Source organism: Xenopus laevis, chromosome 9_10L, assembly GCF_017654675.1.
Source record: "Xenopus laevis strain J_2021 chromosome 9_10L, Xenopus_laevis_v10.1, whole genome shotgun sequence".
Taxonomy (NCBI): domain Eukaryota; kingdom Metazoa; phylum Chordata; class Amphibia; order Anura; family Pipidae; genus Xenopus; species Xenopus laevis.
In genome coordinates this window covers 93,409,363-93,536,540 of record NC_054387.1, presented here as the reverse complement: position 1 = coordinate 93,536,540, position 127,178 = coordinate 93,409,363, and the positions used below count along the sequence as shown (strand labels likewise).

The following is a 127,178-nucleotide window of genomic DNA, read 5'->3' as shown; positions in this document are numbered from 1 at the left end:
CCCCACATCCTAACTACCTGAATCCCCACAACTTGGTAGGTACAACCCTATAGTTCTATATAAGAAACATTTATCACTACCTTATACTCATTCACGTGGTCACTTATCCCTGGGCTTCACAGGCCTATGTTGTCTCAAGTCATACCCCTTTTAATACAGATCAAGACCTTGTTTGCTCTTGCAGCTGCTGACTGGCATACTACAGTTTAAAGTAGATAAAAGTTTTTTTATCTACAAGGACCTCAAGGTCATTCTCTATTATGGATTTGCCTTACATAGTCCCACAGTAAAATAGCTGGTGAAACTTAAGCTGGACAGGGGTCTAGTTTAGCTTCTTTGTCCCAGTAAAGTCCATGATGTTACTCAGATAAAGGGAACTCTTGTGCAGCAGGGCTGGCATGTTCACATGGGGGTTGTTTTGTGGGTTTTACTTGATGCATAGGAAAAAAAATGTCATGTCATGGTGCAGGCACTATACAGCATTTACTATACAAATTCAGTCAGTGGAATTCGATACATAAAGTCTATCAGTGATCGTACTAGCAGATAGAGTGTTAGTTGGGTGGGTGGATACAGACACACTAGTTGGGCTGATTTGGTCTATTGTCAAATACCATATTCCTTCTGCTCTAGGGTAAAATCTTTGTGATTTTATGTTAATGCTGACTGGTCTGTTGCTCCTCATATTAAATATAGAAGGCTTAATTATGCCTTATTGTGGTTCAGTTGAACCTGAGCCCACCCTAGCACCAAAAAGTTATATTATATATAGTTTTAAATCATGTACAATTTGCAGTATATAAGCTCACAGTCATATATTCACATATTTTATTAGTTCTCCTTAACTATACTTTGCCATCTGGTGATGCATTTAGTGTTGAACTGGCCCACAGGGACACCAGAAAAACTCCCGGTAGGCCCAGGTGTCAGTGGCCCTTGTGCTGCTAAACTTTTGGCCTATTTCATCACCATTCCCTATTAAGAGGCTAAATAGATGGAATAATAGATTATAGTATGTAAAGAATAGAAACTAGGAGGATAAAGGTTGAGTGAGCAGAGGAAGAATAATATAGTACTGAGAGTGGGCCCCTGGTCTATGGTTCTTTGGTGGGCCCTAGGGTTGCCACCTTTTTAAAAAAAATTACCGGACAGTGATGGGGGCGGGAACTAAAGGAGCAGGCCGTGAAGAAAATTTGTGCCTGCCGAATTAATTCACCCTTCATCGCTGGCCATGATTAGGAAGGAATCCTGTTTTTACCTGAAAAAAATGCTGATGCATAAGGTGGCAACCCTATTCACGAAGCAGATATTGGCTCGAAATTACATGCTTTTTGTGTTTTTTCATGTTTATCTGCTCAGTTTAGCTGCACTCACAGGTGAAAAGCAGTTTCAGTGTAACTATCAAGTAGTTCCAAACCCTGTATCTACTTGGTGTCTGAAAATGGAATATTTCTGCAATAATTAAGACACATATGTGTAATGCAGAGGTCCAGAAACATATATCATTTAATAATAATAATAATAATAATAATAATAATAAAAAATGGATACTTTACTTTATAAATAAAACACAATTTGCAGCACTATGGTCCAGTGAGTAGCATTTCTGCTCTGCAGTACTGGAACCATAGATCAGTTTCAGCCAGGGCTCTATCTGCAAGGATTTTTCACGTTCTCCCTGAGTCTGCATTGATTTTCTCTGACTGCTCTAGTATCCTCATAAAGGAATATTAATTGGCTCTTGATAATCGATCATAGATTGTGTATATTATTATCTTTTGGACGTTTCAGTTATTCTGGATGCCTGGCTGAATATGGTCTAGAATGCAGTATAGAGTTCTGTAGTAATCTTACTGACTATATGGTGTATACCTAAGCAGCCTTAGCTGAATGTTATCATATATCAGCTGGAACACCAGTGGTTTCTCCATTCTTAACGTCAGCTTTCCATTGCAGGGCAAAGTATAGCACCAGAGACTTGGAAAATAAAAAAATAAAGTCTGTAACATTTATTTTGATATATTAGAATACTTGATTTTATTACTGTAGGAGGGTTTATCCCGTTGTGACCATTGTGGCTGTTTGCTTAAGAAGCAGTTATTAAAAAATAACTCATAATTCTGTATTCTGATTACTTTCTTTGTGGCTGGGGCAGGGACCCCTCTGTCTCCGCTGCATACCTTTTCCTTCACATGCCCACAGTCAGGACCAGGGTGGGAGGTCAGGGGCAGCTGCTATGGATTCAGACAAGGAATGGATCTGGGCCAGTGGGGCCCACGAAGGCCAGGGCCCACCAGATTTTTTCCCGGTGTCCTGCCAGCCGAGTCCAACCCTGATTTGGTTAGTCATGTATATCTTTTTATCTGTGTTGCTTCTCTGTTTTGGGATTAGCCCTAGTCAAATGTTCTTGAAGTTATCTTATGTAGTTTGTTTAATGGTTTGATGCTTGCTATTTGGCAAGCAACCAGTACAGAGTATATATCTCTTCATTAGTACCAATGGTTTTTGCTGCCCATGCATCCAGGGATTCTAGTTCTTGTAAGTTGAATTGGGTGCTGCGTTTGGACTAGTTAGGTTATAGGCCTTCTGATCTTCATCTGATGCTGTTTTCTTGGAACTATTTTGTATGTGTCATGTTTTTTTTTACATGATAAAGGTCCTAAGAGCATCAAGTTATTAGAAGTTTTTGTTTACCATTTGCATTATTGTTTTTCATCAGGTATAGAAATTAGAAAATTACAAAATTCCATGAAAAAATGTAATTCTGGAGCAGTTGCTTTTCTATGCTGATATCTCTTATGGTGATATGTTGCTATTAAAGGGGTTCTGTTTCATTATAGTTCATTATAGTGTCTCTGTTAAACAAGGCTTATAACTTGTGTAAGTCAAGTACGTGGATTCCTACTCCTATTTTTGGAATGTATTCTTTTGTTCCAGTCCAATGCTTATGTGGGCAGAGTGATACCTAAATATGTTGGTACAGATGCTTATGTGTGTATTTTTAGTACTTGCTGAGAGATCAGGGTAATAACAAGGCATGGATTGTCTGGCTTGTGTGTAGGGTTGCCACCTTTTCTGGAAAAAAATACCAGCTTATATTTTTGTCTTTCCCTATTAATAACATTGGATCATTTTTTTCTTTTTCTTTTCCTTTGTTCATATTTTGAATTTCCTGTCCATGTTTCATGTTGAATGTTGGATGATGGTTCATGTTATCTATCAGGCATTGTACAATTCTCTCCATAGAGATGCAAGATGATCACGTTGGGGTCATTCTCTGAGTGCTCCTTGATTAAAGTCCTAACAGGATTCTATTTGTTTTTTGATACCTTGTTCCTCTCTAGGCGGATTTGAGATCTGACCACAGATAATCCTTCTGAGAGATCTCCAGGGCTGGATTTACATAGTGGGCGCCGCTATGCCCACTTCCGTTCGTCGCCTTTGTCCCCTCCCCTTTTTTTCGTGCAAAAAATCAGGAAAGGAGGAATGGGGATTGGCGCATCCCCAGTGTCTTTGAACCAATGTGGGTGTGCTTGGGCAGCATGCCGCCCCCTAAAATCCTGCCATCCTAGGCCTGGGCCTAGGTGGCCTTTCCACAAATCCAGGCCTGGAGATCTCTTGTACAATATTAGGTTCTGCCCCTAGAGTTAATTTCATGCTAGTGAACAGTTATTCTTCATGACAGTTCCAGTAAGGTTGTACTATTATCCAGGAACCTTTTTTTCTCCCACCTGGGGCATGTGATTTCTGTATCTCAGTTTATCATGATATGGCATAAAGTAGAAAAAAGGAAGATTAGATCATACTTTGATTATGATTTTGGTTTCTTTGACATATTCTGTATTAGTACATTCCCATCTCTTCTCTATCTAATATCTCATAGCTAAATGTTTCTTACAAAGACATGGGTGGCTTTTAAAGCTTTGGAGAGTATGAAGATGGGGATATGCTGGTTAGCCATAATATGAAGTATGTCCAGGAAAATCACAGTAAGTATAATATAATTTTACTTTTTTTCTGCCTGAAGTCAAAGTGAATCACCTGCACCCATATTTACACTATAGGCTGTGTACATACTGTATACCTCATTGCCAGCACAAAGAGCTTGTTCTCTTGCATGTCACCCAGTGTGGTCTGCCTTATCCTGCTGTGTAAAATGTCCAACTCCAGGGCTATATCCAGGCGAAACTGAACAAACGCTACCCCAATATCTGCCCACACCCACAGTATTGCTAGACCATTCCCTCTTAGCTACTGTGCCATGACCCCTCCTGATTTTTAAACAGGATTATGGCTCTATATAATTGTTATTAATAAGAAAAGGAAGGTTGCTGCTAGAAAACCTGACAGTTTCTGAAACTGTAAATCATAAACAGAAATACCTTACTGAAGTTATGGGAAACAAATATACAAAAACATTTACTTTTGCAACAAATGCAAAGTACAAAAGAAGAAAGGATTGTGTCCTATAAAGCCACCCCATTTAAGAAGATGGGCAGAGTTATTTTACATTGGAAAAGATTTACAACACATACATGATCAAATACTTGGGTGTAAATATTAGCTCTGCAGATGTTTATTCTTTAGAGAACATAACAGAATCCTCTGAGATAATAACATCTCTTTTTTGGTAAACCAGAGCAGCAAAGATGTGGATTTCTCTATAACTAGATCATATCGATAGGTTAGTTAGATAATAGTCAGTAGTTAGGTTAATTAGTTTTATTTATTTTAGCAAATATGTGAATACAACTTTTCTGCTGTACTGTGTGTAGCAGCTTTAAGGCAAATGTGGGGAAATATTTTCAAGTTTAGTCCAGATGAATCACTTCTAGATACTATATATCATAAACTGGATGAATGAAAACCTTCAGAAACGTTACTGCTATTTAAAAATACAGTGCATTGTTGATTTAGGTCTTTCCTGATACTGAAATCTAAAAGCATGCTTTTGGATTCTGAGGCATATTGAACACTGTTTCTCCGTGCACTGGGCCATCAAACAGTTAAACTAACTTTGCATGAGCAAAAGACTGCAAAGGAAGTTTTTTCAACCCCAATAATTGACAGGTATGGGATCCGTTATCGGTAAACCCGTTATCCAGAAAGTTCCAAATTATGGAAAGGCCGCCTCCATTTTATCGAAACAATCCATTTTTTAAAAAAAAATATTTCCCTTTTCTCTGTAATAATAAAACAGTACCTTGTACTTGACCAAAACTAAGATAAAATGAATCCTTATTGGAAGCAAATCCAGCTTATTGGGTTTATTTAAAGTTTATATGTTTTTTTAGTAGACTTAAGGTATGAAGATCCAAATTACAGAAAGATCTGTTATCAAGAAAAGCTGAGGTCCTGAGCATTCTGTATAACAAGTCCCATGCCTGTACTAAGAAAAAGATTTTTTTTAAATAAATAACCATATGCATAAAAAAAAACACCATTTTATCACGTGTCAATTAAACCTAAAGACAGAGCAACAACCATAAATTGTTCCTTTTTTAAAGTTTTTACAATATGGTTATGTTCAACTGTATGATTTTCATTTTCTAATATTTTATAGTGGTACTGTGAAGCCAATCCAGTATTTCAGAAAAAGAACCACCGACAATGATCTTGAACAGGAGGCAAGTATTGTGAAACATTTTATTTCGTCATGTTCATAAAAACCTCAATATTTCTTTGTCTTGCTGTTTTAGAATGGAGACAGATTAACAATTAGCACCATGAGGGATACTCTGAACCATTTACTTTTTTACTGGTCTTTGTCAGCAATGCCAGGAAAATATAAAAGCACCAAGCTGCTAGACCACCTTCAAATATGATATCCGTAATCATATAATAATTTGTGACTCACATATTCCCTACCAACTTTACTTTGATTTATTGCAGTGACTTAAAATGCAATTCATTTTCTACCTCATCAAACTCCCCCCAAATTCTGTCCATGATGAGGTAGTTCAAACAAGGAAGTTCTTTTTTCGTATTGTGAATGTCATCTTGGTTAGAAAGATGGGTTGAGTTTGATGCCTGGAATGTTCAGTGCTGTGTATCTTGCCCAAAAAAAATCACACAATGTTTTTCTTTTTTTTTTTTAACTAAAAACAAAATGGCAACTGAATGGACCAGAATTTTATAGCACCATTTAGATGTCTTCAGAATAGGAAATTTGTACAAAAATAGAGAAAAAAGCATTTAGTTTGTATTATTGCAAAAATATTAGCCCTTCTGTCTAATTATCTTTTTCTTTCCTTAATATTTTGGAAATAAATAACTGGTGTACAGTTTTCCTGTAGTGGGTGACCAAATTAGAAAAGAAGGGGCACACACTGAGTGCAGATCATTTGCTGTGGTTTACAAGGAAGAATATTTATAATTTACAGGAAGCATACAGGTCCAACATCAACACCAAATTCTTGATCAGCTCCACCTACATCCATGGGTGCAATATCTACAATGGGTAGTCTCATTGCCTTGCGTGATCTGTATTCAAAAACTGTCTTGCCCCATCTGCCTGTATGTTTCTGTAAACAATACAAATAAAAAAAAAGTAATAGTTAAAATTGCTATAAAAACATGGCTCTTTTGTGCTATCCTTTAGTTAAAAATTACCAATACATGAAATATGTAAAGTCTTTCTAAATTGTACAAAAACACATAATGCCCATATTTTTGTCTTTGAATTAAGCTCCAAGAGGCAGATACTTCCTTTTGTACAGGGCAGATCAAACTAGAAAGCATTCCAAGCCTTTCAATCTGTTTTTGATCTTTTTTTAAAATTAAACTGGATTATTGGTTCAATCAGTTTGATAGGGCCAAGTCATCGGTTTCACAAAGATTATATTTATTATTGTCTAGGTCTTCAGGGATTATTAGTATTATTATGAGATGTCCAAAATAATTATAGAGCAGGGTTACCCCATTAAAAAGTATAATACTGTTTCAATATTGTATTTTTTTTTTAAGTTATTTTCCTGCTTGTTCAATCGGTATTGGTATTTAAACCTTTCCCAACATTTTGCATGATAAAGATGAACATTATTATGAAACAACTGGGGTTGGTCAGTGTCTTTCTTGTCTGTTATTATTCATATGCAGGTATCAATATATAAAGAGATACAGTAGATGCATCTATACCGTTTCAAACAGAAAGGTTATCTATTGTTTTTTTTTGTTTGTTTTTCCCTTTGCTTATAAATGTTATGAATATAAGTAAAAGCAAAGTATATTAATATATACTCACAGTGCAACCATCCTCCAAAACAGTGTATGTAAATTTGCTATTTCCTTCAGCCTTCAACTCGCTGTCAGTAGAACTCATGAATTTCAGAGACTTCTTTACATTTCCATTTTCCCCATCCATATATGCAATGCTGTTCTTGCAATGATAAGTAATATTCTGGGAAGCTCTGCTAGAAAAGATTCGTAGGAATGCCATCTGAACTTCTGAAACATCCTCAGGAAGCTCTGCATCTCCATAGCTAAACTATAAATAGATATAACAAACATATTGAAGTCTGAAAAACACAATAAAACAGTATCTCTTTCAGCAAAGAAATATTTTTTAAAGTTATTTCTTTTAGATGAAACTGAAATGAGGAATACCAGGAGGATCCAATGCATATTGAAATGTTTGGGTAATGAACTGTTTAAGACAAATATGAAATACTGTCAGTAATTTCATGGTTCTCATAGTAATTTGTAAAACGAAAATAATAAATTGATTGTAAAGGGTGGTTTACAAAGAGAAAGCTGAATTATGGCTTTTGTTTTCTACCTGAAAGCCGCCATTCATAGACTCTCCAAACCAAACATGTTTCTTGATATTTCCAGAACTGGTGTACCAATTCTTGCGTGGGACACTGATTGGATTGGCATTCACACATGTTTCACCAGTTTCCATGTTGCAGAATACTTTAATGGCATCCATTTTACAACCTTGGTTTGGGTCAATCCAGTATTCACCTATTGGAAAACATTTAACAGCATCAATTTAAAAGTGAACGTCTAAAGAGTTTTCAAGTGTAACTAAAATGAAGGTATGTTTTAAAAACCCTTTGATCACAAAAGAGTCTGTATTCTGATCAAGTAGTAGCTAGGTCTCATATCCATCAAAATTCAAATTGCCATCCTTGGAAAACAAATCAATAACATTTTTACTTACAGTATTTAACATAATTTTACTGTTAATACTTACCACTTTTAAGCTCTGGCCGACAGAATTTGAGGTCACGACAGTTACGTGCTGGGTTCTTTCTTGATCCATCTGGGCTGATGATATTTTCAATTTGGCTGTTGATTGCTTTTAGTGAAGACATTATCTCAGAAACACTTATTGATCCATCAAGGCCTTGATCACCATAGTATGATCCAGAAGGACCCTTCTCACCACCATATTGTCCTAACTGTGCTCCGCCACCATCACAACAAGGACCAGGTGGGCCAGGGGGACCAGGTTGACCTGCTGGACCTGGTTGGCCAGATGTTCCCTAGAAAAGGAGTATAAAAAGTTGGCAGATATTTCTTGTCAATAGCATAAATGACTGTATATTTAAAAATGTTATATTCCATTTGGGGTAATGTCATATTCTCAACTACAATAATTTTACCTATCTCAAGTCTGTTGTGTGCGGCCAAGGATTTTTCTTGATGAAAATGAATTGTAGTATGTGAAATAATGTTTGATTGATTTTAAAGTTGTGATATTTACTTTATTTAAAGTTATACAGGCAAGTATACATATTTGGGCAAGACCCATGTGTTGTTGAAATCATATTCTCAAGGTGATATCATAGAAAAAGAAACCCACAATAAAGCTTTTACTTTTATAATGAAAACTTCATGAACACTCATAGATGAGAAAAACTGGTTGCGACTAAATAGATTTCATTTAAGGAGAAATACTACTATACATCACTGTTAATTGTCAGTGTAACTACAAAAATATTATTTTATAAAAATTAAAAATTCTCATATTTAAGGTTTATTTCAGAAAAAGATGTTACCTCTGAGCCAGTTTCTCCTCTACTACCTCGAGGTCCAGGGGGGCCGATGGGTCCTGCATATCCACTAACACCATCCTTTCCGGGAGCTCCATTAGAGCCTGGTGGTCCCTAAATAAAATGCCAGATTCATTACATTAGATAAATAACTTAACTGTACATTTAATTTAATGATTTTCAAGCATGCTTTAGGATTCATTTATAATAAAGCACTGCGTATCTTGACAGCGCTATATTAATAAATGATGATGATGATCTTAATGCTAAGTTGTCATGAGCAAGTAGCTCTAAACCTTTTGTCTGACTCTGTAGCTCTATGTTTTTCTTGCATATCTTGCATATTGCATTTTATACATTTTGCAGAATGAATCTCTTCATATGACAAATGTAGAATAGAACCTTGCACTTACTCTTGGACCCTGTTGGCCTTGGCTTCCTGCAGTACCTTGTTCTCCTGGAGATCCCTGTTTGAAAGGTAAAAGTAATGTTTAATATTATAGCTAAACAAAACTACTAAATGTAAAAACACAAAAACCTGCTTAATATACCTATAACTGACTAACTCAATGGTGATACGGAAAAGTCATGTTAAAGATTGTCATGTGTTAAAATGTATAATGCACCATTTAGGGGCAGATTTATCAAGGGTCGAATTTCGAGGGTTAAAAAACCCTGGAATTCGACCCTCAAAGTAAAAATCCTTCAGATTCAAATATCGAATTCTAAGGATTCAGCGCAAAAGCTTCAATCGAACGATCGAATAAAAATCGAACGATTCAAAGGATTTTAACCGATCGATCGAAGGATTTTTATTCGATCAAAAAAAAACTTAGAAAAGTGCTGGGGAAGGTCCCCATTGGCTAACATTGCACCTCAGTAGGTTTAAAGTGGCAAAGTATGAAGTTAAAGTATTTTTTAAAGAGACAGTACTTTGATTATCGAATGGTCGCATAGTCGAATGATTTTTACTTCATATCATTCAAATCATTAGATTCAATCTAATTAGATCGAATTTGACCAATTCGATGGACGAAGTACCCAAAAAAATACTTCGAAATTCAAATATTTTTGCATTCAAATTATTCACTCGAGCTTAGTAAATCTGCCCCTTAGTGTTGTAATGGAATGGAATGTACAGGCTATATGAACTATGGATAAATACATGGATAAATAAACCTCTTTTGTTAAACAAGAAAATATTTGAGAATTATTTATTTTAAATTATACTTACAGGAGGACCAGGTAAACCAGGATTACCAGGATGACCACGATGACCTTTCATTCCATTTGTACCACGCTCACCAGCTTCACCTTTATCACCACGTGATCCTTGGGGACCCTAGGAAAAGCAAATCGTTTTAAGATGTGATTTACCAAAAATATGTTGTGCTCATCTGTTCCAATTGTCTGTCAGTGTGCATTATATTTAATAATCATTTATAACATTTATATGATAATGTATAATTACCTATGGTATCTTATATACAGTAGTGCTTTAGAGAATGTGATCTTAGTAAATGCTTTCTACCCACTTAAAGGGTTTCACATGGTATTAATGAATTAATGAGAACAAAATATGTCTATTAACTGGTAGTGCTTAGCAAAAACTATTGTTATAAAGGACATTACAGCATTTTATTTAGTTATTGTTGACTGAATATTCAGAGTAAAAACTTACAGGAGCACCACGAGCACCAGCAGAGCCAGCAGGGCCTGCAGGACCAGATGGACCCTAAAATAGGAATAAACAATAAAAACAGAAATTTTTAAATCTTTTACTGAAAAATGCTGTGTCAGACATCTGCAAGGGCACATCTATATGGACATAGGTTATATTGATCATAGGAACAAACTACATATTTCCAGTGCAATACTTCAATAAAACATGTAACTGGTGGTGAATTCTTAGCCATTTTGTAGTATAAACTTTTCGCAATTCCATGTTAGTATATTCCATATGTAAGTATCCATATGTTAGTATCTTGCTTATAGTATTAACCACAGTTCCTTTTAAACAGATATCACTTTGTAACAGTGATGTACTAGTAGTAAAGTGGAGCATTTATGAGAGATTCTGATTTGCTGCTCTTATTACTTACAAAAACATTCAATAAATCTATATCTATACTATATCTATTGACTGGCTATTTAAAGAGACAATACCAATATAACAATTATGACTTACAGTTTCTCCTCTATCTCCCGACTTTCCAGCTGGGCCAACAGGACCTGGAGCACCAGGATGACCTGGAGCTCCATTAGAACCTGGAGATCCATTTTCACCCCGATCTCCCTGTTAAGAAAGAAAATATAAAGTGATTATAGACTATAATTAAATCAATGTACAATGTTTTATTCTATGTGATATAATAAAATTAAAGTTTACTTTAGGACCAGAGGAACCATCACGTCCAGGCAAACCATCAGAACCAGAATTGCCCTAAATTAAAGACAAAATTTCTGCATTAGAATTGAAGAAATAACTTTGCACCACATGTCAACTTGGCCATGTCATACCACAGTGCCTCCCTCAGTTGTAAACAATCATAGGATGGGTGCAACTTGGATTATTTTACCGTATGTACTCGAGTATAAGCCGTCCCGAGTATAAGCTGAGGTACCTAATTTTACCTCCAAAAACTGGGAATGCTTATTGACTTGAGTATAAGCCGAGGGTGAGAAATGCAGCAGCTTCTGGTAAGTTTCAATCAAAAAATTGAGGGTTTCTGCTCCCATCGGAGGTGCCGGCGTCTCGTTTTTGGATGCCGGCGACCATTCTTGGACACCGGCGAATATTCTTGGAGACTATTCTTGGACGCCGGCGACTATTCTTGGACGCCGGCGACTATTCTTAGGCGCCAGCGGCTATTCTTAGATGCCGGCGACCGTTTTTGAGCTTGACCCGAGTATAAGCCGAGGTAGAGTTTTTCAGCATATTTTGGGGGCTGAAAAACTCGGCTTATACTCGAGTATATACGGTAATTTGCAATATTTTGATCTGTACTCTGTACTCAGTCTGTGCAATTCAGTTAATATTTTAAGCATTGTTTTGTATAAAGCTGGCCATACCTACACAGATAATATTGTACAAAACGGAGTTTTGTATGAAAACGTGTATGTGTATGTATGACTATGAAGATTTTCATTCATCCAGGTCATGGTATATCTAGTATAGGTAAATCTAAAAACAACTGGACTTGCTGAGTAATCAATGAACACGTTTCACTACTCATCCGAGCAGCTTCTTCAGTTCAACTTCCCACACCAGTCAGTTGAACTGAAGAAGCTGCTTGGATGAGTAGTGAAACGTGTTCAATGATTACTCAGCAAGCCCAGTTGTTTTTAGATTTACCTATACTAGATATTGTTTGTGTATGCTGGCCCTGCGATGCTCAACAGTATCCATCTATAATGGATATTCAGAGATTGGTCAGGTTAGAAAATGTTATCTTCTGATGCACCATGTGAAAAGGGGCCACAGCACAAAGCAATCGGAATAGGAAGACAGCTATACTGTATGTAGCACCTCTTATGCTCTATGCATGGGACAATCAGTCAGAGAATGTAGAAGCTCAGCCCATGTAGGATTGCCATAAGACAAGCATATTTTGCAACTTGGAACATGGCAAAGAAATTAACATTTCAGATAGGTAGTTAAATTAAAAGTACAAGAAAAGCCTTATTTGCAGGGGTGCCAAGGTGTTACTGTATATTTAGACTCAGAGCACACTCAGTGATAGTATAAGTCTGCCAAGGGACTCCTGGGAAAAATAAGTAAGGTGGCAGTGCTGTGCCAGTTTTTCTCAGGACTGTACATTTTTATCTTGCAAGAAGCACTGCCCTGGGGAAAAAACTTTGCAAATGTATTCAAATCTAATCTAATGGCACCCCTGTGAATAAGCCTTTCCTTATTGAAATAAGTGGGAATTCATAAGCAATGCACATTACAAACCCATTATGCAGTAAAAAAATAATTTGTGCAATAGAAAAAATCTATAAATCTATAAAACTAATAATATAATAACTTACATCTCTTCCACTTTCCCCAGGAGCACCATTAAGCCCGGCAGGCCCAGGAGAACCAGCAAGACCACGTTCACCAGGAGATCCATTGGAACCAGGTTTTCCATCCTCGCCCTTTGTGAAAAGACAGTTATGAATGTTAGCTACTAAGAATTTAATTTAATACAATATAAAGTTCCTAAATTAAGGGTTGTCTAAAATAGGGCTTCTCAACTTTTTCTTGTCAAGACCTTATATTCTTGTCAAGGCATTATATTATTGCCATAGTAGACTTTAACCTACTTAAAACATGATTGTTATAGACAAAAGTAGAGTTGCAGGTTTCTGCAAACATTACTTTGTAAACATTGCCTCCACTGTAACTAGAAGAACTCAAATACAATGCTTTATATTATTAATTCAAAATGAAGATTTTTTTGGATTGCCTATTCTAGTACAAAAAGACTGTGTTAGTCTTTTTGGCATGTCATGCTAGTGGGCATGTCAGTACAGTATAGGTACTTCTTTGAGAAGTACAAAGATCAACATCTCCACAGAATATCAACAGAGCCTTACAAGCAACACTAGTGTAGAAGTTAAAGAATCTTGATACCGAATCCCCATTATTATGGCATCAAAATAGATACGTTTAAAAATTGGTACAACTTGTTTATAATGACTGGAGAATCCAAGTAGAAAAGGCATAAAACAATCTTGACTTTACAAAGTTATGGGATCCTTCATTTCAGGTTTTTATTAAATGACAACTATCTGATCATATTTATACATAATATTATACTTGGTTTATTAACATTAGTATTTCATATATGTATTAAATATAATCTTTTACAACAGAAGCATAAAGTAAACAATTTTCTGCTTTCAAACACAAGTTAAACATACATGAAAATATATACAAATGAATATACCTTTGAACCTGGAATGCCAGGAGCACCTGCTCTGCCTTGTAAGCCAGGCAATCCAACAATACCACGACCACCAGCAGGGCCAGAAATTCCAGAAGGACCTGGTGCCCCCTATTTGAAATATTAACAAAACTTTAATCCAAAATAAACATATATATATATATATATATATATATATATATATATATATATATATATAACAACCCACTCCGGTGCACTCATGACCCAAAGGCCCAAGCCTGGGTGCAGGTCAAACGAACATGTAACCAATACAAAAAAAGCCGCACTCCTAGGTCTTATCAAATAAAAAATTTTCAAAGTGTTTGTTTATTCAACGTTTCGGCAACAATCCGCGTGCCGTCTTCAGGAAAGTGAAGACGGCACGCGGATTGTTGCCGAAACGTTGAATAAACAAACACTTTGAAAATTTTTTATTTGATAAGACCTAGGAGTGCGGCTTTTTTGTATTGGTTATATATATATATATATATATATATATATATATATATATATATATATATATATATATATATATATAGTATATATATATATATACTATAATGTTAACTATTATGTTAAGAACCTGACAATATAAAAAAAAACAGTTTTTGATATATGACTGAAAATATCAAAAATTTTTTATTTGATAAGACCTAGGAGTGCGGCTTTTTTGTATTGGTTATATATATATATATATATATATATATATATATATATATATATATATATATATATATATATATATATATAGTATATATATATATATACTATAATGTTAACTATTATGTTAAGAACCTGACAATATAAAAAAAAACAGTTTTTGATATATGACTGAAAATATCATTTGAAACTAACCGGTTCTCCACGAGAACCAGGTGCACCTCTTTCTCCTGGTTGGCCTGATTCACCCTTTGGACCTGCTGAACCAGGGCTTCCTGGAGCACCAACGTTGCCAGATTTACCTGGAGGTCCATCTTTTCCTGGGCCTCCAGCAGAGCCAGGAGGACCTGTGTTGCCCTATTATGAAAATAAAGCAAATAGTCTATAAAAGAACGTAACATGAGATTTAATATACGGAGTAATGTTTATCTGGTCTTATCTGGCCAACAACAAAAAAAAATATTTTTCACACTGTATTGAATTATATGCCCTGTGTGCAAGATGCATGGTTTTATATCCTGGCAACAAAATGGTTGGCCTAAAGTATTTGTGCTAAGTGAAATAATACTGTAGTTTATATTTTGTTGTCTTACAAACAGCATAACACAATATGTATTGCCAGGAAACAGAAATTCATGCAATACTTACATTAGATCCAGGAGGACCAGGCAACCCGCGAGTACCAGGAAAACCAGCAGAGCCCTATAAAATATACAGACATTACCTGACTTCAGTGTCATAATTAGTGACAGACATGTGGAACTACAGCTACTACAGTATTGTTATATATAAAATGCATTTAAATATCTATGTTATAACACAGCAGCATTGTATATTTTCTGAATATTTACACTTATTCGAACACTTTATAAATATTCCCCAGGGAGGAACTTTCTCTTTTGAAATCTGTAGCATGTTTCAACCCTAAAGCTAAACATACACTGGTCAACACTTAGGTGTATCTATCTGATTGGCCAGTGGGTTGAGGGGACAGTTAGTGGTCTATTAATTATAGTGTAAAAAAACATAGACAAAATTCGCCATACATTGCCAGGCATCGCCACGTAAAAAAATGAGTTTAACAAGTGTTCTTATGTCATGTGACTGCGTACCTCCACAAACAAATCCGGCGTAACTGTTAGCAGCTGCTTATGAATGCTATGGGAAAATACCAGGATCATCCAACGTGGCTTCTAACTTGTTTTTACCTAGAGCGACTTCTGTTGGAACTTCCCTGCCACTTGAATTTCCCCTATTGACTTTAATGGATGAGAGGTCTGAAGCTGCATAAAATCTAGTTAAGACCTCAGAAACATGTTGAGCTAAGTTAGACCTTTTTACATATATGACATATTACAATATTTTTGGCACCATCTTAAGAGACACTTTGGGTAAAGTGTGTCTAAAAGATAGGCACATGCTGTGAAATTGACTACTAAAGTTCTTTTTAATAAAATGGCTTCCTTTCATCTAATATAAATAACTATGTATGGAACTCAGAAGAGGGTATTGGTGTTCTTATTATTACCATTTAAGTTTCAGCACAAAGTGCAAAATGCAGAAACGGAAAATGATGTTGCCTTGCTGGAAATACTCACAGGTGATCCTGGAGAACCACGGTCTCCTTTTCCTCCTTGAGGACCAGGATTACCCTTAAAAAGAATTCAAAATTATTATATGATCAGTAAAAATAAAATGGCTGACACATTTGCATTTTACCTAATCCTACAACAGTATATGTTGATTGCAAAAATACAAAGATGTAAACTCACAGCAGGTCCAGCTCCACCTTGAGGCCCAGCAACTCCGGGATTACCAGGCTCTCCACGTTCCCCAGGACCACCTTTCTCACCTTTGGTTCCAGGTTCTCCACTTTGACCCTAAATGCATAAGGAATTTATAATGTTTAAAATTAATGGATTAAAATAATTTACAGAGCATATAGTATAGTATATGCAGAGATTTCTAAGGTATTTCTGACATACCTAAGGTTATGTTTTGTTAAGGTTATATGTTAGATTAAACTACTTGCCAAGTTAGATTAATAAAATGATCCTAAAAACAATAAAATTACAATTATACAATCACTAAGGGGCATATTTATCAAGGGTCGAATTTTGAAATCTGAATACAAAAAGACCAACTGAAATGAAGTTGTAGGTTTTTTTTTTGGCGGAATAGGTACATTTTCGATCGAATAGTTCTGTATTCAGCCTAATTCAAATCATACGAATCGAATCAATAGCGCATTTGATCTAATTCGAATCCAAGTTTTTCCCCAAAAAAACGTTGATTTTTCAAAGTCCACCAATTGACTCCAACTAGATTCTAGGAGGTTTCCCATAGGCTAAAACAGCAATTCGGCAGGTTTTAGATGACGAATGGTCGAAGTCGAATTTTTAAAGAGACAGTACATGATAAATTTTGACATTCTAATTTTCGATTTTTTTTCAAATTCAAAACAATTTGGACTATTTCCTAGTCGAAGTACACAAAAAATAGCTCAAAACTCAAATTTTTGGAATTTGAAAATTCACCTCGACCTTTGATTTGCCCCTAATTATTTTGATTTTATACCAATTACCCCTAAAATTAAAACGAAAAACATGTAGATTTTCTATACAGGGAATGTCTGCTGGTCCTTAGGTGCTGTAGGAAAACAACACTAAGAGAGCTATTTATCAAAATTCTAATTTATCTAATTATTTTCTAAAATATACGCCAACCAAATTCGCATGGGTTATTTCCCTGTATTTATCAATACATTTTTCCAAAAAGTTCCATTTCGGAAAAAAAACACGATAAAATCATCCAAAAAATTTGAATCGTACAAATTTTTCGGATTTTCTGCCCAAAAAAAATCAGATTTTTTCCAATTTTTGCCTGAAAACCACAAAATCTTCACATTATTGCACAAAACCTAACACAAATCAGGATATCTTCGGGACTACTCGGGAGGTCTGAGATGCAGGATTTTCAGATTCTGACTTTTTCCATCCTCAGGGTTTAATAAATCACGAAAAGTTTTTTCCACTGAAAATTGTATTTTATCGTAATAAACCTTGAATTTTTTGAGTTTTTGGCATTTGGACTTTAACAAATAACCCCTAAGATTATGCAGTTTTATTTTGCTAAGGCCAATGATTCATAGGAAACCTATCTTAAATTTAAGCTAAATAGCAACCACAGCACTTACATATTTGCTGGGGGGACATAAAATGTAGGGTGCAGGTTGTTTGTTATACTTACAGGGGCTCCGGGGAAGCCAGCGGGTCCAGGAGGGCCATTTTCTCCTCGTTCACCCTTCAAAAAATAATATTTATGTTTAGAAATTGGTTTTATTTTGAAAAATAAAATTAATAGCTAGTTTGATGAAATTGACTGTTTATCTGTGTGCACATAGTTGCACCTCGCGTGTGATTAAAAAGGCTTAAGATGCAGAGTGCAGTGTCAGCAGGTGCAAAGCTGCCCTGTTCTTACAGCCCTATGGCAATAAGTACTGAGCCCAGTTTTGGCTTACACTCCCCAACCTGCTTGTCTTTTAGATGTGCATGTCAGGGGCATGTCTAAAAGACAAGCAAGTTAGGAGATGAACATAAAATGGCATACCTATGTGCCTTGCCCTTTCTGCCCATTATGAATACATGCTGTTAAATGCAGGCAGCTCTGTATTCATCAGGGGAACACAGGTCTCTGTGATTTAATATAATGCTTAGAGATTTGAGGCAATTGAGGCAGATAATACTCTTTTTTTGCACTTTGCTTCTTGTCCTGCACATAATTAATGACCTTTATTACAAGCACATTTTCATGTATACAGTACACAATGCTCAACTGATTTGGACAGGACAGATAAAACCAACGTTTCTAATAAACAACTCTATAGACATTGCTTTATGTCGGTGACTATCAAGTATGCTGATTCTTTGTATTTAAATGAGGCAGTAACATTTAGCTACTCTAAACTGGTCATATTACCATGCATAAACAGTAAAGACTGTATGATTAACCACACTTTGCAATAACACTAATTTTGAGCCAGGAGTTTAACTAATTTAATTGATTAAAGCTCCTCACCATATTTTTCCTTCACACAAACTGAGCTAAATCTATATATATATATTTTTTTGTAAATTCTTTATGTTGTAAATCAGCATTAGACAGTTCAATACGTATTATTGCACTCAACATTTCGTGCTTAGTGAATCTATATATTTAAAAAATCAAAATGTATTTGTACAAGTTGTGATTTAGTCAAAGTATATCTTTATTTGATAATGCCTTGCTTAAACTTTTGCTGTAAACTGTAGACTTAGGAACAGTGGGGGTCATTTATCAACACTGGGCAAATTTGCCCATGGGCAGTAACCCATGGCAACCAATCAGATTGCTGCATTCATTGTTCTACTTGCAGCTGGCTTTTAAAAGCTAATCGCTGATTGGTTCTATAGGTAACTGCCCATGGGCAAATTTGCCCAGTGTTGATAAATGAGCCCCAAATGTCTTTTAAAATCACATAGAACAAGTTTTACATTCAGACACACCAAAGTAAAATCAAATATTATTGTGAAAGACAGGCTTGTGTTAAAAAAACCCATTTGGCTAATGATGAAAAATGCATATTATATGACTCTATGCAACAGATAAGACTAAATGGGGCAGATAACCAAGGAGCAGATGAGCCACAAGACTTTACTGACTAATCTTTGGAAGGCTCAGTTTATTATTTTTAATGTTCAATTTTCCAATCAACACAAAGCCAAATTTATATGCCAATTATTTTTGTTTCGAGTCAGCCTGAAGAGAGATGGTGTTTTATACAAACAAAGAGTTGAATTTTATGCCTCAGCATTTTACCTATACATGTACTGGATACTTTAAGAGGCATTGACCACAAAAGAATGCAAGCGGTGGTCAAGAGTCACTTCTAAATTATGCTTTAGGCTATTCATCTTTTCAATGATTGTCAAGAAATAATGTAAGCTTGTTTTTACAACTACAAGTCAAATTTCTAGTAAAAAAAAAATTCTGAACAATGTCATTAACCTTTTAACCATTTTCAGAAATATGGATACACACATTTCAGCCCTTTTGCGTGTTAATTATATAGGCAGGGAAAAGTACTTACAGGACCACCGCGAGCTCCAACAGGGCCTGATGGCCCAGCTGGTCCATTTTCACCCTAAAAAAACAAAACATAATATGCGTTAAAATACATTGTGGACATGTGAGTAATGCATCATTGCATTTCTGAAAATGTCTCGATAAAAACCAGCATGGCATAACTGTGGGTCAAATAAAACATGGTCAGGATTTAGAGAGTAATCAAGGGGAACATAATCTTGCATTCTTGCAGAAATTTTCAATAAAAGTAAATGATAGTTAATAATAAATATGTATGAGTACCCTTTAATTGACTTGCTTAGACCATATAGAGCCAATAAAGGAAATTAAGAGGTGAAAACATCCAAGTATCAAAGGACATGTGAGGAAACATGGTTGCCCTTGTAGGTAACTCACTCTTGGTCCTGTCAACATAGCCCTGATGGGGGCTTTTTTCTAAAAATAGTATTGTTTCTCACAAATATCTGTGGTTTAGTATTCTAAAATAGTTTAGACGTTCTTGTTCTATTGTATTTTGTCAAACCCACTCCTTAAAAATAATAAATTGCTGCATGTTTCTTTAATATACAATTCATACTAAAAAAAATAATAGATACAGTTACAGAATTTACGGTCAAAAAATTGACAACTAATTATACTTCTGTTTATTTCAGCTACATTGATCCACTCACACTTCTTCTACTCATCATAAATGCCAATAAAGGAAATTAAGAGGCAAAAACACCCAAGCATCAAATGACATTTGAGTAAATTGTTTTTTTTGGTGTCGTTTATGGGTTTAGAACAAAGGCAGATTGCCCCCACAATGTTTTACTCCATGAAAAGCAAACACATACATACAAACACACACATACCATATCAATATGTATTTTAAGTAAATTCTTGATTTTTGTAATTTACAAACATAGTTTAAGAGGAAACTCCTTATACCTTGTCACCAGAAGGACCGGCAGGACCAGGTGGACCTATAGGACCAGCAGGACCCTAAAGATAAAAAATAACACTGTAAGAATAATGAATTCCTAGTCTAACATATCCAGTGAATAAATTAGGGAAAAAATAGGCACATCTTAGATGGAGAAAAGGTAAAAGATACGATTTTCATTATTAGATATTTCATAGCATTTCTTTAGATGAAATGAAAGGAAATCACAAATCATAGATACATTTACCATTCGCCAAAGCACTAATTCGCAAAGCAACAAATCTTACCCTTGTTCCATCTTGTCCAGGAGATCCATCACCACCTTTACCACCAGCTTCACCCTAAGAAGATCAAAATATTCAAAAATTCATTAATTCATGTAATCTAAAAGTATCTATGGTCACTCCTTTTAATGCATTAGAAAATTGTTTGTAATACAATATACAATTACTGTATAAGCATGCTAAAATGTATAAAAGCATATTTATGAGCAGCTTCACAAACAAGAATTAATTAACAGTAAATACAGACCTTTTCACCCTTGGGACCAGGACTACCAAATCCTCCCCTTTCTCCAGGCATACCTTGAAGACCAGGTGGACCCATTGAACCAGATTGACCAGGTGGGCCAGCAGGACCCTGTAATTGGATATCATACCTGATAACCTTTTGTGCACATATTAATATTTATATGACATCTTCTAAAATTATATAATGAATCTAATTGAAAATATTAATTGAATCTAATTAAAAATAAAATATTCATAGAAAGGTGAACAAATACTGGACGGGTGCGTTGAATACCTTGGCACCATCTGGACCAGGGGGACCAGAACCACCCCTAGATCCTGGAGGTCCTGGGGTACCTTGAGGTCCTCTCTCACCAGGGACACCATTTTCACCCTATAATAGGAAAACAATAATGATATAATCAGGCCCCGATTTGTGGAAAGGCCGCCACGGGCAGCAAGAATTTAGGCGTACTGCCCAACCACACCCACATTGGTTCAGAAACACTGAGGATGCACAGGAGATAAAATTGTTTTTTAAATTTCCCATGCGCCATTCCCCATTGCTCCGGTTCCAATGACAAAAACTGTGTGCGAATAAAAAGGAAGGGGGCGGGGTTGACAAGAATCAGCGGGCCTAGGGGCGCCCGATATATAAATCCGGCCCTGGATATAATGCAGTTTATTTCATAACACAGATATTTGTGGATAAAAGAGATGTATAACAGTAACATGGTTTATGTGAAAAATGAGTTTTAGTAAAATGACCTATGATATCAAAATTATTCATGCTGTTTTGAATGACCAGTACTATAAATTATGATTATGAAAACTGAAAAACCTTTTCAATTTGTGTGTTTTCAGATACACCAGAAATAAATACTTTTTTCAATTACTTTCAATTAGTCATTTTTTAAATATCTTTCTATATTTAAACTTGTCTAGGAACTCAGTGATCCAGACACAGGCTCTGAACTGTTTAAATATGCTACATTAGTTGATACATTTCTTAGCAGCATCCAGTGTTGGACTGGGATACCAGGGGCCCACCAGAAAACCTTTGACCATGGGCCCACTTTCCAAACTATTTTTTTTTTCTCTCCTCACTCAACCTTTTTATTCTCCTAGTCTTTTATCTACTTACTCTATTCTTCCATTATTAAGCATTTTTTCCCATAAAGAAAAAGGGAATGACCATGAAATAGGCCAAATGGTTAGAAGCAAGAGGGCCCACTGAAGCCTGGGCCCACCGGGAGTTTTCCTGGTATCCTGGTGGGCCAGTCCGACACTGGCAGCATCTGTGGCATGTTAGAAACTAATGTCTCATTATAACAGCTGATTTTAAAGGGCACCTATGGTGGCCTGGGACACAAGCATGCAAATTAAGATTAGCCTTCTAGATTACAGATTATGGACATGCATATGATGTCACATGTATGAATTTAATGAGAGAACCGGGAGGCGTGTGAGCAAACATGGCTGCCCTTGTTGGGAACTCCCTTGTGGTGCAGTCAGAATAGCGCTGATGTGGGGGGGATTTTTTCTTAAAATAGTATTGTTTGTCCTAAATATGTTTTGCTTCACTGTGGTTTAGTATTCTTAAAAAGTTTAGACGTTCTTGTTCCATTGTATTGTGTTAAACACATTCCTTAAAAATTATAAATTGCTGTATTTTTCTTTAATATACAATTCATACTAAAAAAATAGAAAATACAGTTAAAGAATTTACTTATCGTCAAAAAATTGATAACTAAATATACTTCTGTTTATTTCAGATACATTGCTTCCCTCACACTTCTACTACTCATCATTATACATTTTATAACATTTGTACTGTTGATTAATTCTGAAATCTTTCACAGGCAATCCAAATATAGCATAACTTTTCATTTGCTTTGTTGCCAGAAAAAAAATATTTGCTTCTAAACTGTTAATGCTGTTAATGTATTACTTACTTTACCACCAGAGGTTCCTGGAAGTCCATTTTCACCTTTTGGTCCCTATATGAGAAAATAACATTTTATATTCCTTGCACAGCTGTTTATTTTAAATAAACCGTATCCAACTGTATGTATGATATGAATAATCTTCTGTTCATTAAAGGAAAAATAGCTATTGAAGATATTTAATTTAAATATTAATTTAAATAAATAACTATTAATTAATTAATTCATTCATTAATTAATATTTTCAGCTTTTGAGTTTCTATTTTAGATGTATTTATTTAATCGTTGTTTCTTATTGTTTTCAGGGGTTTAGAGGTTTCATGGATGATAACTAGACAGATTTGCATTATCTGATGAAAGCATAGACATGGTATTAATGAACCTGAGATGTGAAATAAAGAAAAAGTTAGTAATAAATGTAACTTGGGTTGCGGTTATGATTGCAGTGTTGCTAACAACAAGTCAAACAGAGAAGGGAAAAAGTTCCAAAACATATATTTTAAGGGCATATATATAAACGTCAAATTCAAGGTTTTAAAGTGAAAACATTTATTTTTTTTGCACTAAACTTGAATTTGAGTTTTGGTGAATGTTTGAGGTTTTTCACATGAAAATAATTGAAAATTCACAAATTCTAATTTTCATCAATGTGCCCCCTAGTGTTAACAATCTGCAGTTGCTTGGCATTTTAGTCTTGGGTTCATGAGTTCTGAAGAGGATGTATAGAATTGGGCCTATGTAGCTAGTTTTTTAAACTGTTCATTTTTAATAATACTGTTCTATGTATTTCTGTTCTATGTATACATAATGCCCTTTAATTTTCAATTTTTCACCTCAGCAGCAGATAGTCACTGATTTGCTTAAACTACTAAATTCTGTGGATACCACAATTAGTCATTTAAAAATATGACACAAAAATGGAAACAAACCCTCTATGTCTTATAACTGTGAGAGGAAAACATTTAAAAAATGTATACTTACGGCTTCTCCTGGTTTTCCATTCTCTCCAGGGGGTCCATTATTCCCAGGTAAACCCTATTTACAATAAAAGATTATTTCACTAAGTCAGAATACCCTTTTGTCAGTCTTGGCCTTATAAAACAATTCTTCTACTTTTTTTCCAAGTATTTTATAATGACCATATTTCTATTCTGTGATTGTACTACAGGACAGGCATTCAATACTAATCATTTTCTTAGTACTCTTAGATCTCATCTATTCTCTTACATTTGTCCTGTTCTCCTTCATTCTCTATCAAGATTCACTGCCACATAATTTCTGAATACAAGAATTAGATTACTAAAAAGCAATGTGGATATGTGTCCATGTTTGAAGGAAGCCTGAACGGCAAAACAAGATCTATATAAATATTCTACAATTCCAATTTCATTATTTCAAACTGTGAATATGAAAAATTATTAATGATGTTTAATGATGTTCCATTAATTTAATCATTGATTGATTATTTGATAAATATGGTAATTTATTGGTATGCTGGCCCACAACAATTTTTTAGTGAATCATTATAATAAAGAAGGATTGATATTGCTAATAGAGTGTGGTAGCATTCCCCATTAATTTTTACTGCGCCACATCACAATGTATTTCTTATTTAGTACTGAATAAATGGTCCCCAGAAATTCATCTTTTGTTTATCAGTACTTTCACTTTATCCATCACTTAATTTAGAAAAGGCTTATTTTTTTAGAATATCTCTTTAATATTTGCATTTGATTAACAAGGCTGCATGCCACATTCTATTGATTACATCCACTATGTTATATGCACATAAGTAAATTAAATGCTGGAAACCAAATCTGTGAAATTTAAGATTTTACAGTCAGGTACTTGAAAAGATGCTCACAGTAAAGCCAGTAGAGATTCTAGATTGTAGCTAATATGGGCACAGCCTACAGTACCTACAGTTCTTTTAAAAATGTGATAAATCGATAAAATTTAAGAAATACCTGGAATCCAGGTGGACCAGTTGCTCCTGGTTCTCCTCTTTCACCTGATGGACCCTAAAGATGAACAAGAGGAAAACATTGTCCATGCATAATAATAGTCACCATAATTACAACATTAATACTCTCTTTATACATAAATACTTACTGCTGGCCCAGCAGGACCAGGTGCACCTGCGTCACCACTCTTGCCAGGAAGTCCCTACCAAGTCAAACATTGCATATTAATGATACAAATATGGGTTAAATGCAAGAAATACCATGCAACAACTATACTTCAACATGTTGGATATACAAAACTTGTTTGAACGGTTTTCTGGATAAAGTTTGTTTTCAACTCAACTTAATTCAAAGCTTCTTACATACCTGCAGAAATACAAAAAGTACACTAACTACCAACACCCCATTGAAACATTGAAACAAAATAGATACCTGGGGTCCAGATGAACCAGGACCACCCTTTTCACCATTTTTGCCAGGTTGACCCTGAAGAATAAAAATCAAATTGTTATTCACCAGTTTATTATTAATATATAAATAATAAATACATGTCAACATGCTTTATTAGTCCATGTTTATACTACTAATTACTAACCTCATTACCCTTAGGACCAGGAAATCCCATAACACCAGGCTGACCCCTTGGACCAGAAGGACCGGGGGAACCAGATCGTCCAGATTCTCCAGAAGGTCCCTGTTATATTTAAAATAAATGGTTTTGTCAAATGGAATAAATGCATAATGCTGTTAATATATTAAAGGGATCTTGGGATCATTTATCCAGGAAGGTCATCTCATAAAGTCCATTTTAAGCAATCAATTTTTTTCTCTGTTATAAAAAAGTAATTTGTATTTGATCATAACTAAGTTGCATCAATCCAAATTTGTGGCATAACAAATCTATTATTTATCCAAGGTCATGATTGTGAGGTTTTTTCTACTTCGAATGAACAACTTGAATGTTTGCTTATTTAAAAAAAATGTAAAAAGCACGATTGAATGCAATCGGGGGGAAAAACTCGAATACTTGAATTGATTGAGTTATTGGCAGAAAAAAAATCGAAAATCTCAATATAGATCGAGTTTTTGAGCACAAACCACCGAAAAAAACCATGAAAATCACAAAGGCTAAAAACATTTTCAAGTGGTTCACTGGACCTTTTCCATTGACTTCTACATGATCTCAACAGGTTTTAGCCAGAGTATTTTTGGATTATGGCTTTTTGCATCTTCAGGGCATAATAAATCTCAAAAAATTTAGTTTTTTTTATCCTGAAAAAACTCAAGTTTTTACTGAAACTACCCTTAAAAAACTAGAATTTTCTGGGAAAAACACAACTTGACCTTTAATAAATAACCCCCTTAAAGTAAAGTATGGAGGTAAAAAGTATGGAAAAACGATAATTCGGGACATAAAACGTCACAAACATTCTGTAAAATAGGTCTCATACCTGTACAAACATTTGAAGAAAGTAAAACAGTTTGTGAATCAAATTTTAAAGGCCACTTACTTGCGGTCCTGGTTTTCCATCAGATCCTGGACTACCAGGACTTCCTGTTAAACCCTAAATTGTAATAAGCAAAAATATTGCATTAAGATAATATGATTGACTGACTGGACAACATACAGTACATTTTATTTGATGTGTAATGTAGATTTAAGAAGCACCTACTAAAAGTAAAAGAAACATCATTAGTAAAAATATATCTTACCCTCATACCAGGTAAACCAGATCCCCCATCTCTTCCAGGTTCACCAGCATTTCCTCTAGGACCAGGGCTGCCAGGACCTCCTCGATCTCCAGGAGGCCCCTAAAAAAATTAAGTATGAAAACAATTATAACTAAAGTTCACTTGAAGCATAAAGGTGATAAAAACATTGGCATGTTCCACTACAACTAAGGCAATACACACCTTTTCACCTGGAATTCCATTGCTTCCAGGGGGTCCTCGAAAACCTGGGGTGCCCTTGAAAACAAAAAGTTAATGTGAAGTTGAAATACTAATGAAGAGATTTTAAAATTAAAATGTTTTCATTATTTTACTGTTTACAGTAACTTCATTGCTAAGGATAACTGATTAAACATACAAAATTCCAAAAAAATTTAATAAAATACAAAACCACTGTCAAAAGATGTTGTCTCAGAGACATATATGAACATATGTGGACACATATAAATAATACCTATAACAGTCTTAGACACAATCCTTTGCCCCCTCCTTCTCAACTCCACCACTGGAATTTACAGGAAGTCTACAACTGGAGGCTATAGGCAATAGTGGGCTGCTCCCATAAAGCTGCCATGCTAAAAATGTGAGTTAAAATGGTTATGAATTCTGAAGTCTAGGGTTAGTATATCTTGATATAAGACTGTGTTATACAGTACATATCAATTCATTTTTTTGTACCATTTTAATTATATAAATGGTTGATTTTCAGAGACATTGCAAAAAATTATACCGATTCATTTTCCATTGAAATCCACTCCTTTTTTGTTACATGAAACACACTAAACAAAAAATTAGATCCCCTTGTAGTAAAACTAAAGTGGTATTTTTTTACTTACTCTCTCTCCTGGAGTTCCTGGTACACCATTAGTACCTGGTTCACCATTAGTTCCTTTTTTGCCTTCTTCACCAGCTGGTCCAGATGCACCTGGAGGTCCAGCTTCACCCTATGATTTATTACATATACGTAATTACATAAGTGGTTACATTTGGTGCAAAAATACAAATCAAGATATCAAAATTGTTCTTGATTACTTACTCTTTCTCCTCTTTGTCCAGGTTCTCCTTTTGACCCATCTTTGCCATTGTCTCCCTAAATAAAACGGTATATGTATTTTTATTGAATGTATAAATTCAAATACACTTAGTATATGATATGTTATATATGATCCATGTAATGATTCTTCAATAAAAAGTAACACCATTTGGTAATTTATATTTCTACAGGTACAGCTTAAGACCAAACTAAAAATAATGTTGAGATTCTATATTAATCAAATATAAAGAGTGTAAGAATGGCCAGAAATGACATACTGTAGTTGGCCAGTTTATATTTAATGTAATATATGGGAAAACGGTCATTATATATTAATTAGTTAACTCATGACAATGTGTTATGGAATTCAAATGTTTTTAAGACATTTATAAGAGTAAGTTCAGAGAATCAGAGAATGGTGTCATCTTTAAAAAGAAACTGTAAACAAGTAAGTTTTAATTTTTTTTAATATGCTGATATCAAGCGTACTCTAGTGATGGCAATTTTGTAAAAAAAAAAAATATATATATACAGGTATATAAATATTATATAATATTATATATTATATAATTATTATATATTATACATTATTATATATATATTATATATATAATATTATATATAATATATTTATATTTAAATAAATATTAAATACACATTGTTGGCAACTTAGGGAGGTAGAATGCAGATTTGCAAGTAAAAATTTACCCAGTTCATTTTATCGTCATCTGATGAAGGTATCTTAACCAAGAGAATTAATGGTGGTTAGGTTATTTATACTAGGTATGCACCGAATCCACTAATTTGGATTTGAATGAACACCTGAATCCTTCGTGAAAGATTCAGCCGAACCGAATCCTAATTTGCATATGCGAATTAGGCGTGGGAAGGGGAACATTTTTTTACTTCCTTGTTTTGTGACAAAAAGTCACTCAATTTCCCTCCCCGTCCCTAATTTGCATATGCTGATCCGAATCCTGCTGATAAAGGCTGAATCCTGGCCGAATCCCGAACCGAATCCTGGATTCAGTGATCATGGCCATTGCTTTCCACTTTGCCTGCGCCAATGTAATGAATTTAATGAAATAAATGATTTGCTGTTGCTGATTCGAACTGCAGTTGTTTGTATACTGATTTCATTTTTTATCTAGTTGCAAAATAATTGAATGCATATTTTAAATAACGTGCAGGTTAAGTATAGTAAGTTGAGGCCTCGTAGTTTCATTTTTACATTTTACTACTTACCGGACCACCTCTTAAACCAGGAGCTCCATTTGTGCCGGTTGGGCCAGGTGGACCACGAGCACCAGCCAGTCCAGGAGCACCAGGTATACCACCGGGACCCTGGTAATAAAAAATATCACAACATAATTTGAGATACTATACAAGCACATGCTTATAGCTAAAGCTTACTACTTAATACTACTTAATAATTTTAGACATTATAATATTGTATATAAACAATTTTTTATGGAATTTCCAAAATCAGTGATTAAGCTACCATCATTTCAAATGGACAGTTATCTTAAATTGTAGACAAGCTTTTCACAGTAAAATGTTCTATTATGAAGAGTCACTATATAAATTACCAGATTTTTTACAGACATTGCATAGTTGTGCAAGTTGAATCTGTCAAACTGGGTATATAGTACTGGTTTGTTACAGAGGTAAAAACCATACATTGGCATTAGGCAAACTTCACAAATAATATCAAATGTTCTCATGGTTGGAGAGAATAGAAATGAAAAATAATTTTCTTGTGAAGTCGTGAAGGGGAAGTTGTTGAAGAAAACAGGTCATGTAATCAGCTTTTTTATATTATTTTATTTTTTAAAGGAACAGCAAATTTAAGGTATAAAATGCCTACATATAGTACATGTTTCTATTAAAGGTATAAAAATAATTAATAATATTAATTTTAAGGAAATAATACAAGTTAATATTATGAAGCTTTTTTTTTAATGTGCTATGTTCAAGCTGGCTTTGAAGTGACAGTCATTGTCTGCCAACCCTTGACTAGTTTGGCATAATATTGACCTGTCTGTATGTGTGGCCAAAAGGACAGCAAATATTGATCAGTAAAGTTGGAAAATCATTTTGGGTGAGAAAGACAATAAATTGATCCTCTGCTGACAGTCCTGCATGGTCTCTTGAGAATTTTCAGAGGTCTGGGGGTCCACAACTGCTTTAAGTATAATCCCAAATCACAGTGTACAATACTATACTTAGTACTGAACTGAGTCAAGACACTAACAAACAGTAATTTAGTATTGCAATGAATGGTTTCATAAGAGTATGATGTTGAAGTTGAAAGGAGACTTATTGGTTTATTTTGTATACAATGTAGTATTGTAAATTTTGAGGTTTGTATGCAGATTTTTATATTTCTGTAATATTACATTGTCTGTATGCACAAAAACATTTTCAGATCATTAACCCCTTGCAAACAAAAAGTATACTGTTTAACTTACTATTGAACTAAGGAGGCAGAAAGAAAAGTATATTTAAATAATTGATGATTCCCTCTCCCCAAAAAAAAAAATATTTACCACTTCTCCTTTGTTGCCTGGATTTCCGTCTCTACCAGGAGGACCCTATATAAACAGGGACATTTATTATTAGAATTACATCCAAATTATTCTATATTTCTGCACCACATATAACCAGTGAGATTAAACAAAATTATGTAATATGAAATATATTTACAGCAGAGCCTGTCGAACCAGCTGGACCTTGGGGTCCTGGTTCACCTCTACCACCAGGAGAACCGTCTGAGCCTCGAGAACCTGGAGGTCCAGCTTCACCCTAAGATTTAAATACATTAATGTTTTTTTTTAAAGAAAATACTTTCTTTTTGTCAGTACATATATTTTATATTTTTAAAAAATGGGAGCAATACACATAATACACCTTTGGGGTACTATTTGAGTACTCAAATCAATACCATAATGTATTAAATAAACAAAAAAACACATTCAATAGAAAAAACATTGTTAAAATAAAACAAAAACAGTGACATGATTTCTAACCCTCTTTTAAATATAGTGGTTATTTGTTTGGAATAGAAAGATCTAAATACAAGCAATTTTGACACATTCAAATAATATTAAAGGAATGTTTTGAAGTAAATACCTTTGGTCCAGTGCTGCCAGGGAAACCTGAACTTCCAGGGGGGCCAGGAGGTCCCTAAATAGAACAAAAAAAACAAAAAAAAAAAAATATATATATATACACATACTTTTGCATGATTGTGACTAAACCATATGTAATTTTAACTGCAACAAAAATGTAAAGAAACAAAAGACTCTTACAGGTTGTCCGGAAGAACCTGGGGCTCCATCATTACCGCGGGCACCCTTAAAAAATAGAAATAATTCAGAGAACAAGATTCAGAAATGTATAATATTAACTTCTTTGTTGTTTCACAAGTGCTGTACATTTGGTAGACCCACTAAAAGGTAATTGGATAAAAGGATGCAGGGTCACCTGTACACATTAATGGTCCTTTTCTATTTTGCTTCTCCATATTTATTATGTTTTATTATTATTATTATTATTCTCCTAAAAATAATGGACACAACAAGAATATCAAAAAATAATGCTGGCAGTCAGATTTCTATAATTTTTGATATGATAATCTGAACATATATATATATTGGAAAATATGTAAGATTATTTTAGACATCTTTTTTGGCAGAATAAACTTACATATTACTGAAATGAAGTGCACCTAAAACCTACTGATACAAAATTAAATTTTACTATTAGCATAAAAAATATTGTTGCTGGCATTAAAAGTGGCATATGTTCTATTTATTAAACAAATTTGAAAGTCCTTAATCATATACTGAAGAAGTGGTAGGTACTGTATCAGTCTGTATCAGTCATGGGCCAATCAAAAAATACAACAGAAAGGATATTAGAGATAATGTGTTTGCGAGCTAATTGCTATGTGGTGAACAATTTCCAAATGTAGAATTTCAAGAGGTAACGTCCCTTCGTCCGAGGGCTACTTTGTCTGCCGATTGAATGCAAATGAGCGCCAGCGTCAGTCTCTTTCGCTAGAGCAGTTATGCCTGCGAGCGTTAGTAAATCTGCGAAGTACCGAAATGAGGTCATGCTGGCGAATTTTCGCCAGTGTTAGTCACTTCACCCTTTAGTAAATTTGCCCCTAAGTGTCAAGCTACTCAAAAGAAAAAAATAATCAAGGATACAGTGCTCTGTGAGAATACTTACAGCTGGTCCTGGACCTCCAGGTCGACCTCTCTCACCAGCTTGTCCCCTTGGACCCTGAAATGCAATAAAACAATAATTTGAAAACTATATATATATATTGTTTTAGTTAGATCTCTACAGTCATAACTAAAAGGATAAATATGCTGGTGAGTTCCACTGCACTAGGGAATCCATTAGGATTCCCAAAAGTTAATTATTTTCCCCATTTATCAATACAAAAAAATACTGTCAACTGTTTTTTGAAAGATATTTTCTATATTGTACAGTATGATGTCCCACCTCTATAGGCTCTTGATGTTATATGTTGCTACAAACTCTTGGAAACCAAAATCTAATTTCTAAAATTGCAGTACTGTATTTTATCCACCATAGTTTTGTACATTGCCTATGATACTGTATTAAATGCTGTTCTAATTTTAAAGTTATATTATGTTTCCCGTCTTTATGATCAAACAGTGTAGTTTGATGCTTGCCACAGCCCATGTTTTGAATTCTTTATGTATATTTGACTATTAGGGGGTTATTTACTAAACTCTGAATGCAAAAATCACGAAAAATTTGTGTTTTTTTTTAATGAAATCAGACTTTTGAAAAAAATCACAAATTTTTCAGAATTTATTAAAACCCGAGGATGGAAAAGTCAGAATCTGAAAATCTGGCATCTCAGACCTGTCGAGGTTGCATATAAGTCAATGGGAGAGGTCCCAATGATTTTTTGATGTGTGCTGGGTTTTGTGCAATACCCCAAAGTTTTCTGAGTTTTTGGGTGAAAATTCCGAAAAAAATCGTGAAAATTGGATGAAAAAATCTGAAAAAATCTTGAAAATCAGATTTTTTCCTGCAAAGCAAATTTTTGGGAAAATATAATAATGAATAAGCGTAAAAAGCCCGAGCGGATTTGATTAGCGGCATTTGTAGTGGAAAATGTTGAGATAAATTTGGACTTTGATAAATTGCTTTTTTGAACATATCACACAAATATATCTGTTTCTTTCAGTTCCACAAATTGAAACTTAAAGCATATTATTACCGATGGGCCAGGTGTGCCATTGTCTCCAGGACTGCCAGATTCACCCTAATCAAGAAAAGAAGTAATTTAATTACTTTAGATGTCAGACATTCATAACATTCAGTAACAACAGATACTGAAGATTGTATATATATATATATATATATATATATATATATATATATATATATATATATATATGCGCGCTTTGGAAGGCTTAGGTGCAGTTCTGTAACTGGATATCTACTTGTAAAAAAAGCTGATGCAAATCAGGATTTATCTTAAAAAATACAATCTATTTATTTGATCAATGTTTCGTTTCTCACCTACCAGGAAACCACTTTTTGGTGGTGGGTGAGTCCATAAAATGCTTTCACTAATTTGTTAATGTATCTTGATAAAGGTCCCTGGTGAGGACCGAGACATTGATCAAATATATATATTTGAATTCAATAACTAAATGTTTTGGTTAGATTTAAGTGCAATCAATCACAGTATGGAGGTGTATTTACCCGTAGACCAGGAGCACCAGTATCGCCCTTTGCACCATCTTTTCCATCAAACCCCTGGGGAATGACATTAAAAAGAGGGAGAAATTAAAATCACATATCAGATTAGCCTTAAATAAATAAAAAAAAGTTCATACATCATAATATTATAAAGCACATAATAATCACAATTTACAAGGATTAGGGACACATTAGAGCAGAAAGGACATTTGCTCAGGGCCTAAGGCAGGGCAATAACTTTTGAATGAAGCATTTCCTAGAAATGGCCTGATTTTATTTAGCAGGAGAAGCTCTATCATACTATTTATCTACTTTTTCTGATTTATACATATTGTCTTAATAACTATAATAATGTAATAATACTCTATACTATATTTATAATAATAATAATAATAATAATAATAATAATAAAGCACTTAAAATTGTGCTGATACTGAAAGGAACTTTGAATGCACCATGTAATCAGTATATGGATTTTCTAGCAGACCATTCTAATGTGTGGGTACAGTCAGGCTAGGTCTGGGCCCGCCAGTGCCTTAAAGTGGCCCTGTTACTGTTAAAGGTAAAATAAATATTGTTTCTAAAAATAGTACCAGAGTTAGTGTCAGTGTCAATCTCTGGGCTAATAGTTGCACAAGTAAGTATTGTAACAGTTTATTTTTAATAAGGCAGTAATATTTCTTAAACCTTAGCATTTTACATGTGTCAATTATTTGCATATGTCGTGTGAGGACCAAAATATATTTAAAAGATGATGAAATGCAAATATCTTAATGGAGCACTTGAGCTAACTGGGCCACATATAGAGCTGACACCAGTAGTAATTCTCAACATTTTGTAGCCGCTATGTTTAGTTGTTATGTGGATATGTGACAAAATAATTCTAAACGCTTTCTACTTGTTTGAATTACAATTGAGTGCAATTAAAGGGGCATCTAGTGTAAGCTGTTAGCACAGCCATGAGTTAAGGTTACTACACTGAGACATACCCCATATCTATTTTACACTTACTCTGTGCCCCTTAATACCAGGGAATCCAGCCATGCCAGGGGGTCCTCTTGCACCCTAAAAGTAAAGAAAAAAGAATACTTTTGTATATTAACACAAATAAACAGATATGTCACAAATGGCAAATCATTAAAACAATAATGGTCATTGTATACATTGGATAAATGCAGATGCTGGTGGACTATTAATAATTGTGTTTTAATAATACGGAAGATTAAATGATCCATGTAACACAGATGACATCACAGACCACTCATTATAACTGATGACATAACTAAGCATATGTCTTTTTTGTAACTTATAGCTCTATTTGTTTTTGAAAAGACCAACGATTATTTGTCACTGTTATGGTATTATACAAAATTAAAAAATTAAATGAAAGAATAATAAATACAGCTAACTTATAAAAGAAAGGAGTAAGAAAGCAAAAAAGCAAAAAGACAAGAAGGAATGACTATATTTTCATAATTGAAGCTAATTGTAATAGAAAAATCCTCAGTCCCTTGGAGAAACCAGTTCAATTGCCCTTATAAATCCAAGCTGAAGTTGGAATGCTACAGCATCTTGAGAAGAGTTCGCCAAGCATTCATATAGGCCCAAATATCTACCCAAGTTATGTCTCATAGGCAATTCACAACTATTGTATTTCATCTGTATTTGCATATAACTTCATACTGGCAATGTTTTGGATATATGCAAGTAATTTACTCACAAGAGCACCAGCGACACCTCGTTCTCCAGGTCTTCCAGCACGTCCATTCTCTCCCTAAAGAACATTAAATTATTTAAGCTTAATTTATTTGAACACATATCCATAATTTTAACAATGTCAGACATTAATCTTTGTAGCCGTTAAAGAAAGAAGTCCAGTTGATCTGGCTGAATTTTGGATAAAACATTATTGTTTTACTATGATAAGACAGAGATTAGGTAACAATTCTCTTATACTGTATATATTTATATATATATGATAAGGATGAATATTGTAATTCATTGACAGCCACAGATATTACTGGGCAACTATATTAATACATGAACTTTGTAAAATGCCATTTGTTTGTAATATATTTGTAATATTAGGAATAGTGTGTGACCTGTAATCTGTAATTAATCAGACATATTCATTGTATTAATTATTCACATTATGGAATACCTTGTACATATTATAACAATAAAACATATGGTGTAGTTTTATTAATCTCTAATGAAAGTCAATAAAAATTTTAAATAAAAAAAAAATATATACAGTATATGGTACAGGATTTGTTTTCACCAATGCTGTGCTCAGCTACAGAGATACATGTGAAAGATTTGTGCTTGATGTTGAATGTATGTTATTTTCTGCCTACCCACCCTGAGACTACGAAAACTCTGCTGTGCCATAAGCAACCCATAGCAAACAATAAGGTATTTGCTTTTAAATGCTGGTTGCTATAGCCTATATATACCGGTATATAAAGATTGATCTTTCTGAAATAATCATTGAACCTGAAGAAGTTAATAAGCATCCTAAACCTAAAACAGAAACATTAGAAGAGATGGACAGCTGACTTTACATTTTATATGCAATCATTTTTTTTTTCATTTTTATATATATATATATATATATATATATATATATATATATATATATATATATATATATATATGTATATATATATATATGTATATAAGGCTATACTGTAAATATGTGTATATATATATATATATATATATATACATATATATACATATATATATATATATACACTATAAATAGTAGTATAAATATAGTATAATAGAGAGAGAGAGAGAGAGAGAGAGAGAGGGAGAGAGAGAGAGAGAGAGAGAGACAGAGAGAGAGATAGAAAGAGAAAGAGAGATAGTATACTGTATGTAATATGAACAATAGTAATAGTTACATAAACCACTAAATGTTAAATTCACCTCTCCAAGAGAAAACTTTTCTTATAATCCTATCTTTACATATAGAATTGTACTAGAGATGTGGGTATTTTATAAGCTGGATAATGGAAGCAACTTCAATTTAAAGATAGATATACTCACATCTTTTCCGGGTGGTCCAGCAGGCCCCATATGTCCCACGGGACCGGGGGATCCCTAAAATGAATAGTAATTGTTACATTAAAAACACAAACAATGAAACAAACATATGACATATTATTATGTGTGCATACCTTTATTTATATTGAACAATCTATACAAATTGTATTCATTGAACATAATGTACAAAAGAAAGGACAAATCCCAATGTCTGAAGGACAAGCAACAACAAAACATTTTGCTTTGTAGGATATTAAACATGGGTTTAAATGTATTAGAAGGACTACGAAAAGAGAACTGGCCTGCCTTACAAAGTTTAAAATCTAATTGATAGCAGAGAAACTTAATTTAACTTAATCATCTTCTGTGAGGAAAGCCATGCTGTTGGAACTTGGAAAGTGTCATTACGTTGTAAATGTTGCCAGTTTATGTGTTTACTTAGGTTTTGGCAATTTTACTTAGACAGAAATTAAATTGTTGATCTTAAGTGCAAAAGTGAAGTAAATCACAAGACAACACACAGAATTTTGTAACTGATTTGGAAATAGATGGTGAGCCAGAACTATGAGTTTTGAAAGTGTAATTGCTATGTTGAGTAATCACTTTAGATGTCATAAAAAAGAGAAAAGGAAAACACACAATGTAAAATTACAAAAATATCGAAGAAGTATATTTTTATATATTTTATATTGTTGCAAGAGAGAATATCTGAGGCTGAAATGAGCAGATATAGTGTAGTATTTCAGTTTAACTACATTAAACAGTTTTTACATTAGTATTTTGCAGAATTCACAAAACTCAGCATAACTGCAGAATTTTGACGTAAAAGTTATATCCCTGATCCAAAATGGCAGTGCAAAGAATGTTAAGCTGTTGTTTCATCTTGGCTTTAAAAACTGTAAAAATGATATGATATGTTTAAGTGTGAATCAAATGTAGGAATTTATACAATGGTTATATATATTAGTTGTTTTCTATTGGATGGTAAAGAATGATGGCCTAATTTATTGGGTTTTGGCTTTTCCTTTTAACAGACTGTTGCAAACTAGGTTCATAGTTTGTTAATTTAGGCCTTTCATATATAAGGAGCTTTAAAATTTTGAGCTGAATTATTTCAGTGACACTATAGACTGGAAGTTGTGCTTCTTATTAAGGCATAAAAGATTGAGAAGCTACTGTAACTGCAATGTGTGTACCAAAGGGGAACTTCATACCCTGGAGCCATTAAAGATAGGTATAAAGAGAATCCAGAATTCATTTTGGGATTCTGCTGAATCCCAGGACTTGTTTCAGGATTTTTCTGAATCCTTAGGGGGTAGAATTATCACAGCTCTTCACAGTAAAACTCCACTGCTCTATATTTGTTTTTATGGGATTTTGTTTCATCAGTGGTTGAAAGTTCGAGTTGATCATTTGATAAATATAACTGAAATAGAAATGAATAGAAACTGGTGTAGTTTTACTGTGGGAAACTCTTAATTCCACACTATGACAAATCTGGCCCTTAAAGTCAGGTCATTTTAAAGTTCTAGACAACTGAATGTAGCAATTGTTGTTTACAGTTTATAATCTGAATATGCAAATTAGGATTTCATTTATTATTGGTCAAAACAGTGGTGTAACTATTATTGGTTGAGCCCTCCTGTAAATAAATCTTCAGAGTGCCCGGCATGCATTATCACTGACTGGGTGTATATGTCAACTCTACCACCAAGTGCAGCTCCCCAGGTACATTTAACTTAATCAACTTCTTTTGTAAGAGGGGCTACAATAGACCTTATGGCTTACCCCACCCCCAGCACAGTATGTTAGTTATGCCACTAGGTCAAAATGTTTTTGGAGGATCCAGTATTGGAGAATCCAGTATTCGGGCCAAACAATGGGGTGCTTTCCTAAGTAGCACAGTAACATCATTTAACCATTGTGTCTCTCTAAACAAGCTACATATTACAATTTTAGTTTAATAACTTTGCTTAACAAACGACTTTCACACAAAACATCAGATGAGTGTAATACTGGGATAGTTAATATTAAACAATTGAACCTTCTGTTTAAAGGGGACCTGTCATCCAAAAAAATATTCAAAATCCTATTTTTTCACATTAGTCAAACAAAATGAACCTTAATTACACTATATAAATTATTCTAATCTTGTTTCCTTCAGTCTGGGAATTCATAATTATAGCAAGCAGGCAGCAGCCATTTTGTGGACACTGTTATTAAGACAAGCCTTGTATCATCTCAGAATCTTGTTTGTGCACCAGAATGGGGGACCTGAGGTCCATCCCCATGCCCTGGCTACACAATTAAATGGTGAAGAGAACGGAGGAATGTGAGGAGAGCAGTGACATCTAGGAAGTGCTGAATGGAAAGTGAAAGTAATTGTCTGCCCCGCCTCTATGCCCAGGGCATAGAGGAGGGGCAGACAATATTTGATTGACAGCTGAGATTTTTAAATGAGCTTACAACAGCTATGAATGCTTTAATAAAAATCGAAATTGGATTTCATGTTTAATTTGAAAAGGACTTTTATTATACAGCTTTTTGTGTCTGGGTGACAGGTCCACTTTAAAGAAAACACCCAACATTTTAAAGCTCCTATTATTTGTATTTTACGTAAAAGGACACGTGATACTGTAAGTATTTAAACTTTTTCTGAAATCATATAGTTTTTTTATAGCTAAGCAGCCTGTTTTTACATATAGCATATTAATTACTCAATTCAGTAATACTTACTGGAGGGCCAGGCTGTCCAGGTTCACCGGGAGATCCTTGATATCCATGACTTCCCTGTTTTCAAAGAAAGATACTTTAAAAATATTGATAAATAAGCAAATTTGTTCAGCCACAGAGAGACCCAGTTGCTCCTTAAAATGATACTAAAACTTCTAATGGCAGCACTAGCTTTAACTGATATAAGATTGTTTTTTTTTGTTTTTTGTTTGTGCCAAGTTCTGACAGCTTTTTTTTGCAGATCTCTCCTTTTCTCTAATGCAATACTTATGGGTGCTGCTCAGGAAGCCCCAAAGAAAGCCTGTTCCCTGGACACAGCAAAAAGGCAAGGAATTCCTTTAGGACAGGAATGTAATTAAACCATATCCACAACACAGGGCACATTTATCCTGGAGTTACTACATTAAGGGGCACATTTACAAAGCTCGAGTGAAGGATTCGAATTAAAAAAACTTCGAATTTCAAAGTGTTTTTTGGGCTACTTCGACCATCGAATGGGCTAGTTCGACCTTCGACTACGACTTCGACTACGAATCGAACGATTCGAACTAAAAATCGTTCGACTTTTCGACCATTCGATAGTCGAAGTACTGTCTCTTTAAGAAAAACTTCGACCCCCTAGTTCGGCAGCTAAAAGCTACCGAACTCAATGTTAGCCTATGGGGAAGGTCCCCATAGGCTTGCCTGTGTTTTTTTTGATCGAAGGATATTCCTTCGATCGTTGTATTAAAATCCTTCGAATCGTTCGATTCGAAGGATTAGCGCTAAATCGTTCGACTTCGATATTCGAAGTCGAACGATTTTAGTTCCTAGTCGAATATCGAGGGTTAATTAACCCTCGATATTCGACCCTTAGTAAATCTGCCCCATAATCATATCTTTTAAAGAGTTTATTTAAAAACATCTAATATTGCTACTATTTGACATTTTAAATACTTAAAAATCATGATTTGTCATGTTTGGTTCTGCATAGTTTTGCTGGTTATTTCTGCTTGACTAGCCAAACGTTTTAGCTTCAGATGATCAGAACAAAGCAAAATATTTCCAGGAATATGAAAAAAAATGTAGGTGATTCTCAAAATACAGGGGTAGTTATGCCTAATTCTAGTGCAAGGGTAATTGAACACACAAAACTGTTTTTCATGGGTTACTGGACAGTGCATTTATGGGACACATTACTGGTTTCAGTGGTGTCTTATTTCTCTAATAACATATTATAGTAAGGTTGCTTTTGATTAGAAATAACATACACAATTGGTTTGTACCCATCAAAGGCAAGAAAAACATATGGGACATTATGCACAATTGCATATTGCTTATACCTTATTGAATAGTGTAATAAAAGTTGCAACATTTTCACCAGATTTAGTAACCCATGGAAACTAAACAAATGCTGGTTTTCAACCCTAGTGAAAACTGAGACTTTTATTACATTATCTATTTGAATTCTACAGAATATTATCAGTTGTAATTTTAGAAAGCCCTAGAATATCATTTTACTGAAGTATTCTAAGTTGTAATGAAAAAACATAATAGCATGCCATATTCTAACTGCAAAAGTGAGATGCAAATTTTAAGCATTATTTATTTTATTTTATAATCAAATGATATGCTTTACTTCAAATATCAGAAATCTTCTCTGGATTTTAAAAGTATGAATATTTCACTTACTTGTTGACCAGGTTGACCAGGTTGACCAGGTGAGCCGGGGGGTCCGGGAAGTCCAGGGGCTCCCTAAACAGTAAAAATGTATGTGTTACTCTGTGCAAATATGAATGTACTTTCTGTAAAGGGTCATATCAAATGCATCACCCTCTTCCCTTTTGATGGTGATTGGTGACTGGTTGAGGTGTGCATTCATTTCATTTTAGTGATCATAATGTATCATAAGAAATCCTGGTATTCAAAGGGAAGTTTGAACAATAATATTTTACAGAAGGACTTATGTAATCATAAAAGGAATGAGTTTAATACAGATACTCTTTAGCACTACTTCTATATGCAGAGCAGGGAGCAAAGTACAGAACACATAGTGGATTGCTCCCATTTTAGCACATAATGTGCATTTAAGTTAAATTCTATGGGATGCCTGTGCCTGCAGAAAGGCAGTGTTAAGAAAAGTGCAGCAATGAAGCTGGCTTGGAAGCAGGCTGTGTGGCCTGGCTGATGGAGAGAAGTTATCTCTGAACTGTGAGTAACAGGGTGCTAACTGGTGGTGGTCCAGAGTCTGGGAGAGGCCCTGCGGTAGGCAGTAAAATTACAGTCTCATGTGTGAGGGAGAACTTTCTTTATTTTTAATTTAATATGAAGATAAGCACTTTACTGATGTGTTTAAGTTGAATAAAGTAAAGGCAAAGTCAAATTTTCCTGTATTTTTGTGTCACTGTATCTTCTCTGCATAAGAAACCTACTTACCTACCATTTCAAAAGCTTATCTTCCCAAAATAATCCATTTCTCTAATCTGTTTATTAAAATTTGTAGAGAAGTATATGTTCAAATTTAAACTTAGAGTGTTTAAAGTTCAGTATTGTCCACTGCCAAGATTGTAAGATGCGGATCAAATTTTACTATACAGGTTTTACATATTTCCACCCTAGGGAAATTCTGTTATATGAGAGCAAATGCTGCATTTAATTCCTTAATTTGAATTCTATAGAATATTAAGAAGAAAACAGAATTTTAATCTGTAGAAACAACAGTGCTATAAAATCCAATAGACATTTGTACCCCCCTCCATCATTCAGATACCGAAAAACAGATGTGATGAGCACAGGTTGCAATGGCAGGCAGTAAGGACAGAGCTACATTGCACCCACTGGTACTGTGCTCTGCACCTTGTGTTGGATATTTTTTATTATTTTTCAACTCTGGCCATTATTGTAAAACTAAATAAAAATATTGTATGTTTTTATTTGATAACTGAAAATGAATTCATATCTGAAATATGCATCTGGAGATCTTTATATATTTCACATAAATGGTCAGTGACACAAAATTCATGCATTTCCTTTGTATGCATTTTTCAACTGTTCCCTCAAATTTAATCCTAACACTCTGCATTTTGAGACTGCAAGGTACTGTATGTCTTACATATTTACATATCTTTACATAGCTTTTTTTGGGCTAAAACCGACTGATTGATCAAATTAATATAATGTCAAGACATATGTAAAGATTTACTAAAGGGCGAACTGGCCAATTTACTAACAGGTGTAGAGGACAATTCGCTAGCAAAAGAGATAGTCGCTAGCGTAGTTTTGCACCCTATCACAAGTGTGAATTTTGCAGAACTTTACCTCTTTCACCAGAGTTTCCTTCGCCAGCTTAGACCTGGCGAACTGATAAAGTGAAGCTACATCATCCTCAATCTTATGTTAGTGACATCATGTATGCCATTTGAGGGGCATGCCACATTTGTTTTAGGGTGCGCTAATGTCTGGGGCATTAGAGGATCTCTTTTGTCTTTATTTAGCTTCCTTGGACATTTGTAATAATAAGATGCCACTTCAAGCATTTACACCAGCATCTCTAATAAAGATGTCTATATGGCCTATATGTACCTGCCCTATTCAAATTGAGCTAAGCATAAGTGTACTAACAAAGTGAATTAGCATAGTGGTAGCAAATTTGCGTCAGGCAAAGTGGCGCTGAGTGTGGCGAAGCCTTTGCACGTGAAAATTCGCCCCATAATCCATTCTGGTAAATTAATGCAATGACTTATAAAAAAGAAAACGTGCACGAGATGAAATATGTTAAAGAAGGTGAGTTACTATGGATAAAATGATGATTCTCCTGCCACTCACAAAAAAGCATTTGTTAAACTTGTTAAATGCATTTCAAGCTTATTTTACAAATGGTAATTGGTAAACATAAAAGTCTAAAGAACCAGCAAGCCCCCCTAATGCTGCATTGCAATTAATGTTACTTTAGTCTACACAAATGAATTTCTCTTACAAGTGATGCCAGTTAGATCTCATCCCTAGCTATGTTACCATTTTGATCACATTTATATAGCAGCAGTTCTGAAATTTTGGGGATGGTCCTAAGCAGTTGATAAGGATGGATAAGTCTGAAGTCTTAGATTACAGATAGGAGACAAAAGGGGTAATGTAATAAAAGGCACTAAGTTTGCCCAGGAGCAGTAATCCATAGCAGCCAATCAGCAAGTAGGATTTACTGGTCACCTGTTTAAAAGCAAACTTCTTATTGGTTGCTATGGGTTACTGCTCCTGGGCAAACTTAGTGAGAAAAACAAAAAAGTCTCGAGACTTCTATTACTGATGGCAGAACAGATGCTCATTTGTCAGCAAGTTAATAGGTTCCTGAGAATGTTGACCCTAATAAGAATATTGACTGTACACTCCACTGGGGCAGGGACTGACTTAATTATAAATAATCTTGGTAAATTTTAATTACTGTATAAATAATGGATACAAATTTATAATAGCATCTAGAAGATGTACCTTATCCAAATGTCAATATCTGAAAATGGCTGTATAATTAGAGTATCCTTTATTGGGCCTCTCATTCGCTGTTGTTCTCTTTCCTATCTTTTAAAATCCAAACATGTGTTTTTGAAATGACAATAAGGAAAATATTGCAAAATTATGAACTAAAACCATGAGATGATTACTTTGGATGAAAGAGGTAGGAGAAACAAAAAACAAAATTAAATTTAAATGTAATCAAGTTTTCTGTTGAGTTCATACTCTGATCATTTATCATCTATCTTTGCCATTTAGAAATGAAATATTATAAGCTACTAAGAGAGCCATTAAAATTAATCTCGCTATGTACTGCAAATATCTAAGGTTAGGCTTGCATAACTGATAAAGCTAATTTACACAATTTTTTTGTTGCTGAATTTGTCTGTCTGCTCTTAAAAAAAAAAATGTAAGCATGTTATTTGCTCACAAATCACTTTCCACTACCAATGAATTGCATGAATATGACTTTGGAATTAGATCAGTACTGTGCCTATGATGAGTTGTTATAAATAGCCTGACATATAAGCCACACATTTGCACTGAATCATGCTCTGTAAAAATAATAATGCAATGGCCAGGCCCAGATTTGTGGAGAGGCCGCAAAGACCCGGGCCTAGGGCAGCATAAATTAAACAGCGGCATGCCACTCAGCTGCATTGGTAATTAGCATTATTCCGGAGTGCTAAGTGATAGGTACTTCAGAAAGGACGCGCATGCACATGATCGTGTAGGAGGGAGGGGGCACAAGAGGACGCTGGCCTCTGGGCTCCCTCAGGTGAAAACTGGCAGTGGCAATGGCATTATAATGCAAGGAAGAATAGCTAATGCGTACACTCATTCCGCCTCCTCCAGATTTGCCATCAAAGTATCCCGATTTGGAGTCATACTGAGGAGAATAATTCTGAAACAAAGACAGGAAAGCAATTGGACACTTAATGAAAATTGTATAATAACAGCCAAATCCATTTAGAGGGAGCAAACACCCCAAACATAACAGCTCTCCCTGTGCTTCACGTGTAGCCTGTCCCCCACAGGTGCACATGTATAGATTTGTTAAAAAAACATGGAGCAACCAGAGGGAGCAGAATAATTTATAAAATATCACCTTTAATAGTTCATCTTTAAACAAATCCAATACATCCCAACATAGAACTATGGATCCACAGATATTTTGGATCCACAGGTGATATTCTATCAATTATTCTGCTCTCTCTGGTTGTTCCGTGTTTTTTCGAAAAAAAACAAACAACCTCTTGTATGCATATCTTGAACCATTGTAATTAGCCTTTCTGTTATCAGTCTGCATAGTCATAATTTGCTCTTGATAACATAAATAAACCTGAACACTTAGGTAGGGTTACTAGATCCCTAGTAAAATCAGCCAGAAGTGAAGCACTGATTGCAATGCAATTGAAATGCAGTCAGTGCAACGTGCAACACACATTTGTTACAGTGTCACTGAATTTTCAAGTGATTTGGTAACCTTACACTAACGGCATAATAAATTGATCCGCAACATCGCTTTAATTATGGCATGCATTAGTGCACTGTGAATTCATACCTCCAATGATTTTTTAAAAAAGCAACTTGTGCACAATGTTTGCAAAGCTCATCAAACATGGTAGCTTGCACCTGATTTATTGCTATTTGCACCCGGCCCTGTAGTTCATAAAGAACCCCTCTTAGAGGGGTGGTTCACCATTCAGTTTACTTTAGCATGTTTTGGAATGGTTGATTATAAGCATCTTTAAAGTTGGTCTTTTTATTTCTTATAGTTTTTCAATTATTTGCCTCTCTTCTGATTTAAAAAAGGTGGTGGGGGGCGCAGCCAAAAACAATTACTCAAGGAGGCTACAATTTTATTGTTATAGCTACTTTTTACTAATCTTTCTATTTAGTCCCTCTCCTATTCATATTCCAGTCTCTCATTCAAACCACTGCCTGGTTGCTAGGGCAATTAGGACTTTAGCAGCAAATACCTGCTGAACTTTCAAACTGGAGAGCTGCTGAACAGGAAGCAAAATAATTAAATAAAATACAGAAAATAAAAAGTGAAGACCAATTGCAAATGGTCTCTAAATTTCTAGCTCCATGCCATACTAAAAATTTATTTTAAGGTGAACAACATTCCAAGTTTTCAGCCCTTGGATGTTTTGTATTATCATTAACCTCAAGACTTTTTGCAATCCACCACAAGTTACTTCAACAGCTCCTATTAGCTAATTGTATAAATATTTCTGAGAGTTGAAGTGAAAATTCGAAGTAAAAAAATTCGAATTTCAAGCTATTTTTGTGTACTTCGACTAGGGAATAGCCCAAATTCAATTTGAAAAAAATTAGAAAATTTGAATATCCAAATTTATGTACTGTCTCTTCGACCTTTTGACCATTCACCATCTAAAACCTGCCAAATTGCTGTTTTAGCCTATGGGGGACCTCCTAGAACCTATTTGGAGTCTATTTGAAATCTATTAGAAATATCAAAGTTTTTTTTTTTAAAAACTTTGAATTGAATTCAATCAAATACAATGTCACTTCGATTCGAATTCGAATGAATATGGCCTACAGTATTCACCTGCAGAAAAATACAGATTTTTTAATAAATTTCGGGTTGGTCTTTTTTTTTATTTGAATTTTGAAGTTATGGGAGTTAAAAAAAACTTGAAACATTTAAAGCACTAATGATAATTGTAAACACTCCACTTTATGATTGCCATAAGGACCATGTTGATGAGTTTATCCTGCTAGTTTGGAAGTTATGGAAATGGTCACATTAAATTTAAATTTTTTTTTTAAACCAATACAGAGAAAGTAGTAACCCCACACTATTTAGGGGCACATTTACTTGGCTCGAGTGAAGGATTAGAATAAAAAATACTTTGAATTTCGAAGTATTTTTTGGCTACTTCGACCATAGAATTGGCTACTTCGACCTTCGACTCGAACGATTCGAACTAAAAATCTCTCGACTATTCGACCATTCGATAGTCGAAGTACTGTCTCTATAAAAAAAACTTTGACCACCTACTTCACCACCTAAAACCTACCGAGCATCAATGTTAGCCTATGGGGAAGGTCTCCAAAGGCTTTCCTAGCTTTTTTTGATCAAAGGAAAATCGTTCGATCGATGGATTAAAATCCTTTGAATCATTTGATAATAAATATAATCAGATAGAGAGATGAAAAAACAATGATAAAATAGAGGCAACTTACCGGAACATTACCATTGCCAGCACAACCTTCACAAACTCCAGGGGGGCCAGGGGAACCAGGAGAACCAGGTCTTCCAGGCTCACCATTTCTGCCAGGAATACCAGGAGTACCCTATAGATAATAATAGAATGTATTAGTTTGGAAGCTTTTCTCCAAAGTTTACATTATATTTAACAATTTGAATATATTTATGGATTGCTCCTTTTTGTATATTTCTTCTATAAGGTTTCATACTGTACAACTATATTCAAGTCCAGTAAATTGTATTTACCGTATATACTCGAGTATAAGCCGAGTTTTTCAGCACCAAAAATGTGCTGAGAAACTCTACCTCTGCTTATACTCGAGTCAGTACGCAAAACCAAAAGGCTGCGCTTCAGGAGAACAAATGGTGTGTGAATGGAGCTGTCACGTGACATACAGGGGCAGCAGTAATTACCGTAGGCATGGTACACAGCTCCTAACACAAAATGGAGGCTTTAAATGAGAAGGAAAGGCTGGAGACACTTGGGGGTGCCAAACGTTATGCATCCCCAAGTGATTACCAAAAACCCAGGGCCGGTGCTCCTAGCAGGAGAAATCTGCACCGGCCCAGGGTTATAGTAGTGAGCACCATGGAGAAAGCTACCGGTACTTCCGTCTTCATGCAGCTGCGCATCCGCCTTAGAACGAAAAGCCGAACTTTAACTGTAAAGTCGGCTTTTTCGTTCAAATGCGCATGCGCCAGTACAGGGAAATGCGCAGCTGCGCGAAGACAGAAGTAACTTAGCTTTCTCTGTGGTGCTCACACCTATAGGCCATGGGTTTTTGGTAAGTTGCCACAATCACTTGGGGATGCCTAACGTTTGGCACCCCCAAGTGTCTCTAGCCTTTCTTTCTCCTTTAAAGCCTCCATTTTGTGTTAGGAGCCGTGTACCATGCCTAATTACTGCTGCCCCTGTATGGCACACACTATCTCTTGACTGACGGATATACATAGCTAGACTGAGGCACCATAAATATGTGTAATGTGTGTGTACAAGAGACCCATTCTCCATTGCTGACAAACTGCCTTGGCTTAGACTTGTGAAATGTACCAGTTTTCTTTAACCCACTTGGATGCTCATCTGTTTATGGTACAACACTGCATGCATATATATATGTATATGTAAAGAAATATAGAAATCTGTCCCAAGTTACAGGGACATTGCAAAAATGTCCTGTTTTTAATGTAGGGAAATTCCAGACACTTAATTGATTTGATAACCTTATTGTTTTACTTCATTTTAGTACGATTATTTTTCGGCTACTTTTAAAATGGTTTTTGGGGATCAGGAGTGTGTGTTCTGCTGAAGATGTCCTAAAATGCATTTCTCACCCTAGGCTTATACTCGAGTCAATACATTTTCCCAGTTTTTGTAGGTAAAATTGGGTACTTCGGCTTATACTCGGGTTGGCTTATACTCGAGTATATACGGTATATTAGTTTTCATAATTTTCATTAACATTGTTCATATACAGTATTTTATATATATATATATATATAAAATACTGTATATGAACAATGTTAATGAAAATTATGAAAACTAATATACCGTATATACTCGAGTATAAGCCGACCCGAGTAGATATATATATATATATATATATATATATATATATATATATATATATATATATATATATAGATAAAGCAACAAGAACCGCACTCACAGGACTTTTGAAGGTGCAAAATCCAAAAAATTTTTATTTCAACGTTTCGGCTATTCACTTAAGCCGTCATCAGGAAGTGAAACTTCCTGATGACGGCTTAAGTGAATAGCCGAAACGTTGAAATAAAAATGTTTTGGATTTTGCACCTTCAAAAGTCCTGTGAGTGCGGTTCTTGTTGCTTTATCTATGATTGATTATAACCAGCACCTAGGCAGTAACAATTGTTAGGTGTGCACCAGATTTTGGTCTTTATATATATATATATATATATATATATATATATATATATATATATATATATATATATATATATATATATATATATATATAAATATATGATATAATAAATACAATTTACATTTAATTTTTTCACCTATCAAAAACCTTGGAGTGCGGTTTGTTGGTAAAGTATGCATTGATAATTTTGGCCAGCACCTAGGCTATTGCTATTTTGGAGTTGCGAGTGCACCAGATAGGACTTGATTGGTATATATATATATATATATATATATATATATATATATATATATATATATATAAATATCCACATGAAGCCGGCATTTTCGACAAATAATTGTCCATTTGCCTGGGTGCAAGATCAACGATCATTCTCCATACACTTAAAATAAGATCAGCACTCTCAGGTCTTAAAAATGTATTAAGAATTAATTAATAAAACGACTAACGTTTCGGCTGACTCCTCAGCCTTTTTCATAGTGCCCAAAACAATTATGAACATGGCTTTATACCTACAAACTGGCGGGAACACAACAGATAATCCTGCAGCTGTTGTGTTCCCGCCAGTTTGTAGGTAAAAAGCCATGTTCATGTTTTGGCAGAAAATTTGAGCAGTTCAGGAAAAAAGTCTGAAAAATTAGAGCAATTTGATTTTTTACTCGATTTTATTACATTTTTCTAGGATCCTATGAAATCAATTTTTTTTATTAATAAATAAGCTAAAATCAGCATGTGAGTTTGGTCGTCTTTTTTTAACAAAATATGAGATCAATTCAGATTTTAGTAAATAATCCTCTTGGTGTCGCTTAAATGGTATAGATTTCAAAGTAAATAGACAAAAATAAGTGCAGTTTCTAAAAGGTGTAGCTGAAATAAATATATACTGTATATAATTAGAACAAAACAGGCTTGTGTTTTGACATTTTTGAGAACAATAAACTACGTAAACAATCTGTTCCTCAGCAGATTCTCAATGCAAGGTTCTCCCATTGTCACTGAAATAAAGCTCCCAATATTCTGCTTAAAATATAATTATTATTGCATGTTCATATACTTACTGGATCACCTTTTGGGCCTCGGTTTACAGTACCTCCTCCATTTGGGCTACTTGGTGTTGGCTATAGAAAAAAACAAATCGATATTAGTACTTATTGCAGTAACAGTACTGCTTTTGGGATCAGAGAGGAATTTTAGGGGCAGATTTATAATGTGGTGTAAAAAACGGTGGAATAATACACCATACATCGGCATGTAAAAACAGCGTAAAAATGGTGTTTATTGATGGGCGAATTTGGGGCGTTTCGCCAAAAAATTTGCGAAATGGTGCTGGCGTCCCGTTTTTTTGACGCCGGTGTCCATTTTTTTGACACCGGCGTCCAGTTTTTTTGACAAATTTTCGCAGCGGTTTCACAAATTTACTCACCGACGGCAAACTGCGTGAATTCGCCGCGAATTTGCGCCTGCTGAAAAAATTCGCCCATCACTAATGGTGTCAACAAAATGGCAAATTTCATTTTACACAGCATAATAACTATGCCCCTTAGAATTAGCAAAATGCTGATCACTTACACAAACTACTTGCTTAATACCTCCCAGTTCACTACATTTAATTCTGTACAATTCTATTCATATAGATGCCACTGATATTCTACTCTATCACTTACGCTAACCCTTTGCACTGCAAGTATTCAGTGACAAAATAATTGAATGTAATGAAGACAGTTGTTCACCTTTAAGTTTTAATATGAAGTACAGAGTGATATTCTGAGACAAATTGTAATTGGCTATTACTTTTTATTATTTGTAGTTTTTGAGTGATTTAGCTTTTAATTCAGCAGCTCTCCGGGTTGCAGTTTGAACAATCTGGTTGCTAAGGTCCAAATTTCCCTAGCAACCATGCACTGTTTTGAATGAGAGACTGGGATATTAATAGGAGAATAGGAGAAAATACATTTATATCCATTTATCATTAGTGCAGGTGCTGAGTAATCTGGGCTCTCTGCCAATGGCCTCTTATTTAATTACATTTCAGAAATATTGTATATTTTTCTGGCTGTTTAGTGCAGGAGATCAAAGAGAAATTCGGGACATTTCAGTAACAATCCAGGACTGCAGGCTGACCTGTCAAAATCGGGACTGAGGTATGAAGATGAACTACCCCTACAACAATAATACTCTGAGTGCAGTATGTCACATGCTTTTTGCATTATAAAATTATCTTTTGCTATTGTGTGGACAATGGTGTTTATTTTTAAATATTTTTTTGCAGTAATTGTAATTGTAATTGTAATGTTTATATTTATTTAAAGAACCAGTAACATCAAAAAACTGATTTTTTTTTTTTACAATTGAAATTTGTATCTGTTGATCCAGGACCTTTAAATAAAGTATTTCTTGGCAACAAATGTCCTGTTTTATATGATATGTTGAAAGCCATGAATGACATTCGACTCCTGTTTATCTTCCTGTGTATGAACTAAACACATTGTATTATACACAGCTTATCTTTTGTCTTCTTTGTAACCTGTGACTTTTCTCTATAAATAGTCAAATGGATTCAATGCTTGAATGGCTGCCCCCATCATAGCTACACAGCAGCATATTTATATAAACTATAGTAATGTTTCTGAAGCAAATAGACATTTTTAACCATTATATTTTAATTACTTAAAATCACTTGCATATTTTGGTTTTACTGTTCCTTTAAATTTAAATGTTCAGATGGCTGCTAGGAATTAATAACCATAGCAACCAGTGAGAGGCTTTGAAATGGAAATAAAAATTGAATGGTAGAAGTCATTAACAGAAAAATAAGCAATACAAATTAAGACAACTGAAGCCTCACAGTAAATTTAATTTTTTGTTGCTGAGGTCAGTGACCCTAACAACCAGATAGCTTGCTCAGTAAAGAAAACATTCAGTAGAAGGTAAAAAATTAAGACCTACTGAAAAAAAAAGGATTTGAACATAGTAAAAGTTAATGAAAAAGTGAACATGGCCTTTAAAGACCAGTGTCACCAGCAAAACAAACCTACATACAATTCTTTGCAGTATTTCAATAACATTAAATGGACAGGGGTCGGACTGAGCCTACGTAATCATTTTAGGTTCATTTTATGCTTGGCACTTTCTCTAATGATGTAAAAATGCTTGTGATTGTGCTTACATGTAATAAATCATTGGGGCTCGTTTATCAACACTGGGCAAATTTGCCCATGGGCATCTACCTTTAGCAACCAATCAGTGATTAGGTTTTTGAAGCCAGCTGCAAGTAGAACAATGAATGCAGCAATTTGATTGGTTGCCATGGGCACATTTGCCTAGTGTTGATAAATTACCCCCACTTTAATGTCACAAGAGGTGGCAGATTCACTAAAGGGGCAGATTCACTAAAGGGCGAAGTAGCTAACGCTAGTGACTTTTCGCCAGGCTTGCCATCGCAGGGACATCGCCAATTCACTAAAAGGCGCAGGTGCCAATTCGCTAGCAAACGGAGCCGTTGATATCGTTCATTTGCACTGTATTGCCAGGGGACTTTTCTCTTTGGCAAACGATCATTAATGCGCAAATTCACTAAAGTGAGGATTTTACTGAACGTTACCTCTTTCGCCACAGTTGACTTCGCCACCTCAGACCAGGCAAACTGCTAAAAAGAAGCTAGATCTTTCTCAATCTTCTGTCACTAACATCATATCCTGTGTGCCGAAAATGCATTAAAGTTCAAAAAACGCTGGCGATTTTTCATTTGTTTTAAGCGGGATTGCCTGCAAAAGTCCTTTTCTGGATAACCGGTTTTCTCCGACGTTTCATAACATATGGAACATTAATTTTACAGTGGGCTCATGTGTAGGGCATTATATTAACTCTCTTGCCTTTATTAAGGTTCCCTGGACATGTGTAATAAAAAGTGGTAACTTCAAGCATTTGCACCAACATTTATAAAAAAAGACATCCATACAACTTTAAATTTCCTGCCGTATGCAAATTGACCTAAGTGCAAGATCACTAGCGAGTTTTCGGTAAGCACAAATGGACACTAGTGCATCTTCACTATGAATTGCTCGGACAGCCGAAGTAAAACTAGCGAAAAGCCGCCAGAGTTCGATGCCCGGGACAAATATTCGCATTTTTGTGAATTAGCGTATTTCGTATCGCATGTGCTCCTGGCGAAGTGGTGTGAGGGTGGGAAGCTGATGCTGTTGAATACTGGCCCGTTAGTGAATCTGCCCCCAAATGTTTTTGGACTCAAATGTTTTTCATCCTATATAAGTAAACAAAGGAAAAGCAACAAGGAAAACTACTTACACTTGGCCCCTGTGGGCATATGGGACAACATTCTCCAAATGGGATCTCAGGATTTGGACAGTCTAATTCTTGTTCATCGCAGATAATATCATCACACAGCACAGATCCAGTGTCACAAACACAGATTTGGCAAGGTTCTGGTTTCCAGACATCCCTGTCAGCATAAACTTGTCCAAGGTGGGAACATTGTCCTAATTCAACTGTGAAGAAATAACATTTACTTTATTTGTTTGGAAATAAAGAAAAAATACAGAGATTATCTTAATGAAGGACAATTGCACATCTGACATTTTGGTTCTGTTGATTGAAAAACCCAATGTTTGGCCCCCATTTAAAAAAAAAAAAAGGCAACAAATATACCGGTAGTAAAACAAAAATAGATTGTTGCAGAATGTATGTATATTATTAATATTGATACCGTATAACGTATAAACAGCACTGCACATACTAACAATAGATTCAAGTTTAAGGGACATATTTACTAACATTCAGATTTTTTTTCCTTAAAAATTTTCGTTATTTTATTTCTCTAAAACTCAAGATTTCGGAACTGTAAAAAACGCAAAAAGCAGTCGAGGTCCTATAGAAGTCAATCGCAGCTGTGCAGCTCTGCTGATCTGACTGGACCTTTTTTTTCAAGCCATTCAGACTTTTACAGGTTTTGGGATTTTTCTAGTAATTGTCTGAAAACCTCAAATTTTTAGAGGCTTTGTTTTTTTTGTTTTTATTTCATTTGTGCTTTTCATATTAGGATCTTTTAATAAATGTCTGGCATTCTTGGTTTTAGAGAAAATTGGTTTATCTAGGGTTTCAAAAACTGCTAAAACCACTAAAATGAGAATGTTAATAAATGGGCCTCCCCATACTACAGGGCTAATTTATTGATTATCAATCAAGGCAAGTAAAAATTAGATAAAAATGCATGAATCTGTTCTTTATGCTACTCACATTTTTTTAACCCTGTTTTACCAGATCCCCTTAGTGGAAAGTGAATAAATCAGCCCTTTAGTTTTGAAGTTAGTGTCGGACTGGCCCACCAAGATACCAGGAAAACTCACGGTGGGCCCAGGTGTCAGTGGTGTCAGTTGCTTCCAAGCATTTGGCCTATTGTATGGTCGTTCCCTATTTCTTTATGGGAAAAATGCTTCATAAAGGAAGAATATAGTAAGTAGATATAAAAGACAAGGAGAATAAAGAGGTTGAGTGAGGAGAGAAGGAATAGTTTGGAAAGTGGGCCCATGGTTTAAGGTTTTCTGGTGGGCCCCTGGCATCCCAGTCCAACATTGTTTGAAGTAAATGGGTAACTTACAGATATAAATAGGAGGGCAATAAGTGCTAAACTTTTTGAAAATTGATTGAATTTTTTTAAAAAATAGACTGCTATCAGATGTTATGTCAGTGGATATTTGGATATTATCAGCATACAAAGAATATTCAACTGAAAGTATAGGGTCTCCAAAGTAGTGATGTGCTGGCCAACCTGAAGCCCATGGGACCTGTGGGTTTACCTGCAGTTTGAGGCGGATTTGGGTCGACTTCTGCACAAAGTTTGTGGCGACCTCCTAGTGCCCCACTTCCCCAGACATGTTCCTTTTATATACTTGGGCGCCGGCATGCCCTGCCTACTTCCATGATGTCAGAGCGGGACTGGACAGGTGCGGGTATACAAATAGGAGCACACGGCAGGTTAAGGTCGGGTATGGGTTGTCGGGGGTCTGGTTAAGGTCTAGTGCAGCAGGTCAAGTTTTCTTGACTTGCACATTACTACTCCAAAGACCAATGGGGGGTCATTTAACAAGTGGAAGGCTAGGTGCAACAAATAAGATTAGATTTAAGATTGCTTTGGGAAGCAGATTTATAAATATTCTGCTTGAGCCAGCACTTGAGTAAAAAAATATGCAATCACAAAAAAAAACTGGGCAGGTTTTTTTCACTTTTTTCCTGCAATGATGTTTTTTTTTTTTTTTAACTTAACCTTGAACTTTTTTAAACAGGCCTCCCCATGTGCATGCGTTGACTAATAAACCAATTACAGCATATGCAATCTTTAAAGAAACCGAGCTTGCATTTAATCCAGCATCTAAAGGTAAATCTTTCACACAGGAAAATTTGCAAGAAATGAGAACAGTCAATACGTTTTGATGCCTCCAGTGCAGGTGTCTGACATCTGAAGTCACATCCTACTGGGATTAATATAAATTGCCAGTGAAAAAACATATGCATTGTGTGGTAGCCATAATAGCGGTAATATCCTCTTTGATGTATGTTGCATTATCTGTATGGAACGTATGTGTTACTAATCGGCGAGAGTGTCTTTAGGGCCCCAAGGGACACACACACACACACACCCTTTTTTCAATTTCCACCATTGCTACACAGCAGCTTGTTTATATGAACTATAGTAGTGTTTCTGAAGCGAACAGATCCGTTTTACTGGTGCATGGCAACAGTACATGATATTTTCATTGCTTTAAAACACTTTCATTCCTTGGTGTTACTGTTCCTTTAAATACTGCCATAATATAAATTAACTTTACATGAAATCATGTCTATTTTTGAGACTCAATGCTTCAACTTCTAAAACAAACCTTGAACTTCCGAAACGAACTTCTGAAACCTAATATTTTGATATTTTTTAGACTGACTGAAGAATAGAACATATTGTGCTGTTTTGTAGTTTTAAAAGCATGTTAAACAAGTCCCAGAGAATTTGTTTCCAAACAAATGTGTCACATCACACACATTAAGACGGCAATACAAAATGTGGCCAAATAGACTAGAAATATTCAATTTCCTCCATTAAACGTTGTCACATCATATTGCCAGTAGGTGGCAGTATTGGGCAGCGATTTTGAACATGCACATCTGGATAAATTGACTGTAATACCTAATATGAACTCGAGTGAAACAAGATATCATAGAAGCTAGGGAAAAAGGCTTTTGTTCAGTTTTGCTGCATTTGGCAAATCTGTGTGCTCTGGAAACATTTTTCTCAATTGTTTAATTTGCAGGCCGATTATTTACAGATGGGAATTATTTGTTCCATTACAATGACATAATTCAGTGTACAGTGCTTAGACACATTTAAAAAATGAGTTTTAAGCAGTTTGTAAGTGTATCCATGGTAAAAAGCACTGGGACAATAAAGTGTAATTATTTAAGCGAATGTAACGCAAAAACAGCTGCCTCTGCAGAATAAATGACTAAATCTTTATCCTCCAAATGTAATTGAAATGGTATGGATGAATGGTAAATAATGAGAGTCAGGATTAAAACAAAATGACCTCTTTATGGAGATGTACTGTTTATTAATCCAGCACAATGCCTTTCCAAATTCATTTTTATAGACCTGCCACAGAAATAAATGTATTGTAGAGGAGGCCCTTTTGCAGCCTTTTATAGAGTGGGAGCTGCCACGTGTGTTCTCAGGATCCAGTCATAATCAATGGGGAGAAAGGCAGCTTCATAGGTGGATAGAATGACTGATTCATCTCTACATGTACATTATAGATGGGGAATAGGCATATTTGTGTATATCACACACTCCTTCTTGACATTCTACACTCATCTGGCATTCGGGACACTGCTCTTTCATGGTTTACATCTTATCTGTCTGACCGTTCCTTTAAAGTTTCCTTCTCTAACTCTACTTCTACTACTTTCCCACTCTCTGTTGGAGTTCCTCAAGGCTCTGTTCTTGGCCCCCTGCTGTTCTCGCTCTATACAACTTCACTAGGAAAACTCATCCAGTCATTTGGACTTCAGTATCACCTTTATGCTGATGACACCCAACTCTACTTGTCTACTCCTGATCTTTCTAATTCTGTCCTTTCCCAAGTCACAGACTGTCTCTCTGCTGTCTCCTCCTGGATGTCACAGCGCCACCTGAAACTGAACCTTTCTAAAACAGAACTCATTATATTTCCTCCAAGATCTTCCCCTGTCCCTCAGATATCACTCACCGTAAACAACACCACCTTTCATTCCACCACACAGGCACGCTGCCTAGGAGTTATCTTAGACTCTCATCTGTCTTTTTCACCACACATTCAAACACTTGCAAAATCTTGCCGTATTCAACTGCGCAACATTGCTCGAATACGACCCTATCTCAGTTCAGAATCAACTAAAACACTGATTCAGTCTCTCATCATCTCCCGCCTTGATTACTGCAACTTACTCCTCACAGGTATTCCAACAAGTCACCTTTCACAACTCCAATCTGTTCTAATCGCGGCCGCTAGACTCATTCATCTAGCTCGCCGCTCAACATCAGCTGCTCCCATATGTATGTCCCTTCACTGGCTCCCAATCTCTTCTAGAATCAAATTCAAATTACTTACACTCACATTCAAGGCCCTTAATAATGAAACCCCTCCCTATATTTCATCTCTAATCTCCAAATACACTCCTTCACGAAACCTACGCTCTGCTTCTGATCTTCGCCTCACTTCTCCTCTGGTCACTTCTGCCCATTCTCGTCTACAAGACTTCTCTCAGGCTTCTGCTTTTCTCTGGAACTCTCTGCCACAAGCTGTCAGACTTTCTCCTTCCTTCCAAACTTTCAAGCGCTCCTTAAAGACCCATCTGTTTAAAGAGGCCTATTCGATGTACCTTAACTAATAATTGCTGTATCAAAAATGACAAAGTGTTTATATAATCCTAATGTCTCAATTGTACCCTAACCTTTTAGTTTGTAAACCCTATTGTACTCTGTAATCCTTGTCTGTTATCCACCATTTATTCCCTGTTTGCTATAACTGCAGTAAAGCACTGCGTATCTTGACAGCGCTATATAAATAAATGATGATGATGATGATGATATCATACTCACTACGATGAGTACGATATACGCTAGTGAGTCCCTAGTATCAATTAAATACAAAGAAAGATATTATCTTTCTTACTTTCTTATAACAGGGTTATGGAAGATAGCTCATAGTACAAGTTGATCTAGGGACTGGTCTGGAGTCAGAAAGGGATTTTTTCCATCTCCGAGGCAAATTGGAGAGGCTTCAGATGGGGTTCCTCTAGATCAGTGTTCCCCAACTAGTAGCTCACGAGCAACATGTTGCTCACCAACTCCTTGGATGTTGCTCTCAGTAATCTCAAAGCAGGTGCTTATTTTTTAATTCTAGGCTTAGAGGCAAGTTTTAGTTGCATAAAAACCCGGTGTACTGCCAAACAGAGCCTCCTGTAGACTACCAGTCCATATAAGGATTACCAAACAGCCAATCACAGCTCTTATTTGGCATCCCCATGGACACTTTCAAGTTTGTGTTGCTCTCCAATTCTTTTTTACATTTAAATGTGGCTCACAAATAAAAAAGGTTGGGGACCCCTGCTCTAGATCAACTAGCAGTTAGACAGTTAGGCAGGTTATATATAGACTTAATAGGTTGAACTTGATGGACCTGTGTCTTTTTTAAACCTAACTTACTATGTATCATAGGGAAGATATATGAAAGACTTGACTGGGCAATTCAGCAAAATTCCCAGCAGTTTGATCTTTTTATGACTGTCAGGAATATGTTTAATACATTAAGGTGATAGAGATATCAGTTAAACAAAATATGCTCAACTGCTTTGATCAGTTGAACACAATTTCTTATGTGTTATTGAATAATAATATAGATATTATAACAGCTACTAAACTGCACCGAGCATTAATATTTATATCCTTCCATAAACCCCTAAGCGTTGAGCAAACACCATCCTTCTAAATGAGCTCAATGCTACTGAAATGCTCTTATTAAAAACAAATTGTAAACATCTGCATAATAAACTAAGGGCAGACCACACAAAGCAAAATATCTAACTGTATAAAGCAGAGTGAATAATTTAGGCCATTCATTAAAGGAGACATGTTAAGACAATAGTAAAGAGTAAAACCAGCACTATATAGTATACATAATTGCCTACAAAATTAGGTTTTTTTAAAATTTATCCTATGTGTCTCCTTTAATATCGCTGAATGCTTGCCTCGACCAATAATTAACATAAGTGTGAGATACTGCTGAAAATGTTTTGTTATAGTGGTTTCTAACTAAAAGAACATGCTTCAATGCTGGTGTTTAGCTGGAATCTTGTTCTTGGGAATTGGATAATATTAATTGTGCAGAGGATGCATGTGCAAGAGTACTTTACAATTTTAGACTCTTTTCCCCATAATGAAAATCAAAACCCTGTGACCTGCAGACAACCCAGTTATGGCAATACTACAGTAAAATATACTGTATATTGTGTCAGATTAAGGTGACCATACATTGGTCAAACCTCTATGGTATTTGACGAATCAGCCCCCTAGTCAAATGAATGGACAGAGTACAAGTGCCATAGACATATATGCCCATCTTTCTATTGTTCCATTACTTCAGGGAAACAGACTCCTTTTTACAGTTATAATAATCACCTGCCACCTATATTCGAGGTATAGAATATTAAAGTGTGGTGTGTATGGTCTAAAAATGTGCTTGACAAACATTTTGCTTGGTTTTCACTTTACAAAAGGCAAAAATCTCCAAGTGAAATGCATGTTAGGGGCATTTTTAGTTTAATTTGAGGACAAGCTCAATTTACTGGAGATTTTAGTACTCATTAATACCACATGAACCCTGCGCCATGGGAAAGAGCCTACAGGGGCTGTTCTTTGCCTCCAGAAGAGAGTGCAAGGATCTTCACTGGCCCCATAAATATAGCTTTCTGAATTTGGCAGGCATATCCCCTACTAAGCCTACCCACCCTTTAACTTGCTTGCCATTCAGAATGCAAAGGAGCCCTGTACTATTAATGCAGTGATTTTGTGCCCTTAGTGCTTTAGTATTTGTGTCCGGGACCTTGATAAAGGAGGATCCTTTTTATAATTGTAATCAAAGTCACTTTGATATATTTGCACTTTCCATTTTATTTCAATATTATTGATCAGAATGCTGCAATGGAAAAAGATAGTGATTTTTTTAAAATAAATGTTATTTTTAATACAAGAGCAATTTTTTCCATTGTTAGTAGTGAGATGGTGCATTATATTGGTCTCTAGTTGGCTCTGTCACTCTAATCTATTTGGAAGTAAGGAGGCACTGTGTCCCCTTTCTAGTTCCTCATCTGTAACATATACTTGGTGAAATGGTGCAACATGCCATTGGATTGTTCTCTATGGCCACATACCTATTTTATGTTTTATGTTTACAAGAACTAGAAGCAAAAGCATAATGAAGTTGCTCTCCAAAAGTGGGTTAAAGGAAATACAACTAACGTAAAAATATGCAAGAACAATAAAAAATGTGTCTGATTATTTTTTTCTCCAAACAACAGGCTACTCATACTAATAAAAGGTAAAGACTGGAAGAAAAAGCTTTCACAATAAGCATAGGAAGGGTGTATTTGCTGTAAGGTTACAGAATTCCATACAAAGAATAAAAAAATAACAATGAATCATTCATTTGGAGGGATGTGAAAATGCTTTTATACCATACTAGTAAGTTAAATAAATTGTTGTGATTTCAATATGTCGGTGCTCTAAAAACACATGTTAATAATACTAATTTCTTCAATGGTAGAAATGCCATTCTTTGTCCAGAAGTGAATTTTACTCCCCCTCACCTGGTTCAACTTTGAAGAGGTTGAACAATTGTCCTTTACCCCAACTATTTATGAATTTTGTTCAGAACATAAAAACGGCAATATAAAAATACCACTTGATTAGTGGAATGTGACATTGAACATAAGGAAATCTTGCCTACGATATATGATTGAAGCTCCCTTGACTTGTGGTGTAGTTGACTGGAGCTTTGGTCTCATAACACAGATGAAAATGTCAGAGTTATAGGATGCAATATGCAGGTTTCCATACTCAGAAGAACAAGCAGTATTTTTACCCAAGATTTATCTAGCAATCTGACTGTTACAAAATATTCTCTTGAACAGAAATAACATTCAGATTTACCATAACATAAATCTCATAAAGGAAGCATGCTCATATTTTCCTTAGTATGGGACTTTGTATATCAAATTTTATAGTTCTGTGAAATTTTAATGCAGCTGTAGGTTACTGGACCACACACAAAACACTAAATGAGAAAGATATAGGGAGAAGAAGAAACCCAATATAAACATTTCAGTTTTTGCTAGTCAAGAAAACTTCAGTCGTGTATCCTACTGTAGCTGTTGTATGTCAAATTCCAGTAATAAACTGACATATTTATTGGAGGCTTATTGCAGAGAAATTCTAGACATTTGTTTATGTTCATTGATAGAGAATGTATTCCCAGAAGGACATTAGCTTTTAAGAAGACCATATAAAATGGTTCTCAGTAGATAAAAGAATCTTATAAGGTCAGATTTATTAAGGGTTCGAATAGTAAATTTGAAATTTTTGGGGTTTTTTTGCTGTTAAAATTCACACATTCGAATTTTAATCCCCCAATTTAAATGTAAATGAGATGTATCTATTCGAATATTCGCCACCTAAAACCTGCCGAGTTTATTTACAAGTCCGTTTAACCATTTCAATATGTTAATTGCCTTCCAGACATTCAAGTTTTTTTTAGAGGGAAAACTTGATTTGAATTTGATTAGAACTTTTGGGTCGGGACTATTCAATGGAATATTGGACATTCAATTTTTTTCTTAAATAATCTCCCATTCGAGTTGTGAGTAAATTCGAATTTATTAGAGTTAAAAAAATTCACATAAATTCGAAATTCGAACTTTGATAATCTGCCCAATAATGTATGGGTTGGGGGTGGGGTAGTAACCCAAAAAGGATTTCTAAGAGTTCCTTTTGGGGAATTTAGAAACTTTAATACTAAATACTAGAGTGAAGAATGGGGCAGAAGGGCAGAGTTTCAGATTCAATTTGATGTATGAAAACTTCCAGATTATGATTGGAGCTGTGCTGATCTTATTTGACCATTTTTAATTTATTCAGAGGTATTCATATTTTTTTTTGGATCATTCAGCGTTATATGTACTCTTTTTATTCCGATTTTTTAATACATTTCATGACATTCGTGGTTTTAGAGAAAGGGAGTTTAGTCATGGTTTCAAAAACCTGTAAAACCACTAAAATTCAGCCTTTAATAAATAGGCCTCTACAAACATACAAACGATTAAGGACTTGTTTTTTCCTGAAAACTTATCTTAAGGTTATCATCAAATTTAGTTTTCAGGAAAAAACACGAACACCGAAATGAATGTAACTAAAAAAACAATTACTTAATTCCTTAATAAAGATATTTAAAAGCATTAAAAACTTTCCTTTGTCACTTAAAGGGCATGTAAAGGCAAAAAAATAAAATCCCATTTTTACTTTCTTTAATGAAAAAGAAACCTATCTCCAATATACTTCAATTAAAAAATGTGTACCGTTTTTATAAGAACCCTGACTGTATGCAGTGACATTCTCCCTTCATTTACTGCTGTGTATAGGAATTGTCAGATGGTCCCTAACTGCTGAGCAGAGAAACAATCATACTTATGAACAGCAGGGGGAGCCCACGCCTTACTTCCCAGCCGTGCAGAACTCAAGCAGCTTTGTTAAGGACGATCCCTAAGAAGCCCAGACCACACTGAGCATGTGCACAGTCTTAGTCTTGCAAAGATGTTTAACAAAGTTACAAGATGGTGACCCCCTGTAGCCAACCTTGAAAGCATAAATTATTTGTTTGATTAGGCTTGTGGTGCAGTAAGGTCATGTTTATATTTAGTATACAAAATACAGCATTTCTAGTCTTATTCTATTTTAGACTTTACATGCCCTTTAACACGTAAAAAAGTCAATAGGAATGAACAGCAAAGCATTTAATTTCAGTGGGGACACATTCACTTATTAACTAATTCTAAAAATATGTAGGCATACAGCAAAACAAAGATGTTGGTTGAGAATGTGGCAACATTAAAACATGGAAATATTTTGCTCAGCTCATATACAATAAGAGCTAACACAAGAGATATGGTGCTTAGATGTTTATCATTGAACTGATGGATCAGACAAAGTAAGGTTGATTTTCGTAGACTGCCTTTTGGTATCCAGACTCCATTAGTATGGTACCAGTGGATTGGAGTAAAGATATTCCAATATTTAAAAAAAAAGATAAAATCTTAGCCTGGCAATTTAAGACCTGTAAATTTGGCATCTGTAGTGGGAAAGTTATTTAAAGCTTTGCAAAGGGATTACATTAAAGACTATGTTCTGGCAAATTACATTAGAAGCAACAATCATCATGGTTTTATGGAGAACTAGCAGGAACAGTGCGGTTGAATTATATATGGGCTACTTGAATTTTGCCAAAGCTTTTGTTATAGGTTTAGCATTACCTTTTAAACCACTTGGTAATGTGGTTTGGATAGAAAACTAAAGGATTGTTTTCACAGGGTGCAAATTATTTTTTAAGTATAGTTCTAATGGGTCCTTCAGGGTAAATTATATTAGTTTGCTGATGACACAAAGCTAGGCAGGACAATTAAGTCCATCGAGTTTGTGTCACTGATGCAAGAGCGTCTGGACATATTGTCAATATGGTCAGCAAAGTAGGAGATGAGATTCAGTGTTGATAAATGTAAGGTTACACAATAGGGATTTGAAAGTCACTTGTACTCTTTAAGGCACTAAGTTAGACACATTATTTGATGGAGAAGGACCCAGGACTATGTGTGCATAATAAATGTAGCTGTTAAAAGTTGTGCCAGTCAGCAGTTGGAAGGGCCAGCAAGGTAATGACCTTGTAGTATAAGGGATTCACAGGAGGAGGGGATCATTCTTCTCCCTTACACAACACTGGTAGGCCCTTATGTAGAATATGCATTATAGTTTTGGTTGAAGAGTCTCAAAAGTAATATTACTAATAGGAAGAATCAGAGAAGAGTATCTAATATGATAAGGGTACAGAGAATCTCAGTTATGAAGAAAGACTGGCCAAGTTGGGGCTGTTCTCACTAAAGAAGAAAAACTACAGGAGGATATGATAATTTCTTTATAAATATAAAAGGGAACCATACTATAAACTGTCTGTTTTTTTCCCCCCAGTAGGCACTTCTGTGGGCATCTGTTTATTTTAGATGAAAGTATCTTACATCACAAAAATATTTTATTATAATGGGAGTTGTGAAGCTGTGGAATTCTCTCCAAGGAGATTCATTAGGTAGAGCGGATTGGATGCCTTCTAGTATGAACTAGGGACTGATCCAATTGCCATCCAGGTTTCAGCAGGATTTTTTCTTCCCTCCAATGCAAATTGGATAAGATTCAGATTATATTTTTTCATTCATTCTTTCAACCTCTACTAGTTTGTTATGTATGTAGTATGTTATGTATGTACATATAAAAGAACTACTTAAGAAAAAGTAATCAGTATTTGGAACCGTTGCTCCCTCTTATCTCTCTTTGGCAATGTTCACAACAAAACCTTGTGTATCCAAAAAAACTGGGCAAGCCCGAATTCATGCTAAAAAATGTATTTCCACAAAAATGTTTCCGTTGTGTGCCATGGACACAAACATAAGTGTGAGCATAAACACAGTACTTAGAGGGAACATTGTTTGGAAAGCAAGCAGAAGTAGTAGACATAATCTAAAAGATAATATACACATTTAAAAACACAAAGGATTATTCTAAGAAACAACAATTAAAACATTTTGCTTAAAATTACTGCTATTTTACATGTGCATCTGAATTTTTAAAATATAGATAGAGGTTCTCAACTATTTTTTTTAACAAGGCCTTATGTGTTTATTATATTCAACTGCCAGGCCTCAAATATGTGAAGCATAACTAAGGCAAGCACATGTGTCTGAAAATATTAAGTGAAACAGACACTAAGCTACAGGGCAAGCTAACAACATGTTAAACAAAAAATGCTCATAAAACCTCATTTACACCTGAGTGATGTGTCATGTAGTGGAAGGCTTTTTGCCTAAAGCCTTGCTCAGAAGTAGGTCAAGTGATGAGCAGTAATCCTGAAATTGCTTAGTAATCTTCACATTTTTTTCTTGACACTGTCTAATCAAAGGAGGAAAGGCGTGGCCAACCATGAAAAAGGACATTTCCTTTCTCTGCTGTACTGTAAGTTGTCTCAAAGAATCAAGAGAAAACATTTGACATGCTTCTATAATATATTGAAAGGTATTTTTTATTTTAAATGGTAGTGTTGCTTTAGGCCACAAATAACCCTTGGATTAAAATAATTTCTTTCGGATTTACTTGTGATGCAAGTAATATTTGAGGCATAAATTATGGAAAATGGATGGGGTTTCTTAGCTAATCAGCATGGAATTCACTTTCCTCAGACACTGCCAAAACATGCAAGGCAAAAGACAGTGCTTCTAATTGCAGCTAACAAATGTCTACTGCGTGCGTTATCTCATGTTTTCCGTTGTCACACTGACATTGAACAGACTGTGTTTCTGCCAGGAGGAATAGGGCTGAGTCCAATATTTTTGTCTGAGAAAACACTGTGAAAACAGTTTTGGTGCTTTACTAATCAGATTATACAGAACAATAGTTTATGACATAAATATCCGCCATTTCGATTTTATAAAAGCATCCTTTGTCCAAGAGTTTCTTTAATGGATAATACTTCTTTTATTTCATTTTAACTCAGATCAGTTCTTCTTTTGAGGTATGGCACTGAACAATGTTATATGTGGTTGAAAATCTCTCTCCAGTCACTTATTTAATAGAACAAGCAACAGGCTATTCTTGCAAAGTTAATTTTGCTCACTTTTTTCACATTGCCATAGACAACAAATCACAAAGGTTGAATTTGTAAAATATGTACATATACAGTTGGCTTATGAAGTAGGGAAAAGAAAAATGGAGGGTTTGTTTTGGAGAGTGGTGTCATAAGTAGTAGTCAGGATGATTTGATGAGAGACAGATCTTGTCTATCTAATGCTTAGGAAACTGGCCAGTGGTGACGAGGTAGATGTGGTCAATCTAGATCTCTCCTAGATTTGGAAACAATGCTGCAGACATTTTTTATTTTTTTGTCTTGGGAATATTGGTTGTACAAGTAAACTTGCTGCTGAGGACTGAGTAAAAAATGTTCCAACTAGACTTGGATTGTAAGTGGTGAACCAGAAACATTATTTCATCTGCTTATTATCAACTTCAGAGTAGGCGTTTAATACAATGTATTTGTATTAAATTTGTATTTGTGACCAGAACTAGGGATAGGCAAGATAGGTAGTTGCCTAGGGCCCACTGCTAGGGGCTGAAAAGAAAACCCCAAAATTGAGTCAGAACAGACTCCCCTGCTCCTGTCTGCCCTGGCTTGCTTTAAAGTGGACCTGTCACCCAGACACAAAAAGCTGTATAATAAAAGTCCTTTTCAAATTAAACATGAAATCCAATTTCTATTTTTTATTAAAACATTCATTGCTGTTGTAAACTCATTTCAACATCTCAGATAAATAGAGTCTGTCCCTCCTCTATGCCTTAGGCACAGAGGCAGGGCAGACAATTACTTTCACTTTCCATTCAGCACTTTCTAGGGGGCAGATGTATCAAGGGTCGAATATCGAGGGTCAATTAACCCTCGATATTCGACTACCGAATTAAAATCCTTCGACTTCGAATATCGAAGTCGAAGGATTTTGCGCAATTCCTTCGATTGAACGATCAAAGGAATAATCCATCGATCGAAGGATTATCCTTCGATCAGAAAATTGTTAGCAAGCCTATGGGGACCTTCCCAATAGGCTAACATTGGCCTCGGTAGGTTTTAGGTGACAAACTAGGGGGTCGAAGAAATTTTTAAAGAGACAGTACTTCGATTATCGAATGGTCGAATATTCGAACGATTTTTAGTTTGAATCGTTTGTTTCGAAGTCGAAAGTCGTAGTCGAAGGTCGAAGTAGCCAATTCGATGGTCGAATTTTTTTCCCTCTATTTTCCTCTATTCCTTCACTCGAGCTTAGTGAATGGGCCCCTAGATGTCACTGCTCTACCCACATTCCCCCATTCTATTCCCCGTTTAATTGTGTAGTTAGGGCATGGGGATGGACATCAAGTCCCCCATTCTGGTGCACAAACAAGATTCTGAGATGATGCAAGGCTTGCCTTAATAACAGTGTCCACAAAATGGCTCCTGTCTGCTTGCTATAATTTTGAGTTCCCAGACCAAAGGAAACAAGGAGAAGGATTCAAATAATGTATATAGTGTAATTAAAGATTATTTTGTTCGACAAATGTGATAAAATAGGATTTTGAACAATTTTCTTGGGTGACGGTTCCCCTTTAAGTTCCAGAAAGGGCAGGCAAGAGCTTGAAATTCAACCATATCAAGAAGGCATCATATCAGTTAAATCCAATGTGATTAGATTCTTGGGCATGGTCATGTATTGAAATAGGATACAGGGAATTCTGCTGCTGTAAGGTTTGGCAAGACTTCCCAAGACTGGAAGCAGATACATTTTGCTTGACAGGAACATTCATGTTTATAATTATTTAGTATCAAGTTACTAAATAATGTAAATACATAAGTAGAATGTATACAGACAAAGTAGTGAACTGGGCCTCTAAGTGGAGCAAAAATGTAGAATAATGTAATATGTATAAAATATACACGCTTATTATAGTATAAATAAAATATAAATTAAATCATTGATGGAAAAGGACACAGGGTTTCATGCAGTATTAAATGTTGGCAATACCATGCAGCAGGGTAGGCTGAGGACTAAAGCAGAAAAGAGAATATAACATATTGCCAGGATGTGTTGGTTCCATGTAGTAGAAGTATGCTAATGGTAGTATCTCATGACAACATTAAATGGCTCAAGGGCAAATTCAGACATAGTGCTTTGTCAGGCATAGGATATTGCTTGGTCTGGAGGAACAAAACATCTGAAAATATCTTTTAATCAAGAACAATGGGAATCGATGCACGAAAAACACTTAACCTGCAGCAATCCAGCATAATCTCATAATGCATTTTTCTACATGTAAAGCAGATTGAGGGATTTATATTGCATGCATGCATCAATCCCCTTTATTTTGGGTTAAAAAAGGTAGTTTTGGACTCATTGTAGACCCCAGGTAACACGATTGCACACTGTTCTGACATTGCCCTTAATGTTAATACATTTTAGGAGATAAGGTGTAGGGGCATTAAAGTAGAAGTGAGGGTTTAAATTAACCCCCCAGTGAATAAACTGGCCAGAGTAAGCCTGGTGGTTATCTGACAGGCACCATGAGACTCTAATGAGAAAGTGAGCCAAAAAGAGTGAGTCTCAGACAGATGTGTGACCTGGGGAATTAAGTAGGGTCCAGAGAGATCTCCGGTGAGATGGGAAATACATTTTTCATAAGGAGCAGGAGGCTTGGAAGTAAAGGTAGGTTATATATAGTGATGAAGTAGAAAGAGGCAGGCCATTACCTTGTAGACGGCAAGAGAGAAGACAGTGCCGACCTGCCAGCCCGTGGGTGTAAGTGTTGGGTAGATCACATTAGTTGCAATACTGTGGCATGGTTGGGCTTCCCAGGTAGTTAACCAAAACAGGGGGAAATAGATTAAAGTGCAGGTGTTTTCATGAGAAGTAGGACTGGGACTAGGCTTGGGAGGAAAAAAGGCATAGTAACAGTAGGCAGAATAGTTTGGAGAAGTGGTTCATGTTAATGTCAATATTAAGTTATTGTACCTTTGATAACTGTAATGCAGTCTTCAATGGCTAATTGTTATTGTTGTAAGGTGTTGATATGATTGGTAATCATACATATTTCTGTTAATTTTAATAAAAAAAGGCTGAGGCCTTTCCACCCAATTTTGATGTGTGTGATTCTATATGTAGGGTTGTAAGGTGTTAAAGAGGTATTAGGGACAAATATTGCAATCTCCCCTTAGTCAAGAGAATTTCTAGACATAGGCATGCAAATTGAATTCAAATAAATATTAAATTGCTAAAATAATGTGATCCAGATTCCCAATTATCTATGGGAAGCACAAATTGCTGCCCTGAAGATACTGTAAAGGCCATTAATGTAAAGGATTTGGCAATAGAAGACATGCCTCTTTGGAGTGGCTTAGGTTATAGGAGTGGTAAGTGCAGTAGAATTATTCTGACTAGCAGATTTTATTGTTTCGAATGGGGAAACATCTGGGGCAGCAAGTAGATGTTTAGATTGTTCCACAGCCAAACTGATCCTGTGTTTTGTCCCATGCTGGGTTCTTAAGAAAAAGCGACATTATCTTAGATGGTGATTCTGTGAACATACAGAATCTTTTTTATTCAACCATAAAGACTTAACTCAGGCTCTTTACATTGGTGCATAATATGGTGGTTGACTTATTCCATTCTTATTTTTACTCATACGTATGCTGTGGATTTGCTACAGTACCCATATGGTTTTTCTTTGTTTCCATACATGTTGATGATTTGCCATTTTAGTGTTGTGGTTTTATTTCCTAAGTGTTATTTTTTTTTCTTGTTGTGAAATTCATAGAGTAAATGATATTCCGATTGGTTTTATTTACAAAGTTTGCTTATAAAGAGAATGGCACAAACCCAGATGAATGGATATGAAGCCTTATAGTATCTGCACCACACCCTAATCAGCCACAAAGCTATCTAGCATTTCACTTCATTCTAAACAGCTAGGAGCTGGACCTTAATACCAGAAAAGATATTCTTCTTCTAGCTGCCCACAAAAGAAATAGTACAAATAATTTCTTTAAGCAGCAATAGCTTTAACATGAAGTCAACACTCTAGTGAAACACAGATACAAATGCATGAAATGCACAACATTTTTCAAAGAAACTGTTCTTTGCTAAGTAATTAATGGTATTATTTAAGGATCTGGGAAAAGAAAAAAATATGTATTGTGCAGTGATATGTATATTGTACAAAAAAGCCTACTTGGGTACATGGAGATGCTAACCTTTCTGCAGCCCTGAACAAAGTGTTCTTCTTTAGTCTCATTATTTTAATTGCAAAGCTCTATGTAAAACTACTTCTGTGGGGCTGCACAGCATCAGAAGCTAAATATAAAGGCCATTTTTTCAATGTAAATAACTATAATGCAGTAATATATATATATATATATATATATATATATATATACACCATATTGATAATATTTAAGAATAAGGAGATGTGATTTCTGAAATTCAACCATATCAAGGAGGCATCAAATCAGTTAAATCCAACGTGATTAGATTCTTGGGCATGGCCATGTATAGAAATGGGATACTGGGAATCCTGCTGCTGTAAGGTGTGGCAAGACTTCCCAAGACTAGAAGCAGATACATTTTGTTGGCCGCATGGTGGCAGCAGTTCCACATCACAAATTTGCATCCTGAATCCCCATTTGATATGAATATGAAAAAAATATGATTCTCCCCCTCTTTGAGAGTGTCAGCAGTTTCTGATTGTTAAAATCTGGACCCCGAATGCAAGTAATAAATCAAATGACCACTGTCCAAGGATTTTCATGTAACACACAAAGGATAATAAAATCTGTTCAACAGGACATGTGTTTTCCATTAGCTTGCTCATTTGCTGTTATGCGTCCAAATTGAAAACCCTAAAGAGAAATCCCCTAATGACATTAGCAAGAGGCTTTCTATAGTAATGTACTGTATATCCATACCTATGAGATCATATATTGTTCTTTGCCAGTTCCTGCAGACTACATAGGGAATGTTCTTCATTTTAAAACACAGCTTATTCCAGCTGTTACAACATGAGCTGGAAATAGCCAGCAGCTATGACTGTATGGAAATTGTTACTCTGAGACATGATCGTCCCCATCCTCTCTAAAGTATGTACCACAGTTCAGAAATGAACCATACCTTTACATTACAAAGAAACACTCCATGAGAATATCTGTGTATCTGAGTATCATTATCCTGACCACATGCAATTTGCAACAATGCATACTGAAATAATACCCTTTTGGTTACTGGTATATTTGTAGGCAATGTATTCTGTTTTTTTTAAACCTATACAACCCTTTTCTAATATAAAAATGTACAAAGTGCAGACATACTGTATGACAACTTTAATACTCTGAACAAGGATCAACTCTCCCACAAGTTTAATCATGCCTTTTAGGGAAACTATTCATCCAAACAACAGTCATCTCCACCCAGAGCTGCAAGTATTTCATGTACAGATGTAGCACATGTAATAGGCAAGGAATGCAGAAAAGGATTGGAAACACATATAATAGGAAAATGTTTGTTATGACATATATAACATATATTTTGTCCTTTGCTTGCTCATTGCACACAGCATCTTAGAGGGTGCACATTATCTATAATGGAGCATGCAGGGGTGGGGACGTATAAATGCACCTATTGTTCATATAAAAGAAGTTTTATTGCCAGCTTTATTTTGGATGCTAAAATCCCGCAACTGCTTCATTGTCTTCTAACAAATATGCCATATACATTGCTGGCGAGTTCCCAAACTAGTTAAATCTGCTTCTAACAAAAGAAAGCAGATGGCCAGAAAAAAAAAAAAAAAATGCACTTGAAATTATTTAAAGGACAGGTAAAACAATGTAGAAGTGCATGTCATTCAGATAACACATTCAAGTTCATTTGTAAGATATTCAGATTATAATCACATATCAGCATATATTGTGTACAGTCTGAATGTAAACACTAGAAAGAAATCTTCACTTTAGCAGCAACTGGAAATACATCAAATAGATGCCAACATGAAAAACATATTAATTGTTCGTTAGTACACAGAGAATGAAAAGAAGGAAAACAGATTTCTCTAAGAGTGAAACTGAAATTTGTATGAACTATAAAAGGGTGTTTATTGTTGTATTAGTTAGTGAGATACTGGGAAGCAGAGCTTCCTATCAATGGAGCAGCATCATGAACAGAAATCATACAAAATCATAGTAAATTCACAGAACAGCATAGGGTTCAATGCACTGAAGAAAGCTATAGTTATGGCTGTGCGATCATATCACTTGCGCTGTGATCACAAAGGTTTAAAATGATTATATATATAAATATATTATGACACACACATATACTGTATATATATATATATATATATATATATATATATATATATATATATATATATATATATATATATATATATATATATATATATATATACAGTATATATGTGTGTGATTATTTCAAACCTGTGTGATGATAGTGCAAGTAATATGATTGCACAGAGGATGCTGCATCCCTCTTATTCCAGCTGTGCAAGCTTTACATTGCTATAGAGCTTGTTTTAATTACTCTGCAAAACATGACAAAGTTAAAAGGAAATAATGAAACTGTGAGAATGTTACTCACCATTCTGCTCTTGTTGTGCCAAGATTAGGGATGGGTAAGTCACTGCTAGGGTACAGAGAAGGGAAGCAATTTGCACTAAGCTCATCATGTCTAAATGTTAGACACGAGACTCCAAGTGCAGACTCAGGGGGGAAAACAAAATAAAACTTGTCAAATTAGCACCATCAATTGTTTTCCCTGCCCCTTCAGAGATGGGCCCTGATACAGAACTAAGCCCCTCTGATTCCTCTGCACTCCTTTTAAATAGGGAAAACTTTGGCATCCATTAAATTCCACCCCTTTTCTGAAACTTGAGAGAGGTGTTCCCAGCCTTTCAACTCCTTCGCTGCTGAAAAAAATCCCTACATGGTCTACACTGAAAAAAGCTGCAGAGTCTGGCAGGGAAAGGGTTAAAGCAGAGGGGACTGCGACTGACCTTTGAGAACAGGAAGAAAGTTTAAAGAACACATCTGGAATTAGACTTTTTACAGTATTCCTGCACAGTCCTGTGGCTAGTGTTGGACTGCAGTCTATATATAGAATATGCAGATGAAGAAGCTTTCCTTACTGTACATAAAGTAGTAACATTTTGTGTGGGTGTGGTACTTTGTTACTACATTTTTTCACATATTTTTCCTTATAATCAATGACGGGAAGGCAAAAGGTGCCCCTAGCACAAAGGGGAACATTGCATTTGTATTTATTTCCAAATATTCTTTATTGATTTTCAGAAAAAGAAAAGCAAATTGGGTATACAGTATACTTTCATGCATCATACACATTTCTTTACGCATTACTAAGTACACCGTTGGGGAAGGGGAAGGGAGGGTTGTTAGTAAGCATAAGAATCTGGGTACAGGGGTAGAGAAAAAGGGGGTGAAAAGGCACTTCCTTCACTTAAACCAAGATCCTATTACTCAACAAAAAAGAGTTATAACATAGTACTATCAGACCGTTGTCCCTTGAGTAGATAGTGTTAGCCTGCACAAATCAAATATTTTTGTGCATCTCCATACTCTCCATATGGCTGTGTTTTGGGTTGCCCGTTTAATATCACAATCCATTAATTCCTCCATTGTCATGCTGTATTGTGCATCGTTAAGTATTTGGAGTATTGTTGGTGCTGTAATTGCCTTCCACATTCTAGCTATGGAAGCCCTTGCTGCAAAATCATGTGGTGTAATATAAATTCTTTTCCACGTTCAAGGTTTGTTGGGAAAATATGCAGAAGAGCTATAGCTGGCGTGAGCACTATTAAAATATTCAGCTTTGTTGTAATGAGTCTCTTAATGGTGTAATCTTGGGGCAGTCCCAGAATATATGTATTAAAGTACCAACAGCTCCACATTGTCTCCAACAGAAAATGGAGGTGGTGGGGTATATGTGAGCTAACTGGTGTGGGGTCAGATACCAGTTAAGTAAAAGCTTAGTATATTGTTCCAAATGATTGCCACATCTGATAGCCCTTTTAAGGGTTAGTTCACACAAGGAGATTTGGGGAGATTTTGTCGCCTAGCGACTAATCGACTCATCTTCTGAACGACAATCCCCCCGACCTGCCTCAGCGTGTTTTCCCATAGGCTATAATAAAAAGTCGCCTGCGCTAAAGCTGACGCAGCAATGCTTTTTCCATAGTCGCCCGAAGTTGCCTAGTTCGCGATTTAACTAGTTCGGGAACTCACCAGCAATGTATATGGCATATTTGTTTGAAGACAATGAAGCAGTTGCGGGATGTTAGCATCCAAAATAAAACTGGCAATAAAACTTCTTTTATATGAACAATAGGTGCGGTTATACGTCCCCACCCCTGCATGCTCCATTATAGATAATATGCACCCTCTAAGATGCTGTGTGCAATGAGCAAGCAAAGGACAAAATATATGTCATAACGTTTTTACTATTATATGTGTTTCCAATCCTTTTCTGCATTCCTTGCCTATTACATGTGGTACATCTGTACATGAAATACAGTATTTGCAGTTCTGGGTGAAGATGTTGTTTGGACCAAGGCAACTTCGGGCGACTATGGAAAACGCATCGCCGCGTGTGCTTTAGCGCAGGCGACTTTTTATTATAGCCTATGGGAAAACATGCTGAGGCAGTTTGGGGAGATTGTCGCTCAGAAGATGAGGCAGTTAGTTGCCAGGTGACAAAATCTCCCCGAATCTCCTCGTGTGAACTAACCCTAACAGATCTAGTATAAGTAAATCTAAAATCTAACCCTAACATGTTGAATGACTCTTTCCCAATCAGCAATCTCCAGTTGCATTTGAAGTTTATTTTCCCAGACTATCATTTGTTTACTTTTGGTCTCTGAATATGTCGATAGTAACAGCTTGTATAAAGAGGATACCAGGCCTTTTAATGGCTTGTCTTGGAGACAAATAGTTTCCAACCACGTTTTATGAGCCATAGGGAAAGTTGCCTGTGTGGAGAGATAGTGACGTACTTGAAGGTATTTATAGTATTAGTGGTCAACGTTAGGTATCTCATATTGTTGCACCAAGTTGGGAAATGACTGTATGTTACCATTACTTATAATCGATGCTATGTTACGAATGCCTTGTTGTTTCAAGATTCGCAGTGATAAATCCGGTACCGCTTTTTCCAAACCAGTTAACGGTTGCAATTGGGACATCGTGAAAGCAAACATCTTATGTTTCCTGGCTCGTCTCCAGACCAGGAGTAAGTCTTTGATAGTTTGTAAGGTAAAGTTATATTTATGTGGGTTGGTTGCTTTTTGGGACCAGATATGTTCTGCAATATCCAGTGGGCATACAGCTTGTTTCTCAATGTCAACTCAGTGCTTGTCTGGTTTAGTTATTGACCAGCATAGTATTGCCTCTAACATTATTGCCTTGTGGAATTCCCTGAAGTTTGGCAAACCAAGACCTCCTGAGATCCTTGGCCGGAATAAAGTGTCCTTAGCAACCCGTCTTCTCCTGCCACTCCATGTAAAGTCCAGTTTATGTCTCTGAATTGATAGAAAAAAGATATCTGGAAGCAATATGGGAATTGTTCTGAACATGTACAAAATTTTGGGTAACAACAACATTTTAACCGCAGCTACTCGTCCTAACCAAGAAATATACGTCATTTTATGCTGTAAAATCTCTCTGTTTAAAGCTGTTGTCAGGGTACAATGGTTCTGTTTATATAAGGTGTGTATAGTTTTGGTAAGTTTGACTCCTAGATAGTTAAGGGAGTCTGTTCTCCAATCAAAAGTGTACTGGCTTTGTAATTCCTTTACCACTAGTGAACTGAGGCCTATCGACATTGCCTGTGTTGTTTTAGCATTGATCTTATAATAGGAAATGGCACCAAAGTCTTTTACAATTTGTAAAAGATGTGGAATTGCAGTTTGTGGGTTAGTGGTGATGATGATGACATCATTGGCATAAAGCCCTATTGTATGTTCTGTCTCTGCTATGCTAATTCCCTCTATCAGTCTGGCTTGTCTTATTTTTTGGGCTAGTTTTTCCATAGTCAAGTTGAATATGAGCAGGGATAAGGGACAGCCCTGCCTTGTGCCATTTGTGAGGACAAATTGAGGTGATAAAAATCCAGCTGCATGGACTTGGGCCTTTGGATTTGAATATAGGTCCAATGTAACTTTTATAAATAGTGGTCCTAATTCGACGCGTTTCATTGCTTCTTCTACCAAACCACAGTGAACCCGGTCAAAGGCCTTACCTGCGTCTAATAACATTAGTAACATTGGAGTATGTTTATGTTGAGCTATTTGAATAAGTCTATCATACGTCTTGTTGCATGTGACACTTGGCGTTTTCTAATAAAGCCAACTTGATCCGGGTTCACTAGGGATGGCATGACTCGTTGGAGCCGAGTGGCTAGCAATTTGGCATAGATCTTTACGTCCGTGTTAAGTAGTGCTATTGGCCTATAATTTTGTACCAACTCTGGTGTTTTACCTGGCTTTGGGATAGTGGGAATGGTGGCTGTGAGCATTTCTGCAGGAAACTACCTTGTTTTGTGCTTCCTGAAATACCAGGAGAAGATGGGGTGCCAAGACATCTGTAAATTCTCTATAATAAACATTAGAAAATCCGTCCAGGCCTGGTGCTTTGTGGAGTGGCAAGGCCTTGATAGCTTCCTGAATTTCAATTAGAGAAAGAGGGGCATTTAATTGCTCTTGTTGTTCCAATGACAATTTGGGAAGGGTTAAACGGTCAAGAAAACCCTGGATGGCCTCTGTAGAGGGTTGAGGTATAGTGCTATCTTCTTTAAGATTGTATAATTGGTATAGTAATCAGCGAATGCGTCTGCTATTTCTTTTGGGTTGTAAAGGGTGTTTGAGTTTGACTAAATAATTTGAGGCCCTATTACCTTTATAATAATGTTTTAACTTGAGTTATCTAAGGGCAATCTAACAGTTAGCCATGTCTAGTTCTTTCAACTGGTCTCTAAATTCTTGGATTTTTGTCGCCCTATGCCCAGTTGGATTCTTTTTATTAAGGACTTTTAAACTGGTTAATTTTTCCCATAAGTCTTTTTTCTTTTAAGCCTTTTGTTTTTTGATACGACTGTTTTGTTGAATCAGTAGCCCCCTAATTGTGGCTTTATGCACAGACCATATGGTGGCCTATGATATGTTGGGAGTATCATTATCTACAAAAAAATCTCTGACATTTTACCTTCCAAATGGAAGATGTGGAGAATTCCACATCTTCACAGCTCTCACTATAAAAATCCCCTTTCAAGAACCTATTTTCTTCTAATTGGAATGGGTGGACTTGTGTCAGCTGGAAAGACCTATTGGTAAATAAAGCATTAGAGAGATTATTATAAGATCCCCTTATATATTTATACATGGTTATCATATCCCCCTTAAGCGCCTCTTCTCCAGCAAGAACAACCCCAATTTGGCCAGTCTTTCCTCATAGCTAAGATTTTCAAAACCTTTTACCAGCTTAGTTGCCCTTCTCTGGACACTCTCTAATTCAGTAATGTTTTGGAGACCAAAACTGTACAGCATATTCTAAATGGGTCTTTACCAGTGCTCTATACAGTGGAAGAATGACCGCTTCCTGCCGTGAATCAATGCCCCTTTTAATACAGCTCAAGTCCTTATTTGCCCTTCTGCTGCTGACTGGCATTGCTTGCTACAGCCAAGTTTATCATCTACAAGGACTCCAAGGTCCATTTCTATAATGGATTTGCCTAGTGCAGTCCCATCAAGGCCTGGATATTTTTACATCCCAGGTGCATGACTTTACATTGAGGGCAGGACTACATGGGTGTTTTCTGTGCGATCAGACACGCTGTGCAAAAATGCAGACATCAAATCACATGCAACGGAAATAAGGTAAGTGAATGCATTGTCGGATGGTGTCTGACATGACATATCCTTCATAATTCCTCTTCCTTTTCCTCTACATCAGAGAGATCAGCATAATTTGAATGTGGCACTTTTTTTTTTTTAAAGAATCATGGCCTTAGTTTAGAAAGCAGTCATTTATGGGGCACTGTATCAAGAATTTTGTCAAAATCCAAACAAATCACATCTTCAGAAACCCCACTGTCCAACTTCTTACTTACTTTATCATAAAAAAAAGTACAATTACATTTGTGTGACAAGATCTGTCCTTCATATAGACATGCTGATTGCTGTTTACAATGGCATTCTTCTGAACATATTCTTGAACGGGATCCCTTAACACACTTTCAAATAATTTATCTGCTACAGATGTTACATTTTCAGGCTTATGGAATTACATCAGCTTTCCTCTAGTCTGTTGGTACTGTACCAGATGAAAGGGAATCTGAAAAATGAGTATAAGGGGCCTGGTTAAACTGAACTAAACTATGTAGGTACTCAAGGGTGTACTCCGTCAAGCCCTGTAGCCTTGTTCACATTTAAATACCACATCCTCTGTCAGACACTGACAGCTTGTTTAAGCTGAGCCATCCACCACTACAGAGTGTGTCCTAAAACTCTGACCCCCCCCCCCATATGTAATGCACAGCATTAAGCTTGCCCAGGAGCAGTAACCCATAGCAAGCAATATGATGTTTGCTTTTTAACAGATGACCAGTTAATGCTTCCTGCTAATTGGTTGCTATGTGTTACTGCTCCTGGGCAAACTAAGTGTATTTTACTACATAGCCCTATTACACTACTAAAATATTGCCATGTATAATGTAGCATTACACTTAACCTCTATCTTTTTACTTTTTATATACTTAATAATTTTGAATGTGCCAACATGATCCCTACTGATGGCATTTTTTTTTTTAAACTTTGTATTTATTAAAGCTTTACAGAAAAAACATACGATAGAATGTATTTCTCAGATTTGTTCGAAAAGACAAGAATAAAGAACATTTTGACATACATTCTCAGCTTGTTTTTTTTTTTAATGTAGTTAAATACCGTATGATCATATTCAAATATTATGAGAACTATATAGTGGGAAAGGAGAAGAGAAAACTGGGGGGGGGGGGTAGGGGGAGGGATTTTGGTGGTTGAAACATTATAACTGTCTATGTAACAAGCCTTCTCTAAATAGCCAAATATTCCACATTTCTTCGAATTTATGTAATCTATTGTTCATTAGGGCAGTTCGTTTCTCCATTTTGATAGTCCACCACATCTTATTTCATATCTCCTGCATTGTTGGAGGGGGACCTTTCCATTTTTTAGCTATTAAGCTATTAGCCCCGTGTTGTTAAGCATAATTGAACACACAATTTGTGTTCATTAGAAGTCACTTGCTCAGGCTTCCGTAGTAGTAAAGCCGTCCAAGGGTCTGGTGGTATTGATGTTGCCAGAGTATCGTTTATTGTCTTGAATATGTCCTTCCACAATCTTTTAATTATTGGGCAAGTCTACCACATATGCATTTCATCTGCAATTTCCCCACACCCTCTCGGGCATAGATCTGTCGTATGAAACCATTTATTTAGTTTTTGGGGTGTATAATACCAATCGTGGTAAACTTTATATGCTTTTCTTTAATGCAAGTGTTGATTGAAGCTTTTGCCATATGTATTTTCTCCCAATCTTCTTCCTCTAGAGAATCTCCTAATCTTTGCTCCCATTTGAGCATAGCCTTAGTTTGGATATATAGTTTCCATGAGTTCGGTGTAGAGCAAGCTGATTTTATGTTTGCGATGAGGGTTATTGCATATATATTCAAATGGTGAGATGTCAATATATTTGTACCCCAGCAATCTTAAAATATAATGAGATATCTGTTGAAGTCTATAGTGTTCTTTTAATGGTATTTGATATTGTGTTCGAAGAGTGCCTCCCGATAGTAGCTTAGAGTCACAAAACATGTCTTGTACCTTTGTGATGCCGTTGGTTGTCCACCATGCAAACCTACCCAATAGATATCTGGCCAGTTTTCAGGAGTTTTCAGGGAGGTCATACCGGGTAGATACGATCTGAAGGAACTGAATTGTTAGATTAAATCTATCCATGCATGGCTTGTTTTCTTCATGGAGAGCTTCCTGGCATTGTCTGGGAAAATGTTCTTGTACCTCTAATCTTGTTCTTAATGGTTGTTAGCATCAGTCAGAAACTCTTACTGTGAGATAAGCTTTAAATTTAAATTTAGGTTTTCTCATCTCTCCTGCAACTTTTAATCAGTATCTCTTATGCACTTCTCTAGCTGAGAAGCTGAATTTTTTTAACAAAATATGCCATAAGATAAATGTATGAAAGAACTATAGGGTTAAATCCTCTACTTTTTTGCGAAATCCCCTTTTAGGATTTCCCTGCATTTTCTGTTAGGAAGCCTGGTATCTGTAATCTGAATACTTGAATGGGGTTTGTTCTTTGTGACCTGGATAGGTTGAACTAGAAAAGCAGTCCTGGGGAGGGGCAGATTTTGCAAGGCAGTGCCCCATGAACGCAGTGCCGGCTGCTTCTTGTTAACCCGTCCACCAAATGGACCTATCGCCGGCCCAGCCCGGCCCTCCCCGCACGATCTTTGAGTCCCCAGTTCTCCTTCAGGAAGCAGCTGGGTGGCATGCCGCCCATAAAATGTTGCCGCCCAAGGCCCGGGCCTTTGTGGCCTCACCACAAATCCGGGCCTGGGCCTGAGCTCCAACATAGGAGTGGTAGATGGGAGCTATCTCTCCCAGGTGATACAGCATGTTAGGGATCATAATGTATGAATTAAGACCCTGGAGGTGCCATTGGAGGTGATCCAGGTTCACTAAAGTATGTCAAAGAGGTGAAGTGGGATTCTTGGTAAGCTTGGACATCCACACATAGGGGCAAGGTCCCCCTGGAAATTTGCATACCTCCCAACTGTCCCATTTTTCAGCTCACAGCCAGCTGGACCAGGTTACTGTTTAAATGGCCTGTGTTACCCTGGTTTTCTTTGTTTCTTCTCAGCTCCCTTCCAAGCAAGATGCCCACGAGTTTCACTGTGGAACTCAAGGACATCTTGGATTTTTTACAGAAGCCAGGCAGAGGGAGGCAAAGAGATAGAGACAATGTAGGAGCAGCAGATAAAACAATCTTTGGTGTTGGTGATCTGCTTGGCAAGAGTAGGTAAGATTATAATATTACTGAAATGTCTGAAGTGAATGTACTTTTCATTGGCCATTTTAACTGATCTTACTGGCTTGTCTGGGGCATGGAGTACTCATTGGACATTTCTACAGTGATTATACTAGCATGTCTAGGGTTAAAATACTGACTATCCATATTCTGTACTAATTATACTGCCAAGTCTGGGGTTAATATGCCCATGTAACTAATTTATTTAGTGAATATACTGGCCTGTCTGGGATTAATATTCTTGCTATCCATTTTCTGTAGTAATTATACTGGCATATTTGGGGTATATTTTGGTAAAATGGGAGTGGTATTTAGGAGTGTGTCCAAAAAGTGGACTTGGGCAAAAAAATTGAAGGAATCACTGTCAAATGTATTTATTAAGGTAATTTCAGCAATACAAGAGGCAGAGCCAGGTAAGCAGTCAGGGAACACTTAAAAAATGCTTTCAATCTATCCATTTTCTGCAGTGATTACACTGGTATATTTGAAGTTAATCTGTTTATTGACCATTTTTTTGTACTGATCTTACTGCAATGTCTGGATGTAGTTAATTTGTTCATAATGTATTTCTGCGGTGATCTAACTTGCATTTGGGTAATTATGGCTATGGTGCAGCAAAACACTGTGCTTTTTTTTTTTTTTTTGAGTCCCAGGCTTTGTTTTTACCGTAGGCCCCATATTTTGTTGAGACTGGCCTGCTAATCTATGTACATAATGGAGGGTGTTGGTCAGTGAAAGCTGTGAGGGATGGTGGCGGCAGTCCCAGAGGCAGGTGCATTTATGTATTTGGTGGCTTCCGGGGTTGTCTTTGTTAGAATATGCTCTACTTCAGTGTGGTGACAGGCAAAATATGCTTGTGTGTGTGTTTGTGCGTGTTTGGCTATTTATGACTGCTACACCAAGAAAACCGTCAAATCCCAGTCTGAGCCCCTCTGTATTTATTCTGTGTGTATTTCACTTCCCATAAGTCTCTTATGTCTGGGCTTTTCCCACTCATTGGCAGCTCTGCTCCTGTTTGCCAGTCTGGCTTCTCAACTACAAAAAGGAAAAATTGTGAGAGCACTCCATGGCTAAATAAAAATGTACTAAAAATACATTGGAAGTGCTACTGATCTGGCCAAATTAACTACAGACATAGAAAAAAAGAAGAAAAATTGATCAATGCACATTCCCTGGTCCCCTGTCATATCAGTAATCTATGCAGATGCATGTATTTACAAAGACAGGGGGTTTTTTAGTTACAAAATTATGATCATAAGATTGATAAGCCACCATACCACGTCAAGGTAAAACCCATATGGCGGTCCCTAACTATTTACCTCTGGTCATAATTTCAAATGCTAAAGCCTCCCGGCATAAGAGCATTACCTGAAAAATAAGGTCTCCCGACCTGGGCATTGGTTTTCATCATAGGGCTTAGTCCTCCCCCGCCATTAGCTTTCAAAGGGGAGAGATAACCTAGACCCCAGCATTGGTTCCATGAGATTAACCCTCCCCCGCTTGCGGCTTTTAAGAGAGAGAAACTGCCCAGACCAACACCCATTTCCAAAGGCATTGTTCCACCATTTAAAGAGACAGGTATGGGGGTGCTACAACCACATGGAAGCCTGGCCTGCAGCATAGCTGCTGAACTTCCAAACAGAATAAATCTGCTACAATACAAAATACAAAAAGGAAAAATTGTGAGAGCACTCCATGGCTAAATAAAAATGTACTAAAAATACATTGGAAGTGCTACTGATCTGGCCAAATTAACTACAGACATAGAAAAAAAGAAGAAAAATTGATCAATGCACATTCCCTGGTCCCCTGTCATATCAGTAATCTATGCAGATGCATGTATTTACAAAGACAGGGGGTTTTTTAGTTACAAAATTATGATCATAAGATTGATAAGCCACCATACCACGTCAAGGTAAAACCCATATGGCGGTCCCTAACTATTTACCTCTGGTCATAATTTCAAATGCTAAAGCCTCCCGGCATAAGAGCATTACCTGAAAAATAAGGTCTCCCGACCTGGGCATTGGTTTTCATCATAGGGCTTAGTCCTCCCCCGCCAGAAATTGGCTTCTCAACTATCCCAATATGTCTGTCAATATACACATTTATAAACTATAAAATATATATAATAGTGGCTTGCCAGCGCCCAGCTATCTATCTACACTCTCATATAACCGATATAGTGGGTTTTGGGCCTTTATTAGTTCCAGCTTGAATAGCCACATAACTACCTGACTGCTTTTGGACAAATGTTTTTCAAATAGATTTGTATTATTGTCTTATGTATCGCATAGCAGATTTTCACAATTTGTACTCTCTACTTAAACAGCCTCCCAGTTATACAATAATTTAAGTTGTGAGAGACTTTATGGAATTTGCAAATAAATTTCCTACAAACTTGGCACCTATTTATTTTATACAGGCTTAATCTAGAAGAAACAGCTGTTTTTTTACTGATGACTTTACCCCCCACCCCCAGAAAAGTTTCTGTGGACACTCATGCCCTGAAGTCTACCCCAAGGGAGTATGATATACTCTGTAATTGAATGTGCTTTGACCACTTTACCTTAGAGAAGCAGGTACTGTGAGTATTTTTTGACTATTAATAAAGTGTTATTTTTATTAAGAATTTCTGTTTTGAGGTGCAGTTCAGTAAAACATCTTCCTTCCTCCACACATTAATGTGAGGTCCCAGCTAAGACCGAGAGTCTGATGTAACCGGTGCTCTAAACCAGTTCAGTGGGAGCAAGTCCTGGGTGGAAAAATGAGGGTTACGTGTATATACTGCTACAACAAACATTATTCTAGCAGGCAGCTACATGTCATGCACGGAGGGTTGAATTTTGCCATTACCAGCTTTAATACAAGAATGTATGCTTAGTTACTTGCAGAAATGACAAGGTGCTTGTGGCAGCTTGCAGCATAATCCAGGGTCAGTATAAAAAGAAAACATGCTATAGAACAACACACTGCATCGTTTTCACATTCATTTTAAGTGGAGAGTTCTTTTTTTTACAGAGCAAGGTCATAGAACATGCCCTGTCACAGTTCAAGTGATGGATTACAATTGGGTGATTCTAGTGATAAACCAAGACCATGACCCCAGTGTGTCTGCAAATACTACTGCAAGTTAAAACAGGCTGTCTGCAAGTTTGGATATATGGCTCTGAACCATTAGGCTGTATCTGTGCTATAAACCAGCGGTTCTGGATGCATAGTTGGCCAAAGGGACACAAAGGACTGATTTGCATGTCTCCACCCATGATGCCTTATGGGAGAATCAAAACTCTCATCTTTGGTATCTAGGCAGTGCTGTGTGTATTGAAGGTCATAGTGGTCCGCTTTCTCTGCCGGTCCACAAAATCGTCTGTTCTCCCTCAGACTCGCAATGAAATTCAAATCGTATTGTGGGGAGGACCAGCTCTCATTAGCACGAGAATTAGACAAATAGGGGAAAAGAAAAATTATTCCAATATAGTATAGTATTTCTTAGTATACATTTGGTGCACCCTTGGTGAGATTAAGCTATTATAAAAATAGTGCTGAGTGTCCTTTCCCCAGTTCTATTATTACTCTCTATGTGCCAATCTTTGAACTATTCCAATTCACACAGTGCGGTCACTCTTATGGTGGGGTACTCACGAGCGTTTAAAAAGAGAAAAGCGTTGAAAGGAGTTATTAGTGATAACCTCTCCAGATGACTTCAGATTCCTCAGTTCCGTCATTTTTTAAATTCCCAATAGAGTTAAAATTACACTCACAATGTTACTGTTAAAATCGCATGTAAGTTTTTTAAAATTGCTGTTTTTTCTGGTCTCCCAAGCAGTCTGTGTAGATGGAATTGCCTTTGTCTCGACCGTCACGTGTACCCTAGGCTCCTGTGGATGACGTCGCCGCCCGACGTGTTTCGTCTTCGACTTTGTTTAGAACTGTGGAATCTGAAGTCATCTGGAGAGGTTATCACTAATAACTCCTTTCAACGCTTTTCTCTTTTTAAATGCTCGTGAGTACCCCACCATAATTCACTGTGTGAATTGGAATAGTTCAAAAATTGGCACATAGAGAGTAATAATAGAACTGGGGAAAGGACACTCAGCACTATTTTTATAATAGCTTAATCTCACCAAGGGTGCACCAAATCTATACTAAGAAATACTATACTATATTGGAATTATTTTTCTTTTCCCCTATTTGTCTAATTCTCGTGCTAATGAGCGCTGGTCCTCCCCACAATACGATTTGAATATCAGTGCTGTGTGTATGGCATGAGACAAGTAAATACCTTCTTATTCCAGAAGGCATCACTTTGCATATAATTCCTAGCTAAGGGCTTTTTGGCTCCTTTCAGCCATTCTCACCATAACCAGATTTGGTTCCTTATCTAGTTAAAGAACTAACAGAATTTTTTTTAATTTCCCCATTATAACCACTGATCACCAGTGTGTAGAGTTTATGATTGAGAAAGTTATTAGATTGCATCTCTCTATTGGGATGATGGTTCTGTACTGTAGCACTTGAATGCTCCTTTTGCTATATAAGCATGTATGAGCACCCTCCATTTATTGTAATTACATATATTTACCCAGTGCCAAAATTGAATTTTCTATTTTCGTAGCTATAAACTTAATGCAAAGACTAAACAACCATAGCAACCCACAGTTCTAGTGCACTTGGGACTGTACATCAGTCCCAGGAATCAGGAATGTTAATTGAACAGGTATAGGATCCATTATCCGGAAACCCATTATCCAGAAAGCTCAGAATTATAGAAATATCATCTCCCATTTTATCCAAATAATCCATATTTTTCAAAATGATTTCCTTTTTCTCTGTAAAAATAAATCAGTAGCTTGTACTTGATTCCAACTAAGATATAATTAATCCTTATTGGAGGCAAAACCAGCCTATTGGGTTTATTTAATGTTCACATGATTTTTTCTTTTGATGAAGATCCAAATTACAGAAAGATCTGTTATCTGGAAAACCCCAGGTCCAGAGCATTTGGGATAACAGGTCCCATATCTGTACTCTCTTTTGCAAAGAACTCCCTCCATTCATGCAGAAAGTCTTTGTTGCATACTGTACTGTTTACATTGTTTTACCCACTATTTTGCTAATTGAAAAGTCATTAACATCTTTGCAATCCATTGAGCAACCAGGGGTCTTTAGGGGTCGTGACAATTCATCAGTGTCAGCCAAGCAGCTGGCTGCAAATCTAAACCTTTCCAGGTGAAAATCCTGAAGCCAGAGAAAAATTTGCAGCTCCATTTGACAGCACTTTTCCCATAAATAAACACCAATGTTCTTTCACACATATGGAGTAGCTTATTGGAGCAGCTTAAGTTTATGCAAGTGCATAGATGCTGCAGAATGGGACAGTTCTAATGTTTTTTTTTATAGATTTTATAGACCTACTCCTGTGCATAGACAACCCTGTGTTGCCTTACATGGCTTAGCACAAGCAGGCAGAAGAATTCTTTGTTTTAACCTGGCAAAAGCTTTGCAGTAACACATTATTTCTCATCATCTGCAATTTGCACCTGGTACTAGAGATTCTACATACATAACTGGATGCAACATGCCAGGAATCGATGTATAACAGTATTATTTCTTACCATATAAGATAAATAATGAAAGTAAGGCAGAACAATCTATATTGTACATAGTAAGTAGAACAAAAAAGAATAATCGTAACAGTAAGAATAGGGTACCCTACTGCCTCGCATTCTCTGGTGCCATTTTCTTTCCTATAATGAATGACATCAAGGGGGTAGTGTTCCAGAGGAAGCCCATGACCTGCCCAGTTGCGTTGCCCTCAGTATGGATAATTGGCAAATGCAGTCAGCATCACGTAGACAGACAGGCAAAGCTATTTACACTTCATTCTGTGAGTCCATAGAATAGGATCTGTTAGAGCAAGATACAAAGTGCAAAAATACGGTATTTCAGTGCTCATTATCAACCATAATCGTTGACTACTTGTAGATGTAAACAATTACATACAGTACGATTACATTGGTGCTTTATTATCAAGTAACAGTAGTTACAGCAAGCCATTGGTATTCCACCCCTCCAACCCTTCTCAGTGTTCTGGATGTTGTGTGATGAAATGATGGACACTTAAGTACAGGTATGGGACCTGTTATCCAGAATGCTCTGGACTTGTGGTTTTCTGGATAAGGGATCTTTCCATAATTTGGATCTCCATGCTGTACCTTAAAAAATATTTAAACATTATATAAACCAATTAGGATTGTTGTGCATGCAATAAGAATGAATTATATCTTAGTTTGGATCAAATACAAGATAATGTTTTATCATCACAGAGAAAAGGAAATCATTTTTCAAAATTTGATTTATTTGATTATAATGGAGTCTATGGGAGACTGCCTTTCTGTAATTCTGAGCTTTCTGGATAACGGATATCTGTATACCAAAATATATCTCACTTTGAGAGGCTAAATTACACATATAACACACAAACCTTGTGTACCTTAGAAAGAAAACATTTAATACAATTCTTATATCTAAACGGACATATAAGGCAGATATAATTGGGACTGCAGCCCTGGGTGTTCTGATTTATCCCGCTAGATGGTAACCCTAGAGATTAGGTAGCACTAAATTAATAAAGTAGTTTTTTCTAGGATAACTGTAACCTTTTATATGCTTCCTTTTCTATACACTTATTTGTATTTAATTGAATCCTAAGGACACTTGATGATTCTTGTTTAATGTAGTTCCCTATTTATTTCTAAAGAAAATTGAAAATAAATACTATATAATCGTGGGTCTGCAATGAATCTTAAAACACGTCACTTTGTTTTAGGAAATTTAGGAGAACTGGGAGGGATGACTTTCTTTTCCTCATATTTTTGTTAAAGTTCAACTACAACCTACCAGGCCTCTTGGTTCTTGGAACGTAAATAATTCTGAGTTGGTAAAAATGTTTCCCTTTTTCTATTGGGGCAAGATGTGATGTGAATGAAATGCTTTCTAAAGTGATGCACAACATGTCAAGAAATATAGAGGATTATCCTAATACCTAAAATTAGGGAATGTTTTTCACAGTTTAAGGCAAACTGGAGAAATCTACAGACATTGTCAATAGATGACTTATTACCAAGAGATGCTAGCTAGATTTGTACAGGTGGAAAGCAACTTGGAAGAAATACCCATGTGTAAGAGCCTTAAAACAAATGATTTAAATCATTAAAATATATTTTGTACAATTATGAAGATGAATAGCAAGATTTTGATGAAATTTTGGATATAATACAATTTCAGTGTCTAAATTATATATATATATATATATATATATATATATATATATATATATATCATAATGTTTAAAATATAAAAAATCAAGGGCTTTTGTATGGTAATCAATCAAGTAGCCATTATAATTAAAAGGTCAAAGAGTTAAAGGAGGATTGAAGAAAAATCCAAGGAATTCATCCATTGCACGTATGGTGTTATGCAATGACTTGATTGAGTAAATGGGATGACATTTTCCTACTTTTAATGCATGAGAGAACTTGTTGGAAAAAGAAAATGTTAATAGAAAAGAAATCTAAACAAAAACACACAAAAGGGCACACAAATTAAATCTCAGTACATTGGAAAGGCTTGTCACTTTTCGCCAAAGAAAGCAACTTTAATTCCCCAGCAAAATTGTAGAAAGGTGTTTTCTTTGATTGCTAATTAAAAATGAACACACTGAAGAATACTGAGATCCATCCTGAGATTATTTTTGTAAAATATGTACATCATGGAATCAGAGCTCTAGGGTGCTAAAGTCCAGGTGAGGGTCCTGGAAATGGACTGAGATCAAAGGTTAGTTGGAACAGCACTCATAGGATTTAAAGAATAGCCATACAAAAATGTAATTGCAAAAACACACTATAGGGGCATAGGGTCAATGAGTCAGTGGAGGGTATGTTAAAGGTATATTCCTCTGACCACCAATAAATCAACATTTTTTTCTGATTTTCAATGGCTCAATATTCATTTATTAACCTGACTATGATTGTGATCTGGCCTGATTGTGGGGTTCCAATCACCACCAATTACATTTGTTTTTATGACTGGCTTATTAGCACACTAATAAATTATTTATGATAAAGTTATATCACATATTTATATTGCAGGCTATTTGAATGAGTTATTTTCAAGGGCTATCATGTATATAAACCTTTTATTAACATAATTTGAGACATTGTCACAAAGCAGATGATAGACACGTGTCCATCAGGAAGGTGAAAAAAAACAACACATCAGAAGCCTCTACAAATTGCCTATGGTGGGATTAATGTGAAGATTGATGAACAGTAGATGCATGAAGATGTATGAAGATGAATAGGAAGATGTACCAATTGAGCATTACTGCCATAGTCACATTCTATTCCATGGTTAGGCAGTAGTTGGGAAATTGGGGAAAAACCTCAGCGCGATCAGAATCTTAAGCAGAAAAAGAAAAAAATAGACACTCCAAACTTTAGTTGACATTTTCTGCAGTTTCAGGACAGATTCACTCATCACTAGTCAGTTATTTTTATCTAATTTATGTGTTTAAGTAGATATCCTTCTATTCTAAAATGTGTAAAATAGGTTGTTATGTTGTACATCCATGATATTATTATTAGTAGTATTGTTAATAATAATAATAATAATAATAATAATAGCATGTAAATTTCTTCCTGACCCCAATATGGCAATTGTAATACATGGTTAAACTTGTGCTAAGATCTAATTCTGGCAACCCTGTATTTTCTCATTTCCTAAAGACATCCAGCACTTTCTTGAAGCTATCTTAATGTGTCTACCAGTACAGTGAGAGAATTCCCCAGTTTCAGAGCTCTAACTGTATAAACACTTTTTCGAACATTATTGTGGGACCTCCTTTCTTCTAATTTTCATGGATACCCTATACCCTGGATATATAACCCATTATCAATATATTAAGGACATTGAAACATTGTGCGCCTTATGCTACTAAAAATGCCTTACCTAAAACAAAACAGGGATTGTTTGTTCATATATTGCAATATATTTAAGCTGGCCAACTGTGTCAAAGTCTTCGCCGGTATGGGCAGTCCTACACTCAACTTTTTTCTAATTCATGAAGAATTCAATTGTGTCATTATACATTTTACAAATGGTAAAACTGGGGGGCAGATTTATCAAGGGTCGAATTTCAAGGTGATGGGAGTTTTTTTTAAACTCCCATAACCTTGAAATTCGAATAAAAAAGACCAACGAAATTTATTAAAAAAAAAAAAATCTAATTTTTTAACTTCGGGTGAATAGACTTTATTCGATCGTTAGATTCGAATTTGAATCAAAGTATTTTCCAACAAAAACTTATATTTTTGAAAGTTCACCAAATGATGCCAAATAGGTTCTAGGAGGTCCCCCAGAGGCTAAAACACCAATTCGACAGGTTTTAGATGGCAAATAGTCAATGTTGAATTTTTAAAGAGACAGTACATGCTAAATTTCGTTATTCAAATTTTCGAATGTTTTTCAGATTCGATTTTTAATTTGGACTACTCCCTAGTAAAAGTACACTAAAACTACCTTGAAATTCGAAGTAAAAAATTTGAATTTTCACTTCGACCCTTGGTAAATCTGCCCCTTAGTCCCTTTGTAAAATTGTGAATTTTGTGGTCACAACCAACTTTACCACAAGGTGGATCCCTAGGACCTACTGCATCAAGTATTGCCTAGTGTAGTCCCATCAAAGGTATAAGGGGATTGCATATTTTTACATCCCCGTTGTTAATATTACATTTCTATACATTGAATTCCACTTGCCTCTTACCAACCCAGATTGCCAGCTTGTCCAATCCTTTGCAAAGGTGCCACATCCTGGATGCTACAATGCTTTTTAAAATTATTTTAAAATAGGCGGCATCTTGTTCTTTGCTCTTTATATGTTTAAAAGACAACTGCCCCCACTATCTGTTTATAATATTCTCTCAGTAAAGAGTTACTGTATAATATCCACTAGCAAGTGCCTCTTTTCCAAAAAAATTAACCCTATCTTTGTTTGTCTTACCTTGTAATGTAATTATTTCATTCTCTTTGTAGAGAGTTGGATCCATCTAAAAGGAAACATACATTAATTGGTTTCTCAGCAGCCTAATAAGTAGAAAAGGAGTGGTTTAAAACATCTACCTATTTCCTGCTTCCATCAATCAATTTAGCTGCCTCAGATACCAAGTATCCTGCACCCTCCTGCTTGTTTTTTCTTACTATTTATATATTAAATATATATTTATAGAGTAAAAATGTGTAAATTAAATATATATTAAAATAATTTACTATTCACAACAATTCCCATTTCACTGGCAGTTTTTGCTTTCTTAATTGCTTGTTTGCATGGTTGATTGGCCTCCAGATATCTAGTAAAAGTTCATATGATCTACCTCAATGCTAACCTTTCCAATAAACTATAAATGGTTTTGCTCTGTTTCTTCTATTCAAAGGTGAATATATATATATATATATATATATATATATATATATATATATATATATATATATATATATATATATATATAGTATACATATGTATTTAAATGGCATTTGCTTTATGTGTTTAGCCCCAGTGAAAACACTATTCAAGATACAATACTGCAGATGTGCCTTTATAATGCAAAAGTTTAGAAAGCTAAAATGTATGTACGCTTTCATATAACTGTATTTTTAAAATTAACTCAAGACCACCATGTTATGATCAGTATTTCCTACCTTCCTCACCCACACTAGTGTTTTACTAGTGATTACAAGCTCAAAAAGTACATGTTTAATAGTACTGTAAATTCCTGAACTAAGTGATAAAAAGTCATCTAGCATATTTATAAACTTGTGTTCCAGTTATGACCTGGCTACTCCATACTCCAGTCAATGCATGAGTAACTGAAATCACCAACAATTTCACCATTTTTAAGTCTCCACACTTTAATGTTTCATCCCCCCAAATCTCAGTAATAATACTGATTATATCATAATTAATTAACATTAACTCTAAAAATTAGCGCTCGTGCTCCCATTTGGCAGAAACAGGTTTTGTGCATTTGGAAGCATAGATTAATACTGTTTGATCTTATATACTTTTAGCTACTGTTTTTTTTCTGATTTATTTATTACATTGGTATATATTATTTATCAGCCCTATTAACGACAGGTCAACCCTGGCACCAGGGAGGCAGCAAACCGCTTGGATAAAGCAATGTCTTTCTAGTAATTATGTCAACAGTATTGTAGCTAAGCTGTGGCTCAGCCGAGCCCTTTTCTTAACCAAACCACTACTAGAAGAGCTTATATCCCAGCTTTTGAAATTGCCATTATCTTCAGAAGTTTGGAAGTAATTTTATGCTTCCAATGTGATAAGCTTGCCTTTTACTCATCCATGCATTATACTTCCTAATTGTTACCCAACTAACTGCCTCATCATCCTACAAGTGATCTTAACCCCAGCACTACCTGTCCCAGCCATGTCATAATCAGTGAGCAAGAAGGTCCTCTCAAGCAGCTTATGTGTGTTTGCTGCTCTAAATGCCAAACTTTATCTTTTGGATTATATATATATATATATATATATATATATATATATTCGAGATCCAAAGGTGCACTCCGTTAACTCAGTCGATTCCTGGGTGCCAGCCAAAGTGGGTAAGTATTTGCAGAAAGAAGCGACACTCACAGGTTGTTTTTCAGTGCAGATAAGTTGTGCACAACTTATCTGCACTGAAAAACAACCTGTGAGTGTCGCTTCTTTCTGCATATATATATATATATATATATATATATATATATATATATATATATATATATATATATAAAACAGTTCTGTTTGGTGCACTCACAGCCTACATTCAACTGCAAACCAGAAATATGAATATAATCTCAAAAGAAGCCGCACTCACAGGTCTTGTATAGTGGTAGAAAAAAACGTTTTTTATTCACTCAACGTTTCTGCCCCTCACTGAAGACGGCCCGGGCAGAAATTTTGAGTGAATAAAAAAGTTTTTTTCTACCACTATACAAGACCTGTGAGTGCGGCTTCTTTTGAGGTTATATATATATATGTGTGTATATATATATATATATATATATATATATATATATATATATATATATATAGCGCATGCATATTGCATTTGTTATAAGTTTACAAGTTTAAAGAGAGAATTTTAATGTAGGGTTTCTGGTTGGATGTACACAAGGGATGACTACTGAGATAGGAATGTTGATGGATGTCAGAGGATTTTAAATAAAAATAACATTTTGTGGGTCACAAATATTACAACCTGGGATTCCATAAATATATATAGGGTCACAATAAACAGTAATAATTCTCAGTGTAGTTATGGCTGTTAGACACAGTAGCTCTTAGGTGTTTAATGCACATGTTTTATTAGTGAGTTATTTCCCCCAGTGGGTGATCCTGACAGAAAAGAAATATCCATTATCCTAAAAGTATCATTTTCTAACACTGAAGTTTTCCACTTCTGCTGTTTCTTCACCGATGTTATCAAAGCTGACAAAAAAACTGTTAATTAACAGTTGATAAATGCTAAAATGCCCATAATACCCTGCTAACTCTTCTTTTATTCTTCTAGCAGATAAAACCAACATCCATCCACCCACTCCACTAAACTTTTCATGCCCTGCTACCCACATGAGCAATGAAGATCACAGTTCTCTGAAGGTGTGTGCAGACCTAGGGTTAAAAAAAAGACAACAGTCCACCAACCTGACAAAATGATCAACTTGATAATCCCTCTTTCAGTGGACCCTTGACTTGTTTTTGTTTGTCTGTAAGTTTGTGAATAATGGGGCCCCAGGAATAGTAAGGAATAAGTAGCAAGGGTTTCTGTAAAAAAGAAGCTGGGTTGTTTATAGCAATGGGGACCTGAGACACATTCTAGTTCTACACTTTCAAGTGATGAAGGCCTCACATGCCAATTTAATTTATATTTTACTTAAATAGTACTTATTATATGTAATTCAAAAAAAATAATTTAGTCAAAAGAGAAAGTCATTCATATACTTGTGATAAACAGTGAGCTTGCCTGGTTACCACTAGGGATGGGCGAATTTGACCCGTTTCATTTCGCCAAAAATTCACCATCGACACCCATTAAAGTCTATGGGTGCGGCTTTTTTTTATCACACAACGCCATACAAGTCTATGGGCGTCAATTCTGCAGCATAACAAAGCGAAAAAATTCGCCCATCCCTAGTTACCACGTGAAATAGTGTTTAATGACGTAAAATGGGATTGTTGCATTTTACCAAGGGACAGAGGTGAAGCATAGTGAGCATGAACACATTTAAGAATTTCAACATTGTTAAATAAATCGGACTGGTTTGGAATTACTAGCATGGCTATAATATGATTCTTGAAATAAAATTGACAGATGAGTGTCTGTATACATTGTCAGCAACTGGCCAAGTACTTCACTATGTAATGTATCTATTCTGCCTTAAATTTGTTTGTCTTCCCTGCCAATAAGCTTGAGGGAATGGTGGGAGTGGCTGGGGAAGAAATATTGCAGGTGAAGGGAAGCAGCCCTTGCCATACATTTTTTAAGAATAAGAAGCTGCCAAAATGAGTAGCAAATGGATTAGGAAAAGTAGGGGAGAGGGGGCTTGCTTGATCAGTGACAGTTTTATGGTTCTGCAGATGTTATTGAGGAATGTGTCTGTTTATGGATAGTATTAAAGATTTGAATCCAGCAGAAGGACTTGTTTAGAAATGGCATTCAGAAAAACCAAATAATTTACCAAGAAAATTCCAGAAAGGAAACCAAAGCAGTTAGAATTTAATTTTGGCTAATTCATTATTTTTTAACAAGTACAGAAGTTCATTCTTAATGGACTAAGTTCCAAATGGTTTGTTTTGTTTAAGCTTACAAAGCTTTTCCCAAACTTTATCTTCTCGTTGTTCATTTTATCATATAGAGATTGCTTGCTGAATTTCAAAAACATTGTTTGCAAGCAGTAAGAACCTAACCCTTATCTTTAGCCGAAGTGTGTGTGTTTGGGTGTGATACGGCATTACTGGGAACTGGCGGCAGTGGGGGATAAGTGGGCAATGGTTAGAGATACAGAATGTCAAGATTCTTCTGTGAGGTAGTTACATGCCCACTTTATAGATAGTTGAGGTTATTTGTCATATGCCTTTGGTAGATGTTCTGGAATTATAATGTATACTAGTGGATAGGCAGAAATGTCAGCTGCAAATCTCAGCAACATGCTGTCTAAATTTAAATCAAATAACTCTATACCATAATTCATGTAGTTATTTCCATCCACTAACATACTGGATAAGGTTAAAATGTTCCTTGTTTTTGTAAAAAAAAAAAACTTTTTTAAAAATACATATTAATATAATGTTGGGGAAAAATGAAATAGGTTTTCCCACAAAACATATGCTAAATTACATTATGGGGTAGATTTATTAAGGGTCGAATAGAAGTAGTAAAACTGTAACGTTCACATTATCGGGAACCTTGCACAGTGATGGTTATCTGCAGACGCACAGGTGGACCCTGTGGACCGCGGTGTTCACCGATGCCCTTTTGGGGCTCCAGGCTTTCTGCTGTGAAAACCAACAAGGAAGTGCGTAACTAGATTCCATAAACGAGGTACCGGCATTGATAAGAGAAGACACAATCAGGCAAAGGGGTCAAGGCAGGCGGCAGGAAACAAGTCACAAGTCAGGCAGAGGTCAAAACCAGAAATCCAAATAAGAATCAAAAGCTTCAGCAGGGGCGATTGGCGTTTTAAAGGAATTTTTGCGCCACCGATTCATGCTCCGCATCAAGCACCAGCGTCATTCTAAATACGGACCCGGAAGTGCATGCCTGCACACCAACAACCTTGGAGAGACGCACCGGGAGGTAAAGGACTTCAGCAATCTCCCGGTGTGTCTTGCAAAAATATTTAACTGTAGTGAAAACATTAAATGTTTCAAATTAATGCTAATGAAGTAATGGTCTGTGTTTTCTTCAGTCTTATTTAATTATAAAAATGAATATATAAAAAAATATTAAAGGGGTTATAAGGAGCCTCCTAGCACTTCTCCACTATATGCATCAGAGATATGCAGCTTCTAAATAAGAGTCAGTGGGCCATAACAACAAATTATTTATACCTGTATGTTCATGGCACTCAACATTCTCAAGTAACATTGGTAAATATATACAAAATTGCTTTAAACATCACAGCAGTACCAAGAAGTCTTGACCTGTGACCACTTACCCCCAACTAAATGTACATTTCTGAAACCATATCTGTACCTCTTGCTACAACTGCACAAGTGCTGGTTTGGTCACTTGTTCCAGTTGTGCCTATAGCCATGCTGACTGTATGAGTAGGTGTGTGTTGTTTGGCACAAATGATTGTCAGGTGCTCTTAAAGTTGTTTTCACATGTGCTCAGTATTGCTTAAGGCTTTATCTTAAAAGCCAGTGTGGGGACCTGCAAACATAAAGGCAATCTCTGCAACTTAAATGGAAAAACTTTTCACTGGGTTAAACACAAAAGGGAAATGGAACAACTTTAAAATGCCATTAAAGAAATGTACCTGTCAGTATATTTCCCATGTAAGCATGTAAATATGTAGAGAAGTAAAACCATTATGGTTTGGTAGAAAGGTTATCATTGAGGCTGGCATTCAAGTGAACTGGGTCAGCAAACTTATAGACTTGTAATTGCTATTTTGATAGCCTAAAATCCTCTTTAAGTATTGGAATCAGTTTTGCCATAATCAATCGAAACCATAAATCAGAAAAAGTGGCCTGTATAAACCTCTACTAAGCTTTTTTAGTACTAAAGGGTGTATTTCATTAGGCCTTGTTCACATCAATTTTGTTTTATTATTTAAGTACCTTATCCAGTGTCAGCCTCTGAGCAATCTGTACCACTATAGAGTGCCCCCTAATGGACTAATCTATTGTATACATAATAGAGTTAAACTGATTAAGTACATTTGCTTTTTCAAACTCCCCTCCCGTGTAACCAAAATATTTAGATTTTTTTCATGGAGCCACAGTCTCAACTTGCATCTTTTTACTACTAATATATTTTTATAAATTTGGTACAGGTATCAGTGTTTCAAGTGAAGCAATCAATTCCTCATTTTCTATTTTTTTTTCCATTTTGCTTGCTGAATTCTTACATTTGTTGTAGTATTTACTGTATGTGCTCATATATAAGTATCTGTCCCCTCTGACTTATAATTTTAAATGCTTTCATCTTCCTTCCTATTAACTTCCTTACATCGGAGTTAAGCCACATATGGTGGTCCTTAATGTGTTTAGACTTGTTTCTTAAGGGAATTATTGAGCACATTAATGAAATATTGAGCACATTAATGATTTTTAACTATGTCTCAGTGGAGTCTTTGTTGTCCAAGTGCATGCTGTTTTTTGCAACAAACATTAAACAAGATAATATTTAGATCACTATTACCCATGGTTCTAGTACTTGCACATTGCTTTACATTCTGGAATCACTAGCTCCATTACCAAATTATTTCTGATTTGGGTACTTAACATTCTGTGACATGCATGTTAATTGGAAAATATTTAAATTTGTTTCCATTAAATGCCCTGCTGCCCCTGGTAATATCTGGGTGATTAAACGCTACATTATTAAGACTGGCTCTAAACCAGCAGTCTTTTGCAACATGAGCTGAGCCTTTTCCTTTTCACTTGAATGAGGGGGTTTGTGGCAAACCATATAACTTTATCATGCTCATTTTCACCACATTTTCATCTTTCTTCATACTGGGTTTCAAATGATGCTTAACATACAGACATACCTCTTTTACTTTTCCATTTCTGTGCTCTCTGAAACAAGGTAAAGCTTTCTGTATTTACTGCCCACTGTGACTCATTCAGGCATGTTTCAGCAATACCAATTACATAATATTTCTCGTCCAATGCCATTAACTCCATCTTTCCCATTTTACTAGTCAAACTTCTTCATCACACAGAGCTCTGCTTTTCTTTATTAGCACATACTATTTTAAATCAACACAGCACTGCCAAGTCTGTGCAGAGACAGCATTCTTAGGAAAGGAGACATTACTGAAGATTATCCTAAACAGGATTCAGTCAAGTCACTCACTAAGTTTACTTTCAATATGGAAGACCTACTTTAGTGTTACAATGGAGTTATAATGAATACTTACAGATAAAGGGGTTTTGGAAATACAAACAAATTCAATCAATTAGCCCTACATTTAAAAAGCAAAATACATTCTAATGTCTTATTCTGTTCCAGTGATACCTCTACTTATACTCTTTCCACAAAGTCACGCTTTGGAAATATATAAGGGGGAATGTAATAAAAGACCCAAAGAGCAAAACAATTCGCACCAATAAGGCTAAAAATCCACATCTTGCAATGTAATATTGTTCCTTAAACTGTTATTTGCATTGTGAATTTTAATTGCGCACTCTTGAAGGTGCTTGAAGGTGTCGTAATCTTTTGGAGAAAACATAACCACTTTTTCAGTAAGAAGTTTTATTACATTTACTACGCATTGATGCAAACTATAAAATTCACTGTTGGAAGTGGTCGCTAAACAGTTTCCGGGTTCATTAAAGCTATATTGAATGAAAATTTGTTTGCGCAAAGGCATAACTTTTCACATTGCAAATAGTTTTTCTGTTACCGATGTTTATTACATTCCCCCGATAATGTTCTACACAATTATGATAATATAGTACATTCATGGTGATCTCAGTGTCGCTCCTCAGGCATAAAGCACCTTAAAATATGTCAATACATCTTCTATTCATCTGAGACATCAATAGACATTTGAAACCTTCTAACCTTAGGCTTATTTGGGGGGGGGGGGAGTTATAGGATTTAACAGTGATTACCTAAAGGGTGACTTTTGTTTACTGTGATGACTTATGCTCTGGTTGTACTGTATGTCTTCTAAATATAGATGTTATCTTGTATTTTTCTACCATTTTAATACACCTTCTCTTTCCTCTTATGCTAATCCTGTTCATTGTCTTGTTCATGTTTAGTCCTGTTTAAACTTTTGCTTTACCAAGTTACTTTATAAAATACTTTAGAAATAGCAAACTGTTTAAAAGCTGAGAAAACAACAAAAAAAATTTTGGGTAAATATTATCTTGTGTCTTTGTCTTTATTCATGTTAAGTCCTGTTTTAACTTTTGTCTTTGCTCAGTCTCTTTTTGGTGTCTGACATTTGGTCTTTGAGGATTATTATATATATTCCTGTCTCTGCTTATAGTAAGCCTGTCCTGACCTAGCACAATTAGTTTTCTTTCTAAACAATGACAGCTCTTACCTCCAGCAAAATCAAAGGACAATATTTCCCTGGAAATTTTCAGGTAAGTTGATTCATGCTTTTGCCAACATCATCAAATAGTGCTACAACTTTTCATCTAGATTGAGATCAGTGATGTTGAGCAATACCAACATTTCTTATGTGGTTGCACTATTTGTCTACCAAACTGCAGAGCTGGACCGACAGACTTTGGCACCCAAGGAAAGAGAGCAGAAAAGTAGCAAACTTCCTGGTTTATATCACAAGTGGGACACCAAGGAAGCAGTTTTAAGGCATACAGTATGCAAAAATAATTTTCCATAACAAGAATAGAAAGAAACATGAAAAATGAGGCTCCACACCAGTATTTCATCATAAATTATGAACAAATATGATGGATATTATTCCACTTCTTTAAGTTAGACTTTGTTGCCATATTCTTGTATGTTATTTTATAACTTGGCATGCAAATTATATTTTAATCAAACACAATAATTGAGTGTATTGTGGTATAATGCCCAACGCATTAGTACTTTGTTCTCTCATCAAGCATTGTGGAGAAACTATTACCAGTTCCCCTGTCCATTGTTTGATTTGTGCCTTGGTACATGGTTTAAGTTATACCTGAGGGAGCTCCCCAGATAAGCAGCTTTGAAGGCCATGAATGTAGTAGCATTTTAGACACATGCCTCTGGTCCTAACCCTAGTTTAAGCCCTATTGGTTGATTTTAGAAGATATGGTCCAATTATCTCAGAATGTGTCTGATCTATATATCATGAATGGGATTTATTTTTGTGATACATAAATGTGTGTGTGTAAGCCTTTAGCCTCTACTTTAAAATGAATATCCAATAGTGCATTAGAAAAAAATTTCAACATATACTGAAAGGGACAACTGCCTGTCCACCTCATTCCAAAACCAAGGGTGTTAATATGATGTTGGTACTCCCTTTGCTGCTTTAACAGCCTTTATTCTTCTTGGAAGGCTTTCTACTAGATTTTGGAACATTGTTAGTGGAATTTACTTCAACTCAACCACAAGAACATTAGTAAGACTGGGCACTGATAATAAACATTGGACCTAGCTCACAGTTGGCATTATTCCACAGATACTTCTTTGTTGAGGACAGGGCTCTGTGCAGGACAGTCATTTTTTTCCAGCTCCATCTCAGCAAACCCATTTTATACGAAACCTCACTTTGTGCATGGAGGCATTATTGTGCTGAAACAAGATTCACAGTGCTGAAATTAGCCGTCTCTGTACATATTACAAAATGGCATTGTGCATATGATTGCATGCTTAATATAACCATACATTTTCATCAATGGCATCAAAAGTTGTTCTGATATATAAAACATAACATTCCCTCATTAGATTTGCCAGCTGGCTGGTATTTTAACAGACCTAGCCAATAAAAATGATACTTGATGCCAATTTAATTAAGTGGAACAAATATAACAGAGATAGCGAGGGTGGTATTTTATTCAAAAAGGCTATTTGACATCAATAATATTTAACCAATAGCTAAGAAAAAAATATTTGTCTTTCAAGGGTTGTGCATTAAAATTAAGGTGCTAGCAGTCACACATGGGCCAGTGATTTAATATCCAAGATGGGGACAGAGTGGGGTAACAAAAGAAGGGGGTTTTAGTTAGTAATGAAACTTGAGCTTACTAACAGAGAAAATCTGGCTCCCAACTAAAAATACCATGGTAAGTGTTTTTGTATGTAAAAGGAAACCTCACAAGGATCTCAGCCCTAGGCTTTCACTTCTTCATAGTGTACCTAAGTAATTGAGCTGGAGAAATGCTATCATAGTAAAGACTGTTCAGCTTTAGATAAGGCAGAAGTAATGGCTCAAAAGACATAACTGAAACTTTTGAGCTATTATCATTTCAGTGATTTATATTGAGAACAAAGGCCAGATATTTTTGGGTGTTTTTTTGCCAGCAATGTGGTTTGTGATATTATTATATTATTATACCCTATGTACACAAATGGTATTACAAGTTATATGTAATATATCAAAGCAGGTAAAATATATTCTGGGAAAACCCCACAGCAATGTGGGGGAAAAGACAAGGAGCTCCATTTACCACTGACAAAGCAGGGTGCAAAATGAGAAAAATTGCTGCAAGCAGCCATATGTTTTCCACTTTGTATAGCACCCAAAAGTGAAGGTCTGGAGTGTAAGGGCCTGCACTACCCCATAAACGCAACACTGCCTGCATTGAAACGTGATGTATTCTTGAGGGACAGAGTAGGTATAGATATGCTGATTATTCTCAAAATGTGTAAAAGACACAATAGGGTTCAAGAGGTGCAAGGTTACTAAGGTGCACAAAAGCAGTCCCCTCAGTGCTTATTACAAATTGATTCTGCCCCAGGTCTGACTGTATTTTCACTGAGGTGCAGATTACAGCATCGGTGGGTGCAGGCCAGCCCTGAACCCATAGGGCAGGCGATAAGGATCCACTGCAGCCTGCGTCTGCTGCTCCTCTCGAACAAATTAGAGGATAGGGTGGAGCTCATGAATACAGCAATGCAGAACACAGGCAATCTTAAGCTATAAGTTGTATTTTATTTCTTTGAAACAATAGGAGAGATCAATAAAATTACTAAAAACAAACGAATGAAGTGTTTGTAAGCTACAAATGATGCATAATAGCACTAAACTGGAATTACAGTTAAAGGGATGCAAAAGCAAATTACTGTCTAAACCATGGACTGGGAAAAGAGTACTCACAGAAACTACCTAGGTCCAGTAATTGACTGATGGACAGGGCACTTTCACTATGACTGTTGTAAATACTAAGTCCCTCAGGTATTTGAGCAGAGGTGCCAAATAAGGTCAGAGACAAGACATGCCTTGTATATGAAAATAAAAGAAAAAAAAGTTATTAACGCTTCCCATGTATTAACATGCCTGACACACATTTCCTCTGTATTTTTGCTTTGTCAAAGGCTCATCTTAAATGACCCCTAAGATGATTTGTGTGCATTTTAGCACTTATGTTAGTACATAACCCTATATTATGTTTGAAATGTATTTCGGTATTTCATCCCATAATATCTCATCCAAGAGCATTTTACTCTCAGATGTCAAACTAACAGGCTTGAGTCAACTAATAACTTAAACTTATTTAATTGGGTCTATTAGAAAAGGAAGCCTTCATTAACTGCTTCCTCAGTAATGTAAACAAATGAAAAGAAGAGCAATAAAATCTTTGCCTTTACCCTATTTCCATCAAGCAATTTCACAACTTTTAAATGTTCGCTGGTATGATTTTCTTTTAGTTTTTAACATGCTAAATTGGCCTGCTTGTTTCCACTGAACCAGCTAACACGAATGCCTTAAATTCATATGTAACATCATTGTAAAATGATGTAGGGATCCATGGGGTTAATATGCCCCCATGGCGTTAATAACCTAAGTTTCTAATTTCCCTAGTTGCTGGGTAAACACTCATGTATCTAATCATACTTATATATTTCTTTCATTCGCCCTTAGGTTGAAGATTATTTCCTGCCACACTTTAATATAGTGTTTCGCAAGGGGTGGTCCTTCCTATTTGTCCTTCAACAGTTGATCTGTTTGGATGTTCCATTGAGCCTGGGACCAACAAGACCCCAGAAGTGTTAGGCCCTAAAGGGACAACCCCTTTAGAGAAATTGGGGAGCAGGGACCCCACGCAGGGACCCCACGCATGAGGAAGTGAATTTGCCAATCCGTACATGCTGTGGTCTGTTTGTGAGAAAGTCCAGGATCCAATTGCACAGATTAGCACCCAGTCCCAGCAACTTCTGGATCAGTTTTGTGGGACTGTGTTAAATGCAGAGCTGGAATCCACAAATAACAGTCTGGCATGGCAGTCTCTTGACTGTTATTGCACTTGATGATATTAATACCATCTTAGTATTGGCTGCAGCCAGAGGTAGTGCTTACAATCTGTGAACTAGTCCCCAGGGCTAGAAGGATCCTCACAGTGGTGCATTACTCCAGGAATATCTCCACACCTAAACATAACCAAATGAGTCCCTATGCTCCTGGGTGTGACCCAGGCTCTACTAACCTACTACCCTCATACTAAGGGGCCGATTCATGAAGCTCGAGTGAAGGATTCGAAGTAAAAAAACTTTGAATTTCGAAGTGTTTTTTGGGCTACTTCGACCATCGAATGGGCTACTTCGACCTTCGACTACGACTACGAATCGAAGGATTCGAACTAAAAATCGTTCGACTATTCGACCATTCGATAGTCGAAGTACTGTCTCTTTAAAAAAAACTTCGACCCCCTACTTCGGCAGATAAAAGCTACCGAAGTCAATGTTAGCCTATGGGGAAGGTCCCCATAGGCTTGCCTAAGTTTTTTTGATCGAAGGATATTCCTTCGATCGTTGTATTAAAATCCTTCGAATCGTTCGATTCGAAGGATTTAATCGTTCGATCGAAGGAATAATCCTTCGATCGTTCGATCGCAGCATTTGCGCTAAATCCTTCGACTTCGAATATCGAAGTCGAAGGATTTTAGTTCCTAGTCGAATATCGAGGGTTAATTAACCCTCGATATTCGACCCTTCATACATCTGCCCCTAAGTCTCACATTTACACACATATAATGCTAATGTTCCTACTACACCACAAACATTTTGCTTTGCCTTCCATTGTTTTTAAGGGGAATATATAGAGATTTTTATTTGCTTAAATGCATTTAAACATTTTTAATTTACTTTCTTTGTTAAAACCTTTGAAAAGAATGTCCAACTTAATATGATGGAGAGATGCCTTCATACATAAAAATAAAAACGTTATTTCTTGTTACTTGGAATACTTTGGAATCATTCAGGATTCTACTGTTGAACATTTCAACGTTACTCTTCAAAGTTTCCAGTAATATCAGTAAACATTTCAAACTGCAAAGTGTTGTTTATTTATCTCCTCCCAAAAGATGTAGCGAGACAGGGTGTTTAGTGTAAGTCCCCTTAAAACATTTAGATAGCATAGGGGTATAGTAATAATTACCATTGGATCACCAGATCCAAGTAATATGTTGAAGGGTTAACCTTTTTCTGAACTATTTTCAAGCCAAATAACTGTAACTAACAACATAATAACCTGGTTTCCTTTCTCTTTTTTACTATTAACTTCTTTACTTCTATATTAAGCTACATAGGGTGATTCTTAGTGCTTCTACATTTACTCCTTTAAGGGATACTGTCATGGGAAAAAATGTTCTTTTCAAAATGCACCAGTTAATAGTGCTGCTACAGCAGAATTCCATTTCTCAAAAGAGCAAACCGATTTTGTTATATTTAATTTTGAAATCTGACATGGGCTAGACATATTGTCAGTTTCCCAGCTGCCCCAAGTCACGTGACTTGTGCTCTGATAAACTTCAGTCAATCTTTACTGCTGTACTGCAAGATCGAGTGATATCATCCCCCTTCCTTTCCCCCCTGGCAGCCTAACAACAGAACAATGTAACGGTAACGAGATAGCAGCTCCCTAACACAAGATAACAGCTGCCTGGTAGATATAAGAACAGCACTCAATAGAAAAAGCCTGGTCCCACTGAGACACATTCAGTTACATTGAGTAGGAGAAACAACAGGCTGCCAGAAAGCTGTTACATCCTAAAGTGCTGGCTCTTTCTGAAAGCACATGGCCAGGCAAAATGACCTGATATGGCTGCCTACACACCAATATTACAACTTAAAAAAAATACACTTGCTGGTTCAGGAATTCAATTTTAGAATTATAATTATAATTTACAAATAAAAAATACATCATAAGAATTATGACAGAATCCCTTTAAGGGAAAAAATTGAGAACAGTAACAATTTAATATCATTTTAAATGTCAACCATTTCTGTTCCATTCTGTGTTTTTAGCTGAAACATAATGCCCCAATCTATGCTCTGAAGGGTTGCCCTCTAGGCACTAAAATTTGCTTTTAGGGGTTTGTTGCCCCAGTGTATATTTGTTTTACGCACCAGACATTAAATGAGGTCACATTATGGTCACTATTACCCAAGGGTTCAATTACTTGCACATTTGCTATACATTTGCTGTACATTCTGGGTCATTAGAGATCACTAGATCCAGTATAGCATATTTTTCTGGTTAGCTCCTCAACAACTTCTGCCTCAAAATTGTCACCCAACAAGTTTACAAACTTGTTCCCATTAACTGCCCTGGCAGTACTGTTGCTCCAGACAATATCTAGGTAAATAAAATCCCCCATTATCATTCTAGTTTCCCCAAACTAGCAGCCTTCTATATTTGCATCAGGAGCTTAGCCACCTCCTCCTCCTCACTTACATTAGGGGGTCTATAGCATACTCCTACAATTAATTTACTAAACCTGGAATTTATCTGGTCACGCTTTTTGGAGCAAAAACATATTATACCCCAATGCTGCAAAAAGCCCAAATCTGAAAATCTGCCATCTCAAACCTGTCGAGGTCCGGTATAGGTGGTGTGCACTGGGTTTAGCCTGAAAATCAAAAAACATTGGATTTTTTTGGGCAAAAACACGGAATTTTCACACGATTTTATCGGGTTTTTTCCAGATTAATTTGAGGTTTTTTTATTAATAAATAAGGTAAAAAATAATGAGATACATTTGAAATTTAGTAAATAATCCCCTCAAAGAAACTTGCCCACTATAATTTCAAACTTATGAAATGCTTCACTCCACTTTTTACACAGCATGATAAATAGGCCCCTAAATGTACATTATTTTTTGATGTAGTAAGTAGAACATTGAACAGTAGAGCTGTGGTAGATGTGATCTACAGTATATGCCTATCAGGACACGTGCACAAAATGTGTTATAACTAACCACCAAGGGGCCACAGCAGGGTCTCAGGGGCCTAAATGTTTGGTGTAGGGATCAAGCAGGTGGCTGGCTGGGAAACAGGCAATAGTTCAAACAAGGTGACCAGTAGGATTGGAACTTTACGATTGGCAAAGAACACTGGTGCCAGCAGGATTTAAAGGTTTATATTTTACACCAAAGGTACGCTGATGCCACATTCAGGATTTCCTGGTGTCTAGTGGCAGCTGCATATTGGCACTGGCACCATAAAGCACCACCAGATCAGTGACGTTCCATGTCTAGCATCAGATAGGCATAATCGTGTCATTGCCTAAAAGCACAAGATTCGATTTCTATTAATGCAGGGTACAAAAATTATTGTGCTTTCCATTCTTTTTCTTGTGTTTTGCACAATGGCCCATTTTTGTAAATGATTAAGGAAACTAAAAATTAAAAGAATAATATCTTGCATATTTTATCCACTTACTATTATAAGATACAATGTCTAAAGACTTCAAGTACAGTTAGACAAGATATACATGATATCTTACATGAGAAATTTAGGTGAAAATTACTGGGAAAGTATTAGCCATGCTTTAAATTTGAATTGATATCCTTTAAAGGTTGAATGTTTATATCTGGCCCAATTTCGAACATATACCTCTATCTTTTACTTGTTAAAATCCAATAAAACATACATTCCAAAAAAAAAGACAATATTTCCATTGCCAAGTCAAGATTTAGTCATGCAAATAAGTGGTTTCTAAATGGCAGCCCTGCAAAAAATTCCTGATTTCTGAAGCTGTGTAATTTTGTTGAGACACAGAAAGCATTAATTATGAAGTGGTGACATATTCCACAGTGGTTTTACAAAGATAAACACCATTCAAATCCCTCCCTGCCCCAGTGGTGCCTACAATATAAGATGGCTCATTTATGACCACAACCGCAACTGCTGTTGTGCAAAAATTGGATGCAGTCACTGTGTGAATTTACACAATTGAATAAACCTTCAAGCTTTTGGTAATTCCAGGGTTCCCACAGCACACAAGCTGTGCTCAAGTTTTAAAAATTAATTGGACAGTCTCATTGAAATTACTGGAATATTGTCATTTTCTTTTGAGGCCAATTTTTTTTAACGGCAGTTGAACAAGATTAAATATTATTATTATTAATAAGATTTATTTATATAGTGCCAGCATATTTCGCAGCGCTGTAAAGTAAATGTGTTTATACAACTAAATCACTTTAATTGTATACATAGAACATATGGAGTTACATACATCACAACCAATACGGTACAAAAGGTGAGGAAGGCCCTGTGCAAAAGAGTTTACAATCTAAAGGGAAGGGAATAAGACACAAGATGTGGGAGTGGGCAAGATCAGAATTAAGTGGGTGAGAGATGTAGTACTGTATGTGGAATTGCATTTGGTAATTAAGCAGAGTGAGGGTAGGCTTCTCTAAAGAAGTGCGTTTTAAGAGATCTTTTGAAAGCAGAAAGGTTGGCAGAAAGTTGGACGACCGTGGGAGAGAGTTCCAGAGGAGGGGTGCAGCCCTTGCAAAGTTTTGAATGCGAGCATGTGAGGAGGTAATGAGAGAAGAGTTGAGTAGCAGGTCAGTAGAGGAGCGTAGCAAGCGGTTGGGTGAGTATATAGAGATGAGATCAGAGATGTAGGGTGGGGCAGAGTTATGAAGTGCTTTGAATTTCAGGGTCATTAATTTGAATTCTATTCTAAAAGGTAGCGGAAGCCAGTGTAGGGATTGGCAGAGTGGCATGGCTGAGGAGGAGCAGGTGCTGAGGTGTATGAGCCTCGCAGCAGTGTTCATTAAGGACTGGAGTGGTGACAGTCTCTGGAGGGGATGGCCAATTAAAAGAGAGTTACAGTAGTCTAGTCGTGATATGACAAGGGAGTGAATAAGAATTTTGGCAGCATCTTGGGTGATAAAGGATCGTATTTTGAATATGTTCCTTAGGTGGAATTGACATGATTTAATAAGTGACTGGATATGAGGAGTGAAGGACAGGGCAGAATCTAGGATAACCCCAGGATGGGATGATAGTGGAATTTTTAGCTATGATGAATACTTCCGGGATGATAATGGTGTTAGTTGGACGGAAGAGAACCATTTCCATTTTAGAGAGCTTTAATTTAAGGTAGTGTTGCGACATCCTGGTAGACATAGCAGAGAGGCAGGAGGAGACCCGAGTTAGGAGTTCTGGGTAGAGCTCAGGAGAGGAGAGATCTGAGTATCGTCAGCATAGAGGTGGTCGTGGAAACCATACGAGTTGATTCGTTTGCTGAGGGAGGAAGTATAGAGGGAGAATAATAAGGGGCCCAGGACAGAGACTTGAGGAACCCCAACAGAAATAGGAAGGGGAGAAGATGCTACTCCATTGTAAGAGACACTGAAGAACGATTAGTGAGGTAAGAAGAGAACCAGGATAGGACCATGTCACAAAGGCCAAGTGAATGGAGGGACTGGAGAAGAAGAGGATGGTCCACAGTGGCAAATGCAGCGGAGAGATCAAGTAGTATTAGTAGTTAGAAGTGATTGTTGGCTTTAGTCCGGGCAGTTTCAGTGCAGTCTGTTAAAACCAGATTGTAGGGGGTCCAGCAGGTTATTGTCAGAGTGGAATGAGGTTAGTCTGTTGTAGACTAGGCGCTCCAGTAGTTTAGAGATGAAAGGTAGCAGAGAGATAGGCCGGAGGTTATCAAGATTGGAAGCAGTGTAAGAACTGGATCACCACGGGCCCACCAAAAAACCTTAGACCAGGGGCCCACTCTATGTACTATATTCTTCCTCTCCTCACTCAACCTCTAGTCTCCTAGTCTCTTTTGTTTACATACTATAATTTTTTATTCAATCTATTTAGCCCCTTTGTTCTCATAGAATGAAGGAATAGCCATGAAATAGGCCAATATTGAGCAGCATGGGGGCCCACTGGCACCTGGACCCCCCGGGAGTGGGCCAGTCCGACACAAATTGGAGGGATCAAGAGAGGGTTTTTTGGAATGGGGGTGACAAGAGCATGTTTTAGTTGAGAAGGAAAGACTCCCTTTGAGAGCAAGGGATTAAATGGATGTGCTAAGGCTTTGATTAGATGGGGATTGGCATTGTGGAGAAGTTTTGAAGGAAGCAGGCAGGTGGTAAGGTGAGAGGAGGCCAACAGTTTTGAGACTTCCTCATCAGTGACAGGGGTGAAGGAGCACAGGAGAGACTGGGGCGTGTGGAGCGAGGGTGATAGAAGTCTAGGGGGGGGGGGTTGAGTAGTGAAAACCACATGAAGCTCAGCCACAGCTTCCAGCAACAATACAATGTACCTGAAGCTGTGGCTGAGCTTCATGTGGTTTTTAATAGCACCCCATACCCCCCCTTTAAACTAATGGGGCCCCATACTTTTAAAAATGGGCGTTGGTTGGACAATTTCTCTCCCTTAAAAGCTGCATACTGGCAGGGGGTGGATAGATCCTTTACATGAAACCAAGGTTCAACAGACACTGATTACACTGAATGCTACTATGCAGTAAGACTTTTTATACTATGGCCAAAAGGCAAACAAGTTAGGGACCGGCATATGAGGGTTACCTTGACGTGGTATGGTGGCTTTTCAACTTTATGATCATAACTTTGTAACTAAAAACCCCTGTTTTGTAAACTTTTGAGACAGGGGACTAGGGAATGTGCATTAAAACTAGCACTTCCATTATACTTAAATATACTATTAATTAGCCTTTAGAGTGCTTCCACGTCTCCATTTTTGTCCATTGTCAAATTGGTGGTTGAACAGAGTCTGGTAAATATGAGATCCAGAGCGTTACCATTGGAGTGAGAGGGGGAGTCTGAGCACAAAGCAGGTTAATGAAAGAGGTTTAGAAGCAGAAGGGTTGTTAATGTTGTTAATGGGTATATTAAAGTCAACCAATATGATGGATGGGGTGTTAGATGAAAGAAAGTAAGGAAGGCAGGCGGACAGAAAGTTGTACAAAAATTGTGCGTTTGATCCAGGAGGTCGATATATGACAGCAATGCAAAGTGAGTTTCGCAAGTTTCACAGTCAGTCTTCACCTCTAAATTGTTTAACCTGATGCACGTCCAATGGTTTCCACCTCCAATCAGTTCAATCAGACCACATTAGTTATTGACAGCACCAGTCAGTGGTTTATTTTCTTAAAATGCCTTTATTAGGACATGGGCTCTGACCCCAAACATTTGGCCAAATGTTTGTGGTCAGAGCCCATGTCCTAATAAAGGCATTTTAAGAAAAGAAACCACTGACTGGTGCTGTCAATAACTAATGTAGCAATGCAAAGTGAAACAGGAGAAAAAGAGCCTAATGCAGTGAGCCTCAAATGAGGAGAATGATAGGGAAGGAACAGGTGGAAGAACTTTAAAAGTACAGCGGGGAGAGAGAAGCAAGTCTACCCCACCTCCAGGTCCTTGGAGTATGAGTAAGGTGTAGGCCCCCATAGGACAGGGCAGCAGGTGAGGAAGTATCGGTAGGAGAAAGCCAGGTTTCAGTAAGTGCGAGAAGGTTGAAGGAATTGGCAATGAAATGGTCGTGTATGTTACAAACAGATCTGGCATTCCAGAGAGCACAGGAAAGATTAACTGGGTTTTTGGGTATAGGAATAAGAGTTCAGTACTCTTGGAATTTGCACCGAAGAGAAGAAGCCTGTGACCGTGATATAAATGGGATGGGGTAGGGGTAAGTTCTTCATTTGATTGAAACAGAGTTTTTCTTGGAATAGCTAGACAGAGTAATTTATAAACGTCATGTGTGGAGAGGGAAGGAGAGGAAAGAGAGAGTGAGATTTGTATAGATTTGTGACTTGATGGTGGAGGTGGTGAAAAATGTTTTAGGAAGCATGAGAGTGAAAGGAGCAGAAATACATGTAACAAACTAGCAGGTACAAAAAGGTTTGTACATTTAACCCATTCCAGTTTTTTGCAACTTCCTCTCCAGCTAGAGCACATGTGTTACATGCAACTCTTTACACACAGGTGGACACTCACTGTACTGGTGGAGGAAGGGTTAATCACACTGAATTCACACTCTCAATTTGATATCTCAAATAACTCGGGTGCCAGTGGTTCTTAAAATAAAATTGACTGGATGACATGCAACCTTTCTTTGTTGGTACAAACACGTCAAAAATTTGTCAGAGAGTTTCATCCTTCAGATGGTACTCTTAAAATTTAAGCGGTAGTGTTCACAACACCCGAGAGATGTATCACTGCAGGAACCTCCTAAGCCTGTCTGCTTGACTTCCTATACTGACAGATGGCACTGCACTATCCCTTGTGGTCTCCTCATTGAAGCCTCTGGCTGGTCTACTAACTCATAATAAAAAAGATTGTTAGTTAAAAGATAATCGGAAACATTTAAAACGCTATTTCACAGTTTCTCTTGTTTACTTATGATACTGTACTTGTAAAGCAAATCACTTAGACCTCTTGGATGAATCCAATAATAAACTGTGCACAAAAAAGATTCAGCATTTCTGCATGTCCATTTTACAAAATTGGGTAGGTTATGAAAGTTTAAACACATTTCTGGGAGTTTAAGTGCAAATTTTATGAGCTATAAAAGTTAAATTTCTTTTTAAATACTTTAATTATTTTGATCAAAGGGAGTCTATGGGAGACAGCCTTCCCATAATTCTGAGTTTTCTGGATAATGGCTTTCAGGATAACAGATCTCATACCTGTATCTGTAAAACACTCAATAAAAATAAAGTGCATTAATCAAACTAAACCACAATGCTATTTTATGCATTTTAAGGGCATTTAAGCCTACAATATGTTTATGTTAATACAATTGCTTCAGTCATTATTATGCCAAAATGATTTGTGTTGGGTTGGTTATTTATGCAGTTGGTTATAACCAAGAGGTTGAGCAGCAGCTGGGCTGAAGGGTGGAGGTATTCTTTGAACAGGCTAAAAGTCAGGCCTCCCACAGTCAAGTACAGTACAGTACATATTAAGCATTTTTATAGACATTATCAGATATTCAAATACATACAGTAGTTCAGAATTTTTAAACAGTTAGCATGATTTTCTTTTTTAAGTGGAATATGTGAATATACACAGTGGAAAAGATATACCAAATTGAATGTTATAATTATGGAAAGAATAAACCACACATGTCTGTGTCCTGTGGAAATTAGGGTATTATTTCCCCTGTGAATATATTTACTATTGTTTAATTATAGACTATTTTACATTTAAATACAATTTAAGGGAGACAGAAAGTTGATATGTCTGTTAAAATGGTTTTGTGTCAATATAGCACCACCACCCTTTGACTGGTTTGGCTTTGCACACATTCAAAGATTACAAAAGTTGCTTCACGTATAAGCAAAAAAAAAAAAAGAAAAAACTGGGAACATTCTGTATCCTGAATAATTTCCCATTGTTAAATTATGCTCTCCTTCTTTATTCCCCCAGGAAGGTTTTAGATATGGTCTTTGTCTGTGCAGTTTTACAGAACTATAAGATACGTCCTTCCTGCCAACTCCGTGGAGTATCTGAAACTAGAGATTTAGGCGTATATCACTAGTAACAAGGATAACATTTCACATAAATTGGGCTTCCTATGTCTATTTTGTTCCCTAAGGAGGGTTTGAGTTAGATCTTTGTCTGTAACTTGGCCTGTGCAGTTTTACAAATCCTCACCATGAGATATGTCCTTCCTGCCAACATCACGGAGTATATGAAAGAAGAGATTAATGGGTATGTCACCACAACAGTAGCAAGGATACAAAGAAGAAAGATTTGGGAAGAAAGATATGGAATTGCGTGTTGCATCACACTTGTAAGTTACCATAACAAATCTCAAAGACTTCTCTAAGCAAAAACCATTTTTTAATAATGTTGTGAGTCGCATAGCTGCATTTTTTATGCTATTTCTCTCGTTTCTGTTTACAATAATTTTTGTTTTAAAGAAAAATTGGTTGTATAAAGCATTGTACAAAACAAACATAAATATGCAGGACAATGTTTGTATATGTACTAAAGTAAGGCATTATGGCATAAAGGGTATGTACCCCTTAAAGGAAAACTATACCCCCAAACAATGTAGGTCTCCATAAAAAGATATTGCATAAAACAGCTCACATGTAAAACTCTCCTTCTGCTTAAATAAACTATTTTCATAATAATATACTTCTTAGAAGTATGTACCATAGGGTAAATCCTAAAGAGAAAATTGCCATTTTAAAAAATAAGGGATGCCCCCTGGGATCCTAGGATTCACGGTGCACACAAACAAACCAAACAAACCATAGATGTTAGATCACATGAGCCAATTAACAGACAGAGTTCTGTCTTTTCCTTCCACACTTCTTCCTATTACCGTTAAAGCTGCAGTATTTCTGGTTAGGTGATCTCTGAGGCAGCACACTGACCATCACGAAATGGTGGTTCAAGGCAAAAGATGTAAAAGGACAATATTTACTTAAATATATATGTATGTATATATATATATATATATATATATATATATATATATATATATATATATATATATATATATATATAATCCACGATACAGTCAGCACTCTCGATAACTGGTTTAAATTGCCTGGGTGCAGTGTCAAAATTCAGATATATACCAAACAAGAAGAGGATCCGCACTCACAGGTCTTAAATAAAAAGTTTTATTGTAAGATGCGAGACTAACGTTTTGGCCTCCTCCGAGGCCTTTCTCAAAGAAAGAAAGACCTCGGAGGAGGCCGAAACGTTCTCGCATCTTACTATAAAACTTTTTATTTTTATTTAAGACATGTGAGTGTGGATCCTCTTCTTGTTTGGTATAAATATATATCAGATTGGTAAGATTCTTTAATATGCCACTTAATTTGATATAAACTATATGTTGCTTAAGTGTTCATTTTTGGGTTATAGTTTTCCTTTAATAAAGAATACAAAAAGTTACACTTGAAAATACAATTGAAAATTACTTTTCTCTTTGGTAATACTGTGAAGATATTAATACATTGCATACCACTTTACATGTAGAGCACAACTATAATTATTAACCACAAGGTAGACAAGGACCCCCTTAATTGTGACAGCAGCTACCCAGTTTCCCTTATTTATACAGATATTAAATTGTAGTCATAAGGCTGACAACGTATCTGCCCGAACATGTTCACTCAGATCAAACTAGACTCTTCACTTGAAGGGAGGAAGCGCGATAATGTAAAAAAAGGCAATCATTTTTGGAAAAAGTTTAGCCCATTCCAAAAGCTTCAACTCATGAATGTTGATGGGCTTCCACCATGACTGCCCACTTTAAGTTCTTCCACAACATTTCTATAGAATTAAGGTCAAGACTTTGAATTCATTCCAAAATATTAACTTCTGCTGTATAGGGATGGGCGAATGAGACCCGTTTCGTTTCGCCAAAAATTTGCCGCAGGCGAAATGTCGCAGAGGTCCATTTAAGTCTATGGGCGGCAAAAAAATGTTGTTGCGCGGCGAAATTGTTTTGACGCGTGTATTTTTTTTGACGCACGCAGCCATACAAGTCTATGGGCGTCATTTTTTCGGCGAAACAAGGCGAAAAAATTCACCCATCCCTACTGCTATAACCATTCTTTGAAAGATTGACTTGTGTTTTTAGGGCTATTGCATGACCCATTTTTAGTAATGATCAAAATGTTTCCCCAGGTATGGAATTACAGCAAAATTCCTTATTGTACCATGGTCATCATTAAACTACTGACATTTTTTTTCCGCCAAAATGGTAGCCCGGGGGAGGACATCACTACCTGCTTTCTCTTGAGCTTTGGTTCATGGATGGATACCCTGATATTTTCTGGCAGAATTTTCTGGTATAATCTAAAATGCATTTTCATCAATGATGGCAAGCAGTCCTGGTTCATAGCAAAGTACGTCCATACCATGATACTGTCACCACCATGTTTCACAGATGGGGTATTGTTCTTTTGCTGAAATGCAGTGTTTGCTGTTCACCAAGCAAAATTTTTTAGCTCAAGCCAGAGATTTCTATTTTTGACTCATTCACCCAACATTTTTCCAGTAGCCTTTTGAGTTATTATTTTAGTCTTGAGCAAACTGTAAATGCACAGCAATGTACTGTTTGGATAGAAGTGGGTATTTCCATGCAACCGTGACATACACACCATTATTGTTCAGTGTTTTTCTGGTGATGGTGAACTCATGAACACTAACATTTTCCAATGCAAAAGAGGCATTAGTCCCTTTAGACATTAGCCTGGGGTTATTTGAGATCTTCCAGAGTGTTAAATAAATTGCTCTTGGTGTGATCTTGGTAGGTCAATGATTCCTGGGGAGGATAACAATAGTGCTTAATTGCTGCAATTATCCTGCAAATCGAACCATCTTAATCCAAACATGATATTTAAGACAAAAATAACACAGAAAAAAGGACACAGACAAGAGTTGCACATGATCTAAGTATGTGAGGAGGAGAGGAGCAATGGTAAATAAACTACAAGGTAGTGCATTTTAAACTCGTAAGTTATACATGGTTTGATTTTGCAACCTGATCACAATGCTTCCTTTTGCAGCATATCTGATTCCTCTAGAGTAGCCCATATTCCGGTCTGTCTAGTAGTAGCTGGCACCTCCTCCTGCATATATCTGAGGGACAGCCAACCTAGCTGCTTCATCCTATCATTGCTAATGACCCAGAAAAGCCAACAGTAAGGAGGTTATTTATTAAAGTCTGAATGCCAAAAAAAATGTAGTTTTTATTACTATAAAATCCAAATTTTTGTGGAAAAAAACCTCAAATTTTTCTGGATTTATTAAACCTCAAGGGTGTTAAAAGTCAGAATAAAAAAGTACTCCAACTTGCCGAATTCATGTAGAAGTCAATGGGAGAAGTCCAGAAGATATCCTGATTTGCACTGGGTTTTGTACAATTATGCAAAGATTTTGTGGTTTTTGGACAATAATCCGAAAAATTTATCAGGCATCAAATCCAAACAATTTGAACACAGGACAGAAGCAGCTGAATGAATTCAGGTGTTCAGGTGTTCAGAGTTCAGAGACACTGTCTGCTCAAATCCAGCTAAATGCAGTCAAATTGATTGGAAGGTGTTTCATAATAACCCGAAACATACAGCCAAAGCAACCAAGGAGTGGAATATTCTTGAATAGCCAAGTCAGTCACCTGATCTGAACCCAATTGAGAAAGGCCCACAACAAACAGCAACTGAAAGCCACTGCAGTAAAGGCCTGGCAGAGCATTAAAAAGGAGGAAACCCAGAATCTGGTGATTTCCATGAGTTCAAGACTTCAGGCTGTCATTGCCAGCAAAGGGTTTTAAACCAAGTATTAAAAATGAACATTTTGTTTTCAGTTTTTTTAATTTCTCCAATTATTTTTGAGCCCCTAAAATTGTGTTAAAATGTTTATTTAATCTTTTTATTAAAGCTGAATTAAAGCTGAGTTAAAGCTGAAAGTCTTTGTAACAAAACCTTACCCTGGTGGTCTAGTGGTGGTGCGGCGCGGGACGCCCGCTGCGCCGTCCTGCTCCTTCAATGCCGGCTTCCTAGTGCGTGCCGTGCGTGCACTTCCGTATTTTATAGGCGCATGCGCGCTGGTGTGATTACATCAGCGCGCAATGCCGCGAAATTCAATTCGTATTGAAAGGGACATTTGTTCCTACGTCATTGCCCATGATAGGATTGTATTTCCTGGTGCTCCTGAGCCTTGTGCTATTTGTCTGCTATCTTCTGAACCTGTTTGATTCCTGTTGTGACCCCTGCCTGGCTATTTTGACTATTCTGACTTCTGGATCCTGACCTTTGCCTGCCTACGAAAACTCTTCTGTTTAACCCCTTGATTGATCACCCGGTTTTGACCCTTTGACGATCCTTGACCGTTTGACGATCCTTGCTATCCGCCTGTCTCGACCCAGCCTGCCTAACTACGATTCTGTCTAATCCTGTTGTACCGTGACCTTCGGCCTAAAAGACTCTGCTAACAGCCGTGCCCCTTTGCCAGCCAGAACATCTCGCCTTGCACGTTAAGTCCAGGTGGCACCCAAGTAAGCTGAGGGCTCCTCCCGAAGCCCAACGGTGGTCACACTATTGGTGATGCCGAGCCGAGACCAGGGTGCTTGGCACTTGTTCTGGTATTGGGTGCCGGCTGTGACAGTCTGCAGTTCAACTGCATCTGAGTTATTCATTGTGGTAATATACAGAACCAAAATTAGAAAAAAATTGTCTCTGTCCAAAGATATATTGGCTTAACTGTATAGTGGGGTAGGAGTCTAGATTGTTACCTTGGATCATTTAGGTGGATGGATCTGTGGTACATAGACTGACATAGACCTCAATGCACACATTTCATGATACCTATTAAGGGTTGACAATCTTGATTCATGGCCCCAAAAATGTTATGGAGAATATACAAAACCTAGTGTTTGAGGTGGAATGCAGGTGTGACAATTTAGGGAGCGGACCATGTGAGCAAGGATTATCCTGTGCAAGGCAACAGTTAAATTGTTTAAAACAGATAGGACTAGGCAGCTGAGTAGCACAAAGCACCATTGAGTAATTATGTTGGGGTTAATAGCCCAATGCCAGACAGAAACAATCAATTAGAGGAGTTTCTACAGGAGCCTCCATTGCATGGTTTGTGATACTGCAACAGTACGGCTCTCTGGTAAGTAATTATTATAGACATCCTACTTTGAAGTGGGGGTATGGATACTTTATGAGAGGAATATTTGGAGTAAAAAAAATAAGATATCAAATGATTTAAATATAATTTAAATTATTAATTAGGTGTAATGTTAGTCAGGCTATCATTGGGGATGGGTATGAGCAAATTATTTTTCAGGTTGTAAAACTCTGCAAATTTCATGTTTCGAAGTTTGTAAAAAAATCTTTCAAATGAAAATAAAAAGGTAATTTAAAAATATCAATGTGTCATAATCAAAAGTTATGCCAGATAAGTCGTATATGTAGATTATAGTCCATTTGGCAGCTGTTTTAAACCAAAGTTGGTTTTTAAGTTTTTGTGAATCATAGTTGGTGATTTAATATTATGCTCAGTTAATTATATAACATTTGATAAAATGTCCAGCCTGAATCTCTAAAAATCTGTTTTATGCAATGCCAGCTTTCTTCAGGATAGAGTGTGTCTGATCTGTGCTCAGAGTTGCAGAACCCAGTACATTTTCAGATTTGTCCCAATGCAGTAACACGTATTATTCCAACCACAAGTTTTGCTTTCATTGTCCTATCTTTAATAGGCATTTAAAACTAGTAACTGAACAATTACTGCACTGGTGCATAATTATAAAGCTATGTAATGATTTTATATGGTATTGTAGCATCATGATAACAATTTAAAAAAAAATGATTTTGAAAACAGCATTATTTTTAAAAAGGCAATATAACACTCTTTGGGGTAATGTAAAAAAAACTTACAAAATTTGTCAACTTACAAAAATGATCAACTGTGCCTTGGGGAGTAACACATCAAAATGTTTCTGGTAGCATAAACCAGTTACAAGTGGTTAAATATTTAAAATTTTTAAATTATTTTTTAAATTATATCTAGCATGCATTGTTCTGCTTTATTGGAAACTCTTAGGGGGTTATTTATCAAGGTCCGAATTTATCTCAATATCAGCTGCTACAAACTCCAATCTAACCTGCTCGGGTTTTTAACGCTTATTTATTATTACAGTTTCCCAAAAATGACCTTTGATGGAAAAGCTCAGATTTTCAAATTTTTTTTGTGAATTTAACCCTATTATAACACAAAAAATCACAAATTTTTCGGATTTGGGGGGAATTCGGGTATTCGGAGCTTAATAAATAACCCCCATAATGTATGCATTTTGCAAAAAAGTCAAAAAAATTAGAAAATTCACCAAACTTGAATGTGAGTTAATTTATGCAAAACCTGGAACTCAAAAACAAAGGGCCAGATTCAATTCAGGGAGAAAAAGTTATCTCATGGATTATCACGTGAAAAGTCATGGCCGAGATTCAATTTGAGGAGAAAAAACTTTTCTCCTAATTCAGTTCTAGTTTTTTCCTCATAGACTTCAATAGAGTTTTCATGTGACAAACGATAAGATACACTTTTCTAAATTGAATTGCATCTCAAATTGAATCTTGTCCATGACTTTTTACGTGATAAACCTTTTTCTCACTGAATTGAATCTGGCGCAAAATGTGAAAAAAAACTTGAATACAGCAAAATCATATTCTATTTATCATTTTCAATGAGTCTAGCATATTTTAAAAATGAAATACTGAAAAAACTTGAATTGAAAAAATATCACGTTTTGCAAAGGAAAACTGCCATTGATGTCTATGTGAACTCTGCAGCTTTTAATTGTCAAATTCTTGCATTCAAGTTTTTTGCACTTAATAAATCTCGAAAACTCCTGTTTCATTAAATCTAATCTGGGTTTGTGAATTTTAGTTCATGAGGGGAAAAAACGTGAATTCAAATATTGATAAATCGGCTATTTTGGAAAAAGTTTACACACAATCTGCTTCTGCTTCTTTTGTGATTTTACCACATATGGAATATATTATTTGCAATATTTTTCATGTTCTTCTTTGTCAAAATACCAGTGGGTGCCAATAGCAGGCATTAAGTAGAGAACTCCATGACTAGATCAAGGGCCCTGTAATTTGCTCCCCTTAGTGTTCTAACACTTCTCTTTAACAGATGAACCCCAATGCCACATGGAAATAACTACTGTATGGATCAATTGAGAGATGAACTACAACTGCTCAATTAAGTTGGGTTTTTTTCAGATAGACCTTCGATGAATAAGATTCCATAGAGTTTAATTTCTTTATTCTGGTACCATTTTTGGAATGCAGAATGGTCCTTAAATACTTATATTATTAACTAATCAATAGTGATGGGTGAATTTGTCCCATTTCGAAACGGCGAAACTGGCGAAAAATTTGGAAAACGTTGATTTTGACGCCGGAGCCCATTAAAGTCAATTTCGTCTGAACCGTCACAAATCCACAAATTTATTTGCCGGCGGCAAAATGTGCAAATTTGCCATGAATCAGCGCCTTCCGAATAAATTTGCCCATCACTACTATGAGTAATGGTGGCCATACACGGGCAGGTAAAGCTGCCGATATCGGTCGTTTGGACCAATTTGACAGCTTATCTGCCCGTGTATGGGGGCTTCTGACAGGTCTTCCTGATCGATATCTGGCCACTATATTGATTGGGAAGGTTTAATTTTTAACCGACCGACCCATCGGAGCCCCTTGGCGCATCATAATTCGATCGTTTGGCCTTACGGCCGAACGTTCGAATTACCCCCGATATAGCCATGCCGTTAGTGGCATATCGGGGAAAGATCCGCTCATTTGGCGAAGTCGCCAAACAAGCGGATCTTTGAGTCTATGGCCAGCTTAAGTGCCCCAGCAGGCACGAAACGCGTTAGGTCTTGCTCTGATGTCCTAATACATTTTTTAATTGATTGATTCATTATTTTTAGGGATACTCACATTTTTCTTTTTTGAAATGTTGATTTGGACCTACACCCTAGGACTGGGGTGAATTGTGAGTATATTCTCCATGATTAACTTTAATAATATTTGACTTTGAATTATTAATTAGTTTTGTAGTAGTACCTACATAATTACATATTTCTTTGGCACCAACATAAATTATATTATCATCACTAGTAGTCAAGCAACAATGATTAAAGGACATATGAACCCCCCACAAAATGTAAAGAATGTAATCGGTGAACAGACTTTTTGAAATCTTTAGATACCACTCTGGTTGTTAACAGTAAGGGCTCTTACACACGGGCGTTCCGACCTGCGCTCCCCTGCGTTCCGTTTTTTGGCGTTCAGCCGCAGGGGAGCGCAGGAATAGACGCAAGTCATTATTTGAAATGGGGCTGTACTCACTCAGGCGCGTGTAGGCGCCGAACGCAGGTTCAGACGCAACATGCTGCATTTTTCCTGCGTTCGGCGCCTACACGCGCCTGAGTGAGTACAGCCCCATTTCAAATAATGACTTGCGTCTATTCCTGCGCTCCCCTGCGGCTGAACGCCAAAAAACGGAACGCAGGGGAGCGCAGGTCGGAACGCCCGTGTGTAAGAGCCCTAAGGCTGCAGCATCCCCTTAATCACTTAGAATTCCTCGTCTAACTCACTCTGCCCACTCCCTCAGGAAAGTACCTTGGCTGTTGACTCATGAGCATGCTCAGTTATTCTCAGCTCAGATTACTAAACACACCCTTGAGTCTAACAGCCAATGAAAAGATAGCATTTCTGGTTCCCTTAGAAACTCTAGCTGTCTGGTCCTATTTCTTTCTCCTAACCACCTCTCCTGAGCTCAGCTTAACATTACAGTGCTCAACCCCAGCAGAACTTTTTATCAAAGTATTTTCTGTCTGTGTAACCCTGCATTGTGCATAGAATGAACTTTACATCATACATTTCCTGTTTTCAGATGTCAGTATTACTGATGATGTGTCAGAGGGAAAATGGCTTCCAGGTGACAGCTACTATTTGTTATAGGAAAATGTGATGGCGCTGGCAAATGGAGAGAGTACTGTATATGCAGCACAAATGATGTGGCTTGGGTGGAGAAGATTTGCCCAACTTATATACATGGTATGAAAATGTAAGCTTTACATGTCTTTAAGTAAGAAATAATCCCTAGCATATATAAATATATATGTATTTATATTATAATATTTTCTTTCATACAAATGTAACAATCGATATATAAACTTATACAGTAGGCTATAGAAAAAGACCAGACCAGATTTGCAAAACAGACTGTTTAAAATATAAATGTTAAGCAGATGCATGACTTAATTCAGAAAACTATTTATATTACCTTATAAAATTAACTTCATTACTTAAGGGAGTGGATATCGGCGCATAATTTCCTGCTCTATTCTGTGCCTGGGGTAATGTAAAACTGATTTGCACATTAAGTTATTCATTAAATTTTGAAGAACAATGTCTGTTTTCATTTAAGTAACCTTTCTTCAATTTTCCTGAGGGAATGCTGGTAAATATAGACCTCTTTGTTACTCTTTTCTTGTGAAGATGGTTGAAATCATGTGAAGACTCACAGGTGAGTAAAATCTATTCAGTTCTTGTTAAAAATGAATTATCTAAACACACAGCACTGGTTAGTTATTAACCACTGAGTAAGCTGAATGACAGGCATTTTATCAAAAAAGTCATTTTTTTCTGAATTGAACTATTCAATGGATAGGGCTTGTGTTTATCAAACCTTTGCATTTTATTTAAATTAGGAAACATGTATGCATGGTTACATAGTTAATTTTGTTTAAAAAAGACCAAAGTCTATCAAGGTTAACCCATCCAAACAAATCCCAGTGCACTTATATACACATACTTATACAGACCTGTTTATACACTCACATATATAAACTATGTAAATCAATACCTTTAGTAAACTAACTGTAAATCTTAAGATCACAATAGCCTTGTATATTTTGTATGTTCAAGAAATCATCCAACTCATCCAAGAATCTGCCATCAGAACTTTACTCGGCAGGGCATTCCACAACCTCCCTGTCCTCACCATGAAATACAACCTATGCAAACATATGCAAAGTCCAGTTCCTCAAGTCTAAAGAACTGGTCTCTGATATCTTTTCTATGGGTAAAAATATATCCAGCTATCTATCTATAATGTCCTCTAATTCATTAGTAAAAAGCAATCATGTCCCTTTGCAAGTGCATGCTACTGCATGTAAATGTGCACATTCATTAGCAGCAGGTTTGCTATCTCATGCACAATTTTGGTGGATGCAACTGCCCTTGGCTGCAATGATGCTGGAATTTTGGGAAAAGTGTAAGACATTGCATTGTAGGGATGAAAAACTGGGCAAAATACACAATGAATCCTGCATCTGATAGTAAATGCACCTTCAGGAGTTTAGAGGAGGAGTGCCAAACAGGGATGGGCATATTTTTCTAGTGCCAACAGTTAGGGAATAAGAAGATTCATATTTAATATTCAGGCCAGGGTCAAGACAGGCAGTTTATGGTTCATAAGTCAAACATCTAGGTTGGGGCATGTAATGAAAAATGTATTCCTGACTATTCTGAATCATGCTTGCACCTGACATGTGCCTCATTCATTGACCACCTTACACAAATAAACCTTAAAGTAACAGCACACCATATTTGTGTAATCTCTAAATCTGACATTGTTTAATCAGAAATGAGGCATCTTATAGCAAAGGAAAATTAACTATTTGGTCAAGTCTTTGATGATAAAAACATCCAAATTCAGTGACAGATTCATCTTAGCCTTTTAATGTGATAAGTAATAAGATACAACATTTTGATTGAATATAATCTGACCCATAGTATGATAAAAGCATCTTTTATTGGTGGGGGCTGGCAAATAGTGCTACAATAATAGTATACAAGATCATTTGTAAAAGCAGGAACACTTCTGTTAATCACAACTAGCTCAGCACCCCTGGTTGCAAACAGATTGCATAAATGAAACACAATAGATAAATATAAATTTTCGTGAACTGGTAACCTCATAATTATACAGTATGTACACTACTATTCAATAGTGATGGGCGAATGTGTGCCGTTTCGCTTTGCCGATAAAATTCGCAAATTTAGTGTGAAATTCCCAAAATACTCGAAACAAATTATTATTTTATGTTTATATTTATATTATGTTTATCTTTGATTTTATACATGCGCCTATCTTGTCCAAATGCATTAAAGTCAATGGACGCCTGAATAATTTCAATGCGTGACAATTTTTTTGTGCGCAACAAATTTTTTTGCCAAATTTTTGCTGCAGTTTCACAAATTAACGCCTTGTGAATCGATTTACCCATCACTACTGTTCAAGTGAACTTTTGGGAATTACTTCAGACTATTTAAATTGGTTGTGTTGTGCAACAAAAGTCAGGATAGCAAAAATATAAGAGAAATCAGATTATATTATAGAATATTAACATATCCTCTATCTATATATGGAAATACATTTCACTCCCACTTGATTCCCATGCCAGTTAAAAAAAGTTCAGAATTGCTGCTGAATTGTTGTATCTCACAGACTGTATTTGCACAGTAGAGTTATTGTAATATGAAAGCATATGAAACATGTTTTACATGGTTGCATTTAAATATATAGCCATATAATGTTACTAAGAAAAAAATGCGTTTCAAGCACAGATCCTTGATTTACATTAAATTGAAAACATTCCGTTTACTGCCGTTTTGCTGAAATGTCGTTCTGCCTATCTGTGAGAGCACAACACAGATGTAAGTTTCTAAGCTTTTCCACACTCAAATATTTTCCTTCTGTATCATTATAAACCCCCGATTCAGTGTTTCACCCGGTAGACATTATTCATTATGACACAGCACAGCTGTAACTTAGATTCCATGTTCCTTCCCACAGAAAAGCTTATTGCTTAAGACCACTGAGGGATCACTCATTGTATAAACATGGTTTATAGAGAAGAGTGGAAAAAAAGGACAAAATGAAAACTTGTTTTCAATTTAACAACAATGTTCTGGTTCCAAGGCATTCTGCAGTGTTACAGGCTTATTCATCCCTAGCCAAAAATGCTGACAAACACTTTAGGGATCATTTACCCACCCGCAGAGGACTTAGGGGCATATTTATCAAGGGTTGAATTTCGAATTTCTAAAAACTTCCATAAACTCCCATAAAATTAAAGTTAGAAAAAAATGACCAACATTTATTTAAAAAATGACGATCCTAGATAACTCTGCCCCTTGGTGTCATTCTGCAACTTTTGCAAGATTCAGAATCTGGCATAAAGTGCAGACTGCAGTAATGTCAGGAGGAACCAGGGCCCTTAACTACCTTCAGCCCATTGGCCCTCCCTAGGACCTCCGAGCACACCCCACATACCTAAGGGCAGCAATAGAAAGCATTGTCATCTCTGCAAAAGTCCTCCTATAGCAAGGTGCAAAGTACAAAAATATTTGCCTGTGTGCCTTGTTTATTGCACTTTTCAACTTATCCCATAATAAAAGATGAACCCTTGTTTGCACACTCCTCGTACTCTATCTGCTAAAAAATAAAAGGCATATTCCCTCTACTAATTATACATAACCTACAAGTTTGGCATTTTTCAATGAACCCAAATTGTAAGTTCCAAACATAGAAATGGTGTGTATGGAAAGAACTACTGATGTGCTTTTAATCTCATAAAGAGACAAGCAAAAAGGCTTGAGTTTACCTTTCCTTGTGTAAGTACACAGTATACATTATGTGTTTCACACAGTTTAGCAAAAATAACTACAAAGTAGACAATCTTAAATTAACAGTTTGCTTCTCGCTGTCCATACATAATGCTGAACCAGTGGGAAAATTACGCCAGGCTCTTCAATCACAGGGGAATGGAGTGTAATGGAATGTAACAGGCAATGGTAATGAAACAGATTAGGCACAACTCCAATCTGTTCTAAATGCTGCTACTAGACTCATTCATCTATCTCACCGCTCAATATCAGCTGCTCCCGTATGCATGTCCCTTCACTGGCTCTCAATTGCCTCTAGAATCAAATTTAAACTACTCAGACTTACATTCAAGGAGCTTAACAGTGAAGCCCCTCCTTATATTTAATGTCTGATCTCCAAATACACTCCATCCTCAATCACTGCTAAATCAGAAAATTTCTTCTAAAATCCTAATGTCTCAATTGTACCCTAACCTTTCGTTTGTAAACTCTCACGTGTAGGGCCCACTAACCCCATTGTACTCTGTAAAACCTTAGTTGTTATTCACCATTTTTTCCCCCATTTGTTATAAACTAATGTAAAGCACTGCGCAACTTGTCGGCGCTATATAAATAAATGATGATGATGACTCCCCGTTGGTTTCTAATGAAACCAGTGTAGCAAGCAGAAGGTAAACAACTCTTAATCAGACAACAAAGACCTATGTTGCTAGTCAGTTTGAACTTTTTTTTCTACCAGCTCGTAGTTCCTACATTTTTGACAGATAATTCATTAAACCTAATTTCTCGAAAATACATAAATACTGGTCTCTCTTTTTTCCCAAGTTAAATAATACAAAAACTACAGCAAGATTCAATTACAAGACAAGCATAGTGAGATGTTGCTTAATCTACTCACACATTATTTCTTTCAAGGCTAACAAAGTAGTGTTTATTACAATTCTTTATAAAAGACAGAGATGGAGACAATTTCCCATCATCTGAATAACATATGACAACAAGCATAAGGTAAGATCAAAGGTTTAGTTTACCTTGGAAAGGCAAGATGCAAAGTACTTATGAAAGACACAAAACATCATATTTTTTGCACTTTGCATGCACGCACTGACCCCCCCCCTTGGGATTTTCTTTTGCTACCTATATGCACTTGTACCTGTACCAACTTAAATGAGCCCCAAGTATTCCTTTATATATGCAGGAAGTCCAGAAAATAGAGAACATGCATATTCATTTTCTACTAAGCCGATGATGTATGCATGTTTTAGACTGAGGGATACTCGCTCATAACACACACTGAGCCTGCTTGTGGTAGGATGAGATCTGCTAGTTCTTTAATAATGCAAAAAAAAAACAAACACATTGCAAGGGAAAAGCCAGAGGTCAAGACATTCATTCAGTAGGGGATTGTGTAGGTTGCTTCACTTAAAGTACATACTGTGACTGCTGCATGAAATAAATTCATGATGTGTGCTTCTTCCACTTACTTATTGCTGCTTCAAATAGAGCTCAGATTTATACTTTGCATTCTATAGCAGTCACACCAAATTTGAAGATGGGTAAAGAATGCAATGCTTGGAGTATCTATGGAAAGCAATTACAGGGAACAGAGTGCCAAGTTGGGGAACAGCAGTTAGAAGCACTATTGCAGAAGTAGGCAGCTAGTGAATAATGTATGTTTCACAGAATGTATATTTATGCAAAA

At 36.2% G+C, this 127,178-nt stretch overlaps 1 protein-coding gene across 1 annotated transcript; it reads right to left on the bottom strand.

The window, feature by feature from the left end:
* Window positions 1–5,632: 5,632 nt before the first annotated feature.
* col3a1.L (collagen, type III, alpha 1 (Ehlers-Danlos syndrome type IV, autosomal dominant) L homeolog) lies at window positions 5,633–72,784 on the bottom strand. Its single transcript, XM_041577250.1, has 51 exons — window positions 72,559–72,784; window positions 53,296–53,495; window positions 50,049–50,108; window positions 47,062–47,172; window positions 44,681–44,749; window positions 41,032–41,094; window positions 39,364–39,417; window positions 36,631–36,684; window positions 35,297–35,350; window positions 34,588–34,641; window positions 33,580–33,633; window positions 33,089–33,133; window positions 32,059–32,112; window positions 31,134–31,178; window positions 30,955–31,008; window positions 30,529–30,627; window positions 30,372–30,416; window positions 29,068–29,166; window positions 27,826–27,879; window positions 27,626–27,733; window positions 26,973–27,026; window positions 26,772–26,870; window positions 26,570–26,623; window positions 25,654–25,752; window positions 25,491–25,544; window positions 25,207–25,260; window positions 25,062–25,115; window positions 24,076–24,129; window positions 23,104–23,148; window positions 21,444–21,542; window positions 21,171–21,278; window positions 20,927–20,980; window positions 20,645–20,698; window positions 19,719–19,772; window positions 17,840–17,893; window positions 16,363–16,470; window positions 16,189–16,242; window positions 15,239–15,292; window positions 14,786–14,947; window positions 13,934–14,041; window positions 13,032–13,139; window positions 11,389–11,442; window positions 11,188–11,295; window positions 10,681–10,734; window positions 10,234–10,341; window positions 9,413–9,466; window positions 9,006–9,113; window positions 8,198–8,489; window positions 7,778–7,965; window positions 7,244–7,486; window positions 5,633–6,524 (listed from the first exon to the last, which is right to left on the bottom strand). The coding sequence occupies exons 1-51, from the start codon at window positions 72,644–72,646 to the stop codon at window positions 6,378–6,380; spliced, it is 4,404 nt and encodes a 1,467-aa protein (XP_041433184.1). The 5' UTR covers window positions 72,647–72,784; the 3' UTR covers window positions 5,633–6,377.
* Between the last annotated feature and the right edge of the window lie 54,394 nt (window positions 72,785–127,178).

Excerpts from the sequence above, each read along its gene's own strand:
- col3a1.L (XM_041577250.1), bottom strand. The coding sequence starts at position 72,646 with ATGATGAGCTTAGTGCAAATTGCTTCCCTTCTCTGTACCCTAGCAGTG. Across the intron at positions 24,130-25,061 it reads CTGGTCCACCTGGATTCCAG|GGTTTACCTGGGAATAATGG; the intron begins GTATTTCTTAAA and ends TATTGTAAATAG. Across the intron at positions 16,243-16,362 it reads AAGGTGGAGCTGGACCTGCT|GGTAATCCTGGTCCTCAAGG; the intron begins GTGAGTTTACAT and ends ATTCTTTTTAAG.